The sequence below is a fragment of the Lucilia sericata genome, unplaced genomic scaffold (assembly GCF_015586225.1).
Source record: "Lucilia sericata isolate MDLA Ls3-8-SP2 unplaced genomic scaffold, ASM1558622v1 Contig000479F_arrow, whole genome shotgun sequence".
In the NCBI taxonomy this organism is placed as follows: Eukaryota; Metazoa; Arthropoda; class Insecta; order Diptera; family Calliphoridae; genus Lucilia; species Lucilia sericata.
Genome location: NW_023994494.1, coordinates 1 through 144,179, shown reverse-complemented (window position 1 = coordinate 144,179; position 144,179 = coordinate 1). Strand labels below are relative to the sequence as shown.

General features: G+C 30.5%; 3 protein-coding genes across 3 annotated transcripts; 1 reads left to right on the top strand and 2 right to left on the bottom strand.

The window, feature by feature from the left end:
* Positions 1 to 67,106: 67,106 nt before the first annotated feature.
* LOC119605376 lies at positions 67,107 to 75,375 on the bottom strand. Its single transcript, XM_037958435.1, has 2 exons — positions 75,089 to 75,375; positions 67,107 to 68,124 (listed from the first exon to the last, which is right to left on the bottom strand). The coding sequence occupies exon 2, from the start codon at positions 68,116 to 68,118 to the stop codon at positions 67,450 to 67,452; it is 669 nt and encodes a 222-aa protein (XP_037814363.1). The 5' UTR covers positions 68,119 to 68,124; positions 75,089 to 75,375; the 3' UTR covers positions 67,107 to 67,449.
* On the bottom strand, positions 68,249 to 73,636 carry LOC119605371. The gene has a single exon (XM_037958429.1). The coding sequence runs from the start codon at positions 73,634 to 73,636 to the stop codon at positions 68,249 to 68,251; it is 5,388 nt and encodes a 1,795-aa protein (XP_037814357.1).
* A 3,389-nt stretch (positions 75,376 to 78,764) lies between the features above and the next one.
* LOC119605381 lies at positions 78,765 to 141,585 on the top strand (the record flags this gene model as incomplete). Its single annotated transcript, XM_037958440.1, has 5 exons — positions 78,765 to 78,946; positions 96,714 to 97,214; positions 97,298 to 97,773; positions 129,180 to 129,251; positions 141,482 to 141,585. Coding segments are annotated over exons 2-5 (913 nt in total), but the record flags the coding sequence as incomplete, so codon positions are not given.
* Between the last annotated feature and the right edge of the window lie 2,594 nt (positions 141,586 to 144,179).

Sequence of the window (144,179 nt, the reverse complement as noted above, 5' to 3'; positions counted from 1 at the left end):
TCTAGTCTATAGTCTAGTCTATAGTCTAGTCTATAGCTAGTCTAGTTCTAGTCTAGTCTATAGTCTAGTCTATAGTCTAGTCTATAGTCTAGTCTAGTCGTCTATAGTCTAGTCTATAGTCTAGTCTATAGTCTAGTCTATAGTCTAGTCTAGCTATAGTCTAGTCTATAGTCTAGTCTATAGTCTAGTCTATAGTCTAGTCTATAGTCTAGTTCTATAGTCTAGTCTATAGTCTAGTCTATAGTCTAGTCTATAGTCTAGTCTATAGTCTAGTCTATAGTCTAGTCTATAGTCTAGTCTATAGTCTAGTCTATAGTCTAGTCCTATAGTCTAGTCTATAGTCTAGTCTATAGTCTAGTCTATAGTCTAGTCTAGTCTAGTCTATAGTCTAGTCTATAGTCTAGTCTAGTCTATATTCTAGTCTATAGTCTAGTCTATAGTCTAGTCTATAGTCTAGTCTATAGTCTAGTCTATAGTCTAGTCTATAGTCTAGTCTATAGTCTAGTCTATAGTCTAGTCTATAGTCTAGTCTATAGTCTAGTCTATAGTCTAGTCTATAGTCTAGTCTATAGTCTAGTCTATAGTCGAGTCTGTAGTCTAGTCTATAGTCTAGTCTAGTCTATAGTCTAGTCTAGTCTATAGTCTAGTCTAGTCTATAGTCTATTCTATAGTCTAGTCTATAGTCTAGTCTAGTCTAGTCTATAGTCTAGTCTGTAGTCTAGTCTATAGTCTAGTCTATAGTCTAGTCTATAGTCTAGTATATAGTCTAGTCTAGTCTATAGTCTAGTCTATAGTCTAGTCTAGTCTAGTCTAGTCTAGTCTAGTCTAGTCCAGTCTAGTCTGGTCTAGTCTAGTCTAGTCTAGTCTAGTCTAGTCTATAGTCTATAGTCTATAGTCTAGTCTAGTCTATAGTCTACAATTACTTGTAATTGTAATTGAAGTTTTTCCAGTTACAATTACTTTTAATTGTAATTGAAGTATTTGCAGTAATTGTAATTGACCATTTAGTGAATTACTTTGTGTAAACATTACCCGCCATGCCTGGTTTATAGCCTATATTTTTCTCCATAGTTTAGTCTACAGTCTAGTCACTAATCTCATCTATAGACTAGTATATGGTCTGGTCTATAGTCTAGTCCATAAACTAGTCTACAGTCTTGGCTAGTCTAGTCTTTATTATAGTCTATAATCTGGTCTATTATCTAGACTATAGTCTGATATATAGTCTAGTCTATAGACTACAGTCTAGTTTAGTTATAGTTTAGTTTATAGTCTATATTATAGTTTATTCTATAGTCTTGTCTATAATCTAACTCATCTTTTTTATTCTCAGCACCTCAATTATTTTTGTGGAGTAATGTAATAGTAATCCAGCTATAAAATAATTAGTTTGTTAAGATTATTATTGATTAATTACAACGCATTTTAAACGAATTTTCATGTAATTGTAAACCCATATATGGGAACTACCATATAAAAATGTGCAAGAGATTCTTTTGGCCTAAACTTTACGGTAAAACTTTCGAGGTGTTTCGTAATCCAGTAAAGCAACAATATTGTTTCAAAAGTGTAAATTTCAAATCATATTCTGTTTCTATGTATACTCCCATATGTTCTTATTTAAACGAATTTCTCTATGACAGGATCTGTTGTATACAACTGTAAAACAAATTGCAACAACAACTTTTAAATACATAATTACACAATAATATTTGAAATTTATTTTCATTTTATCACGAATGAAAGGAAGTCCCGTTGCTAGAACTCCATGGGGAATTATAAAATGTTTAATTAACAATTTAATTGAATCATAAATGCATACACAAGTGTGTATGTATGTGAGCTATTTTCTCATTAGTATTAATACAAATTTAATAAAAATTATTTTTTGTTTATTTATAATATAAAATTGTTAAAAATTTATTTAGTGTAAATAAATTGTTTATATAGTTGATGTTTAAAATATATGTTTAACAACCATAATTGGTCACCAAAACTAAGTAGTTTTTAACATATATTTCAAATACGTTAGATGATCTAAATAAATAATCATATAAAGAATGTTTTTATAAAGCCTTTAAATATGCCGAAAATTACAACACTTTTAAATGCTATTGAGTCACCCTGTATTTCCGTTTTTAATAATAATACATTGCAACGATTTTATGATCGCATTGAAGTCAGAACGTAATATGTATATGGTTCCATCAATTAGTTCAGAGTAAAGAACAAGAACAGAATATTTTCTTAATAAAATTAAAAAATTGTGAAATATCGAAGAGGGTTTTATAAAAACACTCGGCAATTTTTACTGAGTACTATATTCGTACTCATATAGACGAATCAACTCTCTCCTATAACCAGTTGTTGAGTATAAAAAGTTTGGCTCTGAGAGAAATTAAGAATCGAAAATTTAGATCTCATTTATGAACTGTAATATCGGAAGTAAAAATCAATTCTACATATTGGACCCAATATCTTTAAATGATTAAAGACAACGTCAACAAAACATACGACTCATAGTCTGATATAGTTACATATATTCAGAATCATATTTTCCTTTTTTGTGATACTGGAACCTGTCAAATTCTTGGGAAAGTTAAGAAGTATTATATACAGAAAGATATGATTTCAAGTTCCTCTCTAATTTGGGTCTCCTTTTATTACTGTGGTTTCAGACAGAACTGCCCAGTACTTCAAACAAATTAGACTTAACTCGTTAATCACACACTCTTGAGATAGTCCAGATCACTAAGGAGACGTATACCAAGGTCTTCCAGTACGAGTAGTCAAATAAATAGTGTTGTAGCGACTATTTTTCGTTTAAACAACATATGCAATAACTATAGTATGTGTAAACCATAGAACCTGATATGTATCCAATAATATTATGATCAGGAAGATGGTCAAGTCTATTTTCTATGAAATCCTGGACCAAATAGCGGATCACTTGAGTTACTATTATTCTATGGACCATTCGTCGATAGTGCACCATAAAGCAGTCAAATAGTTCCGTCCAAGAACGATTCATTAATTAAGCGTTCGTCCAAATTCATTTCTCTGCATGTCCTCATTTCCAGGAACCTAAATCAAATCAACAGTATGTCGTCTAAGTTGGAACAGGGTACCAGTGTTTTTTGGAGAATTCATTTCGACTTTATAACTTTCGTGGATCAAGATCGTTAAGAGATGTAAGCATTTCCAGATGTTAATGTTCGGTGTCTTGATGTATCTCGAGGCTTTAATGATGGCATAAATTTCAGCCTTAAATAGAGTACAAAGAGTCTTTTCGGAGGCGAAAAGACCAACCACGTTAGAGAAAATTCGCATGTACATACAGTGCTCCTCACGGGGGCATGTTAAAGACCCCATATTGGTGTGATTGCAAGCCCGGGGAAAAGAGGTGCTAACTGAACTATAAACTGTTGATGATTCCTTTCCTTGGAATGATTTGACATGGCGTCGAACCAGAGAACCACATAATCTGGTACCACGGGAACATGTAACCCGCAGTGCAGAGTTTCGGACTTTATCTTGTCCCGGTTATTGGAGAGGTCTCTTCGGGGTACATTTGGTGTCTGTCAGAATGTCGGTTAAAATAGTGGAGCACAGTGAAATCTATAATTCGGTATAAGTTCAGTGCTGTCGCCGAAGTCAATAGATACCCCTCAGAGGAGTGACCGTGGGACTAAGCTTTGGAAATTAGTTGGTGTTAAGAGTATATAAAACAGGATGAATGTAGAAATATATGGATCTCATCCGCCCGTATACCTAGACTAAATGTGTCGGATGTTGTTCTCTATGGCTGTGTCGACTGAATGAGAAGTGTGCTGGCTTGAATGGTGATGTATGAAAGGTATCTTATACAAGTCATACCACTGAATTTTCCTTCCTTGTCCAGGTATGTTCAGGGAAAACTATGTTCATACCAGATTTACCACAGTGTGTTCTCTGTGAGTAAGAGTCCTCTGCTCATGTGATGGATTCGTGTTTCGTTCTATCGAATACGTCTCTGGATTCTGTTTCCGATTAAACAGAGGCCATCCCATATGTGTGGTTGTAAACGGAAGTGATGTCTTTGCATCTCGGAAGTTAAACAACGGGGCAGCAATGGTCAGAAATTAGATAGCTCGAGTACTTGATCAAAGTGATTGTACATGGACTGGTAGAACTATGTACAAAGGACCCGTGTGTAAAATACACAAAGGAGCCTCGGTGAGTTGTCACAAAAGCTCAGCCTGTGGGTGAAAAAGAGCAATGTAAAATAAGGCCGACTCGGCAGGTGTTCTTGTACATACAGTATATCCATCCCCATCTCATTACGAATGTTTCCTTTGTAAAAATTTCAGTTTAATCTTTGTCCGATTCGAACCCACGAAAGCTTATACAGCCACATAATTAATTTTTGGTCCTTTTTCCTATCAATATTTTTAATTTAGCTTTCATTCTTTAAAATCCATTTAATATACACAAAATCTCCAAAGAAAATTTCATAAATATTCGATCAGTAATCAGCCAATTCCCAGTGGATAGCAAATCAATCCATTCAACCGGCCACAAAACAAATTTCATTAATGCATCAAACTAAAGAATGAAATGATAAATATAACCAAACTTTTGAAAAATCACAATCACATTAAACGAAAAAAATGTTTTGGGCAACAATAAACTTTTGGCGAATGGAAACAAATGACGAAACAAACAATAATAATTTGCATTTTTATGTTAAAAACTTAAAAAAAAAAATATTATTTGCTGTCATTGATTGCATATCGTTATGATTGCTTTGAAAAAATGCGTGTTTGCACTGCTCTAACATGGGACGCACGAGTTTTTCCAATTTTTAAATGGCTTTTGTCTGTGCACCTCTCTGGCTGTCTGTCTGTCTGTCTGTCTGCCTGTCAATTCATATTTGTTTTCATAATAAGACCCCCACTTCCAAAATAATGATAAATAGTTGCAATCATTCTAAATTGTGTAGACAAGTGTGTTTGTTTTTTAACATGTTAAATTTGTAGTGTTAACTTTTGTGTAATTTTTAATTAATAAAAGCAATATTACTTACTGTCTGATTTTTAGGAAGTTAATGTTTATTAAAAAAAAATACTTGTAAATGCATATTTTTAGAATAATTAAAAAGATGTTTAACGTTAGAGCAAATACCTGTAGGAATCCAAATGGCTATAAATTTTGGGGCAAAGTAGGCCTGAGATATATTGAAAACCTATAAACAGAAATATACCACTGTTTACCTAATCATAACACTAGCTTCCAGGCAAAAGTCCGAGGAATAAAGGAATACGGAAATTCGATTAGAATAAGTATGGCTCGCCCAGAGCTTACAATATTTACCAACTGCCAGAAGATAGATAGGGTGATATCAGATGATAGATGAAGTTTAATCTAAGACTATATTGGATTGTTAAAAAACTATAACCGAATATTATTCCAGGTACGAATTTAGAAGTGCTTTACGTGAACACCTGCCATGTTGGCTTTATTTCACTGTGGTTTTCTCATATACAGGAAAAGCTTCTTTGACGACTCATCACCGCCTTTTGTGTATCTGCCGGTCCATGTACAAGCGTTTTGCTTAAGTACTCGAGCTATCTGATCTCTGACCATTGCTGTCCCATTGCTTAACTTCTGAAATGCAAAATCATGACTTCCGTTAACAACCACGCAGATTGAATGGCCTTTGTTGAGCCGGCAACAGCAACTAAAAACGTATTCGGTAGACCGAAACACGAATCCATTAAATAAGCCGAAGAATTTGTTCTAACTCACAGAGAACACATGGTGGTAAATCTGGTATGAATAGAGTTTTTCCTGAACATACCTGGAAAAGGAAGAAAAATTCAATGGTATAACATGTATAAGATACCTTTCATCCATCACCATTTAACCCAATACACTTCTCATTCATTCGACACACCCATAGAGAACAACATACGCCACACTCATTCTAAGTATATGGGCGGGTAAGATCCATATACCTCATACATTCATCCTGCATCATTTACACTTAACACCCACGCATTTCCAACGTTTAGTCCCACAGTAACTCCTCTGTGAGTATCTATGGTTTCGGCAACAGCACCGAACTAATCCAGAATCATAGACTTTATCCGACCTATAGGCTTTACCGACATTCTTTTTCGACGAATTTGGGTTTAAACCACAGACAACATGTGAACCCCGAAGGTACTTCTCCAATAACCGGGAAAAGACAAAGTTCGAAATTCGAAATGGAGAACAATATCCGACACGCTCACTCCAGATATACGGGCGTGTTAGATCCATATACCCCTTACATTTGTCCTGTTTCATTTATACTTAACACCCACGCATTTCCAACGTTTAGTTCCACAGTAACTCCTCTGTGGGTATCTATGGTCTCGGCAACAGCACCGAACTAATCCAGAATCATAGACTTTATCCGACCTATAGGCTTTGCCGACATTCTTTTCCGACGAATTTGGGTTTAAACCACAGCCAACATGTGAACCCCGAAGGGACTTCTCCAATAACCGGGAAAAGATAAAGTTCGAAATTCTGCACTGCGGGCTACCGCTTTCCGTGAAACCAGATTATGAGTCATAGATTTTACCGACATTCTCATTCTGCACCCCAAAGGGACCTCTCCAATAACCGGGATAAGACAAAGTCCAAAACTCTGCCCACCGTGCTACCGGTTCCCGAAGTACCAGATTATGTGGTTCTCTGGTTCGACCCCATGTCAAATCATTCCAAGAAAAGGCCGAGAATACATTTCATCATCACCAGTTTATAGTCCCGGCAGACTAGAGTTACTGAACGGATCTTTTTTCCCTGGGTTGGCAGTCACATCAAGATGGGGTTTTTCATCAAGGTAACATGCCCTCAGGGGTAATCTTATGGGTACTAGGCCTTTTGGAAGAAATCGGCAAGCCGAAAGAGCGATTGTATAAGCTTCAAAGGGAAGGAAGCTCGAGGTGGTTAACCTGACGACGCAAGGAGGGCAGAAATAAAAATATGGATGAGAAAAACCCTTAAGGCTTCTTGGAATAATAAAATGGTGGCTAGAATCACAAAGATCCAAAAACCAGAACGAGAAGCCTCCTCAAAATGAGCAAGGTGGAGGTTGGTATGATGAAACGTATTCTGATTTGACACACAGGATTACGGGCATAGCTGCACAAAATTGGACGTGAGGATTCAGACAAATGTAGTGAATATACAGTGAAACTCTGTAGCACTTGCTTTGCCATTGTCAGGCTTTCGCTAAGGTTAGATCTAAGTTTTACGAACACTGATTGGAAGATTCTTAGGAGTTACGTTCAGGAAACTGAGTTACATCGGACGTTAAGACATTCGATAATGGCCTAGGTGTTAAAATTTTTTTGTACTAGAAGTACGTTTAAGAAAAGTACAAATTATCCCCCGAATCCGAGTTCCAAAAAGCTCACCATTTAGTGTAACTGAATCTAACAATTTTCATTTGGTGGATCTATATGTTTAAGTTAACGTCACGTTAAGGAAGTGTCCTTTTTATAATCCATATACATATTTAGGTTTACCTCCTCGATTTCCTATTGGGTCCAAATTATCTATTGATTGCAAAATAACAACAACCCCAACAAAGCAAACTTATGTACATTAAACTATAAAATCAATTTAACATTGACAATTTATGATTGCTGCACTATGAATAATGCACTAAGCAACAGTAACAACAATCATTTTAATTGTTAATTGATTCTTGTCAACTGGACAAATGCCGCGTCATTTATCGCTGCTACATTTTGCATACTTTCACTCCGGTAATATATAACAAAGCAAAACGACTTACTACCGATCTACTACTGGACACTGCACCGCACAAATGTTGGGAACAAAAACAGATGAGATTGAGCGAAATAAAAAAAATAAATTTGCAAAAGGTCAAATATAATAATAGTTTTAACAAATTGTTGTAATTATTTATGAGTATCAATAAATATTTTTTACACTTCCTAGACGTAAGTGGTTGCGGTAACAGTTAGGGACATATTTTTATAAGCGAATCTAGCTTTCAGCTTTTTAGCTAAGGAAGGCTGGTGCTTTAGATTAGTATTTGGACCTTCTTGTTCAACTTTGTCAAAGAACATCATTTGCAATTGCTTCACACTTAATTTTCATAGGTTTGCCCATCACTGTTTCATGTAAATGTTTGTGTAAGCTAGTATGTTATAGAATTAATTAAGATCTATTATAAAGGAAATTTTAATTGGAATATAAGGAATTCTTAAAGAATGTTTGCAAATTGAAACGTATATTGTCTAAGAGTTTAGATTAAACTCATTTATTATTTAAAAGAAATACACATATCTTTCACGTAATTGTGCAAAAAGTAATTTTATTTGACCCTGTGGTTACACAAGCAATTTAAAAAACATTAATTAAAATATTGCACTCGGGAGCGGCAGGGTTTAAGAAAACCCAAATTTGGAATAATAATGGGCAGGGTCATAAAGTGGGCGTTGCATCTTTCATTATCCACTATTGGGATAAATATTAAACTGACAGTATGAAAACATTGCATGCAATTATTGAATAAATTAATTATTAATTTATTATAAATAAAAATGGGCGTGATCTGAATTGTGGGCGTAGATTCTTTTATTAATTTCAATCTTTTTAATTAATATCTAGAATAAATCGTGTCACAAAATTGTAAACGAGTAATTTTATTTCCATTTTAAGTAAATTATATAAAAATGGGCCGTATGAAAATAGTGGGCGTGGCACTTCCTACAAAAATAATTAGTTATTATGAAATATTTCTAAATGTTTAACTGTTAAATAGAGACTTTTAATTATTAATTTATTATAAATAAAGATGGGCGGGATGTGAATTGTGGGCGTAGTTTCTTCTATTAAAATTAATTATTTTAATTAATATCTAGAATAAATTGTATTACAAAATTGTACACGAGTAATTTAAATTCTATTCTACATAATTTATATAAAAATGGGCCGAATTAAAATAGTGGGCGTGGCACTTCCTATAAAATTGGTTATTATGGAATATTTCTAAATGTTTTACTGTTAAATAGAGATTTTTTCAAAAGTATTCAAACGTTTTGACTGCAGCTTAAGTAATAGAAATAAAATGGGCGGTAAATATAGTGGGTGTGGTGTCTCACTGGAAAAGTAACTATCTTATTCTAACAAATTATGAATCATGTTAAAATAAAGCTCACCACACCTAGAGGATTCGAAATAGTGAGCGTAAGGGCTAAATTAATCAAAAACAGACAGACCATTTTATTGGTTTCGCAATAACAACAAATTAAATTTTCGAATAAAGTAAAATTTTAGCCGAATCCGATAGAATTCCGAAAGTTGCATTCCACGAAATATTGACATATGGCTAAAAAAAAATAAATGGTTACAAATGTGCCTTCCGACTTTCCTTTATAAATCCGACAAATCCTTTATAAAGAAATTAATAAATTTTATTGATAGCGTCCACTCATTACCAAGTAATGTATGAAATAACTGCATTACCTAGATTACTTATAAGCTAAACTCTAAAATATTTTACAGGGTGTTTTTGACTACTAATAGCTATGCGTATATTAAAGATAAAACCAATTTGAAAACATTAATTTGATCAGTGAAATGTCGGTAATATGTAAAATAAAAAAAACATTTTGAGAATGACGCCAGATCATTTAATTCGACCACTGTCCAGTGTGTTCTCTGTAAATAATAACCAAGAATGGGGGGTAATAATTACATTTACAATTACATTTGAAGAAATTGTAATGGAAGCTTTACCAATTACAATTACTTTTAATTGTAATTGAAGTTTTTTCAATTACATTTATTTGAAATTGAAAACTTTAAAAACTTCAATTACAATTACTTGTTATTATAATTGAAGCTTTTCCCATTACAATTACTTGTAATTGTGAATTTTGTTCCTTACAATTACATGTAATTTGTAATTAGTGATACCTAAATTACAATTACAAGTAATTGTGATACCCAAATTACAATTACAAGTAATTGTAATTGATAAACTTCAATTACAAGTAATTATAATTGGAAAAACTTTACTTACAATTACAAGCACTTTAATTACATTACAATTACTTGTAATGTGTAATCGGTCAATTAAACATTAAAAGTAATTGTAATTGGAAAAACTTAAGTGCACATTACAAGTAATTGTAATTGACCATGTAATGAATTACATTGTGTAATAATTAACCCAAATGACTGATAAGAACAAGTCTTTGGCTTATTTGATGGATTCGTATTTCGGTCTACCGATTACTTCTCTAGATCGATAAATAAATTCTCATTCAAACTAACAACATGTTGCAACAGCTCAATCATTTTAATATATTTTTACCTCTGAGTTGTGACTCAGAATTACATTATAAAGTAAGGAGTTAAAATGATAAAATATACTTGTTGTGATTCATTTTAAGTTATTATTTGAACACGGTGATGACATTGCAGGCAAGTACATGCAACACTCGCCTACAAATAGGGAGTTAAATAAGTACTTACTTAGGGCTCATTTCCGCATACACAGTAATCGGTGCCGAAAACGAAATTTCATATATTTGAACCGAAAAAAAGCAAGTTCTTTTTGTCACAAATGTATGAAATTTCGTTTTCGGCACCGATTGCGGAAACCTGCCTTTACGATCAATTACTATTAGGAAGTTGAGTAAGTAGTTTTGTTTTTAAAAGTTTTCAAAACTTTTTTTTTAAGTTTTCATACAAAAACTTAAATTTGTACCCGTTTGTGTAGAAATTAAAGTTTGAAAATATATAAAATATAGAAACTTACATATACAGTTATTTGTAAGCCCTTATTAAACTGGTTCTAAGTTATGCAAGCGGTATGTAGTAGTCATTGAATAGTCGTCATAAGTTGTACAAGATATTAACATATCTTTAATGGAAAACTTTTGATTTCACTCTTTTAAATTTTATCCCAAAATTATGTTTGTTTTTAAGATATTAAAATGCATTTTGTTTATTTTAAACAAAATGTTTAAAATAAAAAAATTTATCACAATTTCCGCTTGATGTGTGGGCATTTGCTAATATATTGCAAATATTATATCCAGCAAACAAGATAATAAATATAAATTTTTATAAAAATGAAAAAAAATGTATATTTGTTCCTCTTTCTCATGTTTAAATATAATTTATAGTGGTATTAAAAAAATTCTTAAAATTATTTAAGAAATAAAATTTTATTATTAAAAAAGGAAAATTGTACCTTTAATAGATTACCTAGTATACATGAAGTAGCTAATTGTTTCATTAGACATGACAAAAGTCTAAAACAGAAGTCACTTTATGACAAACTGCATTAATCCCTTTATTGTCTTCTTTATTAAGAAATTTTTATGCATAAAGTAATTAATATTTTCCATAGGTCCATAAATATTAAACAAAAAAAATATTAAATATATTTTCATTATAGTTTTTATTGTTATCTTTTATCGCTTAAATTATTATTATTATTTTTGTTTTTTTGTAGCCAGACAACAACCAGAGATAAATATTAAATAATAATAAAGATAAAAATATTAATATTAAATATTTATGAAAATTAAACAAAGCCCATTCAGGAGGGCATTAAAGCGTATAAATACTAACAGTTTATATTCGGCTATAACGAATCTTATTTAAGCTACATCAAAACATATGTAGCAAAATTAAAGTGAATTTTGTAATTAACTTCTTCAAGTCATTCTAGACCACAATACCGACAAGGGATGATTATGCCGTGAACACTGTCCTAAAGGCACGACGTGATCTCAATCTACACTGACGATCGGGAATCATCTACGAACAACTAAATCTTCTCTGTCTCTTCGACTACCTGACACCTGCACGGTCTTTCAGGCAGAGATATATGCCATCGATACAGCCGCGAGAAGAATCCGTTAACGACTATACACATATACTTGGATAGCCTTGCATCAAACATGGCTCTTAACTTCAATCATTCATTGGCTCAACCGACACAACATCACGTTGAGTTGATATGAGTTCTCAGACATGAGGGCATCCGGGGAAATGAAATATCTGATGAATGCGCAACCAAAGGGTCGTCTCTAGACTTAACTCTTGCGCAAAAAGAGATATGCACACTCCTCTGATGACCCTATCAAAATTGATAGATGACTGGACTTTGAGTGGGACGGAACTCAGATGGTCAAATATCACCATTTGTAGAATAACGAGACTAGGACGCTCTGGTCAATTAGGCTTCTCACTGGTATAATTACTGGACACTGTATGATTGGACACATGTCGGAACGTACCCATGTTATAGCTACCGTAAAACCAGTTTAGACGAGGAAGAAAAGGAATCGATACAACACCTTCTATGTGACTGCTCAGCCTTACAAGAGCACAGACTACTATATCTAGGCAGAGCTCTTTTCTATGATCTGGACTGTCTCAGAGATGCATGACTAGTAAAAATGATCGGTTTTATTAGAAATACCGGCTGGTTTTCACGGAGATAGCAAGAACCAAGTAATCAACGAAATTAGGCAAGGAAACCCATTCTCCCAATAGGCCACAAGGCCTCCGACGGAGCTTGCTAACTAGCGAGCAACCCACAGAACTTAACATAACCTATTTATTAGATTTTAATATTTAATATTCATATGATGATTTTCGTAAGAGGTTAACTTATGGTTGCTTGGGTCAATTATCGACCTACAGTATTTAGGAAAGTGTCTCTGATGAAAAACCTTCTGCTTGACAGATTAGAACACCACTAGTCTATCGGAGGCTTGTTAGTGGTTAAAAGCATTTTTTAAGCGGACCAATACTCTCCATACTTCACAGTATAATTTCTGTGTATAAAACTAACATGATCAGGATTGCTGTATAATTAAAGTATTTCTGGGGGTCACTAGTATGAGTGCTACGAGAAATCGTGGATCGATCTTTTCCATTTCCTGTGCTAAACAAACCTTATCATAAGGTAATAAAGGGAACCAGTTTGCCCCTTAACTGTTCTCTTTAGCACTCTATCGGGTTTAAAACAGACAAACGGATACCAGAACGTCTTATAATCTAATAAGGATTCAGATTATATATACTTTTGATCGTCAAGAGCTGAACAATGGGCTACAAACTGAATGACTCTATCAATACACCCCCTATTTTGTTTGGGGAGAGCATTGATCAGGATTCCTGCATAATTAATGTATTTATGAGTAGTATGGGTGCAACAAGAAATCGTGGACCGATCTTTTCCATTTCTTTTACTAAACAAACCTTATCAATAGATAATAAGGGGATCAAGTCAGCCTCTAAGCTCTTCTCTTTGGTACACTATCGTGTTTACTACAGACATATGTACGAAAATAGCCAGATCGTCTTAGAATCTAATAGCGATTGAGATTATATATACATTTGATCGACAAGAGCTGATATTTCAATGTGTTACAAACTGAATGACTAAATCAAAGAACCCCCTATTTTGTTTGGGGAGTGCATTGATCAGGATTGCTGCATAATTAATGTATTTATAAGTAGTATGGTTGCTATGAGAAATCGTGGACCAATCTTTTCGATTTTCAATACCAAACAAATCCTATCAATAAATAATAAGGGGATCAAGTCAGCCCCAAAGCTGTTTTCTTTGGCACTCTATCGTGTCTACAACAGACAGACGGACATAGACAGATCATCTTAGAATCTAATAAGGATTGAGATTATATATACAATTGATCGTCAAGAAGTGATATTTCAATGTGTTACAAACTGAATGACTAAATAAAATGTACCTCCCCATTTTGTTAAGTGATGTCTATTATAAATTGGAAAAAAGTAAAAACCGCCAGATAATGCGTATATATTCAGTCAACCAACAGATATTAATTATTATTAAATTTATCTTTTTTTTTTGTTATTTATTTTTATTATGTATTTTGATTAAAATAAAATCATATATCTATTCGTCATATTAATCACGTGCAGTTTGTATATATTTTTTGCAATATTTCTAAAGTTTTTTTTTCATTAATAAATAAATAAATGCCGCAAATATGATTAATTATTTTAGGCAGCTTTCATAATTAAAGCGTAAAATAAATTGCTGAAATTAAGGAAACGGAAATGACCATTAATAAATGTTAAGAAGTTTAAGTAACGTCATTTTTTATTTAAATTTTTATTATATTTCTTGTGTAAATACGTTTAAAAAATATTTACCCAAAAGATTAATTACTGCAGTAATTTTAAAATTATTTTTAAAGATTTGCATCACTTAAGTAACCCAGTTTTAAAGTTAAATATTTGTTCCTGGTTGGTTAATTTTAGGAATTTTGGAAAATTAATTGCTTTTAATGAAACTTTAAATGTCGGAAAGCTATTCTTAGGTTTATTCAGATCGGTAAGAGTAAGAGTCAGTACAAGATTCGTGTTATTCTGCCATCACGAAATGTTATACAATCTTCATATACGACTTAGAAACCAATAGATCGTCCTTTAAGACAAGTACCGCCATAAAGCAGTTAGGTGTTACATCGTTTCTTTCATCGGTGTTATTAGTAAAAAGATCTTAATAATTTCGTTGAGATCAGCTCTATTCGGTACATATACCCATACTTGTATAGCCTATTCATTGTCTATATTTTATCATAATTTCCAATATCATACGACTTTCAGCCACTTGTGTAAATACATATTTTCTCAATTTATTTGCAAAATTGAAAACAACAGTTTAGTATAATTTTGCAATGTGTTTTCTTTTATTTATTTAAAAGACACACAAGTAATAATTCTATAATTTAATTTTAATCGATTTTATTTGAGATTCAAAAAAAAGAATGGACAGAAATATTTTTGTATTTCCGTTTTATTTGTCAAAAACATACGTGCAAATATTGACTACATAACGTGGTATTACAAAGCTTATATTTTTAGCAGAGTTTTGAAAGAGAGTAATCATTATAAAACTACATTCATGCACTAGAATTGATGATGTTAATCTTAATCATTACCAAGTAATGTGTTAAGATGAGTATTTTCTATTAAATCGTAATGCTGGAGGCTCCAGCCTGGATCATATCAGCCATGGAAAATTGAAATTTTGAAATGGATGTAACTTATACTTAAACTAAAGACTAAACTATAGTCTATAATGTAGACTAGACTATACTATAGACTATGCTATAGACTATACAATAGACTAGACTATAGACTAGACTATAGACTAGACTAGACTATAGACTAGACTATAGACTAGACTATAGACTAGACTATAGACTAGACTATAGACTAGACTATAGACTAGACTATAGACTAGACTATAGACTAGACTATAGACTAGACTATAGACTAGACTAGACTAGACTATAGACTAGACTATAGACTAGACTATAGACTAGACTATAGACTAGACTATAGACTAGACTATAGACTAGACTATAGACTAGACTATAGACTAGACTATAGACTAGACTATAGACTAGACTATAGACTAGACTATAGACTAGACTATAGACTAGACTATAGACTAGACTATAGACTAGACTATAGACTAGACTATAGACTAGACTATAGACTAGACTATAGACTAGACTATAGACTAGACTATAGACTAGACTATAAACTAGACTATAGACTAGACTATAGACTAGACTATAGACTAGACTATAGACTAGACTATAGACTAGACTATAGACTAGACTATAGACTAGACTATAGACTAGACTATAGACTAGACTATAGACTAGACTATAGACTAGACTATAGACTAGACTATAGACTAGACTATAGACTAGACTAGACTAGACTATAGACTAGACTAGACTATAGACTAGACTATAGACTAGACTATAGACTAGAATACACTGAAGACTACACTATAGACTACACTATAGACTACACTATAGACTACACTATAGACTACACTATAGACTACACTATAGACTAGACTATAGACTGGACTACAGACTAGACTATAGACTACATACTGGACTATAGCTTATATAGACTCTAGTCTGTGGTTCACTGCTCCATGAAAAATGAAGTTTGAAAATAATTTCTAAATTTTATTGCAGTTTTCCATTCATTTAAATACTGCTTCCTGAACTCTTTACTCCCCCGAGAACTCCGTTGTTTGTTAAATTTCATACGCAAATGATAAAAAATACTGCAAAACTTCTGGGAAATAACGTGCAGATTTTACAAATACGTAAATACAAATGTCTTCCAAAAAGAATGTCAAAAAATATACAGTATTTAATTAAAAAAAATATATTAAAAAATATTTAAATTAAAACATATTTCCACCTAGAATGAGAAAAAGTAAATAAACAGTTTAAAAGGGTATGTGTACTACTTTTTTTTTTTTTTTTTTCGGGTTTTAATTAGGATGGCGGTACATTAAGCACTCATATTGCCAGGTTATCACACGTTTGTCCAGAGAAAACCCCACCAACCGACCTATACCTTCATATAGGAAGTTGGAGCATCCGGACTTAATTTCATCAAAAGTATTAATGGTCTCCACCAGAAAAAAGTTTTAGAGTTTTAATGGTCTCCACCAGTAAATATTTGAGTTTAAATGGTCTCCACCAGGTTATATCGTGAGTATTTTATGGTCTCCACCAGTTAAATACATAACCTCACTCTGAGGTAAAACGAAAGCACGCGTTTAATGAAGACAACGCATAACTTAGAACAGTTATACGAAGTAGTGCATTAAATTAGTGCGGGGTGAGAAGTAATTCTGTCGAAAGCCCAGCAACAAGCACAAGCCTGACCGTCCTTAAGAAATAAAAACGATGACGCGAGAGTTGTTCCCCAACTCAGACCTGAATTACAACTGATGTGTACTACTTTTATTTTCTTTAATAAGCTAATAGAAATTTCCACAAAAACAATTATTTAAGAGAAATTGTTTATTATGAAAAAGATATGCTTTATGTGGGAAGTTTTCAATGTATCTATGGATGTATTTCTGTACATATTTATGTATATGTATGTGTTTAAAATGTACTTGATTTAAATGTATTTTAAAAAGACATTGAGAATTGTAATATTACAAAAAAAAAACATTTAAATCATATCAGCACAAAAACAAAATACATATAAATTTCTTAACCACCCACTAAGTTATTTAAGACGCAAATAAATAAACAATAATTATAATTAATGCATATATTAAACGACTTTTTTGGCATACTATGAATACTAAAGGTCATTATTTGGACCTAAATCAATTTGGAGTTTAAAGGTCATTTAAACAATTTTCACTTTCATAAATAAATATGTCAACTATGATGTAATAATGATAAAAATGTATTCAAAGTTTGACATAATCTAACATTTAGACCCTTTGAAAAATCTTCTTTAGGAACTCACTTTCTCGGTCATAATAAAAATTTTATGGACTAGTTATCAGTTATCTCAGTTACTGGGATATATTCCGGAGATTTTTGCAATAAATATTCCTAAGGAATGTAACCTTGTCGAAAGTCTGTCAAGGGCAGAGAAAGTGTGGTCCTCTATGCACTAAATTTGTCTGAATCTGTGCACATTAGTTTTTATAGAATAGAAAAGAATTCTCTTCAACTCTTATCTTCTCTTCCAAATAGACTTTCTGTCTTTCATTACGGATTATCCCAGAGTGTCCTTGTACCGAGATCATGTAGAACTTACCTGTAAAAGAGTATTCGCTTATGTATCTCTTACAGTTTGATACTGTCCTAAGTTAATCCTTATCAGTTGATAATACAATTATTACCTCCTGGCCATTCGTGTAACAACACATTCCTGCAGGTATATGCTCTTATGTTTAGCTTAACCACAATCTTCTAACCGGGATCAATGTCTCACAATTTCTGTTTCCGATATGTGAGCACCTCTACTGTTTGTACATAACTGTCCAATTGATATAAAATTTATATGATGCAAAGGTCTTATTTGCTACCTTCATCATGCTAGTTGTATTGACTATCTCTTGTAGTTGTATGAAACAGTCATACCACAATCTTACAGGAAATCCTACAGTCCACCATGCCCAACAACTTGAAGAAAAACCCGTAGAGTTAAACAAGGATTACCACAGGTCGGTGTCGTATTCCCCCTACTGTTTAACTTCTACCTCTCTAAATTCCGCACACCTCCACAAGGTGTGGAAGTTATATCATATGCGGACGACTATACCATAAAGGCGACGAGCCAAAACGTTGATGAGCTATGCGATCGAGTGAAGAAAGAAATACACAGTTTCTTCACTGGACTTAACCTGAAACTATCACCAGCAAAGTCTTCAGAAACACTCTTCAACACCTGGACGAAGGATGTGAACATGATTTTGGACGTCGTAGTCGATGGAACCCAAATACTGATTGTGTACCACCCAAACATTTGGGGCTAACCTTTGAAAGCCTGTTTACCTCCTCAGCTCATGGCAGCACTTGGGAAATGAACAAATAATCCTTGTTGGCTAAATATAAAACAATTGGCCAGTCAGTAGTCAATTATTCAAAGCTACCAAAATGCAGTTCCTCCTGGGATGTCACAGAAAGAGTCATTCCAACTTTAACATTAGACAGTTTGATGCTCCCCCAAAGCATGTCGGGAAGGACCTTCTCGTATACGAAAAGAGCATACGAAGATGTTGAGGATTCCTTAGATCGTATTTCATATACAGCAGCTTTGAACGACATTCATAGAGACGACATCAATACCGCGGTTTCAGGTTACCGCATGAATGTCGTTCTTGGAGGTCGCTCACCGTCTATAGCAAAAATAGAAACGAAACTGCCGCGGAAAACAAGAGTTTCTCTGGCACAACTGAGATCGGGATGGAGCAATAGGCTCAACGTCTACTGGTCCCACCACGTATTCACCTGTCCAGCTCACCCTACTTTACATACCCTGCTTCTACAGGACTAACTCTTTAGAAGCCAATTTCTAAGCTTGGACCTAAATACAGAACCCCCGGACTAAAAATTGTATAGTTTAAGCTGTTACAACAACAACATATATCTATATGATTGCCTCAACTTTTCTCCGTAACGTTTTTTCTATAGTTCCCTTTATTCCAAGTGGGAAATGAGATTTCATCAGGGTTTTAATAACATTAAATAATCATCAATCCAACCTAAAACAAGTAAGAATTTATATTCGGACATGTCCGACCATATGATACCCTGCACTAGTGGGCGTAGGGTACCAGGCTTCGACCCTGGGTGGAAAAACTATTATGTGCCAAATTGCATCAAATTATCTCGAAAATTGCAAACTGTAGCGTGCGTACAAAGTTTACATGGACACACAGACAGACAGACGGACAGACATAGCTCATAAAGTGATTCTGAGCCGATTGTTGGGTGCAGGACCAATATTTTTGGCTGTTACAAACATCACCACAAACGCATAATACCCATCCCACTATAATGGTGTAGGGTATAAAAACTCTTCAAGAAAGTTCGCAAAAGCTATTAATACCTCCTATAGGGTACTGTAAAGATAATGTCTTATTTCTAGTTCAACCTCAAGGTAAAATCATAAATACAAATGAATATTCGAAAGAGAAATATACACTTTTTAGCCGGTATTTTTGTTAGTTTCAAATAGCTGCCATAAATAATCAGTTGACAGTTGTCGTTCTGACAATGTAAATAAACTTTAATGCAGTTAAATACCTTTTTAAAACATTTAACATTATTTTTATTATTATTTTACTTCGTCTTATAAAACAACCATTTCATTCTTCATTCATTTATATTTACCCTTTAAAAAAAACACACAAAAGTCTTAAATATTTTATCTAATTTTGCTACTAGTACTTGTCCAATAGATAACAATAATGTTTATATCTCGTTTAAATCATAAACAAATATTTAACAACAGAATAACAACAAAACGGAATACCAAACAACACCATTAAGAAAGTGAAGAATTACTGAAGGAAAAAAGATTTATAATATTCTAGAGAAATTAATGATTCCGAAAGAATTTCAAAATTTTAATTCTTTGCCAAATAATTTTTGAAAGTGTATATGACAGTTTCGCAACAGCTTTTCGAACATAAATTAATCAAATTTTAAAGCTTGTGAATTAACAATTTCTTTAAATTGTAGTTTTTTTATAATTTTACATTAAAATGCAGTACATCGTTTATTATAATAATAACATTTTATTAAAAATAAGAATTTTTTTCATTCAAATTGTAAGAAAATATACATATAGAAAATTTTATTACTTTTTATACATTTAAGAATCTCACATTGTTTTAATTAATTTCTATAAAACATGCACATTGTTGTTCTTACTACTGTTATTGTTGCTGTTGCTGTTGTTGATTTTACGACTGTGTCTTTCATTAATTATTTCAAACATTTTTTATCTACCGAAATTACATACAACAATATATTTCCATCCAATTTTATACCTACAAGCAAATGAATGAATATTTCAAACGTATGCATGGGTCTGGTACTTCAGTCATATGAGAACAATCAATATTGAACAGTGGGTGGTAAAAGTAAATTGCGTTTCTGTTCAAATTGTAAATAATCAAATTCAATTAAGAAAGAATACGTGATGTGTAGGATAGAATTTGAATGGAATGAGAAGTCTGTCATCTGAATATTGCATCCAAAACTTCTATAACTTTATTTAAAATAGATTATAGACTAGACTATAGACTAGACTATAGACTGGACTATAGACTAGACTATAGACTAGACTATAGACTAGACTATAGACTAGACTATAGACTAGACTATAGACTAGACTATAGACTAGACTATAGACTAGACTATAGACTAGACTAGACTAGACTATAGACTAGACTATAGACTAGACTATAGACTAGACTATAGACTAGACTATAGACTAGACTATAGACTAGACTATAGACTAGACTATAGACTAGACTATAGACTAGACTATAGACTAGACTATAGACTAGACTATAGACTAGACTATAGACTAGACTATAGACTAGACTATAGACTAGACTATAGACTAGACTATAGACTAGACTATAGACTAGACTATAGACTAGACTATAGACTAGACTATAGACTAGACTATAGACTAGACTATAGACTAGACTATAGACTAGACTATAGACTAGACTATAGACTAGACTATAGACTAGACTATAGACTAGACTATAGACTAGACTATAGACTAGACTATAGACTAGACTATAGACTAGACTATAGACTAGACTATAGACTAGACTATAGACTAGACTAGACTATAGACTAGACTATAGACTAGACTATAGACTAGACTATAGACTAGACTATAGACTAGACTATAGACTAGACTATAGACTAGACTATAGACTAGACTATAGACTAGACTATAGACTAGACTATAGACTAGACTATAGACTAGACTATAGACTAGACTATAGACTAGACTATAGACTAGACTATAGACTAGACTATAGACTATAGACTAGACTATAGACTAGACTATAGACTAGACTATAGACTAGACTATAGACTAGACTATAGACTAGACTATAGACTAGACTATAGACTAGACTATAGACTAGACTATAGACTAGACTATAGACTAGACTATAGACTAGACTATAGATTAGACTATAGACTAGACTATAGATTAGACTATAGACTAGACTATAGACTAGACTATGATGATCTTGAACTGATACTAACCCTTTAACAGAAATCACTTACAAATCATAATTTAACCATAAATGACTTAAATCAAAGGTCTTCAACATAATTTCAATGACCTCAGAAAACACATTTAACTTAATTTTACATAAAATCGTGACATTCAATGCATTTTGTAACAAAAATAAAAAAATTTCTCAAAATCAATAAAAACTATCACCAAATATTAATGTAACATCCTGTATGACTCGATATCGTGGTTGATCGTTTCTTCCGTCGAAAACTTGGTGTGCACTGCCAGAACTCATTCGCTCAAAACTTACTTGCACTGCAGGTTATAACAACTAAATACTTTTGTATTAAAATGAACTGATATTTATTTTTTTAATAAAATGTCGTATTGCACTGTAGTTTTGTTGTATTTATCATATCTGTATATGTTGCTGCTGCTGTTTTGTAGTTAATTTTGTTCTTTTTGGGTCAATGTCAAACTGCATTAAAAAGGCAACAACAAAAAATAAAATTTACAAAAAAACAAAATAATGAAAATAAATGTGTGTATTTATTGTCTAAATGAATTAAAATCACTAAACAAAAGTAAATAATATTTTAAATTAGATACTTTGTTTTTTCACAAAACTTTAGACTAGACACATGGCGGATTTGTGCAATGAAACGACATGTATGAGTATGCGTTCCACTATTAATGGACCAGGCATGGAAAATTTAAATTTTGAAATGGTCCTAACCTATAACAAAAATTGTATTTTTTGTTTGGATTTGAAAGTATGAAAATAATTCTCAAATTTAACTAAAGACTAGACTAGGGACTAGACTATAAATAGACTATAGACATGACTATATACTGAGACTATAGACATGACTATATACTAGACTATAGACTAGACTATAGACATGACTATATACTAGACTATAGACTAGACTATATCTAGACTGTCGACTAGACTATAAGACTAGACTATAGACTAGACAAGACTAGACTATTAGACTAGACTATAGACTAGACGATAGACTAGACTATAGACTCGACTATAGACTAGATCTAGACTAGAATATAGACTAGACTATAGACTAGACTATAGACTAGACTATAGACTAGACTATAGACTAGACTATAGGAATAGACTATAGACTAGGACTATAGACTATGACTATAGGACTAGTCTTATAGACTAGACTTAGACTAGACTATAGACTAGACTATAGAATAGACTAAGACTAGTATAGGACTAGACTATAGACTAGGGACTATAGACTAGACTATAGACTAGACTATTATATAGACTAGACTATAGACTAGACTATAGACTAGACTATAGACTAGACTATAGACTATGACTATAGACTAGACTATAGACTACTAGACTAGACTATAGACTAGACTATAGACTAGACTATAGACTAGACTATAGACTAGACTATAGACTAGACTATAGACTAGACTATAGACTAGACTATAGACTAGACTATAGACTAGACTATAGACTAGACTATAGACTAGACTATAGACTAGACTATAGACTAGACTATAGACTAGACTATAGACTAGACTATAGACTAGACTATAGACTAGACTATAGACTAGACTATAGACTAGACTATAGACTAGACTATAGACTAGACTATAGACTAGACTATAGACTAGACTATAGACTAGACTATAGACTAGACTATAGACTAGACTAGACTATAGACTAGACTATAGACTAGACTATAGACTAGACTATAGACTAGACTATAGACTAGACTATAGACTAGACTATAGACTAGACTATAGACTAGACTATAGACTAGACTATAGACTAGACTATAGACTAGACTATAGACTAGACTATAGACTAGACTATAGACTAGACTATAGACTAGACTATAGACTAGACTATAGACTAGACTATAGACTAGACTATAGACTAGACTATAGACTAGACTATAGACTAGACTATAGACTAGACTATAGACTAGACTATAGACTAGACTATAGACTAGACTATAGACTAGACTATAGACTAGACTATAGACTAGACTATAGACTAGACTATAGACTAGACTATAGACTAGACTATAGACTAGACTATAGACTAGACTATAGACTAGACTATAGACTAGACTATAGACTAGACTATAGACTAGACTATAGACTAGACTATAGACTAGACTATAGACTAGACTATAGACTAGACTATAGACTAGACTATAGACTAGACTATAGACTAGACTATAGACTAGACTATAGACTAGACTATAGAGACATAGACTAGACTAGACTAGACTATAGACTAGACTATAGACTAGACTATAGACTAGACTATAGACTAGACTATAGACTAGACTATAGACTAGACTATAGACTAGACTATAGACTAGACTATAGACTAGACTATATACTAGACTATAGACTAGACTATAGACTAGACTATAGACTAGACTATAGACTAGACTATAGACTAGACTATAGACTAGACTATAGACTAGACTATAGACTAGACAATAGACTAGACTATAGACTAGACAATAGACTAGACAATAGACTAGACAATAGACTAGACTATAGACTAGACTATAGACTAGATTACAGACTAGACTATAGACTAGACTATAGACTAGACTATAGACTAGACTATAGACTAGACTATAGACTAGACTATAGACTAGACTATAGACTAGACTATAGACTAGACTAGACTATAGACTAGATATCAAAGTCAAAAAGTACTAAAGTACTCAATTTTCCATGCCTGTAATGAACTCTATATAATGCAATGTTTTAGTTACTAAGATTTGATAGAAAATTGTAAACAAAATACATACAACTTTAAGTAGCACAATATTTTTGTTTTTAAACCCAGACTTCGTATTTTGGTCTACGTTTAAATTGTCGTATATAAAGTGGAAATCTGTGCAATCATTCTTCCATTGATGTGTATGATTTTATTTCAACTTGTAGTTTTTTTTTTAAATGTTAGCTTTTTTCTTGTCAAATAAATTTCAAAAGTTTATAGACTTCTCAAACAACAACAAAATAAAAAAAATAGCAAAATAATATTTTTTGGTTTATTGACTCTTCAAATCAGACGTATAAATTAAGCCAGACAGACATTCGCTGCTACACTGCACTCGTGTTTGGCAGACAACTTTTCTACTCAAACTTGTCATAGATATTAATTTAATGTTTGAAATGTATAAATGTATATAAAATTAATGTTGCATCATCATTTACAAATTATTAATTCATTCATACATATATCTGTTAAAGCACTAAATAATATATAGACATACATATAAAGTTTTTAAATTACGTTTATATTTACTAGGTCTTGTAACATAATTTAACACTAACTGGCGGTAAATTATGAGTCCACTTTTGTTTTTGTTCACAATTGTGGATCAAATAAACATAAGTTGTTGTGAATAAGTGATTTTAAGGTCACAGTCGCATTTCGAACTATCGATTTGTGATGTAAATGGTCCATATACGAGTTATACACCTTGATTATATTGGCGACGACGAACCACTGGCAAGAATGAGTTGGTGTTTTAGATTTTCTTTCTCTCTATAACTATTCTCTATTTCATTTGACTCTTATTCTTTTAAATCTTATGATATCTATGTTTATCTAAAAGTAACATTATTCTTTAATATATTTTAATTAAACGTAAAAATCTTGTAAATCGCTTGCCGTCAGCATTCAAAATTGTAATCAATATATAGCTACGCTTTTGACATTTCACCGTGTGTGGTAGTTTTTCATATGACGGCTGTATTAAGGCAAATATTTTAATTTAGGTATGACTCAAGTTGAAATTGTTTAAAATAAATATTTAACAATATAACCATGAGATTTTTAAAAATGTTTAACATTAATAATGGTTTAATTTACTTAGATCAATGGAGTCTGCAGTCTAGTCTACAGTCTAGTCTACAGTCTAGTCTACAGTCTAGTCTACAGTCTAGTCTACAGTCTAGTCTATAGTCTAGTCTATAGTCTAGTCTATAGTCTAGTTTATAGTCTAGTCTATAGTCTAGTATATAGTCTAGTCCATAATCTAGTCTACAGTCTAGTCTATAGTCTAGTCTATAGTCTAGTCTATAGTCTAATCTATAGTCTAGTCTATAGTCTAGTCTATAGTCTAGTCTATAGTCTAGTCTATAGTCTAGTCTATAGTCTAGTCTATAGTCTAGTCTATAGTCTAGTCTATAGTCTAGTCTTTAGTCTAGTCTATAGACTAGGCTATAGTCTAGTCTATAGTCTAGTCTATAGTCTAGTCTATAGTCTAGTCTATAGTCTAGTCTATAGTATAGTCTAGTCTATAGTCTAGTCTATAGTCTAGTCTATAGTCTAGTCTATAGTCTAGTCTATAGTCTAGTCTATAGTCTAGTCTATAGTCTAGTCTATAGTCTAGTCTATAGTCTAGTCTATAGTCTAGTCTTAGTCTAGACTAGTCTAGTCTATAGTCTAGTCTTTAGTCTAGTCTATAGACTAGGCTATAGTCTAGTCTATAGTCTAGTCTATAGTCTAGTCTATAGTCTAGTCTATAGTCTAGTCTATAGTCTAGTCTATAGTCTAGTCTATAGTCTAGTCTATAGTCTAGTCTATAGTCTAGTCTATAGTCTAGTCTATAGTCTAGTCTATAGTCTAGTCTATAGTCTAGTCTATAGTCTAGTCTATAGTCTAGTCTATAGTCTAGTCTATAGTCTAGTCTTTAGTCTAGTCTATAGTCTAGTCTATAGTCTAGTCTATAGTCTAGTCTATAGTCTAGTCTATAGTCTAGTCTATAGTCTAGTCTATAGTCTAGTCTATGGTCTAGTCTATAGTGTAGTCTATAGAATGTAATGGAAATAATTCTACTTTTATTGCTGCTTAAATTTAGAGGCTAGTTTAGCACAAATTTTAATTGTGATAAATATCCGGAAATATAAAATCCTACGGTCGACTTAAAGTTTTCCTAAATGCACCTGTATAAACCGAGTTCCTTCGAAATTCCCCCGTTTGTTTTATTTACTAAGTAAATATAAATATTTTGCAAACCTACTAAAAGTTGTTATTTATATTGTAAAATAAAACGTGGAATTAAACAGTGACTATATATTTAGTTTAAACTTTAGTTAAAAAGAAACACCTGTTTAAATTTATCTCATGCTAGAAAATTAAACTAAACAAATATACAATAATAATAATAGTTGTTTTGTATTGTTTACCCCTTCTTTTAATGTTATTTAATTTATACTCATATCATTATTTTAAAAGTAATTAATCTTAATTTGCATGTCAACCTTTAAAAAATGTTTATTAATCAACGATATTAAAAGTCACAGAAGCCAAACATACACGCACAATGACTACTTACTACTTATTAACAAAAGCAGACAGATATAGAGAGTGAGACTAAACGACTGACTGAATATTAGGCAGTCTAATAGTTAGTTTTTTATTTATATGCAAATCGATGTGAAGTAATAAACACAAAAAAATAGTATATTTATATATAAGAATTGAAGCAGTTAAGAATTTCATATATCCACTACTTAATGGGTTAAATATCGGAATTAATAACTTTTTAAATCTGCTCAAATTCGATTTCGGATTTACAATAGTTTTGCTATTGTTCATAATTTGTCGGGGATAGATACAATGTTTGAAAAAGAGTATAAGTTTTAAAACCAACTTTCCTCAATGTTGCAACAAATCGGTTCATTACCTTCTATCTATGAACCCGATCTAGTACCGATTGCTTCTTACAAAATTGAAAGCGATCAATGTAACCTATTTCACGGCACATATTACAGTCAGAGACTTTTTATAGAGAAATATCGGCAAACCATTAAAGTCTGAAATCAAGGGAATAAACAAATTAGATCGATATAGGGAGTAATGCAAATAAATCAATTTTGTATGCGTCCCTCTTTATCACAATTCCGACATAACTGGGGACTTATAACCGAAATTACCAAAGTGAATTCTTCAAACATTGCACTTATAGATTACTTAGAATTTAAAAAAAAATCGGGCATGAACATTGATGAAACACCCTCATCTTGGTGTTATTGCAATCCCGGGAAAAAGAGATGCTATCCTCGACCTTTCCCTTGAATGATTTGAGAGAACCAAACAATCTGGTACTACGGGAACTGATAGACCGCAGGGTAGACTTTCGGACTATGTCTTGTCCCGGTTATTGGAGAGATCCCTTCGGACTACATGGTTTAAACCCAAATTCGAGGGAAGAGAATGTCTGTTAAAACACTGATGCGCGATAAAGTCTATAATTCTGTTGCCGAGAAAACAGATACCCCACATAAAAGTTACTTTAGCACTAAGCGTTGGAAATGAGTTGGTGTTAAGTGTAGGGTAATGCGGACCTTAACCACCCGTAAATTTAGAGTGAGTGTGTTGAAAAGGTAGAGAATGTGTCTAGCAAGGCAGAGAGACTTTCTAGAGAGATATCGGCAAATCATAAAAGTTTAAAATCAAGTGGTTATTAAGCAGCATGGCAGACTGTGGTAGTTTAAAAATATTTGATCAGAGGACCCATTGTATACTGCGAAAAACGGAAGATGCCATTCAATTTACCGATATAAGGAGAAATGGATACAAACCTACTTTTCATCAGCCACTTACTGAAACTATATTAAAAAGAATGCCTTCTTCTTTATAACAATTCCGACATTACTAGGGATTTATAACAGAAGTGAATTCTTCAAACTTTTCACTTATTGATTCCTTAGCAATAAAACAAATTCGGACATGCAATCCCTGGAAAACGAGGTGCTACCAGTCAAATCATTTTCTTGGAATATTGACTCCAAGCTAAAGGAACTGCTTATCTGTTAAGATATAAAATAAATCAAGCCAATTTCGCATACCCTGTCCTTTAATGCTCTTTATTCCGGAGATAGCGTTCTGAACAGATATTAGTCAAACGAGTCCAGGTTTGGACTTTAAGGTAGATGATTCAAAACTTCCAAACCAATCTGCTCATCTGTTAAAGCCTATAAGGAACCAAGCCAATTTCAGAATTACAGAACCCTGTCCTGTAATGCTCTCTATTTCGGAGATAGCGTCAAATCACTTTCTTGGAATATTGACTCCAAGCTAAAGGAACTGCTTATCTGTTGAGACCTAAAAGGATACCCTATACTCTGAAATGCTCTGTATTCCAAAGATAGCGTTCTGAACAGATATTAGTCAGACAAGTCTAGATTTGGACTATAACCTTGTCCTGTAATGCTCTCTATTTCGGAAATAGCGTTCTGATTCTATTGTAACAGATATTAGTCAAACGAGGCAAGATTTGGACTGCAAGGTAGATGATTCAAAACTTCCAAACCATTTCCTTCTAAATAGTCTTCAAACTAATATGTTGCTAATATCGTATTTCCTACCCTAAAATAAAGAGTATCCCAGAGAGAGCATTATTATTCAATTGCACTATATAGTAGTCGGGCGAAGCTATAAGTCTGGTTAGGAAAAACATCTCAACCACAACTTTCTAAATAGTTTTCTTATAGGCATTGCACAAGACCTCTTCTAACGGATCAGCTGCTTTCCGCAATACAGAATCGGTATAAGTTCCGTATAATGGTCTGTTCAGATTTCAGCAACTTATAATTTGACTCATTTAGGTCATGGTATTTGACTTTGGTTTCTTTGATTCGGTTGGTTGGGCCCTATATACGATCTCTTGTGCTTTGGGTTATGGTAACGGATCCCTTATTCACCGCAAGTAAAAATTCGTTTCATAGGCTTCGTTTTTCAATGCCTCTTGCCTAAAAATCAGAATGTAGCCAGTTTCCCTATATTAAGATGAATAGTTTATCAAACCTACCTCAAACAGTTCCATTCCCATTAGGTACATCCCAGAATTACTACATTTTATCTGGACTAATTTAACAAAATTTCAATATGCAACAAACCTAATAAAATAATTAATATTCTGTCCGATTTTCATATAGCAAAATAATATTTATATGCATAAATAAATTTTACACAATACTGAAAAATGCAAAAATTAATTTAGCTGCTACATGTATCAACATATATGTAGAATTGCAACAAACCCCCAAAACAAATCTATAGTGTCAATTAGTCAGTCAGTTAGTTCGTTTAGTTGATTGTCTAGATTACATTTACAGCTGTTTATAGTTAGTTGCTGTTGTTTTTTTTATAGTTGATTGATGCTGAATATTGTTGCCGGTTATGATGCAACTTGAATTATAAACTATGGCTTCATAGCAGGTCTATTCTGGAAAAAAACTAAAAATTTTAGTAAAAAAAAAATATTTAATAAAAATTTCCAAATTATTATTAAAAACTAATTATTTGTTTACAATAATAAGCAACTTATTAATGACATTTGAAATGATTAGAAAACAACCATTTAATTGCGTCATTAGCAATAGGGCTGATGATTGATGGATGAAGATTGCTACCAAAAAAAAGTTAAACGAGTCTGTACAACAAACCCAGTGGCATGAGGAAACTAAATACTTTTCCTTTTTCTTTTAGTTTTCAGTTTTTGTTTTTCGTTAGTTAATTTTTGTTTATGACTGCTTTTTTGCCACAAAATACCGAAAAAAATAAACGCAAAAGTTTTCCTGTTCGACTGGTAGAAGTAACATTTTGCAACATTATAAACACATTTAAGTGTGTCTTAAAGTTTGACTCTGTGTATGGGACGTTTGAGTATTGTACAGGGTTTATGTAGTTTTTTGTCGATCTCCTCTATCCACCAACATTTAACTTCATCAACTTGATTTGTTTTTTTCTTGGAACCTTCCATATCTATTCAACAACAATTCCAAAATGGATGAACAACATTTTTGCCAGCCTCATCAATCAACAATTTAAGGCTTTTTGTTGTCAAGTTATTTTTAGCCTTTTCATGAACATGAAGTAAATTTATTTTTATATTTTTCTTCTTTTCTTTTTTGGTGCAAAACGAAAAATCTCACAAAGTCTTTAAACATGAAAAGACTTAAATTGAGTTTTAAGTTTAATATTTTAGTCATTAAGTGGGTTAAATACAGGGATGTTGTACTTTTTGAATCGGAAAACTAGAGCTACACCTCCTCGTTATATCTTCCGGTAAATTTATTCCACCACATGGTAAGCTAGAGACGATCCGCAACCTACTCCTTGTGTTTCCTAAAGGACACACAGTTTGCCATTGTAATACATGTCACGGTGTTCATATTCAACCACATGATAAGCTAAAGGCAATCCGCAACCTTTTCCTTGTGGTCCCTAAGAAACAAGCAATTTTGTTTTGTACATGGTGGACAACGAACCATGTAGAGCTGTCCATACTATGACCATCTATGTTCCTTTGCAAAACTACCATTTACAACCTCGTAAATGGAATGAACTCTGTTGATTTAGGAGAAGCACCTATAGAGAAATAATAGATAGACCCTATCCATCTATAAGCCAAAGTCAAGTTCTTACTCAAAGGAGACACACTGTGCTTAGTCTGGCATATTTATAACAGGACAAAGAAGATACAACTCTTATTCGACACATTCAAAAAGTGGAAATCTCTGCAATGAAAGGAAATTTCTGAAATTATCCATTTTGCATTCGAATTTTATTGCTATTACGTCAACAGCATCGAACTTATCCCGAAATATTGATTTCACAGTGCAACATTCCCTTTCCCCGAGTTGGTCCTCTGCAATAACCGGCATAAGTCAATGTCCGAAACTCTGCCTCGCTGGTCTCCTGTCCCCGTGGTACGATATTGGTGTTAGGTCCTTTGGTCAGACCGCGAGGCAAATGATTCCCCCAGTTGTTTATCCCAAGAGGTACTGGTACTGGAGGTACCAAAACTCTGCCTCTGGGGTCACCCGTCCCCGTGGTACGATATTGGTTGGGGTTTTTGGTCAGACCGCAAGACAAATGATTCCGCCAGTTATTTATCCCGGAAGACAAGAGGTACTGGAAGTACCTCAATTGTATTACAATAACATCAAGATCAGGTCGGTTCACTAAAATAACATACCCCGGGGCAGCATGATACATTCGTAGAGAAAAGCTCCGCATATCCCTGATTCATTTTGCGTTTTGTAATTTTATTGATATCGTTTATCATTGCGATAGCAGCACCGCATTATCCTGATATATTGATTCCGCAATGTACCGGTGTTTCTCTTATGTGTCAAAATCTTGGCCTCTGAACAGCGAAAACCATCCCTATCAAGTTGAAATTGATAAAACACATTTTCTATTCTTGCAAAAAAAACCTTTGGATGTATACAGCTGTCTTCAGGCCCATTCTGACCCTACTCGGTGAAAACTAAAAAATATTTTCACAATTTTCCGAGCGAAAGAAATAAATTGGGAGCGTCTTATGTAATCTAAAAATAGTACAACAACACAGGACAAAAGTTAAAAAAATCGAAACTCAGAGACCAAAGTATATTTTAATTGATTCGGAATTCATAAGTCACATCAAGTTTTTCAGATAGTGCCTTAAAATTTGAAATCAAAATTTCTTAAAATTTAAAAAAAACCCGAATTTTAGTCATACATATAACAACCTGAACTCATCTTGATTTATAAAGATTGTTATGTCATCTGAAAGTCCAATCTGTCAACTTAAAATCTTCTTCCATTTTCGAGTTATCTTAACCTAAAGTCGGAGTTTAACTGATTGATGACAACATAAAAGTGTCCTATAGACTTCCGGATGAACATAGCGTCTTTCAGGCGGATATTATTAAGACACACAATACTAGGGGATCGGAAGTAACGACTTATATTGATAGTCACGCAGCTCTTAAAACTTACATTCTCGGTAAGGATCGGTAACACACAGAATTTTTGCAGGTTTTTGTGTGAACACGAAGATGAACTGTTTTAAGCAACTGTCCTAGAGTACAGAGTCTGAGTCTGAAATGGCTAGGAAAAAGATTCCACCATGTGCTGAGAGATGTAGCTGGTTATGACTTGCGACGTTGTTGTGACATTCTAGGTCTATTCAGGGGAATATCTTGAGTATTCACAAGTAGAAATTTCCTTTCCACTTTCTTTCTTTACCCTTTTTTGGGGAAATTTTCACTTTTCTTAACTTTCTCCCTCTTTTATTCTTCTGTCTTCTTGATATTTTCCTTGTTTTTTATTAAAGAGAATCACAATGGAACCTTGTCATCAAGGCTAGAACTAGGTTTTGCACCTTTTAAGAGCCCTATTCGGGGGTTCAGTTCTATGTAGGCTAGGTGAAATAATAGACCGTTGTAAAACATTTTCAATAGGCTTTGTCTCAGGTACAATAGAAGATCAAGTGCCAAATGTCATTGAATTATTTGTAGTTTGACTGCAAGATTTACAAGCCCTATTCGGGGGGGTTCAGTTGTATGGGGGCTAGGTAAAATAATAGACCGATGTTAACCATTTTCAATAAGCTTCGTTTCTGATACAATAGAAGATCATTAAATTATCATCAAATTTGCTATTTGTAGCTTGATTACAAGGTATACATGGACGGACAGACGGACGGACATAGCTAAAGGTGGGTATAGGACCACTATTATTGTGCGTTGAGAGATTTTATATATAATGGTAACTTATCGCTGTTATAACATCTCAAATGTTTCCAATAACTAGGGGTTTTCAATCTTTAGGATACGATATAGGAAAAACCTAAGAAGATAAGGTAATTCTAAGTTCAGTCTCAGATTAAGAGCAGTTCAAAAGTACACTTTGCTCTCTGGCATGAATGTTTTAAAATGAAAGTTTCGTTTAACATTTTATCGGTTTTAATTACTTAATAACAAATCCTCAACCCCCTAGGGTTTAATAAATACTACTATTTATACTTCAAGTACTTCTGCATTAAAAATAAACGAAAGTTTTTATACCCACCATCAAAAAAGATGGGGGGTATATTGATTTTGTCATTCCGTTTGTAACACATCGAAATATTGGTCATAGACCCACAAAAGTATATATATTCTGGGTCCTCATTAAATTCTAAGACGATCTAGCCATGTCTGTCCGTCTGTCCGTCTGTCCGTCCGTCCGTCCGTCTGTCTGTCTGTCTGTCTGTTGAAAGCACGATAGAGTCCGAATGAAAAGAGCTAGAGGGTTGAAATTTCACATAAATATTTCTTATAGGTAAGGTTTGTTTGGTATTGAAAATGGGCAATATCGGTCCACGTTTTCGGATAGCCCCCATACAAGTGGCCCTCGAAAAGCAGCTTTAACAGCCATAACTTGTTTAAAAATACGAATATAGCGATGAAATTCGACATAAGTAAGTTTCTTGTGATCCAAAATCACTGTGCAAAATTTTATGAGGATCGGTCCATAATTGACCCTATCCCCATATAAGGTACCCTTCAGAAAATGACTTTAACGCTCATTACTGGCTTAAAAATTCTAGTATATAGATGAAATTCGTCATAAGTAATTTTCATACGAGTCAAAATCTATCTAAAAAATTTTATGTTGATCGGTCCATGATTGACCCTACCCCCCATATAAGGTCCCCTTCAGAAAATTCCTTTAACGCTTATAACTGGCCTAATAATACGAATATATAGATGAAATTCGACATAAGTAAGTTTCATTCGAGTCAAACGAGGTTTGATGGTGGGTATATAAGATTCGGCATAGCCGAATATAACACTCTTACTTGTTATCTAATTGAATTAGATTATCAATGTGAACTAAAAATTTTTAAATAACATGATTTCAAATCACAGAACATGTCAATAAAATAAACTTGATTTATACAAATCAAAATGCTAATGACAATTAAAATATACAATTTGCAATTAAGTACAACGAACAAATAACTAGTAATTGTAATTAATGCAAATAATAATCTAAATTACACGCTGCAATTGTAACAGCAAATGGCAAATTACTGCCTGTAAGACAAAAATCTCACATTTAATATGGGTCATTTTCTCAGAACCCATGAGAAATAATTGAGTCGGAATAAGTAATTGCTCCCATACATGTTTCAGAGAGATATTATGTTCAATAAGGAACTGATCAATTAAATATCGATTCAACTATTTATTGAAAACTTTGTTGTTTTACGCAATATTTTTTTTTAATTTATTTAATTTTGTTCAATTTTAATTAAGTTTAATTGCATTTGATTTGTTTTGTACTTAACGAGTAAATTGTTTTAAAAGTTTTTTTGACATAAATAAATCTTAAGCCGTCTTAAGGTCATTTACTATTTTGTGTTTTATTATACCCTACACCCCTTTAGTGGGGAGGCTATATTGGGTTTGTTCTGATGTTTGTAACGCACAATAATATTGGTCCTATAAAGTACAGTAATCATTTTCTGAGTCCGTCCGTCCGTCTGTCTGTCTGTCTGTCTGTCTGTCTGTCTGTCTGTCTGTCCGTATGTCCGTCCATATAAACCTTGTAATCAAAGTACAGGTCGCAATTTTGAAGATAATTCAATGAAACTTTGCACATCTTCTATGAATCCTATTGAAAATGTGTAACATTGATCCAATATTTGACCTAGCCTCCATACAACTGAACCCCCCTTCGAAATATGACTTAAATGTACTTAAATGCTTTTTTATGAACACTAAATCACATTTTATTTTTATAACTATTGTAGGGTATTATATGATCGACCTCGCCCGACTATAACTTCTTACTTGTTTTACATTCTGATCGTTGTCATAAATGCTTTGATGTGTGTTCAGTTCACATTAGCGTATAAATTTCAGAAAAAGGAAATCGAGAGTATTGAGATTAATGTTGTTATTTTTTGCTCAAAGGTGTTATTAATCAGGGCATTTTACTAAACTATAACAATTTATTATTGTAGTTTACTTTACGTTTTTTTTTTTTCAAAGTGTGAGACCTTCGTTTTTTAATAAATATTAACATTTACAGATTCGTATGAGTGAATTGCAAAATGTTATAGTAATTTATTTAATTTATTGCTAATAAGCGTTTAATAAGTTTATGTGAAAGTCATGATTTCTTGTTGAAATGTTTTAGTTTTTTTTTTATAAAATTTATTGATTTATTTAAAAAGTAAAAAAATATATTAAATGAAATACTTTTATTTATAAAGTCGACTTTTGGACTTTTTCCTATACAATTATTATAATTGTCTATGTTTAACAATCATCTAAGTAAGAAAGTTGGTCGACTTATCATTAAACTAAGTCTGGTGATTAGTGTAGTTCCTTAGAATTTTCTAAGGAACTACATCGGATTACATCCTGAGGGACGTAATAACTGAAATAAAATTGCTTTCAAGATATTTGAATCTAATTTTAATGAAATCCAAAAGATTTCCGCTTGCTCTACATTCTTCTAAATCTGTTCGTTCAAATTTTTGAAGTTTTGCTTATTATGCATTCGTCGGATAAACTTCCTCAAAATCTCTTTCCCAAGTGACCTACTACCCATATGATGCAGAGCTTAACACTGGCAACGTGTTAATTTTTGGTTCTCCTACAGTCCAATACTGTCTTAGGTTTAACCTTATCAACTGATATCGCTCTAATTGCGATATGACTATGTTGTCGCCATATTCATTTCAATTATTTTAATACATTCCGTGATAGCACAGACTTCCGTCTGATTGGTAGTATTAGTACGGTAGTATATGTTGGATTCCGTACATTCAATGTAGATCCCCAGTGTTTTCCAGTTTAATAGATTCCTGTAGATTTTCTACAATTTCAATTTTCGATAAGCGATCGGGTAAGCCTGGTGTTTGTGTATAACCATTCAATATGCCCGGAATACATTCATGGCGTGTCCTATAACCGGTTTTAGTAACTTCGCCTAAAAGCAAGAGTCGCCCGGCTATGATTGACGTCTTGTATCTTACTTCCATTTGAATCGAAGGAATGTCCAGCACTATTTCAAAAACTTTGATCGACGTGGTTACACCCCAGAAACATCTCCGCTGGGGCATGTTTCCTTGATGAAAGAGCCGCATCTTGGTGTAATGCAATCCCGTGGTAATGAGGTGCTACCAGTAGCTGTAGTCTGCCGGGACTATAAACTGGCGATGATATTTCACTCCCTGGCTAGTTCTTAGATAATTTGACATGGGGTTTAACCAGAGCGCCACATAATCTTGTACTACGGGTGACCAATTGTCCACAGGACTAGTCCTGACTGGTCAGTTGGTTGAGGTTCTTTCGGGATCCACGTGGTTTAAACCCAAATACGCGGGAAGGGGGTGCTTGTTTAAAAGATTGATACGCGATGAAATATAAATATTCGGGTTAAGTTTCTAGGAGCGGTACAAACCACAGATTGGAGATTTGAGCTGATAATGCAAAGATTGGGTATGAGTTGGTGTTCGATGTACCATCAGATCAGGGATTCTGGGATGGTTGGAGATGGTGTGCTGAACTAAGGTTTGGCGAAACGAAGTGAGATGGTTGCGGAGTTGTTAATACCTTAATCTTTTATTTATCAGTGATTTTCCTTTATGGTTGAGTGTGTTGGAGTTTACTCTAAAACATGCTCAACTTATCACACAGTAGGTTCTTGTGACCACTGAAATAAGTCTGGTTAATTAAATATAGTTCTGTGTTTCGGACTACGTCACCTAGATGTTGTTGCCGAATCAACAGTAGCCAACTCAGTAGTGAGGTTGGGCGACTTTAAGAGGTCCGGAAATGTACTGGGGTGAGTCTTTAGATGAAGAGAATGTTTATAGGGACAGAGCATTCCCCATAACATCTATAGGGAGTTCTTACCTGATGTTGGGTCCGCCCCTTCTTTTGACTCTAACCAGTGATTGCCTTTTCCTTTGTCAGGGTTAGATTTAGCTTGACTCATGACACCTGTCATTCCCTAACGGTACTACTACTAAGAGATTAGATAGCTGGTACGTAAATTGCCAACGCCGTGTTAGAAGCACAATGGGGCGGTAGTGAGTCATTGCAAAAGCTCACCCAGTGGTCAACACGTTAGGTGTTCATGTAAAGCACTTCGACATTAACCCCAGAAACATATACGCTGAATTGTTTCATTCTTTAAATTCCTGTGTAATTAAATTTTCTATTAAACTTTTTTTAAAGTAACTTTCATAAAATCTGTTAAATAGCAATTATTATAAATTGTGATTAATAATTGAGGAAAATAATATAATCAACCACGCCTTCCTTTAATTAATAATTCATGTTTTTTATTCGCAAAAAGTGGTTTATATAGTTTTTTTTTACTACCACTTAACGAGAATTAACAAGTTTTATGTATGTTAATAAAAAATACGACCAAAAAATTCAGCTTAAGAAAGGAACAAGAAACTAAATATTTGTAAATACACACCTACACTTTGTTTATCTAAAAGTAGTGTACCAGTGTGTGTGTGTAAACCCTGCAGTACTAGAAACTAAATAGTTTTATATTGAGAAATGCTTTAGCTAGTTACAAATACAACTTTTTGTTTGATAGCTAATTTAGAGCAATTTTAAGAATGAGCTCTTTAATCACAACCAATCACTAGTTATTTCACTAGTACTGAGAAATTTCTTGAAAAGCATTATTGCTTTCAGTCTTCAAAGTATTGTCCAATCTATAACTTCAAGTCTAAATTAATTTAAAACTTCTTAATTTTCATTAAAAAACTGTAGGGTTTTTGATGAAATATTTGCATTTTTAAACATTAAAGGAGAGTCAACAAGATTGCAATTCTTGTTAAGAGTTTTTTTCTTCTCTTTTTTATGCATTTTTTTTAAATTTTAATAAAAACTATAAAAACTCATGTTTACTCACCCTCAATCTTTTGTTGCATATAAGACATGATTACATACTCGTAGTTGTTGAGGTTAAAAACAAGTTTATACAATTTAAACAATCGTCTTAATCCGACGTTTAAGAGCATATTTTAAATGTGTTTACTACACACATGTTTACACTTGCACTCCGAACCCAAAGAGAATCTTAGTAAACCAAGTTTAAATGAGTAGTTAGTTACGCAGGCTTATTTCTGACTGCGATTCGCATAATCGTATCGAATCGTTAATGATCGTTCATAGTAGTAGTTGATCAATGCGTTCACTCTCGTTGGTATTTTTGTTATTTTTTTGTTTTTATAGTAGAGGAAAAAAACTTTGTTGCAAAACTTGTTTTTTTGTTGAACAAAAAAATGGAATGCAATTTAAAAATAAACAATAAAATGCAATGGATTCAAAAGAATGTACAGACCTATAATAGGGTGGCACTAAATTGAAGTTTATAACTTAACGAGAACTTAGGATAAAGCACTACTTTTGTAAAGTCCTTTTACAGCGCCATCACACACAGCTTCAGAATTCATTTCTACAACATACATACGTAGATTAAGAGCCAACTATTCTCTGTTTATATGTTTCCATAGGCCAGATACCTAGTGATAACCAGGTATCTGATCCACAAGATTTTCATAATCTTGAGTATTTTACCTTATGTCGGTTTTAAGTTTTCATAGGGGTATATGATACGGTATTTAACTGTTTCAAGGACGTACTATTTGCGAAAAGTGATGCTACAATATCTAATTTCGATGTCCATTCCGATTCCATATTAAAGATTCTTTAGAGTTGTCCGAACAGTGAAATTGTTGCTGCTGACGATGCCACCTAAATAAGTATGAAGTAGATGTCCTTGCACCTCTCGGTAATTATAGTTATCTATCTCTAACATTTTCGCCTTTGCGTTCTGTGGACTTCGAAACGTTGGACAGACCTCAACGATTTCATTAGGCATTATAAATGGAAACAGTTTCTCAGATAATGACAAATGATTGTCGTAGACACAACCAAGCTGGGAATCAAAACATTCATTCCAATGGAATAATTATCGATCAGACCCAAAAAAAAAGTCTTTATTTAGTCAGTAGTGCTAAATTGTTATCAGATCAAAAGAGAAAGCATTCAGAAATAGACGAAACTGATCGAAACGAAAAAGGTACACGGGTTGGCAAGGCCTTTATATCCCTACATTCTTCCTGTATCATACATAATTAACACCTACTCATTTACAACGCTTAGTCCCACAGTCACTCCACTGTGGGGTATCTGTTGTCATTCGGCGACAACACCGAACTTATCCCGAAATATAGACTTTACCGTGCAGCAGTCTATTAACCGCAACTCACTCTTCCCGCGAATTCGGGTTTAAACCACAGCCACTATGTGGATCCCGAAGAAACCCAACCAACTGACCAGTCAGAACAAGTCGTGCGGGCAACTCGCCACCCGTAGTACCAGATTATGTGGTTCTCTGGCCTAGGAGTGAAGTGACATCACCAGTTTATAGTCCCGGCAGACTAGAGGTACTGGTAGCACCTCTTTACCCCGGGATTGCAATACACCATGATTGGACATTTCATTATGGAAACATGCCCGGGGGGGGGGGGGTAGTCTTCAGGGCCAGTTGACATCTCAGAACTGGTCTTGAAGTAGATCTTCGACGCTAGCTCGTCCATTAGCCAAACGTCCAAGATTGTCAATATAACGCCAACTCATAAAAAAGGAGGAGCTAAAACCCTTGAAAATTACCGAAAAATTGCATTATCCAAAGTCTGACCTAGAAGTGGACATTTTACAGGAGACCTATTAACTATCCTTTCGGAAAAATTACGTCATTCTCTGCAACATTTTGGCGAAAGTAAAGTAGTGGCTCCAGATATTTTGCAATAATTGCATTTGTAACGAGCTTTCTCAGGTATCACTATCCAGTTGGAAATTGGGTCTTGCCGACAATGTCAAAGCTGATTCATTGCGTACAAGTCTTCTCATAATGACATTTAACAAGGTATCACTACCCAGTTGGATAATATCAGTGGTGATTCATTGCGTACAAGTCATCTCGTAATGGATGACTGATCTAGATGATGACTTTACCGCTGTGTTTTTGATCTAGTTGTCAATAAATTTTATATAATTAGATCAGACTAAATTTTTCTCACATTTGACAGCATACAATTGGAGCCACCGTAATAATATATAGACATATATAGTGAATATAGAAGATTTCTTAAACAAACACACAGGCTTTAAAAAGTATATGTATATTTCGCAGAGGCGTAACTTGTTGATTCCTCGAAAAATTTATGGACTATTTTTGGAAATCAAATTTTATATAGAATAGATACTCAACAGTTTTAATTAAATAGACTTTATATAATAAAGAATTTATCCCAAACATTTCATTTTTAATTTAACATATTCTCCCCCTAATATGGACCCCACATACAGTTACCATCCTGTCTTCATAGTTGCAGTGACTGCATTTTGTAGTATTCACTATTTTCTATCTTAAGACGAATACAGCCAAGACAAACCAAAGCAGCGACAGACCCCCAACAAAACCACATACATACAATTATGATACCAATAACTAGCTTCGTATAGTAAAAATAATAACAACAAACATTTTTGTACGATAATCGATAATGACTAAAGAGTAAACTAATCGTATTTTAAAAAGAAACTCACACCAGAAATCTAACGAAACAAAGAGTCTATAAATTTTAATTTAATATAGTACTCAAATGTTATTTAAAATTTACAACAAACACTTTAAATTTTTAACCAAATATAAACAATAATTTTATTTAAGAGAATTGTTTTATTGAACTAACAAAAATCGAATATTGCTTTTGAAAGAGGTGTGCTATATAGTTTGATTAAGAGAACAGCGATATAATCTTTTAAGACCCCATTCGTTTTTCCCTCGAAGATATAATAATATAGAAACTAAATAAATAGATGGTAATCGTAAAAAAAGCAAAAGCATGAAAAATTAACATCGATCACTCTATATACGGCTAAATGGAGAGCCATTTTTTAGAAACTATATGAATTACTTGACTTACTATTTCGTCGTAAGTGTAAGCCAAAAAAACTGTATTAGGTAGTAGTTAAACCTATGACTTTTAACCACATTCACTGGTATTGTTCGAGCTAGTATTTGGACGTATAGAAAGTTATATTCATGGATCTATTTCAGTCAAAGTGCTGACCCATTTAGTGTTACAAAAGGTCAAATAAGTTGACCGAAGTCAACTATCAACTATAAAGTGGACTGCAAAATGGGTTTAAGCTCTACCGATTATACAGCGTTCATAATCGAATATATACAGAGGCTCCCAATTCTATATGGTGTTTTATGACTCAAATTTGATCTTGAGTACAGGTATCTCTTACAAAATGTGTACCTTAATAGACTTATCATAAGTTATAGATCTGAGTACCAGGTTCTACTTAATAGTCTAATGTCTATGGAAATACGTATAATAGGATTTAGGCTATAGCTAGTCTATAGTCTAGTCGATAGTACTATAGTCTAGTCTATAGTCTAGTCTATAGTCTAGTCTATAGTCTAGTCTATAGTCTAGTCTATAGTCTAGTCTATAGTCTAGTCTATAGTCTAGTCTATAGTCTAGTCTATAGTCTAGTCTATAGTCTAGTCTATAGTCTAGTCTATAGTCTAGTCTAGTCTAGTCTAGTCTAGCTATAGTCTAGTCTATAGTCTAGTCTATAGTCTAGTCTATAGTCTAGTCTATAGTCTAGTCTATAGTCTAGTCTATAGTCTAGTCTATAGTCTAGTCTATAGTCTAGTCTATAGTCTAGTCTATAGTCTAGTCTATAGTCTAGTCTATAGTCTAGTCTATTAGTCTAGTCTATAGTCTAGTCTATAGTCTAGTCTATAGTCTAGTCTAGTCTAGTCTATAGTCTAGTCTATAGTCTAGTCTATAGTCTAGTCTATAGTCTAGTCTATAGTCTAGTCTAGTCTATAGTCTAGTCTATAGTCTAGTCTATAGTCTAGTCTATAGTCTAGTCTATAGTCTAGTCTAGTCTATAGTCTAGTCTAGTCTAAGTCTAGTCTATAGTCTAGTCTATAGTCTAGTCTATAGTCTAGTCTATAGTCTAGTCTATAGTCCTAGTCTATAGTCTAGTCTATAGTCTAGTCTATAGTCTAGTCTATAGTCTAGTCTAGTCTAGTCTAGTCTATAGTCTAGTCTATAGTCTAGTCTATAGTCTAGTCTATAGTCTAGTCTATAGTCTAGTCTATAGTCTAGTCTATAGTTAGTCTATAGTCTAGTCTTAGTTAGTCTATAGTCTAGTCTATAGTTAGTCTATAGTCTAGTCTATAGTCTAGTCTATAGTCTAGTCTATAGTCTAGTCTATAGTCTAGTCTATAGTCTAGTCTATAGTCTAGTCTATAGTCTAGTCTATAGTCTAGTCTATAGTCTAGTCTATAGTCTAGTCTATAGTCTAGTCTATAGTCTAGTCTAGTCTAGTCTATAGTCTAGTCTATAGTCCTAGTCTATAGTCTAGTCTATAGTCTAGTCTAGTCTAGTCTATAGTCTAGTCTATAGTCTAGTCTATAGTCTAGTCTATAGTCTAGTCTATAGTCTAGTCTATAGTCTAGTCTATAGTCTAGTCTATAGTCTAGTCTATAGTCTAGTCTATAGTCTAGTCTATAGTCTAGTCTATAGTCTAGTCTATAGTCTAGTCTATAGTCTAGTCTATAGTCTAGTCTTCTATAGTCTAGTCTATAGTCTAGTCTATAGTCTAGGTCTATAGTCTAGTCTATAGTCTAGTATATAGTCTAGTCTATAGTCTAATCTATAGTCTAGTCTAGTCTAGTCTAGTCTAGTCTATAGTCTAGTCTATAGTATAGTCTATAGTCTAGTCTATAGTCTAGTCTATAGTATAGTCTATAGTCTAGTCTATAGTCTAGTCTATAGTCTGGTCTATAGTCTAGTCTGTAGTCTAGTCTGTAGTCTATATAGACTATAGTCTAGTCTATATTCTTGTCTATGGTCTGGACTACAATATAGTCTATAGTTTAGTCCATAGTCTAGTCTACCTTCTAGTCTATAGTTTAGTCTATAGTCTAGTCTATGGTCTGTACTATAATCTAGTCTATAATCTAGTCTGTAGTCTAGTCTATAGTCGAGTCTATAGTCTAGTCTATAGTCTATCCTATAGTTTTGACTTTTTCTAGCTGCTAAATCTGCGATTTCTAACGGTTTTTGTAACATGAATTGAGCGGAATTGGTGAAAAAATGAAAACTTCTACAGTTATAAATGTAAAAGCTATATTTAGTTAAATTCAGAAGAATTATTTGACTTTATTTATAATTTAATTTAAGATTAACTTGACAGAAATTTGAATTACAATTACAATGAACGTCAGATGCTTGTTTATAAACATGTAGAGCAATATCATGTTCTTATCTTTTCTATATAAGTTAAAGATATTTATGGGACTAATAAGATATATTATTAACTCAAAACCACTGTGCTAATGTTCAAAAAAAGAAGAGAAGATTAAACTTTAGCTTAAAGCAAAAAAAAAATTGCAATAATCCAACGATCAGAACCGTCCTAGATTCAAGAGGTACAGCATATTAATGTGAATATATAACTAAGAGAGTGAGTGTTGGATCTAAGAGTTTTAATAGATTTTATATAGTGTTTGTTGGTAGCATTATTTAAGAGTTTTTTTTTTTGTTATGTGAACAAGCATATGGCCAATCAATTTAACTATAACAAACAAACCAAGTCACTTGTGCGATCAAGTGAGTAGTTGTTGGTGAGTCAGTTTCTATTAAGACGTTGTTAGTGGTTTTTGCTTTTTTGTTGTTAGTAAGTTAGTCAGTCGGTCGTTTAATAGAACTGCTGGTTGTTATTTTGGTAGCTGCAGCTTATATTTTATATGATCGCTGACTATCGGTTGTTTAGTTGTTCTGGCGTTGTAAGTTTGTCGTTTAAGTTTAAGTACGGACGTTTTGGCGCTACGATTAACGTGTGTTTAGGTTACTTTTGTTTTGTTTTTTTTTTTTTTGTAAAATTTGTTTCGCTGTATTGTTTGTTTGTTTTTATTATTTTTTTTTTTTTCTTTTCGATCTTGTTGTGTTCGGCTGCGAAATAAATATTAAAATATACAACTACAGCGACTGTCGTTGACTATAAAACGACGATAACGTCGCCATTAGTGTCTTCGTCGACGCTGTTTTGTCGTACAAGCAGCCAATTTGTTGCTTTTACGTACGAAACGTACAAATTTGTATATTTTGACTTTCTGAGACGTTAACGGAGAAATTTTCGATCAGTTTAAGTTTTTCATTTGCCCCGAACACAAGCAAAAGAAAATTTACGATATTCACAAAAAAACAAAAAATAACAACAAACAACAGCAGCCACTAATATACAATATTATAATAAAAACAAGTAAGAGTGTTATATTCGGCTATGCCGAATCTTATATACCCACCATCAAACCTCGTTTGACTCGAATGAAACTTACTTATGTCGAATTTCATCTATATATTCGTATTATTAGGCCAGTTATAAGCGTTAAAGGAATTTTCTGAAGGGGACCTTATATGGGGGGTAGGGTCAATCATGGACCGATCAACATAAAATTTTTTAGATAGATTTTGACTCGTATGAAAATTACTTATGACGAATTTCATCTATATACTAGAATTTTTAAGCCAGTAATGAGCGTTAAAGTCATTTTCTGAAGGGTACCTTATATGGGGATAGGGTCAATTATGGACCGATCCTCATAAAATTTTGCACAGTGATTTTGGATCACAAGAAACTTACTTATGTCGAATTTCATCGCTATATTCGTATTTTTAAACAAGTTATGGCTGTTAAAGCTGCTTTTCGAGGGCCACTTGTATGGGGGCTATCCGAAAACGTGGACCGATATTGCCCATTTTCAATACCAAACAAACCTTACCTATAAGAAATATTTATGTGAAATTTCAACCCTCTAGCTCTTTTCATTCGGACTCTATCGTGCTTTCAACAGACAGACAGACAGACAGACGGACGGACGGACGGACAGACGGACAGACGGACAGACATGGCTAGATCGTCTTAGAATTTAATGAGGACCCAGAATATATATACTTTTGTGGGTCTATGACCAATATTTCGATGTGTTACAAACGGAATGACAAAATCAATATACCCCCCATCTTTTTTGATGGTGGGTATAATAATTAATTATTCAATATTATTATTAACAAGAAAAGAAAATAACATAAACCAAGAATTTAAAGAAAAAAGCGTGTTAAACCCCGGGCGTTATAAAACCATTTGAAAAGAAAAGTTTTTCCTTAAAAATGTGTTAATTTTTTACAGTGTAAAACGAAAAACGGGAGCAAAAGTAATAAAAATTTTCTTGTAAATGATTTTAATTTTTCAAAAATTTTAACGAAAACCAAACAAATATATATTAAAACCGTTATAACAACAAAACATAAATTTAACGAAAAAATAGCAACAACAACAACAGCAAATAAATAGCGATCAATGCACTAAAGTTGTTTTTTATTTAAAGAAAAAAATTTAAATTCTTAAAGGTTTTAAAGTGTGTGTGAATTTTAACGAAAAAAATTAAAAAAAAATTTTAAAGAATAATAAAAATTTATAATAAAATTTTAATGTTTATTATATTTTTAAAAAAAGTCTATTAAATCGATTTTTTTTATTAAATGTGTTTTTATTTATGAGGCTTTTTTGAGTGAAATAAATTTAAATGAAATTTAAAATTTACATATTTTCATTGTCTCTGTTTTATTATCAATATTTAAAAAAGAAAATTTGTATATAAAAATATATTCATGACAAAATGCAAAAATTTATTATATTTTTACAAAAAAAAAATCAACATCACATTTAATTAACCTTGTTTTTCCAACTTGTATGCACAACAGGAAAATCATTACAACCAAAGAAAAATGTTCATTATTCTTATGCAAAATGTTATAACTCCCTAAAAAAAACTTTTAATTAAAAAATTAAAAATTTTGGAATAAATTAATTTCAATATTTTCCTTACAATTCTTACAAATTTTGTTTGCCACTGTTTTCATAGAATGACATAAATCTTGTTAATAAATTTATTTAAATTTTCCTATAAAATACTAAAAAGTGTCTATAAATAGTTGTTATCTAAAAACTACCGGGATATGAAACTTATTTACTATTCTAAATAAATAAATTTACAATGTCAAAAATATTATTGAAAATTTAAAAAATTCTATAAAAAAAGTAAGCAATAAATTATGACCGATACATCAATTCTAAGTTATCTCTTATGTAGTAATTCGTGGAACGACTTTACTTTATAATTGAAATGTCAAGATCCCAAGATAAATATTTTTTTATAAAGTCCTAGAAAAAGCAATAAATTTTTCCAAAAAAAGGCAAGATATCCCCAGAAATTGTTGGGTAGGGTTGATAAGACTATATCTACTTCACATCGGAAGAAATACACCTAGGCCATAGCGTTCGATGTTCAGAAACTCAATTTAATGGACGCAATTCTTTAGAATTATCCGATCTGTTTTCATGAGCTTTCACTCCCAAGATATTGAAATCTAATTCCGGCAAAAAGCTGGCAATGACAAACAAAGTGCTCCAAATTTCACTGTGCTCTTTAAAAGATCTACATTTGTCTTAATCCACAAGTTTAATCTTATATTGCTGTACACGTAATTCTGTCTGTCCACTCAGAATACGAACCATTATACTAACCTCAGATTTGCTCATTTTGAAGAGGCTTCTGGTCCTGCTCTCTATTAGGTCATCTGCTATAGACTAGACTATAGACTATACTACGGACTATACTATAGGCTAGACTTTAGATTAGACCATTTATGGAGTTAGTGAGTGAGTTAGTTAGTTAGTTAGTTAGTTAGTTGTTAGTTAGTTAGTTAGTTAGTTAGTTAGTTAGTTAGTTAGTTAGTTAGTTAGTTAGTTAGTTAGTTAGTTAGTTAGTTAGTTTGTTAGTTAGTTAGTTAGTTAGTTAGTTAGTTAGTTAGTTAGTTAGTTAGTAGTTAGTTAGTTAGTTAGTTAGTTAGTTAGTTAGTTAGTTAGTTAGTTAGTTAGTTGTAGTTAGTTAGTTAGTAGTAGTTAGTTCGTTATTGTTTCGTTAGTCGTTCGTTCGTTCGTTTAGTTAGTTAGTTCGTTCGTTTAGTTCGTTCGTTCGTTCGTTCGTTTTCGTTTCGTTCGTTTCGTTCGTTCGTTCGTTCGTTCGTTAGTTCGTTGTTCGTTCGTTTCGTTCGTTCGTTCGTTCGTTAGTTCGTCGTTCGTTCGTTCGTTCGTTCGTTAGTTCGTTCGTTCGTTCGTTCGTTGTTCGTTCGTTCGTTCGTTCCTTCTTCGTTCGTTCGTTCGTTCGTTAGTTCGTTTTCGTTCGTTCGTTCGTTCGTTTTAGTTCGTTAGTTAGTAGTTAGTAAGTTAGTAAGTTAGTTTGTCATTGCCAGCAAAAAGCTGGCAATGACAAACAAGTGCTCCAAATTCACTGTGCTCTTTAAAGATCTACATTTGTCTTAATCCACAAGTTTAATCTTATATTGCTGTACCCGTAATTCTGTCTGTCCCACTCAGAATACGAACCATTATACTAACCTCAATTTGCTCATTTTGAAGAGGCTTCTGGTCCTGCTCTCTATTAGGTCATCTGCTATAGACTAGACTTAGACTATACTACGGACTATACTAAGGCTAGAACTTTTAGATTAGACCATTTATGGAGTAGTGAGTGAGTAGTTAGTTAGTTAGGTAGTTAGTTAGTGTGTTAGTTAGTTAGTAGTTGTTAGTTAGTTAGGTGTTAGTTAGTTAGTTAGTTTAGTTAGTTAGTTAGTTAGTTAGTTAGTTAGTTAGTTAGTAGTTTCGTTAGTTAGTTAGTTAGTTAGTTAGTTAGTTAGTTAGATAGTTAGTTAGATAGTAGTTAGTTAGTAGTTAGTTAGTTAGTTAGTTAGTTAGTTAGTTAGTTAGTTCGTTAGTTAGTTAGTTAGTTAGTTAGTTAGTTAGTTTTAGTTAGTAGTTAGTTAGTTAGTTAGTTTAGTTAGTTAGTTAGTTAGTTAGTAGTTAGTTAGTTAGTTAGTTAGTTAGTTAGTTAGTAGTTAGTTAGTTCAGTTAGTTAGTTAGCTTAGTTAGTTAGTTAGTTAGTTAGTTAGTTAGTTCGTTAGTTAAGTTCGTTTAGTTAGTTTAGTTAGTTAAGTTAGGTAAGTTAGTTAGTTAGTTTAGTTAGTAGTTAGTTAGTTAGTTAAGTTAGTTCCTTAGTTCGTTCGTTTTAGTTCGTTGTTCGTTCGTTCGTTTGTTCGTGTTGTTCGTTGTTCGTTCCGTTCGTTAGTTTAGTTGTTAGTTCGTTCGTTAGTTAGTTCGTTTAGTTCGTTCGTTCGTTCTTTAGTTCGTTCGTTCGTTAGTTCGTTCGTTCGTTCGTTAGTTCGTTCGTTGTTAGTTCGTTCGTTCGTTTCGTTGTTGTTCGTTCGTTCGTTTCGTTCGTTCGTTCGTTCGTTAGTTCTTGTCGTTTCGTTTAGTTCGTTCGTAGTTCGTTTCGCGTTCGTTCGTTCGTTGTTCGTTCGTTAGTTCGTTCGTTCTTCGTTCGTTCGTTCGTTTTCGTTGTTTCGTTCGTTCGTTCGTTCGTTCGTTCGTTGTTCGTGTTAGTTCGTTCGTTGTTCGTTCGTTCGTTCGTTCGTTTGTTCGTTCGTTCGTTCGTTCGTTCGTTCGTTCGTTCGTTCGTTCGTTCGTTCGTTCGTTCGTTTGTTCGTTCGTTAGTTAGTTAGTTAGTTAGTTAGTTAGTTAGTTAGTTAGTTAGTTAGTTAGTTAGTTAGTTAGTTAGTTAGTTAGTTAGTTAGTAGTTAGTTAGTTAGTTAGTTAGTTAGTTAGTAGTTAGTTAGTTAGTAGTTAGTTAGTTAGTAGTTAGTTAGTTAGTTAGTAGTTAGTTAGTAGTTAGTTAGTTAGTTAGTTAGTTAGTTAGTAGTTAGTTAGTTAGTTAGTTAGTTAGTTAGTTAGTTAGTTAGTTAGTTAGTTAGTTAGTTAGTTAGTTAGTTAGCAGATCCTTATAAATACACCTAGGCCAATAACGGAACGCTGTGATCTCAATTACCGGGGTCATTAGTAGAAATCGAGGACATGATCCCATCAGTTCAGGAAGTACTTCCTCATATTTTTTAAATCAGTCGGTGTTGCTCAGTCGTGTAATATCTGGAGTATCTGCGATTTACATAAAGTCAAAAGAAGTGTTCCATTGTCTAGAATTTGTCAGAATAATTTCAGCCAATTTTGTATAATTATTCGCCTAATCCTATGGACGATCTTTAATGCTTATGTTTAACTTACTCCAGTTCCCTTTTTAGCTAGTACACTCTCTTCTTTTGTTTAGTATTCCCGAGTGGCCTGTTACCCATAAGATACAAAGCTGTCAGTCAAATTATCAATCCAATCTTTTTAATTTTCTATATAGTTGCAAGAATTATAAACAATTCTTAAACCTTTGTTGTCTTTTAACAAATTTATATTTTATCAAACATTTTATTTATAAATTCGAAACTAACAACAAAATTAAAAAGTTTAAAACACGTTTTTGACACCTTTTTTTGCAGCAAAATCTTTTGCAGCTTTTGCTAGAATGCTAAATAATAATAAAAAGAACACTTGTTCTTTCTTTTCAAATATCTACCGTTAAATCTGTTTCAAACGAAATTAGGTCATTTATATTAACAAGTTTTAAACTTAAAATTTCACTACAAAAGCCTCTTAAATAATAAAACTAATTTAAGTAAATAAAAATATTTTAATTTTCTTAATAATGTTATAATTTTCAGTGTTTAAATTCAATAAATAAAAGTGAATTTTTAAATATTACAACCAAGAAAACCATCAACAAAAACAAAAAAGTTACAAATTTTAAAGGCGATTTGTTACAAAGTATGAAATAATTTTAAAGTGCGTTTATAAAACGAAAGTTTAACGAAAATTAAAAAGAAATATTATTAAAAATAAATAAAGTTTTTTAAAATCTTGAAATGTGACTAATATTTCTTAATTTATTAACAACAAATTGTTTTAACTAAAAAACTAAACTAAAAAAAGATAAATAAACTAATAAAATAAAAATTAAAGCAGCAAAAGAAAATAAAACAAATTATTATAAAACAAAAAGGTGGGTTGGAAAAATTTTTTGTAAAATATATATTTTTTTTAATTAAAAGTTAAAGTTGTGTTGCTAGAATTCTTAAATATTCTTTCGTACTTTTACAACTAAAATTTTCAAAAATAAAATGGGACATCTTCACTTAATGGCGAATAAAATCAACATTTGTTTAACGATTTTAATGAAATATAGCTTATTAAATTTCTAACATCTTAAGCTTTAAGCTTTAATATAAAGAATTACACTTTTTGTTGTTTTTGTATTTTTTATGAATTTTTAAAATACAAAAATAATTTTATTTTGTATTTTGAACAAATTGGGTTATCAACAATAAATTTTAAATAAAATCAAAATTTGTTTATCGATTTTAATCAAATATATCTCGTTTGAAAGCCTACACCTTAAGCTTAATGTTTTTAAAAATATTGTTAAATTTTTAGCAATTTTCAATTTTATATGAATTTTTAAAATCCAAATTTTTTTAAATTTTATATTTCCATCAAAATGAGATGAAATTATTTAAATGCACATAAAGTCTACATTTTTTATACCGATTTTAATGAAATATATCTTTTTTAATTTCTAACATCTTAAGCTTTAAGCTGTAACATAAAGAATTACACTTTTTGTTGTTTTTGTATATTTTATGAATTTTTAAAATACAAAAATAATTTAATTTTTTATTTCGAAGAAATTGGGGTACCATCAATAAATTATGAATAAAATCAAAATTTGTTCATCGATTTAAGTGAAGTATATCTCGTTTGAAAGTCTACACCTTAAGCTTAATGTTTTTAAAAATATTGTTAAATTTTTAGCAATTTTCAATTTTATATGAATTTTTAAAATCCAAAATTTTTTAAATTTTATATTTCCATCAAAATGAGATGAAATTATTTAATTTCACATAAAGTCCAACATGTTTTTAACGATTTTAATAAAATATAGCTTATTGAATTTCTAACATCTTAAACTTTAAGCTGTAATATAAAGAATAACACTTTTTGTTGTTTTTGTATTTTTTATAAATTTTTAAAATACAAAAATAATTTAATTTTGTATTTCGAACAAATTGGGGTACAATCAATAAATTGTGAATAAAATCAAAATTCGTTCATCGATTTTAATGAAATATATCTCGTTTGAAAGTTTACACCTTTAGCTTTATGTTTTTAAAAATAATGTTAAATTTTAAGCACTCTTGGATTTTTTATGAATTTTTAAAAATCAAAAATGTTGAGAAATTTATATTTCTAATAATTGAGGTAATATTATTAAATTGTGCATAAGTTATAAATTTGTTAATCGATTTTAATGAGATATAGCTCATTTAATAGCTAACATGTTAAACTCTACTTTCAAAATAATAATGTTAAATTTTTATCAATTTTCGATTTTTAACAAATTTTTAAAAATCAAAAATATTTGAAAATTTTTCATTTCATTAAAATGAGTCTTATTCATCTAGTGGCGCTTAAAGTCTTCATTTGTTTGCCGTTTAAAAAAAAGTATAACACATTTTATTGCTAATATATTAAGCTCTGGGGTACAAAAATATAAAAGCTTTCAAAGCTCTTTTTAGATTTTTTTCTATAGAAAAACTTTCCAACAAAACTTTTTCTATAGAAAAACTTTCCAACAAAACTTTTTCTATAGAAAAACTTTCCAACAAAACTTTTTCTATAGAAAAACTTTCCAACAAAACTTTTTCTATAGAAAAACTTTCCAACAAAACTTTTTCTATAGAAAACCTTTACAACAAAACTTTTTCTATAGAATAGCTTTCAAACGAATAGAATAGCTTTTCTAAAGAAAAACTTTGCAAGAAAACTTTCCAAACTTTTTCTATAGAAAAACTTTGCAACAAAACTTTTGCTAAAGAAATACTTTCCAACAAAACTTATTCTATAGAAATGCTTTCCAATAAAATTTTTTCTATAGAAAAGCTTTCCGACAAAAAGCTTTCTATAAAAAAAACTTTCCAACAAAACTTTTTCGCTAGAAAAAGAAAACTTTTTCCATAGAAAAACTTGACAACTAAACCTTTTCTATAGCAAAACTTTCCAACAAAACATTTTATATAAAAATAACTTTTTAACAAAACTTTTTCTATAGAAAAACTTTTAAACGAAACTTTTGCTATAGAAAAACTTTGTAAAACTTTTCTAAAGAAAATCTTTCCAACAAAACGTTTTCTACAGAAAAACTATGCAACGAAAACCTTCCAATGAAACTTTTTCTAAGGAAAAACTTTCCAACAAAACTTTTTATAAAGAACAACTTTTTCTATATAAAAGCTTTTAAATAAAACATTCTATAGAAAAACGTTTAACTTTTTTATATAAAAAGCTTTCAAAGCAAAAAAACGTTTCTATAGAAAAATGTTTTAACGATGTATGCTTTGTTTTATTTCTTTACAAATTCAGTTAAGAATTTACTCTCATTGATTTGAAGTTTAATAACTATTTCTATCAAACCATGTATTTACTGTTGTTGTTTGACCACTTGTTTACTCAAACATTATCACTTTCCCTTTCATGTTTGACAGGTTTTGTTTGGAAGTTTATTTTTGTTTGTTTACAGATTTTTTTGAGTGTATTTAATAAACACAGTGTTGCCATACATAAACCAACTGTCAAGCATGTAACTGTGTTGTTTTTGTTTGTTGGTTTTATATTATTTAATTGCAGTTTTTGCCGCCTTTTTCGTGTTTTAACTTTATTATTATCAATATGTATTTTGTTTTCCTTTTCACATTATCAATTTAAAAATATTTTTGTTTGTATTTTCCGTTAATGTTTGTTGTGTTTTTGTCTTTCTTTTATTTTATTAGTTTTAATATTTAATTATTGCATTAATACATTTCCCCCTTTTTCAAGACACTTAACACTTTTATAACCAAAATTGTAAACGGCAACCTCAATTTCAAAAGAAACCAAAACATAACTAACAACAATTACTACAAAAATACATATTTATAAAAAATATATATATATAAATTATTAAATTGGTCTTGGCAACACCACAAAACTTGTCTGTTTTTGGGGAAGTATTTCAGTATTTACCCCGTTTGTTGTCTTTATATTTTTTTGTTTTTGGTTCGATTTCTTGTGGTCAGTATAATTTGTTTAACATTTAATTTTTTTTTCTTTTTTTCTCAACCTGTATACAATTATTATTAATTTTTTTTTTTTTCAATTTGGGTTTCTTAAGGTCATCAACATAATAAACTAAAATAAAATAAATACAAAAGAAAAAAACTACAAAATTATGATTGTTTTTGTGCTTTAGGGCCATTGTAATAATAAAAAATAATAATAATCTTTTGTAATAGTAAATGCTAACGTGGTTTAGCTCTACCAACTCGTTTTGTTTTACAAAAAATTTAAAAGAAAAATTTTAAAAGTTGTAAATCCATTTACATTAAATTTATCATTAGTAGAAAAAAGACCTAGTTTCGTTTCTTTTCTAAATTTAAATAAATAAAACTATTTTTTAAGCTATAGATTTGTTGGGAAGTGGAAAATTTTCTTAACACATGTTATTAATTAAAAAAAAAATTGTTTAAAACTTTAAACAACTTTCAAACGAAGCTTTTTCTATAGCAAAACATTCAAACTACACTTTTTCTAAAGAAAAACTTTCAAACTAAACTTTTTCTAAAGAGAAAATTTCTTTAGATTTTCAAAAGAATCTCTTTCTAAAAAAACCTTTCAAACAAAACTTTTTCTAAAGGAAATCTTCCAGACGAAACTTTTTCTAAAAAAAAAAACTTCCAGACGTAACTTTTCCTAAAGAAACGAAACTTTTTCTATAGCAAAACTTACAAAATAAAACTTCTTTTAACGAAAAACTTAAAAAACAAAACTTTTTCTAAAGAAAAACTTTCAAACTAAACTTTTTCCAAAGAAAAATTTTCTTCAGACGTTCAAAAGAATGTCTTTGTAAAGAAAAACTCTAAAATGAAACTTTTTCTAAAGAAAAACTTTGAAGCGAAACTTTTCCTAAAGAAAAATTTTTTAACGAAAGCTTTTCTAAAGAAAAACTTTCACACAAAACTTTTTTTCAGAAAAACTTTATCTGAAGAAAAACTTTTACAAAAAGCTTTTTATATAGAAAAACTCTCAAACAAAACTTTTTCTATAAAAAAACTTTCGCACAAAGCTTTTTCTATAGGAAAACTTTCGCACAAAGATTTTTCTATAGAAAAACTTTAACACAAAGCTTTTTCTATAGAAAAACATTCACACAAAGATTTATCTATAGAAAAACTTTCACACAAAGCTTTTTTGTAGAAAAACTTTCATGAAAAACCTTATCTAAAGAAAAACTTTTACAAAAAGCTTTTTTTTTGTAGAAAAACTCTCAAAGCTTTTTCTGTAGCAAAACTTTCGCACAAAGATTTTTCTATAGAAAAACATTCACACAAAGATTTTTCTATAGAAAAACTTTCACACAAAGATTTTTCTATAGAAAAACTTTCACACAAAACTTTTTCCACTGAAATCGTTAGAATGCTTTTCTATAGAAAAAGTTTCGTTAGAAAGCTTTTCTATAGAAAAAGTTTCGTTAGAAAGCTTTTCTATAGAAAAAGTTTCGTTAGAAAGCTTTTCTATAGAAAAAGTTTCGTTAGAAAGCTTTGCTATAGAAAAAGTTTCATGAGAAAGCTTTTCTATAGAAAAAGTTTCGTTAGAAAGCTTTTCTATAGAAAAAGTTTCGTTAGAAAGCTTTTCTATAGAAAAAGTTTCGTTAGAAAGCTTTTCTATAGAAAAAGTTTCGTTAGAAAGCTTTTCTATAGAAAAAGTTTCTTTAGAAAGCTTTTCTATAGAAAAAGTTTCTTTAGAAAGTTTCGGTATTCAAAATTAATTGGTTTAACTTCTTAAAACTTTTCTCTGTGTATTTAATTTTTTTAATTTCCCATACAATATGCACTTGTTGTACTTGTTGTATGCATTTTTATTATTATTTTTTTAAGAACTTTTATTTTCCACAGCACATTTTGAAACGTATTCCAAATGACAGTAAAATTCTACAACATTAGCAGAATTTAAATTTAACACCCAACAAAATAAAAAATAAACATTGAAATTTCTTAAACTGCAGCACGTATTAAACATATAAATTTTTCTAAACAAATAATTAAAATCAATAAAAATTAATTCAAAACGGTTTAAAAAAAAAAAGTGAAAATAAAAAGGAGTAAAAAAACTAAAATGCAAATTGTTCTAAAAATATGTGAATTTATTAAATAATTAAAAACTTCTACCACAACTGCTTAATTATATTTTTAAATTTAATAATTTTTTAAATAATTAATATTCCAAATATTAAAAAAAAAAAACTCAAAGTGTAAAACAATGTTGTTGTACTAATAGTAAAATTCAAATGACATAATCGGAATTTTTAATTATTTTCTAGCAAATATTTTGTTTAAATCATTAAAATTCTATAAACAAATAGATGAAAGCAAAATCTAAAACATTAGAATAAAATATTAAAACTATTAAAATTCCAAACAGGCACCAACCGAAGATTGGTTTAGGATGACTTGTAATAGAATTTATGGATTTTATTTAAACAAACATGGTCATCAAGTCACCAATTTAAAATCAAATTTATTTAAACAAGATTTGTTTGGCTTACAAATGGCGGAAATCATTTTAATTTCAATATTTTATTTTATATTTTATATAAATATTCAAAATTCTGTTTTTTTTTTTTTTTGTTTTGATACCCTTTCAAATTCAATTAATTAGTTAATGAATAGAAACCTGTTGATATTGGTATGTTCACATACATATCTATCAATCAGTTATTAATGGTTCGAATATATGTATTGAAAAAACATTATAAATAAAATATATATAAAAAATATTTCAATATTAATAATAAATTCAATAATAAATAGTATTAGAGAACCAGTCACACGTATATGAATATCAGAGGGTGCAAAATACCTCCAGGTACCTGAGCCAGAAACACACTCACTCTCTGGCACATGGTTCTACATGTGTAGTGTGAGTGAAGTGATTGAATGTACCACCACACACACATACATATTTATAACTTAATAATAGTTTTTAAATAATTTATTAATAATTATTTACTATTAAGGCATTTCAACACCATTTCTAATTGAAGAAAAATTCAAACAAAACTTCCAAACCAAACTTTTTCTAAAAAAAAACTTAAAAACCAAACTTTTTATAAAGAAAAACTTTAAATCCAAACTCTAAAGAAAACTTTCCAACAACACTTTTTCTAAAGAAAAACTTTCAAACGAAACTTTTTTTAAAGAAAAACTTTCCAACAAAACTTTTTATATAGAAAAACTTCCCAAGCCAAACTTTTTCTAAAAAAACTTTAAAACAAAACTTTTTCTAAAGAAAAACTTTAAAACGAAACTTTTTCTAAAGAAAAACTTTCCTAACAAAACTTTTTCTTTAGAAAAACTTTCCAAACAAAACTTTTTCTATAGAAAAACTTTCCAAACAAAACTTTTTCTAAAGGCAAACTTTCCAAACAAAACTTTTTCTATAGAAAAACTTTCCAAACAAAACTCTTTCTATAGAAAAACTTTCCAAACAAAACTTTTTATATAGAAAAACTTTCCAAACAAAACTTTTTATATAGAAAAACTTTCCAAACAAAACTTTTCTATAGAAAAACTTTCCAAACAAAACTTTTTCTATAGAAAAACTTTCCAAACAAAACTCTTTCTATAGAAAAACTTTCCAAACAAAACTTTTTATATAGAAAAACTTTCCAAACAAAACTTTTTCTATAGAAAAACTTTCCAAACAAAACTTTTTCTACAGAAAAACTTTCCAAACAAAACTTTTTCTATAGAAAAACTTTCCAACAAAACTTTTTGTCTAGAAAAACTTTCCAACTAAAACTTTTCTATAGAAAAACTTTCAAAACAAAAGTTTTTCTAAAGAAAAACATTAACGTTTTCTATAGAAAAGCTTTCCAAACAAAACTTTTTCTAAAGAAAAACTTTCCAACAAAACTTTTTCTATTGAAAAGCTTTCCAAACAAAACTTATTCTAAAGAAAAACTTTCCAACAAAACTTTTTCTATAAAAAACTTTCCAAACAAAACTTCTTATATAGAAAAACTTTCCAACAAAACTTTTTCTAAAGAAAAGTTGGAAAGCTTTTTCTATAGAAAAACTTTCCAATAAAACTTGTTCTCTAGAAAAACTTTCCAACTAAACTTTTTCTATAAAAAAGCTTTCCAAACAAAACTTTTTCTAAAGAAAAACTTTCCAATAAAACTTGTTCTCTAGAAAAACTTTCCAACTAAACTTTTTCTATAGAAAAGCTTTCCAAACAAAACTTTGCAATAAAACTTTTTCTATAAAAAAACTTTCAGACACAACTTTTACTACAGAAAAACTTTCCTACAAAAGTTTTGCTATAGAAAAAATATTAAAAAACTTTTTAATAAAAACATTTTATGTGAAAAGTTTTGAATTAAAAATTCAGAAATGGTTTAAATAAATTAATATTCATATTAAAATTCAATCATAATTACTAGTACCTGTAACTACATAAACAATTACTAATGACATGACGAATATTAAGTAGGGAACGATTTGTTTTCCTTAAAAAATTATAACAAAAATTTTTTAGCAGCTGATTTAAATAAGTTATAAAAATTTAAAAAAAAAATAATAGCAACAAATTTCACACGCTTAGAATAATTTTAAATTGTTGAAAAATAAACAATAAAAATATATTTATTATTTTTTATTTATATTTAAATACTTCCTTAACTACAAAAAATTTATTGGAAATTATTTATTCATAAATAAATTATAGATTTTTTTTTCTAAACAAAAACCTTTCGAAAACAATTGTAAACAAAATCTGAACAAGTTTTTGTTCTATTAAGAACATATTGAACATACTACAAGTGACAGCTTGTTAGATTTTGTCACTATTTGAGAAAAAAATAACAAATACCGGTTACTTACATGCGATTAAATTTAACAAAAACAATAACAACAATCAGTGTAAATCACACCCACAAATTCCTTTAAACAAATTTGATCGACAATTTTCATTCTCAAACATTAATGGCTGCGTTCACATTTACCTCGTTAAGATCGTGGAAGGGGGTATGTTTAGTGGCAGCAATTTAAATTTTGTTTAAAACTAGTTGTTTAATCTATTGAAGCGTGTGAAAGAACATTTATTTTGTAAAAAAATTATTGTTATTCTAGTTATAATTCCATATTGCATTTTGTTAGTGTTGTTATTATTGTTTATTATTAGATCTTGATTTGAACATGATCTGCTATTAAATGTTTTGTTTCTTAGTTTTTTTGTAACCAGTATTTATGTTTTAATTTTACCACTCCATTAGATATAAATCTGGTTTTCTAGTGTAAAATTATCAACTATGTATGTAATTTAACTTTCTATATTTGCTGATGTAATTTTTAAAAATAATTACATTTATAGAATAAGGAAATGACAGGGTAGTTCTTAATTTTAATTGATTTAATAGAATTTCTAGTCCAGAAAAATGTTTATAAACAAAACTTCTACTTTAGAAAGATTTCCATTCGAAACTTCATTTAGAATGAAACTTTTTCTAAGAAAAACTTTCCAACAAAACTTTTTCTATAGAAAAACTTTCCTACAAAACTTTTTCTATAGAAAAACTTTCCTACAAAACTTTTTATATAAAAAAACTTTCCTACAAAACTTTTTCTACAGAAAAACTTTCCAGCAAAATTTTTTCTTAAAGAAAAATTTTCAACAAAACTTTTTTTAAAAAAAACTTTCCAACAAAACTTTTTTTAAAAAAAACTTTCCAACAAAACTTTTTCTTAAAGAAAAACTTTTCAACAAAACTTTTTCTTAAAGAAAAATTTTCAACAAAACTTTTTTTAAAAAAAACTTTCTAACAAAACTTTTTCTTAAAGAAAACCTTTCTAACAAAACTCTTTCTTAAAGAAAAACTTTCCAACAAAACTTTTTCTTAAAGAAAAACATTCAAACAAATCTTTTTCTATACAAAAACTTTTTAACAAAACTTTTTCTAAAGAAAAACTTTGAAACAAAACTTTTTTTATACAAAAACTTTTCAAGAAAACTGTTCCTATAGAAAAACTTTACAAGAAAACTTTTTTTATAGAAAAACTTTCCAACCAGAACTTTTTCTATAGAAAAACTTTCCAACCAGAACTTTTTCTATAGAAAAACTTTCCAAACAGAACTTGTTCTATAGAAAAACTTTCCAAACAGAACTTTTTCTATAGAAAAACTTTCCAAACAGAACTTTTTCTATAGAAAAACTTTCCAAACAGAACTTTTTCTATAGAAAAACTTTCCAAACAAAACTTTTTCTATAGAAAAACTTTTTAACTAAACTTTTTCTATAGAAAAACTTTTTCAAAACGTTCAAATTTTTTTTTAAAGTTTGTTCTTTTTTAAAAATATGCAACATCTGTGATTTACAACGCAATAAATTTTTTGACTATATACCTTAAAAATTCAGTATAGGAGGGGTGCTTCAAAATGTTATTGAACATTTAAAATAATTTTACAAATTTTGAATAATATTTAAAAACTATAAAAAAATACTTTAAGAATTAAGGAAAACTAAATTATCAAAGATTTAAAAATTCTAAACCAGTTCTAATAGAAAAGTTAATTAAAGCAGTACTAGTTACCTAACTAGTACTTTAGGGGTAGAAAGTTAATATAGTTATCATCGTTTATATGAAGGGATGAAGAAGAGAGGAACCAATTTACTTAATTTTCAAGATTTTATAAAAATGAAAGTGTGATTTTCGTTATAATCCTAATCAGACATAGAAATTCGTGCTCCAAACTTTTAAAACCAACCTCGCATAAAAGAAATAAATTATTTAACATTTTCATATTATTTTATATGTTTTACAAATGTTGTATATAGACACGATTTATGTAAACATTTTATTATACATACAAAATAAATCATATTTTGATACAAATAGTTTGACATTTATGAGCGATTTGAGAATTTATTTTGTGATTTTTTGTGTTTTGCAACTAAATATCACTCAAATTATTATTTGAAAACGTTTTTATACATGGCTAATTGACATTTTTGGGTTGGTGGTATTTTTATTAAAGAAAAAATGAAAATAACAAAAATATTTCTAATGTAAAAATGGCGGAAAATAAAAATTAAATTGTAAAAAATTTTTTGCAAATAAGAAATTATTTCCCAAATAATTTTTTTCGAAAGTTGACTTATAGAAAGAATTCTATTAAAACAATCAAGTAATCGACTTTCTGTATAAATTGGAAAAAGTCAACTTTTTAGCAAAGAAAGTGCTGCCAGATGTTTACTTAATATTCAAAAATTACCAAAAAGTCGACTTTCACAAAGTTTAAAAAGTTTACTTTGCAAACTTAAGCAAATTTAAAATTCTATTATTTAATTTCGATTCTTGTATGTGTCACGGGTTCTACAATTTTATATATTTAAATATTAGTTAAAATAAACAAATATTTAATTGAAATCAGGACCACACCTCTAAAAACTTTATGGTTTTTTTTAATTTACTTAAAAAACAATGTCTAGGTAAACAGCCGTTAACATTTTAGGTGTGATAAATAATTTATTTATAATTAATAGTATTTTTAAATTTGTTTAAACTTTTACTTTAAAACACCAGCATTCTAGCTAAAATAATCACAATTTTAAATTAGAATTAAATTTGGAATAAAAATAATTGAATTCCAAAAATCTTTACCGTAAAACGAATATATGTATAAAGAGGTACAGTGGTAGCACAAAGTCTGCCTTTCGATCTTAAGGTTTCTTTGTATGGACTATAGACAGTCTATAGTTTGAACTATAGAGAAGTCTATAGTCTGGACTATAGAGAAGTCTTTATTATAGTATGGACTAAAGAGAAGTCTTTAGTATAGACTAGAGAGAAGTCTACAGTATGGGCTATAGACAAGTCTATAGTATGGGCTATAGACAAGTCTATAGTCTGGGCTATATACAAGTCTATAGACTGGGCTATAGAAAAGTCTATATTCTGGGCTATAGACAAGTCTATAGACTGGGCTATAGACAAATCTATAGTCTGGGCTATAGACAAATCTATAGTCTGGGCTATAGACAAATCTATAGTCTGGGCTATAGACAAGTCTATAGTCAAGTCTATAGTCTGTTCTATAGTCAAGTATATAGTCTGTGCTATAGACTAGTCTATAGTCTGGGGTATAGACAAGTCTATAGTCTGAGCTATAGATAAGTCTATAGTCTGAGCTATAGACAAGTCTATAGTCTGAGCTATAGACAAGTCTATAGTCTGGGCTATAGACAAGTCTATAGTCTGGGCTATAATCAAGTCTATAGTCTGTGCTATAGACTAGTCTATAGTCCAGACTATAGACAAGTCTATAGTCTGGGCTATAATCAAGTCTATAGTCTGAGCTATATTGTCTGCCCTATAGACATGTCTGGACTATAAAGAAATCTACAGTCTGCACTATAGAGAAATCTATAGTCTGGACTATAGAGAAGTCTATAGTCTGGCCTATAGAAAAGTCTATAGTCCGGACTATAGAGAAGTCTATAGTCTGTGATATAGATAAGTCTATAGTCTGCGCTATAGACATGTCTATAGTCTGGACTATAGAAAAGTCTATAGTCTGTAATGCAGACAAGTTTATTGTCTATGTCCAAATGAACAATTTATGCGAAAATGGGTCCTAAAAATAGGGGGCGTGGCACCTCGCATATTAATTAAAGACAAAAATTCCTTCATCTAAGAAACTATTAGAGTTGGAATCCTCAAATTTTGCACGAACAACTTTGAAATATGAAAAATTTGAGGGAAAATGCCTGGACTAAACGTAGGGGGCGTGGCAGCTCCCTAATGAATAAAATACAAAAATTCGTATATCTGTCAGAATGGAAAATGCCTGGCCTAAAGATAAGGGGCGTGGCACCTCCCATTATAACTTTTTAAACAATTACAAATAATCTCTAATGTAAAAATCGTTGAGGCTCGTCATAATCGTGCAATAACTGCTTAAAATAAATTTATATAAAATATTTTGAAATTTTTCACCAAATTCAAATATATTCCAACAAACGTCTTCCGTCGGAAGTAATTAAAAATCATTTGTAGCACTTTTGTTTCAGCAAAAATGTCATTGGAAACATCAAACAATTTAATAAATCGTGTTTTGAGTATAAAATTCAGAAAAAGAAAAACGTTGTTGTTATGTTCAACTAAAATTAATTAAAATTCTATAATGTTGATCATGTTTTAATCAAACTTGACAGGTAGATACTATTTTCAAACAAAGCAGAAAGCAAACTAAAAACAAGTAAGAGTGTTATATTCGGCTATGCCGAATCTTATATACCCACCATCAAACCTCGTTTGACTCGAATGAAACTTACTTATGTCGAATTTCATCTATATATTCGTATTATTAGGCCAGTTATAAGCGTTAAAGGAATTTTCTGAAGGGGACCTTATATGGGGGGTAGGGTCAATCATGGACCGATCAACATAAAATTTTTTAGATAGATTTTGACTCGTATGAAAATTACTTATGACGAATTTCATCTATATACTAGAATTTTTAAGCCAGTAATGAGCGTTAAAGTCATTTTCTGAAGGGTACCTTATATGGGGATAGGGTCAATTATGGACCGATCCTCATAAAATTTTGCACAGTGATTTTGGATCACAAGAAACTTACTTATGTCGAATTTCATCGCTATATTCGTATTTTTAAACAAGTTATGGCTGTTAAAGCTGCTTTTCGAGGGCCACTTGTATGGGGGCTATCCGAAAACGTGGACCGATATTGCCCATTTTCAATACCAAACAAACCTTACCTATAAGAAATATTTATGTGAAATTTCAACCCTCTAGCTCTTTTCATTCGGACTCTATCGTGCTTTCAACAGACAGACAGACAGACAGACGGACGGACGGACGGACAGACGGACAGACGGACAGACATGGCTAGATCGTCTTAGAATTTAATGAGGACCCAGAATATATATACTTTTGTGGGTCTATGACCAATATTTCGATGTGTTACAAACGGAATGACAAAATCAATATACCCCCCATCTTTTTTGATGGTGGGTATAATAAAACAAACAAAAACAAAATTAACAAATACTAATTAAAGATAATTTTTTGTAAATATTTTATCTGCTAAGAAAAACTACAAGAATAATTTGAAAATAATTCAATAAAAACAATTCTGAAAACCCTTAAGCGATTTTGAAACGATTAAAATGGATGGATAGATGGATAGAAAACACCACAAAACACTAGAAAACTACAGAAATTCTTAAAAAAAGAGGAAGTTGTTGAATGAATTTTTTGGCAAGCGCCATAGTCGCCCCAATGTCTGAGTTCTTTATGTGTTTAGAAAACAAATACAAATATATTTGTTATTTCTTTTTTTATATTCAGCTTCTTATCAAAAATATACAAACAAATTAACATAGAAGAGGTTATAAATTTAACAATAAATCAACATGAATATTTAAAATTTTGTCTTCCAAATATGTTAAGTTTATCTATTGATGTTGATGTTAGCAATTAGACAATTTAATCATCAACATTTTTATTTGCCATTAATCTATTCATAATTCCGGAAAAAAAACATTTCAGCAAAATTTGTTTAATAAGATGTATCAATCGAAATGAAGCACTATTCATTTCGATTTTTTTAATACATCAATAAAAGTCAATGAACTGTATCAAAAAATTATTTAATATTCAATGTTTCGTTTTCTTTCAGTTGGTTTGTCGTTGATTTTGAAAGTCTTGTACAAATCGTTTCAACTTTAATGATATTTGAAATTATTTGTAAATTAGTTATGCCGATGTCTTATAAAATATTTGTTTTAGTGCATTGGTTGCTACTTACTTGGTAACTCTTTAATTGCACACTTAGAGAAATTAATTGGTTTATTTTTTTATTAGTCCCAAGGCATTAACTCCAACTCATTCAGGTAATAGAGTTTGGACTAAAGTCTAATGTATAGTTTAGACTCATAGACTGACTTCTGTATAGTCTGTAGATCTGTATTTAATATGAACTATAGTTTGATCTATAGTTTGGACTATAGTGTGAATAGAATATTCCATATTTTAGAGTAATGTCTGGCCTATAGTCTGGTATATATTCTGGAATATAGTCTAAACTATAGTCTGAACTGTAGTTTGGTCTAAAATCTGAACAATCTGGCTATGTCTAGTCTATAGTCTGGACTATGTCTGGTCTATAGTCTGGATTATAGTCTGGTCTATAGTCTGAACAAAGGGGTGGTCTACAGTCTGCACTATAGTCTGGTCTATAGTTTGATCTGTACTCTGGTCTAAACTATAGTCTGGTTTGTACTTTGGACTATAATCTGGTCTACAGACTTGACTATAATTTGGTCTACAGTCTGCACTAAAGTTTGGTCTGTAGTATACACTATAGTCCGCTCTATAGTTTGGACTATAGACCGGTCCATCGTTTGGACTATAGTTTGTTCTATAGTTAGGGCTATACGTCGGTCTATAATTTGAACTATAGTCCGGTCTATAGTGTGGTCTATAGTCCGGTCTATAGTCTGGAACATAGTCTGGACCTTAGCCTTTAGTCTTGTCTATATCTAGGCAATGTCTGGTCTATAGTTTGGACTTTACTCTGATTTAAAGGATACACTATAGTCTGGTCTATAGTCCGATCTATAATCTAGTCGATGGTCTGTACCATACTCTACACTATAATCCGGTCTATATTTGGATTATGTCTGCCCCTATCTGGACTAAAGTCTGAACTATTGTCTGAACTATAGACTGGACTATAGTTTGGTCTAAAGACTAAACAATACACTGGTCCATCCTCTGGAATAGAGTCTGGACTATATGGTCTATAGTTTCAACTATAGTCTGTGCTATAGTCTGGACCATAGTCGGGAATATTTTCTGGACTATAGTCTGAACCATAACCTAGACTATAGTCTGGTCTATAGTTTGGACTTTACTCTGGTTTAAAGTATACACTATAGTCTGTTCTATAATCTAGTCTATAGTCTGGACCATACACTACACCATAATCTGGTCTATATTTTGACTATGTCTGGTCTAAAGTTTATACTATAGTATGGACTAAAGTATGGTCTACAGTCTGCACAATAGTCTGGTCCATAATTTGATCTATACTCTGGTCTAAATTATAGTCTTGTTTATGCTTTGGACTACAATCTGGTCTATAGTCTGCACTAAAGTATTTTCTATAGTTTGGACTGTAGTCCGGTCTATATTTTGGATTATAGTCCAGTTTATAGTTTGGAATATAGTCTGGTCTATAGTTTGGACTATTGTCCAGTCTATAGTTTGAACTATAGTCTGGAATATAGTCTAGACCTTAGCCTTTAGTCTGGTCTATATCTGGACTATAGACTGGTTTATAGTTTGGACTATAATTTGGTCTACAGTCTGAATTATAGTATGGTCTAAAGTCTTGACTATAGTCTGGCTTATAAATCTGTCTAGAGCCTGTACTTTAGACATACATATCTGTAAACAGGACTAGTTAGTTAGTTAGAGTTAGTTTTTTACTAATGTTAGATACCGATAAAAGAACAGACAAATTACATTTCAGTTTTCAAATATGTTATTGTAACGATTAATTTTTTTGAGTGTATATTTTTGAATTACAATTTAATACTCTAATCACGTTTTAAATATTAAAATTTTTATTACGATTTTTACTCAAACTTTACAAGCTTAAGCGAGTGAAAAACTATTAAAACTTTATCGAATTTAGACTAGAACAAAATAATCTTATTACTGCCCTAGTTCAAGGTAAAAATAATGGCTATATGACCGCCATTCGAATATAAGTCAAACGGGACTTTTTTATTAACAATAACTTTATGTAGTACAAACTATGAAGACAATTTTTAATTAGATTCAAATTAAGGAAAATCTAGTTGTCCTCCCATACACTGACACATATAACTTACAATTCTTTTTCGATTTCCTATAAATACCTATTTATATAATAGATTTACAATTTTAAATAAAAGTGTAAAAATACTGTGTAGACAGATAATAAAAATTATACCAAAATGGTAAATATTTATTTAATATGTATTATCTTAACGTTAAATAAATAAAAAAATTTTAACTGCAGTTTAAAATACAAATAACGAAAAGTAAAGAAACAGTGTTGACAATTGCTAAGCAAATAAACGCGTTGCCAAACAAACTTCGCATGTCTGAAAGTGAAACAATGATCAACTATTTAACTGTTGCTGGTTGGTTACCCACTGCAATATGGTTCAGATATTTGTTTGTGTTTTTATTTGAACAACAGGATTTTCCGACAATTTTATTGGAATATGTACATATTTTAACAAACAAAGAAGAAAGACACGACAAGACAAGGAGATTGTATGAAGAAGTATAAACATTAAATAAATAACCATTAAATAATCTATATTTACTTTATATATTTCATATTATTGTTTTTTTTTAAACAAATTTCTGTCTCTAGTAGGGAAATTTGTTGTTGGAGCTGTTTCAACGTAGTTGAAACAACACAAAACCAAAGTTAATTATTTACAAATAATTAACTTTGGAAATAAAATGCAGGTTGCACTTACTTGTGGTTCAAGGTGAGTAAGAACACAGGTTTGGTTAAACGTTATAACTTCCTTTATTTTCAGGTTTGGGTTTTAGGGTTTGTTTGCTGCTGACGCTGCTGAGGTTTTTTTTATTAAAGAAAAAACTGCAATGGCGCTTAAGTTGATTGACAGGACGTCAGTTTTTGACACCTGTCAATCTCCTTAAGCACCATTCAGAAGCGTAGCGAGCAGAAGGGGCACATTTAAAGTAGGGGCTCTATGTCCAAGTCAAGGCAGTCTTCATCTGCTGTCTCGGAGGCGCTGTCGCGGGCCTCAACATGCCGCCCCCTTTGCACGGGTGCAAGGATCGAATCACTAAGCCGATTCATAGTAGCGATCATTTGTCGCAACAGCTGATGGGTAGTAGCTTGGCCGGCTGCTTGGTCAGCTAACTGCCGCTGCACCATTGTAGGCCTTCTCCTCGAGCGTCTTCGGCGGTCATTGGCTACAGTCAGTGCCCCAGAATCTTCGGTAGTGTCTCGACGGGTTTCTCCATGAGATGCTGAACGAACGGAATGTTGTGATCTCCGACGTTGTTGAGGTGGGGCTACTCGGTTCGGAATCCGAAGATCACGAATTGGTAACTGTAGGCGTTCTTGGACCGAACGCCTTGGCGGAGAACTAACTACATTCGACTGAGCACTTTCTTTGTGCAATAGAGTGTGGTGATTTTTGCCACATCTGCGACATGCTGAAGCTGTGGTACAATCCTTAACCTGGTGCGACTGGGAAAGGCAATTTAAACAATATCTATGAACCTTCACGGAGTAAAGGCGTTGTCTAATAGAAAACCCGTTAAATATTTTGCATTTCCGCAAATGATGCCTTTGGAAACATACTAGGCATACATCTGAGCGACGAATGGGTTCCATTTTTATCTGAAAAAAAATATGAACAAAGAAAAAAAAAACAAACAAAAAAGAGAGAAAGATGGATAGTTAGTACAATGATATAGTAATGAGAGATTACTGAAAATTAGACAAATTGAATACTATGTATAAGCTACTTATCCAAGATTGGCAACCAACAGAGTTTTACTATCGGCCGAGTAACCAAACCATATTGCGTTCGGATATCAGCCACTCGTACTCGTTTATCAGATCCGAGATATATAGTTTCAATGCGACCTAACCGCCAATCACTAGGAGGAAGTAGTTCATCCTTTATAATGACGAAATCTCCTACAATCAACTCCTTCTTTGGATATCTCCATTTGTAGCGCTTATGAAGTTCTTGCAAGTATTCGGTCTTCCATCGTTGAGCAAATCGATGATGAAGGGCCTTCAATTTTTCCCATCGATTCAGTAGTGACATATTTAGATCATCATTTGGCATTTCTGGTGGCGCCATTAGTGGTGAACCTCGTAGAAAGTGTCCGGGAGTTAAAACTTCTAAATCCTTAGGATCCTCAGTCATTGGAGACAACGGACGAGAATTAAGAACACCTTCAATCCTAATTAAAAGTGTAGAGAATTCTTCAAAATTAAATTTATGGTTTCCTACAACTTTTCTAAAATGAAGCTTGAAGCTTTTAACTCCAGCTTCCCATAAGCCTCCCATGTGTGGGGCACTTGGTGGGATGAATTTCCACTCGAAGCCGTGGATAGCATATTTTTCAACTATATCCCTATAGGATTGTTCTAAAAACATTGCATATTCAGCAAGCAATGTTTTACTAGCGCCTACGAAATTAGTACCGTTGTCTGACATCAGACGCTTAGGTAAACCTCGTCTTCCAACAAACCTATCAAATGTAGCCAGAAAAGCCTCAGATGAAAGATTGGAACATGGTTCTAGGTGTATAGCTCGTGTAGCAAAGCAAACGAATATGCAGGCGTATCCCTTCATATAGGGTGAATTTCGCAAATGCCCAGCTTTTATCTGAAAAGGTCCAGCAAAGTCTACACCTGTAAAGGTAAACGGTAAGGAGAACGTAGTTCTCTCAGCTGGCAAAGCTGCCATTATTTGCGATAGTACCCTTTGCTTATAGCGAACACAAGTTAAGCACTTATTTATACATTTTTTAACGGCTCTCTTTAGAGCTGGAATATAAAATTGGTATCTAACCATACTAAGCATTAAAGAAACGTCAGCATGCATCAGATTTTGGTGAATAAATTTCAAAATCATTTCACATAAGTTCGATTTGTATGGAATGATTATGGGAAACCTTTCGTCATAGCTCATAGATGAATTAACTAAGCGACCGTTAACTCGTAGAAGGCCGTTAGAATCTAGAAATGGGTTCAGCGTTATTAACGAGCTTTTCTTAGAAATAGCTCTGGAGTTGGACAAGTCGTTATATTCATAGAAATAATATGTCCTTTGCGTCAGTCGTATTAGAACAACTTTAGAATTGTTGAGTTCGTTCTGAGTTATAGTTTCTGGAAAAGTTGTAACCTTTTTTGAGGCTAAATTGTAGAAACGATAGACATAGGCTATAACGCGAAGTGCTCGGTGATATCTTGAGAAACTATTAATAATAGAAAGTTCCTCTCCACTTTCTGCTATTGCTGACGGTACCTGAGATCTCGAAGGTTGTTTTAGTACAGTCTCTTTATTCTTAAAAGACGAAGATGGAGCTGGATCTGTGGAACAAGCAATTAGACATATTTTTCTTTGGTCTGGCGCGTCTTGGAGTAGTTGAGAGAACATTGGCCAGTGATCTTGAGAGCTAAGAAGCCAAAGAGGTCCATGCCACCACAATGGATTATTAACTAGATCTTGAGGCTTGCATCCTCGTGTTCCAAGATCGGCTGGATTTTCAGATGTAGGTACGTGTCTCCACGTGGCATCAACGACATTTTCAATAATTTTGGAGATTCTATTGGCTACAAAAGTTTTCCACGTAGATGGATGTTTTTGAAGCCAAGCAAGAACAATGGTGGAGTCTGTCCATAAATAAACAGATGTGTTTGGGAACAAATTATCACATAACAATTGCCTTACTAATTTGGAAAGAAGTAAGGCGCCACACAATTCCAAGCGCGGAAGACTAAGTTTTTTTAGCGGAGCTACCTTGCTTTTAGCCACTAGCAAATGTGTGCTTCTTCGGTTTGGATTCTCCGATCTAAGGTATACTGCGGCACAGTATGCCCTTTCTGAGGCATCGCAAAACCCATGCAACTGGATATAATTTTCAGGTTGAAAATTCACCCAACGAGGAATTTGAATTCTATCGATATGATGAAAATTGTCAATGAACAATTTCCACTTTTGAAATATATGTGAATTGACATTCTCATCCCACTCTACACCATCTTGCCATAAGTTCTGAAGAAGCATTTTAGCTTCAATAATTATAGGCGTTAGCCATCCTGCCGGATCAAAAAGTTTTGCAATGCAAGATAATATTTGCCTTTTTGTTACTGTACTTCCTAGAGAAATAGATTCGACTTTGTAATTGAAAGTATCACTCATAGCGTTCCAACAAATACCAAGAGTCTTCGTTGAGCTTGAATCATTAAATTTCAATAAATCGTCATTTAAAAGATTTTCCTTTGGAATATGTTCTAATAGTCTATGGTGATTGGCTGTTATTTTTCTCAATGGAAATCCTGCAGAATTTAGTGCGGTGCACAACTGTTTCTGAGATTCTATTGCTGATTCCAATGTATGTCCTCCTGATAGCACATCATCCACATAAGTCTCATTTCTTAATATTAATGACGCTAATGGATTAAGTGTTTCAGATTCGTCAGCCAATTGTAGAAGTGTTCGAATAGCTAAGTAAGGAGCACAATTTATGCCGAAAGTTACCGTAGTTAATTCATAATCTTCTATGTTACCTGTAGTGACATTGCGGAACAATATCCTCTGATATGGTCTATCTGATTCATTAATCATTATTTGACGATACATTTTTTCAATATCGCCATTGAATACATATTCATATTTTCGCCAGTTTAAAATTATAGTCATTAAATCTGACTGAAGGGTTGGTCCACTATATAAGATATCATTCAACGAATATGAACTTTGTGTTTTTCGTGAACCATTAAACACCACGCGAACCTTTGTTGAAGCACTTTCAGGTCTAAACACAGCATGATGTGGCAAATAATATGAATAGTATTTTCCATGTTCTTCTATTTCAGTTGAATTGCATTTTTTCATATGACCTAAATCTATATATTCCTTCAATATATTATTATAAATGTCCAGAAGATTTGATTTTTTAGCTAAATTGGCTTCCATGTGAAGATATTGTTTCTTTGCTTGGTAGCGAGATGAAGATAGATTTATTATTTCTGGAAACTCTGATCTGAATGGTAACTTTACCACATATCTTCCATCTTTTCGTCGAAAAGTGGTTTTTGCAAATAGTTTTTCACAAAATTTATCTTCTTCTGATAAGACACTACTGTTAAATATCTCTTCAGTTTCCCAAAACTTCCTAAGCTGAACACAAATTTCATTGGATTCCCTAGTTTTTTCATTTATATCAACTGTAACGAGTGAAAGGGAGTTTATTTTGAAAGGGCCATATACAAACCATCCGTATACTGAATTTTGTGCTACCATATTTCCTAAAACATGTTGACGAGTCCCCTCGAGTAAAATATATGGTAATATATCACTTCCTAATAACATGTCTACCTGCGAAGAAACATAAAATTTCGGATCCGCCAATTCCAATTCACTGATCTCGTCAAGATTAGGATTGGAAATTGTTGTTGACGGCATCAAACTTGTTAAGTTTGAAACGATTATAGCTTGAGTATCAAGTATAAAATTATGTTTCTCTGCGCAAAGTGTTACATTACAAATTTTCTTTGAATTAGATACTACAGTACCTCCTAATCCACATATTTCAAAATCTGCAGGTTCTGTTTTTAAATTTAATCTATTTCGTATTCTTTCAGTTAGAAACGATCTTTTGGAAGCTGAATCTATCAGAGCTCTAATACTGAACTTATCACCCAAGTGATTGATTTGTACTAAGGCTGTTGGTAATAGAATATTATCATCGTTTACCGATAGATGAGTTTGGACATTTATCTGATCATGTTTACTACAAGAGGGACACTGCTTTTCCGGGCCATTATTTTCCGTTTCCATACTCTTCACAGGATGTGTATATTCAGTATGAAATGAATTTACTGGCCTATTAGCCCTTGAAACCAGTTCATTATTTATGTTATGGTTCACATGTAATAAACTATGATGCTTATTTTTACATTGTGTACAACGAAATATACTTCTGCAATCCTGATTTAAATGAGTAGGCGAAAGACAATTGGTACATATTTTATTCTGTTCTACAAAATCAACTCGCTGCTTAACAGTTAAATCAGAGAATTTTCTACAATTTCTTAGATAATGATTTTCGTTGCAAAATACACATAAGTTCTGACTATTTGTGTCTGTTCTCTTTTTGATATTTTTACTAGTTCCAGGCTTTTGATCACCTTTGTGACTTGATTCGTTTGCCGACATTTGGTCACGTGCCATTTCTATTCTTTCCAATACTCGGTGTCTACTTTTTAAAAAAGTATCCATTTGATGCCAGGATGGCAAATCAGAATCGGATTCTAAAGACTCTTCCCAAGCAGTAATGGTTTGAATAGATAATTTTGTACTGCACAAATATACCAAAATTGGATCCCATTGGTCCACTCGTATACCATGTCCTATTAACATTGATAAACAATCACATATAGTTGTTCTTATCCTGTTAATATCGACACTATTCTCTGATTTGGCTGGCTCTAAATTAAATAGAGTTTTCATCTGAATTTCTACTAAAAATTTTTTGTTCTCATATCTCGACTTTAAAGCGTTCCAAGCTGGCATGTAGTTCTGTTCCGACAAACTGAATTTTCGAACAATTGCCAATGCATCTCCCGAAGTTTTGTTTAGCAAGTGGAAAAACTTTTCAACCTGCGATACTCTTGGATTTGTATGATAGAGAACCGAAAACATATCCCTAAATGCTGGCCACTCTTCATAACTACCATTAAAGACCTTAATATCACAAGCAGGAACACGTAACCCTACTTCTGATAAGTCGAATGTAGTATTCATTGGATAAAATGATGAGCCACCTAATGTAGAAGAATGATATGGGTCAGTTTGTACTGTAGGTGGGCTCTTTGCAGCTTTTAAGAGGTCATTCATACTCGCTTTTGTCAACTGATATTTCTCTCTACATTCTCGAAACCTAGTTCGTGATAACTCTTTAAATTCGGGCGATATTAAGGAATCTGCCGCACTATATATCGCCTCATAGGATGTTCGAATCGTCTTCCAGTCTTCCTCTAAAGATTCTAATTTTGCCTCTACCAAAGATTCTGTTAAATCTTCTGCATGCAATTTTGAGAAACTTTCGCATTCATCAAATAAATTATCTGTCTCTATGACAAATTTTGAGTGAGCTTGACTACCCATTATATGTTGAACTTTAATTTGACCGATGGTTTATTAGTAAATATGCTCAATTATTACCAACTGATCAATAAAAGTGAATTGCTAAGGTTTAGCAGACTTTTTATATTTTTTCCCGTTACGTAGTAACTTATTCTTAAAATATTTCCAATTACCACGTAGTAGTAATTTAGAAGTTAAAATTTTCAAATTAAGCGCTTTTTTACGTTACGTAGTAACTTAACTGCAAATTTGTTAATTTGAATTTATTATTAAACTGATTAACAGTTAAAATGAAATCGGAAAGAATTTGCTATGAAACACTTATTTTACGTAATAACTTGGTTATTGTAAAATGAAAATGTCATTGATTAGCAAAAAAATTTTTTCTCTGTTACGTAGTAACTTGTTCTTAAATTTCGTCCAATTACCACGTAGTAGTAATTTAGAAATTAAACTTTCCGAATTTATCACTCTTTTACGTTACGTAGTAACTTTGACAAATTTATCATCAAAATATATTAATAAAATAACTAATTGTTAAAATGAAATCGCAATGGATTCGCGATGTATTTACGTAATAACTTGGTTGTTATAAATTTTCAATCTTATATAAAACCTCAGCTAGTTTTAGTAATAGCATATAGATTAATTAAACAAATATTGCAAAAGGTATGACCAATTTTCCTTTTACTATTATTATTTCTATAAGAACCGCAGGCAATTTGTAAAATTGCGCGGAAAATACAATATAATTTAGTTCAAATACTTCTTTGTACGGTTCTATAGTTGAATCAAAAAAAAAGTTGACTTTTCGACTTTTTGCTATTTATGAAAAGTCAGGTTTTCGACTTTTTTGCGTCTAATAAATAGTCGACTTTTTTTTTTTTTTTTTTTTTTTGTGAAATTGATTCTTCGACTTATTTCTTACAAGATAGTTGATTTTTCGACTTTGTTTTAGAGTCGATTTATAGAACCTTACTTATTTGAATGACCGCTGGCACTGTAAATGCGCGGAACTATTTTATAATGTATGTTTTTTTTTTTTTTTTGTTAAATATTTATGAATTACCACGTAGTAGTATTTTATAAATAATAAATTTACTGGGTTTAAACAATTCTAAAATCAACCGCACTTGATTGTTGGTTATTTCCCACTTTAAAACAACAATGGATGTACGTACATATGTATGTGTTTTTATTTTTGATTATTTTAATGTGCCAAGAAACAAAACAAAAAAATGTGAGAATATTTAAAGCTCAAAAACGAAAAGGAAAAAAAAATAATTTCAGATAATTAAACTACTGTTTGGTCACCAGTTCAATACAAAGGCTTTTAAGGACCATAAACAAATTTCTGTCTCTAGTAGGGAAATTTGTTGTTGGAGCTGTTTCAACGTAGTTGAAACAACACAAAACCAAAGTTAATTATTTACAAATAATTAACTTTGGAAATAAAATGCAGGTTGCACTTACTTGTGGTTCAAGGTGAGTAAGAACACAGGTTTGGTTAAACGTTATAACTTCCTTTATTTTCAGGTTTGGGTTTTAGGGTTTGTTTGCTGCTGACGCTGCTGAGGTTTTTTTTATTAAAGAAAAAACTGCAATGGCGCTTAAGTTGATTGACAGGACGTCAGTTTTTGACACCTGTCAATCTCCTTAAGCACCATTCAGAAGCGTAGCGAGCAGAAGGGGCACATTTAAAGTAGGGGCTCTATGTCCAAGTCAAGGCAGTCTTCATCTGCTGTCTCGGAGGCGCTGTCGCGGGCCTCAACATTTTTTTTTTTTAATTATTGTTAATACAATAAATATTTGCACATGTAGCGTTTATTTATTTAATAACAATTAAAAGTAATAACAATAAAACGTGCTAAAACTTCCTTAACTATAAATAAGGTATTATTATTTTGTGTTTAAGAGACATTATTCTTAATTATTTTGTTTATTTTATTAAATTTAATCAATAATTGTATGCAAATAATAAATAAAATCAATAAAAGGAAAATTTTAATTGAAACAATTAACAGTCTGAACATTATATCTACGAGGAACTAAATGTTTAAAAGTGAATATCGATTAATTTCATTACACTTAAAGAAATTGCACTAAAGTAATCCCTCAAATACACCTTACTTTTTGTTCTATCACTATTTCAAAACAAAATGCAATTAATTTTTCCCTCAATTTAATTAATAAATTTTTTAACTATTTAATTATGATTAAATGTCTTTATTATTCCTATTGCGGTTTAAAACTAGTTTTTTTAGATTTATAGCAAATATAATTAATTTAACACTTTTTTAGATTTTTTCTAAACACTGTAAGTGTTTAAACCTGTGTTTAGGGTGGGTCTTTGACTCTGTTTTTTATACGAGTTATAAATTTCAATTAGTAAACGTTTCGTTAGTAAAATATTCAACCACCTAAAACACCTACTCTGATGTCTACAACTTGAACTTTTATCGTATTTTAAATACATATTTTTAATGATTTTATTGTTATATTGTTACCGCAGGATAACAATATAGATTGGACATATTATTGCATAAGGTCTGGACTATAATCTTGTTTACAGTCTGGAATATAGTCTTGACTATAGTATGGACTATAGTCTTCTCTATAGTCTGGACTATAGTCTTGTCTATAGTCTGGACTATAGTCTTGTTTATAGTCTGGACTATAGTCATGTCTATAGCCTGGACTATAGTCTATAGTCTGAACTATAGTCTTATCTATAGCCTGGACTATAGTCTTGTCTATAGTCTTTACTATAGCCTTGTCTAGAGTCTGGACTATAGTCTTTTCTATAGTTTTGTCTATAGTCTTTTCTATAGTTTTATCTATAGTCTGGACTATAGTCTTGACTAACGTCTGGACTATAGTCGTGTCTATAGTCCGAACAATAGTCTAGTCTATTGTCTGGACCATAGTCCGGACTATAGCCTTGTCTAGAGTCTGGACTATAGTCTTTTCTATAGTTTTATCTAAAGTCTGGACTATAGTCTTGACTAACGTCTGGACTATAGTCGTGTCTATAGTCTGAACAATAGTCTAGTCTATAGTCTGTACTAAAGTCTTGTCTATTGTCTGGACCATAGTCTGGACTATAGTCTTGTCTATAGTCTGAACTATATTCTTGTCTATTGTCTGGACTATAGCCTTGTCTATAGTCTGGAATAAAGTCTGGACTATATTCTTGTCTATTGTCTGTACTATATTCTTGTCTGTTGTCTGGACTATATAGTCTGGACTTTAGACTTGTCCATAGTCTGGACTATAGCCTTGTCTATAGTATGGACTAAAATCTTCTCTATAGTCTGGACTATAGTCTTGTCTATAGTTTGGACTATATTCTTCTCTATTAACTGGACTAGAGTCTTGTCTATAGTCTGGACTTTAGTTCTATCTATAATCTGGACTATAGTATTGTCTATAGTCTAACATATAGTCTTCTCTGTAGTCTAAACTATAGTATTGTATAAATTCTGGAATATAGTATTGTCTAGAGTCTGAACTATATTCTTGTTATAGTCTGGACTAAAGTCTTGGACTATATTCTTTTCTATTATCTGGACTAGAGTCTTGTCTATAGTCTAAACTATAGTCTTCTCTTTATACTAAACTTTAGTATTGTATAAATTCTAGAATATAGTATTGTCTAGAGTCTGAACTATATTCTTGTTATAATCTGGACTAAAGTCTTGTCTATAGTCTGGACTATAGACTTGTCCATAGTCTGGACTTAAATCTTGTCTATAGTCTGGACCATAGTCTGGTCTATAGTCATATCTTCTCTTTAGTCTGGACTACACTATTGTCTAAAGTCTGGAATATAGTATTGTCTAGAGTCTGGACTATAGCCTTTTCTAGAGTCTGGACTAAAGTGTTGTTTATAATCTGAAATATAGTCTTGTCTATAGTATGGATTATAGTATTTTCTATAGTCTGGACTATAGTCTTGCTAAAGTCTGAACTATAGACAAGACTATAGACCAGACTATAGACTAAAGGATACTATAGACTTAAAAATCTGTGTTAAAACAAGTGAAAAATACTAATCGCACATTTCCGATCATAAACAAATGATTTTGAATAATTTCCTGAGCTGTTTTATTTATCTGTCCGGTTTACTAGCTGGATGTCTTCTCTTAATAAAAAGCTTCTATTTATAGCCGAAACCACTTTAGTAGAGAGGATAAGAAATATTTGTCATAGATGTAGTTACTAACCTGTAGTGAAGAATATGTGCTGTCCTATGGTCTATATTATAGATTGTTCTTTAGCAAAGTCCATGGACGTTTTATAGTAAAATTTAATACCTTTAGGAAAAACAATAAATTTAATAAAGAAACACAAACAAATTGCATTAGATATTTCAAATCATTTACCTGTTTATTTTGTTGTTCAAACAACGAAATTCTCCCGTTTTGTATTTTCTTGCATACAAAAACAATATTTCCAGTTTGCAACACTTGCATACATATTTACATACATATGTTTGTATGTTCAAACATACCAGCAACTCTTTTTTCTTTAACTTTCATTCTTTTTCACGCCTTTTCCTCTCAAACTTTTTTCAAACAAATTTGTTTCTTTCCAAAATCTTCCACCTCTCCCTTAAATAAACACAAACTCATCACTTAACAAAACGAATAACCCGAAAAAAAAGATAATAAACGACCGGCGCTCGGCCTAACACTATTGCATTGAAGTTTTTGCAAATTTTAAAACCCTATTTTTTAAAACTAATAATTTAACACTATTTTATAAACATTTTTCCATAACGGTATTTATAAACAATTTTCAACAAAAATATTTAAATATTAACAATTAATTAACACTTTAGATTAATTTAAACAGGACTATTAACATTAAACAACCGAACACTTTAGAAATTTTTTGCAACTAAAGCAAACAAATGGTAATAGAAATTGTCATTGTTGTTGTTATTATTAGAACTCCATGAAAAGAGCAAATATGTATGTATCTAGTAACAATAACAACAACTGCATTAAGTGATGGATACTCTTTGTTATTGTTATATTTCATTAGTTTTCTTAAAATTTCTAAAGTGTTCGGTTGTTTCGGGTTAATGCTACTGTTTAAATTAAACTAAAACGTTAATAAATTGATAACAATAAAATATTTTTGTTGAAAATTGTTTATAAATACCGTTATGACAAAATGTTTATAAAAAAGTGATAAATTATTGGTTTAAAAAAGTGTTTTAAAATTTGCCAAAAATTCAATGCAATTTTGTTAAGCCGAGCGCCGTTCGGTGGTTTTCTTTATGATTTTCGTTGTATAATATTAAACAAATGGTAATTTATATAGGTATGTAAAAATATTTTTTAAATAATTGAAAAAAGTGTTAGAAAATAAGACTGTGCAATTTGCGAAATTTGTTAGGGCAATTGTTAGAAGGTGGTCGTTGTTTCTTGGTTTCCAGGACCATTCGTAAGCAGCCAAACACGAAAGAGATTGTTGTTGTGCGGGAGTGTAAGAGGGGGGGGGGCATCTATTAGCAAATCATTAATAAGTTGTTGTTTTTACATTATAACAATCATTTCAAGAAGAATTTGTTAGCAAAACGTGTTATTTTGTATCAGCTGTGAAATAAGAAGACAACTACAACAACAACAAAAATAAACGCAAGTAATCTATTTAATACCAGACATGGAAAATTGAAATTTTGAAATAGTACTAATAACAAATATACGACTTTTTTGGTTTTAAACTACCACATTTTTTACACAAGGCTATAGACAGACTATAGACTAGACTAAAGACTTGAATATAGAATACACTATAGACTAGACTATATAATAGACTATAGACTAGACTGTAGACTAGACTATAGTAAACTATGCACTAAACTATAGACTAGACTATAGACTAAAATGTAGACTAGGCTATAGACTAGACTATAGACTAGACTATAGACTAGACTATAGACTAGACTAGACTATAGACTAGACTGTAGACTAGACTGTAGACTAGACTATAGACTAGACTATAGACTAGACTATAGACTAGACTATAGACTAGACTATAGACTAGACTATAGACTATAGACTAGACTATAGACTAGACTATAGACTAGACTATAGACTAGACTATAGACTAGACTATAGACCAAACTATACACTAAACTATAGACTAGACTATAGACTAAAATGTAGACTAGGCTATAGACTAGACTATAGGCTAGACTATAGACTAGACTATAGACTAGACTATAGACTAGACTATAGACTAGACTATAGACTAGACTATAGACTAGACTATAGACTAGACTATAGACTAGACTATAGACTAGACTATAGACTAGACTGTAGACTAGACTGTAGACTAGACTATAGACTAGACTATAGACTAGACTATAGACTAGACTATAGACTAGACTATAGACTAGACTATAGACTAGACTATAGACTAGACTATAGACTAGACTATAGACTAGACTATAGACTAGACTATAGACTAGACTATAGACTAGACTATAGACTAGACTATAGACTAGACTATAGACTAGACTATAGACTAGACTATAGACTAGACTATAGACTAGACTATAGACTACACTATAGACTAGACTATATACTATACTATGTACTAGACTATAGACTGGACTATAGACTAGACTATGGACTAGACTATAGACTGGACTATAGACTAGACTATAGACTAGACTATAGACTGGACTATAGACTAGACTATAGACTTGACTATAGACTAGACTATAGACTAGACTATAGACTAGACTATAAACTAGACTATAGACTAGACTATAGACTAGACTATAGACTAGACTATAGACTAGACTATAGACTAGACTATAGACTAGACTATAGACTAGACTATAGACTAGACTATAGACTAGACTATAGACTAGACTATAGACTAGACTATAGACTAGACTATAGACTACACTATAGACTAGACAATAGACTAGACTATAGACTAGACTATATACTATACTATGGACTAGACTATAGACTGGACTATAGACTAGACTATGGACTAGACTATAGACTGGACTATAGACTGGACTATAGACTAGACTATAGACTAACTATAGACTGGACTATAGACTAGACTATAGACTTGACTATAGACTAGACTATAGACTAGACTATAGACAAGACTAAAGACTAGACTATAGACTTGCCTAGTACAAATTCGTAGTTTTGTCTATTGTGTGGACAAAGTCTGGTCCACAAACTGGAATCTTATCTGAAGACTTAATTGTTTTCTAAGTGTAAAACACCAAATAGTGCTGCCAAGTTTGTTGATAGCTTGTTATGGTTCTTATATTTGCTCTTCCTTTTTGTCTGTTAAGCCGATATAAAATTAAGAAAACTGAAATGATCAAAAAAATAAAATATTAATTTATTCGTATAAAAATTTTAATTGAAACAAACAAATTAGCCGGGATATTTGCATATTTAGTTCAGTATGTTTTGAGGTACAAAAATGAGCAAGAAAGAGAGCATGAGTAAGACACAGACATGTCTGCACTTTCAATTTTCAAGCAGAAAAGAAAACAATAATAAATATAACTAACACTACACATGACGAATTTGTATTGTTTTTTTTTTTTTTTTTGCAAATTGCCAAAATTTATAATTAGCAAAAATATCAAGAAATAAATAAAAGACAAATAAATAATAGTACATTAAATGAAAAAATAATAAAAATCAACAAAAGAAACAATAAATAAATAGACATGCATGAAAGCAAGAAATAATATAAATAAAGCAACATGTGGGCAAGGCGCCAAAAATTTCAAATATTCAAAATTTTGTTTTAATTCGAATGCAAACTGTACATTGCAGTTATGACTACACTGAGAGAATTGTTTAAGGCAAATAAGACATAACTATTTCAATATTCTATAATAATGAAATGATTTATTAGGCTAATAAAAATATATTATTGATAAAGTTGTTTTTGTTAAAAAAGTATATATAATAAAACGGTCAATTTAAAAAAGTCGCATTGTTAAAATATAACAAACAGATATGCAATAAAAACAGTAGTACCGGTAACTGTCAAATGAAATGTTGAAATTTGTATTAGTGACAATATATCATATGAGTGTGAAATACTCACATCATATTTGCAAACTTTTAATAACAACAAAAGCCAAACCCCAAATGTCATTTGAGCCAAAGTCATAAATTCAGTTAAAAAGGTGTTTTTTTTTATAACACTTTGAACGAAATACAAATTGCATACAAAACAACAACAAAAACAAAAAAGTAATTAAAAACAATTGTTATTATGGGTTTGTATTTATTTCATTATTTTTTGTTAATTTTGGTTTATTAAATTACATAATTTGTTTTTTGGGAGGGGAGGGTTTTAACTGCTATTTTTATGTCACTAATTTGAGTCATTGAACCATTAATAACTGTCAGTCGTGTTGTTATAAATCAAAATATTTGGTTTTGTTTTTTTGACAAGCTGTCTTATTATGTTTTGAGTTTTTTTTAGATTATTTCGTATTATTTTCATTAAAATAATTAGACAAAAAGGTCATACGGTGCATTTTCGTTGGATTTTGAATGTTGATGTTAATTCATCACATTATTTCGAAATAATTCATTAAGAATGCAAATTGCTAATCTGGCTTTTATGACTTAAAAATATAATTTCGAATATAAATTAGAATTTGTACTTGGCATTTTGTCGAAAATTAACTTTTTGTATCATTTACACAAATCCATAAGAGTGTTGACAGCTTTAACAGACATATGTATGTGTTGACATTTTGATCTACTGTGTGAAAAGACGACTTGTGAAGTTGTTTTATCCATTCTAATTAAATTTGTTATTGTTTTAAAGAAATTTTATGAAAAAAGAATTTTAATTATATGGGATATATAATCTGGACTATAGTCTTGTCTATAGTCTGGAATATAGTTTGGACTACATTCTTGTCTATAGTCTGGACTATAGTCTTGTCTATAGTCTGGAATAAAATCTTATCTATAGTCTGGACTATAATATCATCTATAGTCTGGACTATAATGTTATCTATAGTCAGACTACAGTCTTGTCTATAGTCTGGACTATAGTCTATGTAGTCTAGTACACAGTCTAGTCCAATGACTAGTTTATAGACTAGTGTATAGTTTAGTCCATAGTCTAGTGACTATGGACTAGACTCTTGTCCATTGTCCATAATCGAGTTCATAGACAAGCTTATAGTCTGGACTATAGTCTGGACTAAAGTCTTGTCTATAGTCTGGTCTATAGTCTTGTCTGTAGTCTGGACTATAGTCTTGTCTATAGTCTGGACTATAGACTTGTCTATAGTCTGGACTATAGTCTTGTTTATAGTCTGGACTATAGTCTTGTTTATAGTCTTTACTATAGTCTGGAATATAACCTTGTCTATAGTATGGGCTATAGTCTTAACTATAAAGTCTTGTCTATAGTCTGGAGTATAGTCTTATCTATAGTATGGACTATAGTCTTAACTATAGTCTGGACTAAAGTCTTGTCTATGGACTCGACTATAGTCTGCACTACATATAGTCATGTCTATAATCTTGTGTACATTCTTGTCAATAGTCTTATCTACAGTCTTGTCTATAGTCTTGCCTATAGTGTTGACGATAGTCTGTAATATAGTCTGGACTAAAGTATTGTCAATAGTATTGTCTATAGTTTTGTCTATTGTCTTGTTTATAGTCTGGTTTATAGTTTGTACTGCAGTTTTGTATAAACAATATTATCAAAATCACACTCCTACTTCATAATAAAATCACAATTTTCCGCCAGATTTTTATTTTTTTCCTCTAACTACTGCATCTGATATCAATTCTGTAATAACTGATTAAAAGAAAATATTAAATTATAAATTAAATTAAAACGTTACAATTCTTTTAATAGCATTGTGGAAAATTTTTATGGAAAATTTTCAAAACGGACAAAAAATTGCAACTGCAACAACAACTATAAAACGTTATCAATTATTATTTAAAAAATAAAGAAAATAAAATTTTAATTTAAATTACTGACCATTTTTTTAAAGCGCCACAAAGCCTAAGTTTAAAAAAAAAACCATAAGAAATTGCAACCATTTGCATGCAACATCAGTACAGACTATTTATAGAAACTGTAACCAATCTTTTACAAGTCCAACGACCTCCAATCAACCAAACAACCGACCAACGAAACCAACAATCATCATGAAAAGCGAGAAACATCATGCATTACAAATTGTATAACAAAACCACAAACAGAAATGCAACATCATCATGAGCATTTCATCATAATAATGTAATTGCATGATTTAAAATTCGACTGACTGACTGACTGAAAGACAGTTAGTATGTAAGTCGGTTGTTTGCATTAACTGACACACATCATCTGCTGCAAAGAAAAAACACATGATCAATGAAAGATTTTCGATGGTTGATGGAATGAATGAATGAACGAATGAATGATAACAACAACAATAAATGCTTAAAACCTGACCTCCATAGTCCATAGTCGTCTCCCTTACTTACGACACTTGTTCATAAATTACATGTTTAAACATTATAATCAATTTTGTTTTTGTTTTTCAAAAACAAACTTTATTACTTTGTTTTGAGCTTAAAAATAAATAAAAACAAAGTCTTGCGATTTGCCTGAATGAATCGCTTTTGGTTTTATTCTTTTCAAAACCTCCTTCCAGGGCCTTCTTCGAGTTAAAATGTGTGTTCTTATCACGTGCTTAAGTCATCTTTATATATAATTCTTTTATTGTTGTTGTTTTTAATGTTTACTGCAATTAAATAACTTTTCTCTGTAGTTTTCCATCATCATCTGTTGTTGTCTTTTATTGTTTTTTATTGTTGTTGTTTTCTTGTATTTTTTACAATATCGATAATAAATGCATGTGGAAATGATGATGAAATACACTTGAAAATATTGCAATTATAAAAGAATTTAAAGAAAAATCAATAACATTGAGGGTTTTGAAATTATTTATGTGTTTGTTAACTCTACATTCGCAAAATTTTCGAAAAATTTTTTCCCGACTGATATATGTATGTATTTGCAGAATTGCCCTATAGTCTGGTATATTGGCTGGATTATAGTCGGGAATATATTCTGGTTTATAAATTTTACTATAGAATGAACTATATTCTGAACTTTAAACTATAGACTGGACTATAGTTTGAACTTAAATAGACTGGAATATAGTCTGGACTATAAACTGGACTATAGTATGGACTATAGACTGGTCTATAGAATATAGTCTGGACTGTAGAATATAGTCTGGACTATAGTCTGAACTATAGACTGGACTATAATTTGGACAATAGTCTGTACTATAGATTGAACTATAGTATAGACTGGACTCCGAACTGCACTTCAGTCCGGCCTGTAGACTGGATTATAGACTGAACTATAGACAGGACTATAGACTGGACTATAGTCCGGAGTAGAGTAGTAGTTGAGTAGACTATAGAGCAGACTATAGTCCAGGCTGTATTATAGACTGGACTATCGTTTTGGCTATAGACTGGGCTGTAGAATGAATTATAGTGTGGAATATAGACTGGGCTGTAAAGTAAATTATAGATTAGACTATAGTCTGCACTATAGAGTTGACTATAGTCTGGACTATAGAGTTGACTATAGTCTGGCCTATAGAGTAGACTATAGTCTGAACTATAGAGTAGACTATTGTCTGGACAATAAAGTAGAATATAGTCTGGACTATAGACTAGACTATAGTCTGGACTATAGACTAGACTATAGTCTGGACTATAGACTAGACTATAGTCTGGACTATAGACTAGACTATAGTCTGGACTATAAACTAGACTATAGTCTGGACTATAGACTAGACTATAGTCTGGACTATAGACTAGACTATAGTCTGGACTATAGACTAGACTATAGTCTGGACTATAGACTAGACTATAGTCTGGACTATAGACTAGACTATAGTCTGGACTATAGACTAGACTATAGTCTGGACTACAGAGTAGACTTTAGTCTGGACTATAGACTGGACTATAGTGTGGACTATAGAGTAGACTATAGTCTGGACTATAGAGTAGACTATAGTCTGGACTATAGAGTAGACTATAGTCTGGACTAGACTATAGAGTAGACTATAGTCTGGATTATAGAGTAGACTATAGTCTGGACTATAGAGTAGACTATAGTCTGGACTATAGAGTAGACTATAGTCTGGACTATAGAGTAGACTATAGTCTGGACTATAGAGTAGACTATAGTCTGGACTATAGAGTAGACTATAGTCTGGACTATAGACTAGACTATAGTCTGGACTATAGACTAGACTATAGTCTGGACTACAGAGTAGACTTTAGTCTGGACTATAGTCTGGACTATAGAGTAGACTATAGTCTGGACTATAGTGTAGACTATAGTCTGGACTATAGAGTAGACTATAGTCTGGACTATAGTGTAGACTATAGTCTGGACTATAGAGTAGACTATAGTCTGGACTATAGAGTAGACTATAGTCTGGACTATAGAGTAGACTATAGTCTGGACTATAGAGTAGACTATAGTCTGGACTATAGACTAGACTATAGTCTGGACTATAGAGTAGACTATAGTCTGGACTATAGAGTAGACTATAGTCTGGACTATAGAGTAGACTATAGTCTGGACTATAGAGTAGACTATAGTCTGGACTATAGAGTAGACTATAGTCTGGACTATAGAGTAGACTATAGTCTGAACTATAGAGTAGACTATAGTCTGGACTATAGAGTAGACTATAGTCTGGACTATAGAGTAGACTATAGTCTGGACTATAGAGTAGACTATAGTCTGGACTATAGAGTAGACTATAGTCTGGACTATAGAGTAGACTATAGTCTGGACTATAGAGTAGACTATAGTCTGGACTATAGAGTAGACTATAGTCTGGACTATAGAGTAGACTATAGTCTGGACTATAGAGTAGACTATAGTCTGGACTATAGAGTAGACTATAGTCTGGACTATATAGAAGACTCTAGTCTTGACTGTAGACTATGGACTGGACTATAGTGTGGACTATAGAGTAGAAAATAGTCTGGACTATATAGTAGACTATATACTGGACTACAGAGTAGACTATAATCAGAAGTATGGAATAGACTACTGTCAGGAGTATTCAATAGGCTATAGTCTGAATATAGATTAAACTATATTCTCCTTTAAAGAATAGTCCAAACTGAGCACTATAGTCAGATCTATAGACTGGAGTGCATAAGGACTGGAATATGGGAATATGGTCCATTTTGTCAAATGTCTGGTTTAAAGTCTTTAGTCAAATGTCTGGTTTAACTATATTTTCTTTAAGTGTAGTTAAGTTTTGCGAAAATAAAATGTTTAAATGGCCTTTGAGCTCTGTAACAGTTAATGATTTATGCATTTATTAAGAAAAAGAATGGAACTACAATATTATTTGTCTTGTTTGTTGTAAATTTTTAAAATTAATGTATTTTTTTATAAAAAAAAAAATAACAGATTATTTTTCAGAGTTTCTTTTAAACAACTAGTAAAGACCAGGGAAGTGGTAAAAATAATAATTGCAAAAATATTAATATTAAGAAAAAATCTAAGCAAACAAGAAGGTATTTTTTGTTAGAAGCTAAAAAAATAGAAAAAAATTATAAAAGTTATTTAAAATAATTATTTCTATTTACATAAATATTACTTTGTTACTAGATATATTGCAATTAGATACTCCATTCTAAACAATATGTTTAAATGATCTTAAAGCAAAACAGAAAAGTTTAACAAACTGAACTAAAAACTTAAAAAAAAAACTTAAAAACAAAATTATTTAAAAAGATAATATTTGACACCAATTATTATAAATTATGAGTAATTTCTTATAAAAGAGATTAGTTTTTTAATAAAAAGATTAATAAAAAAAATTGGAATTTTTATGTTTTTTGTTAAATTAATGACTCAATAATACATGAACAAGCAATTGAGAATGATTAAAACAAAGTTATCATATCAGATCTCTGAAATCTGAAGTGGGTCAAAAATATTTCATTTTTTTGATAATAAATTTATAATGTTAAATAAAACAACTTTAAGCAATAATGTTGACATTAATATATTGAGGTCTATAAACGAACACGATCGAAAAGTGATTAATTAAAGGGGTTAAAAATAAATAACAATTTGAATTTATTAAAAGGAAGTTGGGATTTAAGGTAAAATAACCTAAGTCTTAAATAGACAAATATACTTACAAAATATTTCTAAGATTTCTAGTTAATAAACTATTAAAAATTCAAATAGTTTGTCTCCAGATTTAAAAGTAAATTTAAAAATTTTATTTAAATAATTAATTTGTAAACTTACTCGCTGTAACCGTGACATTGACATAGAAAACCTTTAAAAACAAATAAGACAAATAGACAGTTCAAAAATCAACTTTATTGACTTTATAAGCAAAAAAAAACAAACAAAAAAAAAAACAAACATTTTTATAAAACCGGATGATAAAACCATGACAAAGGAAAATTTTTTAAAAGTACTTGAGTAATTAAAATTTATGCTACCAAAACTCATTGCTTAATAATTATAATTATAAGCAATTTTTTTATAATATTACCTTTAAAATATTTACTCTAAAAGTTTTTTTTTAATAATTTGTTTAAAATAACTTAATTATTTTTTGGGACAAAATTGTGCATCATTTGAAATTAATCACGTATTACATGGACTTGTATAGTCTGGACTTTATAGTATTATATATAGTCTGGACCATAGTGTTGTCTATAGTCGAGACTATCTATAGTCCTGAATTTAGTCTTGTCTACAATATGGAATAAGTCTTGTTAACAGTCTGAACCATAGTCTTGTCTATAATCTAGACTATAGTCTTGTCTATAGTCTTGTTTATAGTCTGGACTATAGTCTTGTTTATAGTCTGGCCTATAGTCTTGTCTATAGTCTGGACTATAGTCTTGCCTATAGTCTGGACTTTAGTCTTGTCTGTAGTCTAGACAATAGTCTTGTATATAGTCTGGACTAATTGTGTTGTCTATAGTCTAGACAATAGTCTTGCCTATAGTCTTGTCTATAGTCTGGAATATAGTCTTATCTATAGTCTGTACTTTAGACTTTTCTATAGTCTATACTATAGTCTTGTCTATAGTCTGGACTTAAGTGTTGTCTATAGTCTAGACTATTGTCATGTCTATAATCTGAACTATAGTCTTGTCTATAGTCTGGACTATAGTTTTGTCTATAGTCTAGACAATAGTATTGTCTATAGTCTGGACTTTAGTCTTGTCTATAGTCTAGACAATAGTCTTGTCTATAGTCTGCACTATAGTCTGGTCTATAGTCTGGATTTTAGACTTGTCTATAGTCTGGAATATAGTCTCGTCTGTAGTCTGGACTATAGACTTTACTATTACCTGGAAGATAGTCTAGATAGATAGACTATAGAAAAGACTTTAGTCTGGGCTATTCTTATCTATATTCTGGACTATGGTCTTATTTATAGTCTCGACTATAGTATTGTATATAGTCTGGACTGCAGCTTTGTTTATAGTCTGGACTTTAGTCTTTTCTACAGTGTGGATTATAGACTTCTGTATTATCTTGCCTATAGTCTGGACTGTATTCAAGTCCAACGTCTGGATTATATTTGTGTCTACTGTCTAGTCGTGTCTATAGTCTGGACTTTAGTTTTTTTATAGTCTGGGCTATAATTTGGACTATAGTCTTATCTATATTCTGGACTATGGTCTTATCTAAAGTCTGGGCTGTAGTCTTGTCTATAGTCTGAACTATAGCCTTCTGTATAGTCTTTTCTACAGTCTGAAATATATTATTGTCTATACCTAGAATATAGTCTTGTCTATAGTCTGTACTATTGCCTTGTTTATAGTTTGTACTGTAGTCATATCTTTAGTCTTGTCTGGACCCTATTGTTATCTATAGTCTAGACCATAGTCTTGTCTACAGTCCGCACTATAGCATTACCTATTTTTTGGACTAAGATTTTGTCTTTATTCTGGATTATTGTCTTGCCTTTAGTCTTTACTATGTTCTTGACTACAATCAATGCACTGGACTATAGTCTGGAATATAGTTTCGTATTAAAAAATTCTACTGTCAAGTCAACATTTTCAAATTTTGTTAACCCTCTACTTCCTGGTCTGCAATGTCAGCTGTTGAAGTAATCAGCTAAGTGTGAAAGCAACAAGCAACACTGCTCAATAACTAGCAAGTTTTTAAAGTTACCAACTGCTTTTTTTTCACATTTTTAATAAACTACCGCTATAAAACCAAAACACCTAGACATAATTAAAAATATTTAATTATAAGTTTTGATTTAGTTTTAAATAATAAAATAATTTAAAATGGAACCAGTATTTAAATAAAAACGTGAAGCTTTAACATCAACAGAAAAAAAAAAGAGATTTGTTGTCATGATTACAGTTTCATTTTAATTGTTTATATTTTTTGCAAACAAAAAAAATAAAAACATTTCATGCATAAAGAGTTGTCATTTATAATACATGATGATTATTATGATTATAACATTGTTTTATTTAATTGTGTATAAATTCAAAAAGCACGTGCTTTTTTGCACAATTATTGAGTCAGTTTTTATTTTATTTTGTTTGTTTTCTATTTTAATTACTTGCAAAATAGTGTCAAAGTTGAATAAATTAGCAAATATGGGATTTTATTTATTTTTTTATAAGTGAATGTAGTCATTAAATATTTTAGTTAATATTATTTTTATTATTATGGGATCATAAGTTATAAACTGACATTTTAATGTATTCAGACAAATTAAGACAAATTATAACAGTTTGAGATTATTTTTAGTGAAAGAGAACTTGATAATATAGAGAAATATGTTAGGAATTTTTACTTTCAAAATTTCAGTTCTATTTATGAGATAATCTGTTTCTAAAAATATTTTTATGATTCTTTAATTATATGATGAACTGGTTTTTAGTTCATAAATTTTAGAATGTGTTGAATCAGCTGTGAAATGGAAAGCAAATATTCTAGTAGTACTTTTAATAAAAATGTACTTTTTAATAACTACTACAGATAAATCAATGGACTAGGCTATTAGCTAGTGTTTCGACTAACATGTTGTACAGTCTTGTCTCTATTGTGTAGTCTAAGTCTAAGAGTATATTGTATAGCATATGGACTAGTCAAATTGTTAGAACTATAGTCTTGTCTTTATTCTTAAATATAGTTTAAGTAGTCTATAGTCTGAACTAGAAAATTCTATAATCTTGGGATATAGTCTGGATTATAGACTTGACCGTAGTTTAGACTATAGTTTTATATATAGTTTGGACTATAGTATTGTCAATAGTCTAGTTTGGATTAAGGTCGTATCTCTAGTCTGACTTATAGTCTTGTCTATAGTCTAAATTATAGTCTGGATTAATGTCTTGTCTTTGCTTTTATCCTGGACTACAGTTTTATCTATAGTCTGGACTATAGTATTGTCTGTAGTCTGGACTATAGTGTTGTCTATCGTCTGGACTATAGTTTTGTCTATAGTCTAGACTATAGTATTGTCTATAGTCTGGACTATAGTATTGTCTATAGTCTGGACTATAGTATTGTCTACAGTCTAGACTATAGTCTGCAATATGGTATTATCTCTAGACTGGCATATAGCCTTACAGTCTGAGTATTGTATATAGTCTGGACTATAGTATTGTCTATAGTTTGGACTATAGTCTTGTCTATAGTCTGGACTATAGTCTTGTCTATAGTCTGGACTATAGTATTGTCTATAGTCTGGACTATAGTCTTGTCTATAATCTGGACTATAGTATTGTCTATAGTCTGGACTATAGTATTGTCTATAGTCTGAACCATAGTATAGTCTATAGTCTGGATTATAGTATTGTCTCTAGTCTGAACTATAGTAATGTCTGTAGTCTGGACTATAGTATTGTCTATAGTCTGGACTATAGTATTGTCTATAGTCTGGACTATAGTATTGTCTATAGTCTGGAATATAGTATTGTCTGTAGTATGGACTATAGTATTGTCTGTAGTTCGGACTATAGTATTGTCTATAGTCTGGACTATAGTATTGTCTGCAATCTAAACTATAGTCTGTCTATAGCCTTCTTTAGAGTCTGATCTATAATCTTATCTGTAGTCCATACTAAAGTATGGATAATTGTTTTGTCTATGTCTATAGCCTGGACTATAGTTTCATAAATAGCCTGTACTATAGTATTGTCTATAGTCTGGACTATAGTTTGGACTATGGTGTTATCTCTAGTCTGTCCAATAGCACAGTTTATAGTCTGTCCTATAGCCTTGTCTATAGTCCAAACTATAGTCTGGATTATTGTCTTGTCAATGTCTATATTTTGGACATTTGGATTGTTTATATTTTGTCTATATTGTGGACTGTAAACTTGCTTTTATTTGGACTATAGTTTTGTCTATAGTCTGGACTACAGTTTTGTCTATATTGCGACTGTTGTCTTGCTAAAGTCTGAACTATAGTTTTGCTTATAGTCTAGACTAGAGTCTTGCATATAGTCTAAACCAGAGAAGCTCAATATGGCCGTGTCATAGCACGCGTGATAGGGTAAGAAAATTCTGCTGACGCTAAGTTGATACACATACACTATAGGTTTAATTCTTCTTCTTTTTATAATGAGCAATATCAGTTGGTTTGCTCTCAACTTGAAAAACAAAATCAAATCAGTTGCTGATCAGCACTTGTCGAAGCAAGGTCTGTGCGCGACGTTTTTAAAATACACACAGAAATACAACAACAAAATTTTGAGAAAGCCGAATGAATGTAGGAGAACATGAGAGAACAGTTGATAGTTTTTTTATATATAGACCTTGCTATACGCTGGCTGTCAAAATCCATAATAAATATTTGACAGTTAGCATATACTTTATAGTTTGTAGTCATTTTATTAGTATACTTTTATTTTGAATTGAATTCTGTTCTCTGCTGCTTTACCAACACAAATAAAACTATGGTAGTATGTGTTTGAGCACCACTGGTCTAAACTATAGCTTTGTCAATAGTCTGAATTATAGTTTCGTTTATAGTCTGTATTACAGTGTTGTCTTCTAAAGCAGTAAAAAACTGTTGTCAACACTGATTAAACGTCAAAGTGAACGTCATAATAATAAATTCTATAAATGTTTTTACAAATTCTTAATCATCAAACCAATAGTTATTAAATCGTATAATGTCGGCCCTTATCTTTTATTTATTTTCAACAGTAGCTAACTTTTAAAATCCTAAAAATTTACATCATGTTTTCGGTTTACAAAAAAATCTACATAATATAAACAAATTAAAAATTTTAGCATAAATTTAGAAAAAAAAATTAACTATTTTTAAATAGCAAACCACTTGTAAACTACTTAAAACTTTTGAAACCTCTAAATTAAAATAATTTTTAAGACGTAGTTAACGAATGTTTAATAAAAGAATTTAAATTTCAACGCAAAATAAAATATTAATTAAAATCATAATATAAAGTTTATTTTTAGATATTTTATTTAATTTAGTGCTCTGGGGACAAATTTAAACAAATTTATTTTGTGTTTTTTTTATGAAAATATATTTAAAAACAATAAACAACAAATTAAACAAATTGTTGGCAACACACCATGAAAAGCCATATGTTGAGGGTTTGTTTATGTTTGCATATAGAGTTGCCAGAAGTTAGGAAAACAGGAAATAATTTCTACTTAACAAAAATAAAAATAAAACTATTTCAAATTTGTTATTCATAACTGCTTGGTTATTGACAAATTTAATAAAATATAATTATGTCATAAAATTAATGGATCAGTGACTAAAATGATATTTTTTTAAAAGTCATATTATTGTGAATGAGTTATTAATGACTTAACACCATCGATTTAACTTTTTTTCATTGTTGCCAAGTGTTTAAATAATTGAAAAATTACAGTAATTTTATGCAATAATCTAAACATTGAAAACAAAAATATACCTACTCATTTATATTTATTATATAAAAAGATTTACAATAGAAAATTATACCTATAAACCATTAATAAATAATGGGGTCATTAGACTAAAATTACGTCACTTCTACGTTACTAATTAATAACAAAATAATAATTTTCATAATGCTAAATACTATTACTTAATACTACTAAACAATTTACTTATTTTTTACTACGAAAAAATAGTAGTATTAAATAAATCTTAGTCATTAAGATTATTGTGAATGAACTGAATTAGCAGTAGAGGGTATAAATAATTTTTACCCCCACCAGCTGTATATTATTGGATATTAAATGAAAATATGGCAAAAAAAATTCGTGTGAAATTCTCAATAAAACAATGATGCTAGAGATAATGCCTGTAATTTTCATTTTTCCTAACATTAATTAGTATTAACTGAAAACAAAACCTTTTTTAAGAACAAATTGAATTATGACGATTAATGTGAACGTAAAACATGCATTTAAACTTAAACTAAATTGATATTTGTTAAAACAATTATGGTTCTAGGACGCTTAGAATGGGTCACACAAAAACGATTTGTAATTTTTTTTGTTGGCACGCGATTTTTTTTTAAATAATGTGTTTCCCCTGAGAAATTTACACATCGTAAGTGGGTTTTTTAAAAAATAACTTTAGTTAGTGATAGTTTGGAATTATTTTGGGTAATTTTTTAAAATTATGAGAATTAACACGAAACAATAAGTGGAATTTCATCGCAAAACTATTTTTGAAGTAATAAATTTTGTTCTCGACATTTCTTGCATTGGTTGCATGGAATGTCAAGACTAAGAAGTGAACTATGGTGAAGACTATAAAGACTGTTGTCTGGTCTGGTGGACTATAGACTGGTCTATAATCAAGAATGGACAGATCTATAGTCAAGACTATAGATTGATCTATAGTCAAGACCAAGACTGATCTATAGTCCAGACTATAGACTGATATATAGTCAAGACTATAGACTGATCCATAGTCAAGACTATAGACTGATATATAGTCAAGACTATAGATTGATCTATAGTAAAGACTATAGATTGATCTATAGTCAAGACTGTAGACTGATCTATAGACTAATCTATTGTCAAGAATATAGACTGATATATAGTCAAAACTATAGACTGCTCTATTTTCAAGACTATAGACTGAACTATAGTCAAGACTATAGAGTGATCTATAGTCAAGACTATAGATTGATCTATAGTCAAGACTGTAGATTGATCAATAAACTGATCTATTGTCAAGAATATAGACTGATATATAGTCAAAACTATAGACTGCTCTATTTTCAAGACTATAGACTGAAGTTTAGTCAAGACTATAGAGTGATCTATAGTCAATACTATAGAGTGATCTATAGTCAAGACTATAGAGTGAACTATAGTCAAGACTATAGGCTGATCTATAGTCAAAACTATAGACTGATCTATACTCAACACTATAGACTTATCTATAGTCAATACTATAGACTGATCTATAGTCATCACTATAGACTGATCTATACTCAACACTACAGACTGATCTATAGTCAACACTATAGACTGATCTATAGTCAAGACTATAGACCGATATAAAGTTAACACTATAGACTGATCTATAGTCAAGGCTACAGACTGATCTGTAGTCAAGACACTATAGACTGATCTATAGTCAAGACTATAGACTGATCTATAGTCAAGACTGTAAACTGATCTATAGCCAAGACTATAGACTGAGCTATAGTCAAGACTATTGACTGAGCTATAGCCTAGACTAGAGTGATCTATAGTCAAGACTATAGAGTGATCTATAGTCAAGACTATAGACAGATCTATAGTCAAGACTATAGACAGATCTATAGTCAAGTCAATACTATAGACTGATCTATAGTCAAGACTATAGACTGATCTATAGTCAAGACTATAGAGTGATCTATAGTCAAGACTATGGAGTGATCTATAGTCAAGACTATAGAGTGATCTATAGTCAAGACTATAGAGTGATCTATAGTCAAGACTATAGAGTGATCTATAGTCAAGACTATAGAGTGATCTATAGTCACGACTATAGAGTGATCTATAGTCAAGACTATAGACTAATCTATAGTCAATACTATAGACTGATCTATAGTTAAGACTATAGATTGATCTATAGTCAACACTATAGACTGACTATAGACTGATCTATAGTCAATACTATAGACTGATCTCTAGTTAAAACTATAGATCAGTCTATAGTCTCGACTATAGACCGATCTATAGTCCAGACTATAGACTAATCTATAGTCAAAACTATAGACTGATTTATAGTCAAGTTTAAACAGCGACTGAGATCAACTAGTAGTAAATAGTTCGGGTAAGGTCTTGGCTGCGGGAACTGATTAAATTTTGAGTAAAAAATGTTTGATCTAATTTAACACACAAACAACCTAACATTATAAATTGGAAATAAAGCATGTAACAATCATAACAAACTAACACTTTCATTTTCAAAACAATTTTCAATTGTTGAAAATACTTGCGCGAGAAAAAAACAGTTTTTTATTTATGACAGTAATTTGAAAAACTACGATAATCAGCTGCTAATCACTTTCAATTAAAGAAAATAAAACAAATACTTGTTTTTCTCTGGCTGTCATCGTGACAGACAGACTCTGACTATTGTTTACGTGCATTAAAAGTTACACTGAGAGAGGGGATTGAAATGCTTAATATAAATGTTAGTGGTAGTAAGTTTTAACCCGGCTAGAGAAATGATAATTATAATGTAATAATAAAGATGATGACGAACGGTGATCGTGCAAGTGTAAAATTACACAAAAGGTGATTGACAGATGCAGATGCAATGGGCTTAACTAAATGCCTAAGTGTAGTATTAATTCATTAACGTGTAACAAATTTAAAATTGAAAATAATAATAAAACAGAGTAAATAGTAGTTAATAAATTAGCATTGATTTTAAATGGGTAATTAAAAGCATTTACAACATTAAGGCTGTTCACAGTTAAAGATTTGAAGCAAAAACACAACTTTAACTTAAATATTTTTCATTAATTTTTATTTATTTTATAATTTTTTAATTAGTTATTATTTTTTTCTTTTCTTTTTGTTTTAGATTAAAATTTTGTTTTTATTTTTTTCCATATAAAAACGCCAAAGACGTTTTAATTTCTTTGTATGCGTACATTCGTAATTGTGTGTGAGTGTGTGTGTTTGTGAGTGTCAAGCTTTGAAAGCCTTATAAAGCGAATCCCGGTTGATTGCGCTTAATTTTAAAAAATTTTTTATAATTTACTAAACGTCAACTAAAACTTCAATAACGGAGCAACGAAAACTTTCGAAAAAACCCAACAAAATGAGTATCATAGATAGTGGCAAATATCGTTTGAGAAAGGATTGGGCCAGTGCCTCTATACCATCATTGGTCGATATCGATGAACATGCCGATGATGATGAATCGGAGAATATAACAGAGAATGTAAATGCCAAGTTGCCACCACAAAAACCACCGCGCCGCAGTTCATTGGCCTTGAGTTTGTTCTCCAGCAAATCGGATAAGAGTCAAAAGAGACGCAGTTCCATAGCAACGGCTTTTCTAAGACGTGATAGCAATAAGGTGAGTTAAATAAATACTTTTACTCACCTCAGCTGTAGTTTACATTAATTTTTAACCTCAAAAATTTCTTTAACTCATTCCAGCATTCAGCCAAAGATTCCTATGAGTCCGCTGTTAAACATGAGAAAAGTGATGCCTCTAATACAACCAATTCACCGGATGTTGTTTATAGTTCCGAAGAGAATATACGCGCCTCATCGCCCAATGAACCCGGCAAAGTGTCGTATTTCGATGATGGCACCAATATACGTTGTGTCGTTAAGGGCATAGGCATCTCGAGTCCCTATGATACGCCCAACGATAAAGAACGTAATCGTCGTAGACGTAGTTCATTGCAAACGAAATTAGATAGACGTCGTCGTAAGAATTTCGAAGTTAGTTTCTCCACTCTCGAACAGAGTAATTCACAAAGCGATTTGACCAATGATAGTACAACAGGCATCGGCTCATCCGTCGATATAACCGATGAAGATGTTGATCCCAATCATACCGCCTATTTTCCCCGACAAAAACGCCATTCGTGGTGGAATATATTTGTGCCAGATAATATTAAAAACAGGTGATTTTTTTGTTTTGTTTTTTTTATTTATTTATTGTTTTGTTTTAATTAACCTGGAAATTTTGTGAAATTAATGCTAATAATGCCAATGCTGCTAACCCAACAGGATAAATAATATTTCTTGTTTCCTTTATAATTTATATTTCTGCCTAATAACGGCATGTTCGTTAAAATAACTGTTATTAATCTTGTTACTTTTTGTTGTTGTTATTTTGTTTAATAACGTTCAATAACCTTTCAGTTTCTTTTGTTAATATTGTTTACTTTTTGTGGTTTTAATTATGTAACATTTTTAACATTTATTTATTATGCCTTACCATTAATTACAATCTAACCTCAATTTTTTAATGAATACATTAATCCTGTCAAATTTATCAACACAAAAAAAGGAAAGAAAATACCATAAATAACCGGGAAATGTATGTCATGTGTTTAAAAAATCATAACAATTCTTTCTGATTCGTTAACAATGAATAATGAAGTAAAAGAGTTTAATACAAAGACAGAATAATGTCGAAATTTATAAATCATTCGGTATGTTTATTCGATTACTTGAGATAAAAATATTTAAAACTAACTGCTCGGGGCCATTGTGCAAAATATTTCATTTCAAAATATCTGGAACATTAGTTAAACTACGAATCAATTAGAATTCTGAATACACAGAGACCCAGCCCTGACAGATCATATTTATAATGTCTATAGTAGGGTTCTATAGTTGAAACGAAAAGTCGACTTTTCGACTTTTTTATTTAGTTAAAAGTCGACTTTTCGACTTATTGCATTTTATGAAAAGTCGATTTTTCGACTTTTTTCATTTAAATAAAAGTCGACATTTAGACTTTTCGACTATAAGTATTTTATAAATAGTCGACTTTTCGACTTTTTCCGACTTTTCGACTTTTTTCGACTCTTCGACTTTTTTCGACTTTTCGACTTTTTTCGACTATTTTCGACTTTTTCCGACTTTTTTCGACTTTTCGATTTTTTCGACGTTTTGACTATTTTCAACTTCTTTCTACTCTTTTCCGACTATCTTTTTACTTTTTTCGAGTTTTTCCGACTATTTTAGAGTTTTTGACTTTTTTTTCCACTTTTTTAAATTTTTGACTTGTTTTTACAATTTTCGACTTTTTCCGACTTTTCGACTTTTTTTGACTTTTCGACTTTTTACGACTTTCTTCGACTTTTTTCGACTTTATTCGACTTATCGACTTTTTTCGACTTTCAGACTTTTCGACTTTTTTCGACTTTTATTCACAAAGTCGACTTTTCGACTTTTTCACAGACGATAGTCGAGTTATCGACTCTTTTGGAAGAAAATAGTCGACTTCGACTTTTTTCGAGAAAAAGTCGATTGTTCGATTATTCGAAAGTCGATTTATAGAACCCTAGTCTATAGTATTTGTTTAGGAATTTTGTGAAAGAAACGATCAATTTCATCCAAACTTCTAATAAACGCCATCAATATCTGGAGCAGATAAGAGAATGTGAAAGAAGAAGCGTTTTAGTTTTGCATGATTCATGACCCATTTAAAATCTAAAGAATTCTTTGTTTATTTTCTAATAAATTTTATTTATTGTCTGCAGTATTTCCCAGTAAAACAAACAATAACATTTGATTTACAAATACCAAACGGTAAACAAAACTTAATTTCCGTTTTTAACCAGAAAAATAAAAGTTAATTAAAAACAAAAATAACTTAGCAAATTTCTATTAAAAAGCTTAAGAAGTTAACAAGAAAAATTTCATTTTTCGCAAAACACAAGTAAAATTATATTGCGTTTGTTCTACAGGTTGTTAGTAATAAAATAAACTTTAAAGTAAAAGTAAATAATTATTAGGGAATAATATAAACAATAAATAGTTTACTTTAAAACAAATATATATAAATAATTGATAATTATAAAGGAATTATAAAAGAATAATAAATTATTAATCAATCATGATTTACTACAATGACAACAAACGGCGTTAAAAATGTTTAACCAACTAAGGAGTATTCTCTCTAATATGTGGTTGCCACATTACATAGTTCATGCAAGTAAACAGCTTAAAAATGTAAACAAATGGTACCTTGTATTAGCTGGTAGAGTAACAACTTATTATAAATCAGTTAACAATGTTGGTTTTCTTAAACAATTTCGTTTAAATATACTTGTTTACAACTATATTTACTATTAATTGATGCAAATCAAATTCCTCATAGCACATCTTTATTGATTTTTTTAAAAGCAACAATTTAAATCTTAATTACAGTTACAGAGATGTTATTTGTTTACATATCAGGCTTGGAAAATTTAAACTTTAATATAGTACTAATTTTAATTTTCCGTTAGCCTATAGACTAGATTTTAAACTAGGCTATAGACTAAACTATAGATAGACTAAACTATAAACTAGACTATAGATGAGAATATAGTTTCGATTATCAACCAGACCATAGATGAGACTACAGCTTCGATAAACTTGACTATAGACTAGACTGTAGGCCTGACTATAGACTAGAATATATACAAGACTATAAATTAGACTATAGACTAGAATATAGACTTGATTATAGACTAGACTATAGACTAGACTATACACTAGACTATAGACTAGATTATAGACTAGACTATAGACTAGACTATAGACTAGACTATAGACTAAAGACTAGACTATACACTAGACTATACACTAGACTAATAGACTAGACTAAAGACTAGACTAAAGACTAGACTATAGACTAGACTATAGACTAGACTATAGACTAGACTATAGACTAGACTATAGACTAGACTATAGACTAGACTATAGACTAGACTATAGACTAGACTATAGACTAGACTATAGACTAGACTATAGACTAGACTATAGACTAGACTATAGACTAGACTATAGACTAGACTATAGACTAGACTATAGACTAGACTATAGACTAGACTATAGACTAGACTATAGACTAGACTATAGACTAGACTATAGACTAGACTATAGACTAGACTATAGACTAGACTATAGACTAGACTATAGACTAGACTATAGACTAGACTATAGACTAGACTATAGACGACTATAGACTAGACTATAGACTAGACTATACTAGACTATAGACTAGACTATAGACTAGACTATAGACTAGACTATAGACTAGACTATAGACTAGACTATAGACTAGACTATAGACTAGACTATAGACTAGACTATAGACTAGACTATAGACTAGACTATAGACTAGACTATAGACTAGACTATAGACTAGACTATAGACTAGACTATAGACTAGACTATAGACTAGACTATAGACTAGACTATAGACTAGACTATAGACTAGACTATAGACTAGACTATAGACTAGACTATACTATACTAGACTAGACTATAGACTAGACTATAGACTAGACTATAGACTAGACTATAGACTAGACTATAGACTAGACTATAGACTAGACTATAGACTAGACTATAGACTAGACTATAGACTAGACTATAGACTAGACTATAGACTAGACTATAGACTAGACTATAGACTAGACTATAGATTAGACTACAGACTAGACTATAGACTAGACTATATACTAGACTATAGACTAGACTATAGACTAGACTATAGACTAGACTATAGACTAGACTATAGACTAGACTATAGACTATAGACTAGACTATAGACTAGACTATAGACTAGACTATAGACTAGACTATAGACTAGACTATAGACTAGACTATAGACTAGACTATAGACTAGACTATAGACTAGACTATGGACTAGACTATAGACTAGACTATAGACTAGACTAGACTAGACTATAGACTAGACTATAGACTAGACTATAGACTAGACTATAGACTAGACTATAGACTAGACTATAGACTAGACTATAAACTAGACTATAGACTAGACTATAGACTAGACTATAGACTAGACTATGGACTAGACTATAGACTAGACTATAGACTAGACTATAGACTAGACTATAGACTAGACTATAGACTAGACTATAGACTAGACTATAGACTAGACTATGGACTAGACTATAGACTAGACTATAGACTAGACTAGACTATATAGACTAGACTATACTATAGACTAGACTATAGACTAGACTATAGACTAGACTATAGACTTGACTATAGACTAGACTATAGACTAGACTATAACTAGACTATAGACTAGACTATAGACTAGACTATAGACTAGACTATGGACTAGACTATAGACTAGACTATAGACTAGACTATAGACTAGACTATAGACTAGACTATAGACTAGACTATAGACTAGACTATAGACTAGACTATAGACTAGACTATAGACTAGACTATAGACTAGACTATAGACTAGACTATAGACTAGACTATAGACTAGACTATAGACTAGACTATAGACTAGACTATAGACTAGACTATAGACTAGACTATAGACTAGACTATAGACTAGACTATAGACTAGACTATAGACTAGACTATAGACTAGACTATAGACTAGACTATAGACTAGACTATAGACTAGACTATAGACTAGACTATAGACTAGACTATAGACTAGACTATCTATAGACTAGACTATAGACTAGACTATAGACTAGACTATAGACCTAACTAGACTACTAGACTAGACTAATAGACTAGACTATAGACCTAGACTACTAGACTAGAAAACAGACTGGACTATACACTGGACTATAGATTTTAGAAAAGGTATCGAAAATATTGTAGGAGTACCTTGTTATTTATCGATATCAAAAAGTACTAAAATACTGAGTTTTACATGCCTGGTACCCTCTAACTAAATGACTTAAGTCTCATCGTCAGATATACAGTAATTTTTGTTAATTAACAAAATATTTCTATTTAATTGATGCCCCTTAGTTGCTGAAATGACGTTAATATTTGGTTGTAATTTTGCTGAATACATGATCTACAGCACGAGACCCACCCAAAAGAGTCAATTGAGTTTGATTTTAACATTTATTTTTTGTTGTCTGTTACTTTTTTTTAATGAAAGTAAACATTTTATTTTACAAAAAAAAAAAGAAAACAACAAAACATATAATATAAACAAACACGTTTTATGGCACGCGATTTTTGTTATTAGTTTTTTTTTTTTCAAGTTGTTTATTTTACTTTATAACAATTAAATCATAAATAAAATAATGCAAAAAAAACAACAATAATAATTTGTTAAGATAATGTTATAAGTAGTTTTTTTTCAAAGATATTCCATAATATTTTAACAAATGTAAATAAATAATTAAAGGGGAAAATTTGGAATTGAAAAAATGTATAAGAAACCCAAAAGTCATAAAAGTAACAATAAACCAAATATATTAAACATTAAAGATAATGGACTAAAGGTAGACTAATAAACAACAAATAAACATAATTAATAACCTACAAATTACAAATTATAATCGAAATGATTAATGATTACAAAATTTTACAACTGTATATAGGTCATTTGAAACCGACTCTTAATTTTTATAAAAACAAAAAATCTACCAAAACTTTATAACTGTTAAAATTTGTGTTATCTTTAATTTACTGTTGTGATCATATACATTTTTATAGGCGCTAGTATAAAATTCAGAGTTGTATTTTATTTATTAACTAAAACGGTTTTCTGTAATTTATAAAAAAAAAATTTTGTTTTTAATTATAATTTTATGACCGTATACTTGACATTATCGGTTTCAATTGGTCTAACATTTTATAAATTATACTTCTGTAGTAGATTTTGTTTATACTTTTTTTTAATATTATTTATAATGTTATAGATTATTTAATTTTATTATCGTTTTAAATTCTAGCCAATCGTGTTAATAAGCTAATATGTCAAATTTTATTAGCTATATATCAAAGTATTATAAATTTTTACCAAAATATATCATAAAAATACACTTCGTGTGGACTTTTGGGAATATTTTATTATAATAATGGTCTTAAAGGCGGACGTCTAAATGTGTTTATTTCAATATTTCATAACATATTGTAATCGTTTGGATTTATTAAATTATTTGCGTAATTTTTGGTTTTGTTTACATGAGAAATAGAATGGAAATTTTTGTTCTATAATATATTAGAGATAATTTTTATAAAGTCTGGCAATTTTTTTTTTTTTTGTTTTGTGAAATTCAGAAACACATCGTATATTAATAATTGGTTTTCTTGAAAAATAGCACTTTCAATATTGTTTTGACCTTTACTTCTCAACACTGTTTCAATATTTAAACTTTTAGTTCGTTTGGTGCAATAGTAGCCTTCATGTATTCTTCTTAAGTACCTGCGGTCTTGGCCTTACCCCAAGATGGTCTTTGCCATATACAGGTTGAGCTGGAGGCGACTCACCACCATCCTCTTGTGACTTGCGAAGAACAAATATCTTTAGTCTAGTCTATAGTCTAGTCTATACTCTAGTCTATAGTCTAGTCTATAGTCTAGTCTATAGTCTAGTCTATAGTCTAGTCTATAGTCTAGTCTATAGTCTAGTCTATAGTCTAGTCTAGTCTAGTCTAGTCTATAGTCTAGTCTATAGTCTAGTCTATAGTCTAGTCTATAGTCTAGTCTATAGTCTAGTCTATAGTCTAGTCTATAGTCTAGTCTATAGTCTAGTCTATAGTCTAGTCTATAGTCTAGTCTATAGTCTAGTCTATAGTCTAGTCTATAGTCTAGTCTATAGTCTAGTCTATAGTCTAGTCTATAGTCTAGTCTATAGTCTAGTCTATAGTCTAGTCTATAGTCTAGTCTATAGTCTAGTCTATAGTCTAGTCTATAGTCTAGTCTATAGTCTAGTCTATAGTCTAGTCTATAGTCTAGTCTATAGTCTAGTCTATAGTCTAGTCTATAGTCTAGTCTATAGTCTAGTCTATAGTCTAGTCTATAGTCTAGTCTGTAGTCTAGTCTATAGTCTAGTCTATAGTCCAGTCTATAGTCTAGTCTATAGTCTAGTCTATAGTCTAGTCTATAGTCTAGTCTATAGTCTAGTCTATAGTCTAGTCTGTAGTCTAGTCTATAGTCTAGTCTATAGTCCAGTCTATAGTCTAGTCTATAGTCTAGTCTATAGTCTAGTCTGTAGTCTAGTCTATAGTCTAGTCTATAGTCCAGTCTATAGTCTAGGTCTATAGTCTAGTCTATAGTCTAAGTCTATAGTCTAGTCTATAGTCTGGTCTATAGTCTAGTCTATAGCTCTAGTCTGTAGTCTATAGTCTAGTCTATAGTTCTTGTCTATAGTCTAGTCTATAGTCTAGTCTATAGTCTATAGTCTATAGTCTAGTCTCTAGTCTAGTCTATAGTCTAGTCTCTAGTCCATTCTATAGTCTAGTCTATAGTTCTAGTCTTATAGTCTTAGGTCTATAGTCTAGTCTATAGGTCTAGTCTATAGTCTCGTCTATAGTCTAGGTCTATAGTCAAGTCTATGTCAGTCTCTAGTATATCTATAGTCTAGGTCTATTAGTCTAGTCTATAGTCAGTCTATAGTCCAGTCTATAGTCTCGTCTATAGTCTAAGTCTATAGTCTCGTCTATAAGTCTAGTTCTATAGTCTCGTCTATAGTCTAGTCTATAGTCTAGTCTATAGTCTAGTCTATAGTCTAGTCTCTATAGTCTAGTCTATAGTCTAGTCTATAGTCTTAGTCTAGTTCTTAGTCTAGTCTATAGTTCTAGTCATAGTCTAGTCTATAGTCTAGTCTATAGTCAGTCTATATTCTAGTCTATATCTAGTCCTATAGTCTAGTCATAGTCTAGTCTATAGTCCCTGTCTATAGTCTGTCTATAGTCTTAGTCTATAGTCTAGTCCTAGTCCTATAGTCTAGTCCCTAATTCCTATAGTCTGTCTAATATCTAGTCTATAGTCTAGTCTTAGTCTAGTCTATAGTCCTAGTCTAGTCCTATAGTCTAGTCTAGTCTGTAGTCTAGTCTTAGTCAGTCCTATAGTCCTAGTCTAGTCTCTAGCTAGTCCTATAGTCCAGTCTATAGTCTAGTCTAATAGTCTAGTCTATAGTCTAGTCATGTCTAGCTATAGTCTAGTCTATAGTCCCTAGTCTATAGTCCATCCCCTATAGTCTAGTCTAGGTCTAGTCTATAGTCTATCCTATAGGTCTAAGGTCTATAGGTCTAGTCTATAGTCTAGTCTATAGTCAGTCTTAGCATAGTCTAGTCTATAGTCAGTCTATAGTCTAGTCTAAGTCTAGTCTATAGTCTAGTCTAGTCTATAGCTAGTCTATAGTCTAGTCTATAGTCCAGTCTATAGTCTAGTCTATAGTCTAGTCTATAGTCTAGTCTATAGTCTAGTCTATAGTCTAGTCTATAGTCTAGTCTATAGTCTAGTCTATAGTCTAGTCTATAGTCTAGTCTATAGTCTAGTCTAGTCTAGTCTATAGTCTAGTCTATAGTCTAGTCTATAGTCTAGTCATCTAGTCTATCTATCTAGTCTAGTCTATAGTCTAGTCTATAGTCTAGTCTATAGTCTAGTCTATAGTCTAGTCTATAGTCTAGTCTATAGTCTAGTCTAGTCTATAGTCTAGTCTAGTCTATAGTCTAGTCTATAGTCTAGTCTATAGTCTAGTCTATAGTCTAGTCTATAGTCTAGTCTAGTCTATAGTCTAGTCTAGTCTGTAGTCTAGTCTATAGTCTAGTCTATAGTCTAGTCTAGTCTATAGTCTAGTCTTAGTCTATAGTCTAGTCTATAGTCTAGTCTATAGTCTAGTCTATAGTCTAGCTATAGTCTAGTCTAGTCTAGTCTATAGTCTAGTCTATAGTCTAGTCTATCAAGTCTATAGTCTAGTCATAGTCTAGTCTATAGTCTAGTCTATAGTCTATAGTCTAGTCTTAGTCTAGTTATAGTAGTCTAGTCTATAGTCTAGGTCTAAGTCTAGTCTATAGTCTGTCTATAGTTAGTCTATAGTAATCTATAGCTAATCTATAGTCTTCGTCTATAGTCTAGTGTAGTAATCTCTCTATGTCTCAAGTCTACATGGTAGTTCCAAAGTCCAGTCTATAGTCTAGTCTATAGTCTAGTCTATAGTCTAGTCTATAAGGTTCTAGTCTATAGTTTAGTCTAGTCAATAAGCCTAGTCTATAGTCTAGTGTATCGTGTAGCGATAGTCTAGTCTACAATGTAGTCGAAAGTCTAGTATATAATCTTGTATATGGTCTAGTATATAGTTTAGTCTAGTTTATAGTTTAGTCTAATTTAGTACGTTAAAACCTAATGGTGCTCTTTTCCTCTTAAGTCGGTAGGTGCTATATCAAAATTTCAATTTTCCATGCCTGCTAAGTGAGGTGAAATATTCCGTATTGAGAGTTTGAGAAATATTATGGGTTCACAGGCCAAAAAAGTGCTTACATTGGTGGTTATTTTGGATAACAATAAGCGATTACTTAATTTTTATTATATCATTACAATAACTTTTATTTTACGCATTTTAAAATGTCTATATTAATTTTAGACCCTATTTAAAATGTAAACAAATTTAAATATGTTAATTTACACAATTGAAATTGTAACAGCACTAATTTGAAATCTAGTTAAAAACACGATTAAATATTTACATTGTAAAATATTTTAATTCAAAAATTATTTTTTCGAAAAAAAAAGATAAATGATGCATTTTTTTCTATAAAGCACACTTTAAAAAAGAATAACTAATAATGATGATGATAATAGCAATAAAAAAACATTAACAAATGTATAATATAACATGTGTTGTTGCGAAATAAATGATAATAAATTTTATTTACTTTTGATATTCAAGTGCAATTAATTTGCATTAAAAAAATGCAAAACAAATAAATGAATGAACAAAAAAGCAGGCGGACAGACAGACATAAATAATAACAAATATGTAGTGATGAACAGACATTTAACAATTTAATGGCAAATTTTTTAAAAACACATAAAATATGCAACATCTTGGTTCATTTTAATTAATGTGTTTACAACGTATTATTATAACTACTACGTTTTAATTCTTAATAATAAAAAATTGGAAATAAAAAACAAAATAATTTAAATTATTTGTAAAAAAAATAAGATAATTAAAAATGTTTCTATACTTTTACAGTTTTTGGACGTCAATTAAAGAACTGCATAAATGGGTTTTTAATTAATTTATGTTTGAAATTAATTAAATTATTAATAGTAGAAAATTTCAAGTACGTTTTACGGTATAATACAGTGTTATGCTATCATTCTTCTGTTTATCTATTGTTTTGTTTACTATTAGCACTCATCGTAAGTGATTAGCTTACAGTAACGAGAAGTTTATTGTTGTTTATTAATTTCATTCATCATGAATGGTTAGCCAAAGCTATTTATTTTGTTATACTGGCGACTTTTGCCATCACAAATGTGTGTTTATTCAAACATTTGTACCGGTTCGTCGCGTAACTTTTATAGTTTGTGGGAGTAAGTTGCGGAGTTTTCATATGTCTCGTCTTATCATCTATTTAAGGATTCATTATGATATCATTTTTGATCTTTCAGATGTATACGTTTAAGTTACTTCTAGATTATAGTTGGAAGAGACTTAACAATTTACAAAAAAAAACTCATTACTTCTAAAATTAAATCTTTTTTATTGTGTACGTTTAAGTCACTTCTGAATGATAGTTGGAAGTTTGAATACATTAAAGAAAACTTCTAGGTGTCCTCTAGGCGTTACCTCCATACTTTGGAGACTAAATGCGAGACCAATTTGATGGCCTCATCGAGTGGAAGTTATTTCTGTTGTCACTTCTGGATGGCAGAGAGAAAACTTCTCGGTATCTCCCAGATGCCACTTCCGGGACTAATTGTTCTTTACGGAAGATAATAATAATGACAATTCGGAGATGATCTTATTATCACATGGAAGATATTTCTAGATGATAGTCCTATCGCTTGGATGATACCTTTGTTGTCAAATCTGAAAGATTGATTAAACAACTTTTAAGAGTCTTATAGAAGTCAATTGCATGTGGCTTATAGAGGAAACTTCTACGAGAAAGAGTTCTTCCCGCCGAAAGATTTCAATAAAGATATTTTAAGAATAATGATATCTCCGCGGTTAAATAGGTGACCAATTTGATCGTCTTATCCCGTGAAGGAAGATAACTTCTGTATGATAGTTGGATGATTATATTCTTTAGAAAAACTACTGGAAGTCTTCTTGTTGCCACTTTATTATGATATTTAGAAGATTGTACACAAAAAACTTTTGGAAAGGACAGTTCCTGTCGATGGCAAATCAGAATAATGATATCTCCGCGGTTAAAGAAGCGACCAATTTGATCGCCTCATCCCGTGGAAGGAAAGAAATTCTGTTGTCACATCTGTATAACAGTTGGATGATATTTAGAAAAACTTCTGGGTGTCTTCTTGAAGTAATTTAATCGCATGGAAGATACTTCTGTTGTCGTTTATATATGACAGGTGGAAGATTGAAAATCTACAAGCAGTCACTTCTATGTGCCTCATAGGAAATACTTTCACGAGGAATTGTTCTTCCCGATGAAAAATCATAACAATGAATGCGTAAAATATGCTTTTGTTTTCCATTGTACACATTTGGAAAAACTTCTAGGAATCACTTCTATGAGCCTCATAGAACACACTTTCATGATCGCGTGGATGATGCTTATGTTGTCATTTCTTGCTGACAGTTGAAATCATCTAATAGTCACGTCCTCGAGTAACATAAAGGACACTTTTACTAGAAACAGTTCTTTCTAACGTTTGGTCATAATAATGATACGTGTACATCTTAAGGCAGGGAAGATACTTTTAGGTGATTTGACGCTATAAAAAGAAGGTTTCAAGGGATTCTCTTACAACAATGAACTCAGTATATTAAAGTACTGGCGGTTGTGTGCAGCGGGGGCAATTTAATATCAGTAAAAAAAGATAAAAACGAAACTGGAGGCAATATAGAAAAACAAAAACAAAACACAAAATATGATAACACACAGAGCGCTCTAATGGATGTATGGAAGCCAATGGAAGAAAAAGGAAAAAAGAAGAAAGAGAAAATAAGAGAAAACGCATAAAAAACATACAGACAGCCACTAAAAACAACAATAACAACAACTAAATGGTGGAAGGCAGATGAATACAAAATAAAAATCCATGACAAACAATTGTAAAAAATAAAATTAAAAAAAAATGTAATAAAATAAAAAGAAGAAATCACTCACACTGGAAATGACAAACAAAAAAAAAACACTACTATAACACAAAGTAGAGACAACAATTTGTATAATTCAAATTTATTAAATTAGTTTAACGCGAACGGGTCGAGCATAGAGACACACAGAAAATTTAAAAAACGAAACGAAACAAAAGAAAATGTTTTTACAAATAAATTATAATAAAATTTGTTCTTAAATTACAAGAGAAATTATTACAAAATAAATTCTAACTTGTAACAAAATAAACAGTGTTACCCTTTTTAATAATAGTATCACAAAAACGAAAGTAAACAAAAGTGAAATTTGAAATTCCAACATTATTTACAAAATTGTAAAACTAATTATGAAAATTATTCAATAACAACTTAATAACTACTTAAATCCTACGATTTCTATTAAAAAAAATATATATAAAAACATTAGTAAATGTTATCTAAACTTATTTTGACAATGTCAAGTTTCTTGATAACAAACAAACAAAATTCTTGTCTTATCTTAAAAAAATAATTAATTTAAATATTTAAATTTAACAAAAACGAAATTAAAACCCAAACTAAAGCAAAAAAAATTGCCATAAATCGTGTAATATATTAAAAAACTTAAAAACTTTAAATCCAAAAAAAAACCTAAAATGTTTAAATAAGTTTCTAAAAACTTGACTACACAAATGTTTTAAATTGTATGTAGTAGCATATTGCCAACTACACTTGGTCAACAGCAACAACACAAAAAACTAAACAACCAACGTTTTGACAAACAGACATTTAGACCTTACGGACCACAACTAAGTCAACTTCTGTTAACAACTGTTGTACTATACAGTGTGTATTTGTTTATTTATTTATTGTTAAACAAATATTTACAGAGTTTGTTACGTTTGCAAAAAAAACCTATAATAAAATAATAACAATAAAGTTAATAAATATTCAAGTTGGTTTTTATACCCACCATCAAAAAAGATGGGGGGTATATTGATTTTGTCATTCCGTTTGTAACACATCGAAATATTGGTCATAGACCCACAAAAGTATATATATTCTGGGTCCTCATTAAATTCTAAGACGATCTAGCCATGTCTGTCCGTCTGTCCGTCTGTCCGTCCGTCCGTCCGTCTGTCTGTCTGTCTGTCTGTTGAAAGCACGATAGAGTCCGAATGAAAAGAGCTAGAGGGTTGAAATTTCACATAAATATTTCTTATAGGTAAGGTTTGTTTGGTATTGAAAATGGGCAATATCGGTCCACGTTTTCGGATAGCCCCCATACAAGTGGCCCTCGAAAAGCAGCTTTAACAGCCATAACTTGTTTAAAAATACGAATATAGCGATGAAATTCGACATAAGTAAGTTTCTTGTGATCCAAAATCACTGTGCAAAATTTTATGAGGATCGGTCCATAATTGACCCTATCCCCATATAAGGTACCCTTCAGAAAATGACTTTAACGCTCATTACTGGCTTAAAAATTCTAGTATATAGATGAAATTCGTCATAAGTAATTTTCATACGAGTCAAAATCTATCTAAAAAATTTTATGTTGATCGGTCCATGATTGACCCTACCCCCCATATAAGGTCCCCTTCAGAAAATTCCTTTAACGCTTATAACTGGCCTAATAATACGAATATATAGATGAAATTCGACATAAGTAAGTTTCATTCGAGTCAAACGAGGTTTGATGGTGGGTATATAAGATTCGGCATAGCCGAATATAACACTCTTACTTGTTGTTGTTTCGTTTGTTTCATTTTACAAACAATAATAAAAAAAAATTATTTATGTTTAAAATCAGCTGATACAGTAAAAACTAAACTATGTATTATAGTAACGGAATTTTAAATTACATAAAGCGTAAAAAAGTTTGAAATATATATAAATAAATAGTCAATTGAAAATTACACATAAAAATATCTTTGGAAAATATGTTTCCATTATTCGAATCTAAAATTTATTTAATGGATTATTACAAATAATTTTTCGGAAACTAAAACTGAACAAAAACTTTTAAGGACAAACTCGATGTACCTATTTACTTTGCTAAATTGGATTACAACGGATTTGTTGCCTAGAAAACTAAGGGCTAACTGTAACAGGGTTATGATCCTACAGATCTTACTGGCTTGAAAGTATTACAGATGACATAGAGACATCAAACCTCCCTGATAAAACCCTACATTTATACTTCATTCTCAAAATCTCGCTGGCTCAAAAAAAGGGAAGAAGAAGTTTGATTTCAGACTATAGACCATAGAATAGACTAGACTATAGACAAGACTATAGACTAGACTATAGAATAGACTAGACTATAGTCTCTAGTTCAGACTATAGACTATAGTCGAGACTATAGACTAGACTATAGACAAGACTATAGAATAGACTAAAGACTAGACTATAGACTAGAATATAGACTAGACTATAGTCCAGACTACAGATTAGACTATAGACTAAACTATAGACTAGACTATAGACTAAACTATAGACTAGACTATAGACTAGACTATAGACTAGACTATAGACTAGACTATAGACTAGACTATAGACTAGACTATAGACTAGACTATAGACTAGACTATAGACTAGACTATAGACTAGACTATAGACTAGACTATAGACTAGACTATAGACTAGACTATAGACTAGACTATAGACTAGACTATAGACTAGACTATAGACTAGACTATAGACTAGACTATAGACTAGACTATAGACTAGACTATAGACTAGACTATAGACTAGACTATAGACTAGACTATAGACTAGACTATAGACTAGACTATAGACTAGACTATAGACTAGACTATAGACTAGACTATAGACTAGACTATAGACTAGACTATAGACTAGACTATAGACTAGACTATAGACTAGACTATAGACTAGACTATAGACTAGACTATAGACTAGACTATAGACTAGACTATAGACTAGACTATAGACTAGACTATAGACTAGACTATAGACTAGACTATAGACTAGACTATAGACTAGACTATAGACTAGACTATAGACTAGACTATAGACTAGACTATAGACTAGACTATAGACTAGACTATAGACTAGACTATAGACTAGACTATAGACTAGACTATAGACTAGACTATAGACTAGACTATAGACTAGACTATAGACTAGACTATAGACTAGACTATAGACTAGACTATAGACTAGACTATAGACTAGACTATAGACTAGACTATAGACTAGACTATAGACTAGACTATAGACTAGACTATAGACTAGACTATAGACTAGATTATAGACTAGACTATAGACTAGACTATAGACTAGACTATAGACTAGACTATAGACTAGACTATAGACTAGACTATAGACTAGACTATAGACTAGACTATAGACTAGACTATAGACTAGACTATAGACTAGACTATAGACTAGACTATAGACTAGACTATAGACTAGACTATAGACTAGACTATAGACTAGACTATAGACTAGACTATAGACTAGACTATAGACTAGATTATAGACTAGACTATAGACTAGACTATAGACTAGACTATAGACTAGACTATAGACTAGACTATAGACTAGACTATAGACTAGACTATAGTCCAGACTACAGATTAGACTATAGACTAAACTATAGACTAGACTATAGACTAAACTATAGACTAAACTATAGACTAGACTATAGACTAGACTATAGACTAGACTATAGACTAGACTATAGACTAGACTATAGACTAGACTATAGACTAGACTATAGACTAGACTATAGACTAGTCTATAGACTAGACTATAGACTAGACTATAGACTAGACTATAGACTAGACTATAGACTAGACTATAGACTAGATTATAGACTAGACTATAGACTAGACTATAGACTAGACTATAGACTAGACTATAGACTAGACTATAGACTAGACTATAGACTAGACTATAGACTAGACTATAGACTAGACTATAGACTAGACTATAGACTAGACTATAGACTAGACTATAGACTAGACTATGACTAGACTATAGACTAGATATAGACTAGACTATAGACTAACTAAGACTAACTATAGACTAGACTATATACTAGAACTATAGACTAGACTATAGACTAACTATAGACTAGACTATAGACTAGACTATAGACAGACTTAGACTAACTATAGACTAGACTATAGACTATACTATAGACTATACATAGACTAGACTATAACTAGACTATAGACTATCTTATGACTAGAACTATAGACTAGAACTATAGACTAGACTATAGACTAGACTATAGACTAGACTATAGACTAGACTATAGACTAGACTATAGACTAGCTAGTAGACTAGACTATAGACTAGACTATAGACTAGACTATAGACTAGACTATAGACTAGACTATAGACTAGACTATAGACTAGACTATAGACTAGACTATAGACTAGACTATAGACTAGACTTAGACTAGACTATAGACTAGACTATAGACTAGACTATAGACTAGACTATAGACTAGACTATAGACTAGACTATAGACTAGACTATAGACTAGACTATAGACTAGGACTATAGACTGGACTATAGACTAGACTAAGTAGTCTAGACTATGGAGGCTAGGACTATACTATAGACTAGACTATAGACTAGACTATAGACTAGACTATAGACTAGACTAGAGACTAGACTATAGACTGGACTATAGACTGGACTATAGACTGGACTATAGACTAGACTATAGACTAGACTATAGACTAGACTATAGAGTAGCCTTTAGAATAGCCTTTAGAATAGACTATAGAGTAGACAAGAGACTAGACTATAGACTAGACTATAGACTAGACTACAGACTAGACTATAGACTAGACTACAGACTAGACTATAGACTAGTCTATAGACTACACTATAGGCTAGACTATAGATTAGACTACAGTCAGGAATATAGACTAGAATATACTCCAGTCTATAGATTATACTATATACTAGACTTTAGTCCAGACTATAGATTAAACTATAGACATGACTATATTCTAGACTATAGTCCATACTATAGACCAGACTATAAGACTAGGCAGTGTATAAATTACAAAAAGTACCGATATAAAAAAGTACTGAATTTTCCATGCCTGTTGCCAATACTTTTTACCCAAATTTTTTTTTTTAGCAAAGTCATCGTATCGGATTATCCTAATTAACAAATGTCGCGTGATAATTCACACCTAATTTATGTATGTTTTTTGACTTTGTTGTAAAATAAAGTTTATTATCTTTATTGTTATAATTTTACAAGAACGAAAAAAAACTTTAAAATCAACAAGAATAAAAAATTCCATTTAATTTTTTTTTGTTAACACGGAAAATTAATTAAGAAATCAAAGTCAAACAAAGTAAAGATATCAAATTGCACAATATTTGTACTTTGTACTAAAGAATTGCATCGCGAATTGATTGATTGAGTGATGGGGCAATAAAATTTTGTATTTTACTCATTATACAATAGAACTTTTGAAGGAATTTGAGTGCTTAATGAAAAAATACTCAATATTTTTTATAAAAATTTTTAAAAATAAAATTTATGCTAATTTTTTTAAGCAAAAGAATAAAGAAATTTTAATTTTCAAAATTTTAGCGGCATTTTATTTTTTATCATATTAAAAAGTAAATATTTTTATTAAGGGCGTAATTTTGCTATTGCAATCTTGGATTTATTCTAAAATTTGTAAATATTTTTAACATAAATTGCCGTTGAACACAATTTTTTCAGTTAATCATAAATTAACTATTTTATACTTATACAGTTACTTTTTTCACACCTAAAAATTGTCAAATCACTTTTTAATCACTTGAATAATTTTTCACTTAAATCAGCAGTTAAATTTTGCTTGCAGTCATAATAAAAAAATTACAATTTTGAAAAAAATGTTGACAGTTAATTTGTTAAAAATTTAAGTGTACTGACCTAATTTTTCAATAACGAAAGTAATTTAGAGAGAAAATAGTTTGCAGTTAAATGAAAAGTTTAAATCGTAGTATAAATATTTAATTAAATGTTAAAGAGATAATATGATTTTGAATAAATAAATAATTATTTTGATGAAATATTTAATTGGTTTGAGGTTATTTCAATTATTAAATTTCTTAAATGTTTTGGATTTTAAAATAAAACAATAACAATTTTAGACGTTTGCCAGAAATTTTAAAAGGTTTTAAAAGAGTTTTTTTACAAATTCCTAAATAATTTGATTCTCATTCGACTTCTTCACAGTTTACCGATATTCTTTTTAAGTTACTGGGAATTCCAGTGACTCTTCAGTTAAACAAATTTGCATGTTCATTTAAATTTTTTTTTTTTTTTAATTTTAAAATGCATTTAAAGTTTTTTTCTACAAATCTCTTCAAAAACTGCTGATGAGCTCCCAAAATATTTCAATTTGCAATTATTTTGAATGCATGAAGTGATGACTTGCATTTTTTTTCATAAAAATGACAAATAAATATATTTCGTCATGTTTTTTTTTTCTTTCAATATATCATGGCCTCAAAAGTTTAACAAGTGTTAAGTGTTTCAAAAACTCTATCTTAAGTATTTCATCAAAATATGTATTCAATTTGGTAGATAAATTTGGCAATGTGGGCGTGACAATTCGTGAATTTAGCTTCTTAAAGAAATGTGGCAACAGCGCAATTATTTATTTCACAATGCAGTTTGAAATAAAATGTGAAATGAAATGCTATGAAGTGTAAGTTAAGGTTAAAGAAAGGAGGATCAAAAATTATCGATATACCGCAAAGATGTCTAAATATTATCCCGTAGAAGAAACATTTTCGATCAACAACAACAACCATTGTAGGGTTTTATAGTAAATCGAGATTGGAACCATCGAGTTAAGGTTAAAGGAAAGAGGGTTAAATGTCTAAACAACAATAACATCCATTGTACATTGTACATTGACTCTGCCATTTTATTCCAACTATTATTTACAAATTCGACTTTTTTTCCTACAAAATAGTCGACTTAACGACTTCTTTAACATATATTTAAAAAAAGACGGTAAGTCGACTATCTGTTTAGGAAAAAAAAGACGACTATCCCTAAAATGTTTAAAAAATGTGGATATTTTACCATAAACAATTAATATTTTTTTAATTTAATTAAAAAATACAAATTTTTATCTCCATTCCCATATAAACACCCAAAACCAAAGTATAACAAGTAGTCCGACTCTCACATATAGGAAATTACTCTCTCACATATACGTGTTCCGTGTGAATTCAACTCTCTTCTGAGAAGTTTAAACTTGTCAAAACACTCAAAAGTTTACCTTACTTTTTTACTTTTTGACCACTTTTAAGGATCGTACGCGAAATTTCAGTTATCCACAAAAAATCTGTAATTTTTTAAAATAGATTCATTGAACTTTTCACATAAAATATTCTTTAATTTTCTTAAACTGGAAAAAATATTTTTTTCTATTTATTGGCATTTCATTTTTGTTGTTGTTGAATTTTAATTTACAAACAGAGTTTCAATTTTTAGTATTGAAAATTCAAACAAACCAACACATATACTTTTTTGTTACCAACACATATTTAGAGTTAGGTACTTTCTCACTAACACATGCTTAGAGTTAGGTACTGCTGTCAAAGAGTCGGACTACTTGTTATACTTTGCCCAAAACCAATTAGCTTTTTCAATTTTTTTTTTTTTATTATTTTAAATATGCATATTATTTTTTAATAAAATTCAATGTCAATATTATTAATTTATACAATCAATATATTAAATTTAATTAATTTATTGTAAAAAATAATAATACCATCAGCTTATCAGTCAATAGCCAAAGTTCATTACCAACTTTCTATTTTTAATAAAAATAAATAAAAAAAGATTTTGTAAAGACAAATTATAAATTAAAAATAATTCTAACATAATTAATTTAATCACATTTTCCAACTAATATTGATTAACATTCTCCAAAAAAAAACTATTAATTTTAAGATTTGAAATCTTATCAGTTAAATTTTTTGGCGAAATCTTATAAATTTAGTAAAACTATCAGGATTGTGAAATTATCGTGCGTAAAACTTTTTCTAATTAATCAAGAGGTTTCTTTCTAACATAAATTTCATAATTTATAAATACGTAATTTGATTAGATCTAGGTAAATCCATAGATAAGTAAAAAAAATAAGTATAAAAATCAAACCTCTTGAGATTTGTAGAAATTTCTGCATGATTATTATACGATGAAATTATAATTAAGTTTATGATGTCAATAACCAGTCTACACAAGAAAATTTTATTGTTTACAAGACAATGTTACGTGTAGACTCTCAAGAGAGAAAATAACGGAGAAAAAATTAATGTTATGACTCCTACCTAGTCAAAACTCTAGCGAATTAAGATGAATTCTTTATATTTTGACAGTGTCTATTGAGCGAGATTTTTGTATTGAGTTTGACAGCTGATGGATAAATTGTAATGAACAAATAACTGTTGAAATGTCTGCACCTTATAATCGATTTGCCTTGATTCCTCACTTGCTTATAACCCAGTCTACACATGCAATAATTTTATTATAAAATGTTGAATTCTAATGCTAGGAGAAAGGGAAGAAGCAACTAACTAAACTGTTTACGGGTTCTTCCAGCACTTATGCAAATTGGATCTGTCATTTCAACATGATGATTTCCTAGTAGGGAAGGGAAAATGTCACCTTTTAAGCGCTCTGTGACAGATCACTAAAAGAATGTAATTAAATTTGTTTCGCATTGGGTTTTATAAAATTGCTGGAGAGTAAAGAATATTGAAATCAAACTATTCAAGTTCTTTAAAAAGCGGTTCTAATACTTACAGTGAAAGAAACTTGTCACTTTGACACCTTCAAAACAATATGTGCCGAAACGAAACTGAAAAGTTTTTGTCAGATTGAGAGACTTAGCTTAAAAGATGAAACATCATAATTTAAGAGTGATTTGTCTCCTTAAATAGAATTTAAACTGGTCCCTTCGTACAAAATTTTTAGAACTATGAATGGATTTTTAAAAATAAGGACTGGATCTATAAAAAAATCGGCGTTGAAATAGATTTTTTTTTTTGTAACTGTCAATTCCTAATTTATTGTGCTTTTCTTTACAAAAGTCGGCCGAAAAGTATATATTTTACTATATTCTCTATTATATTTTAGCTATGCTTTCGGAGAGTCTATAAATTTAAGTATTCTGCAACTGTCTGTGAAACTTTCTAAGATAATTAAATATAAAATTTATTTTTATTTACTTCACAACATACCGCAGAAGTTTTATAAACTTATTTATAGAATTAATATCCATTTGATTATACTATCATAAACTTTAGTATTTGCCATAACCAAAACTTTTGAAGGGGGATTTCTTTTTTACTACAAAAGAAATTCATGGGGTAAAAACATATATTTTAAATTACTTTATGATACCTACAAAATATATTTATAAAAAACTCTTTGAACTTGAAAAATTTTAATCTATATTTATTTAAAAACAGAAATGAAATTACCTTTAAATTCGAATGAATAATGTCTCATATATGTTTTGATATTTCAATTATTTTTTTTTTTTTTTTGTATTATTAATTGCTAATCATAAAATAAAATATTAGTTCTGGTTAACAAAAAAAAATAATCATTGATTATATCTAACAGATATAATAAGTTAGCAACACACCTTTCGGTTATAGAATACACTTAAAGAAATTATTTATATAAATATTTGTTAATTTGTTTATAGTGCAATATTTTTTTTTCTTAAATATCATTGACATTGTATGGTTTTATTGCGTCTTGTTTGCAATTAAATTTTTGCAAAATTTTTAAATAAATATGAACAGTTAATAGATTTATTATTTAACAATTCAAATATATTTGATTGACAGGGGGAGTAAACAAAAGAATAATTGAACAAATAATGCAATTATAGTCAAAATATGTTAAATTTTGTAAACAAAAAGCTTTTATTGATTACTAAAGAATGTTCTTAAATTTGTTGAATTTACTTTAAATTTATCTTTGATCACTTTAATACGATCACTTTATGGAATTTTTATATAAATTATAACTATTGAGATCATTTTTGTACCATCGCTAGCAAATTTAATGAAATCATGAGTAATAAGACGACAAACTGTAGAATGTTATTACGAATGTGTCGTGTGAACAGAGTAATTCGCAATAGTAATTGAGAAAGTTAAATAAGTAAATTGTGATGCCGTGGTAACATAGTATTATCGCAACAGATTCTAATACAAACTAAAATTGTGCTACCTAATTAGTGTTTCATAATATATAGTTTCAAAATTGTATTAGGTATTAAAAACTAAATGATTTCATGAACTCCAAAGAGATTATTGTCATCTCTATCGAATTTATCGAAATCAAGAGGAATAAAACCAAAAACTATCAAATCGTATTACGAATGTGTCGTGTGAACTAAGTAATTTGCAACAGTAATTGAGAAACCAAATTAAGTGGTGCCGTGGGAACATAGTATTTTTGTTTTAAACTTAATTCTTTTGAGAATTACAAATAAATCTTTAATAATTCTATTCAATTTATCAAAAGAAACAGGAATAAAATGACAAATTGTCTAATTGAATCAAGAATCTCATCGCAATAGTTAGACAGAAAGCGAATTAAGTAAATAGCGGTGCCATGGGAACATAGTATTATTGTTTTAACTGAATTCTTTTCAGAATTATGAATAAATCTCTACTAACTCTGTTCAATTAATCTATCAAAATAAACTGGAATAAAACGACGAACTGTCAAATTGAAACTCATCGCAATAGTTAAACAGAAAGAGAATTAAATAAATATCGGTACCGTGGGAACATAGTATTATCCCCAATAAATGCTAACATTTCAAAATAACTTGAACAGTTACTTCCATTATTCAAAATTTTTTATGTTTTTAAAAACAAATATTTTGAACCAAAGTATATACTTTGTTTTGAACCTAATCTAGAAGAATCTCAAAACAAAGCTGTAAAAAACAATAAATAATTAAAATTAAAACCAGTAAACGTTAAAATATCAAAAAATCCGCAATATATCATCAAAACAATTTCTTAACTAGATTTTAGAAAAACTGTTAACACTCGAGACAAACCTGCCCTTAACAACAAATTTATTTAATTTATGTATTTTTTATATATTTATTAATGCATAACACACAGCTGATTGATTTATTAATGTGTGATTAGTATTAAAAAAAAAGCCAAAATATTTGTATTCAAACAAATTTGTATAAGATTTGTGTGACAGACGGACATAACTCGATACCAAACATCAGCACTCAGCTGCCTCTCATCACTCAATTATCGCGTAAATAAACGTTAAGTTGTCTCAAAATTTACGCATATGTATACTAATTGATAAAATCAATAAAAAATATTTAAACAACTAAATTGAGGAACAACGGATATGATTTTTTTTCTTTATTATAAATATTTTGGGTGCACAAAAGAGCTATAAAAGTATTAGTTCGTTTTTTTCAATTCAGTTTAGAGAAATGTTGTAAACAAATAATCTGCCATTCCCAGTGGTTTGACAACTTTACTTGCTTTTATAAACAAACAGTCACCAGAAATTCTCATATTTAACGTAAAAACTTCTTATCGAAACATTAACTTAATTAATGTCATTAAAAGAGTCGACTGTAAACTGTGCATCAGTATTTCCTTTCAAAATCAAAAGGTTTCAATTCAGTTTAGTGGAGTTAGAATATAATGTAAATAAAAGCTTTGCTATTCACAGTAGTTTGATAACTTCACTATTTATTCAAAGCAAACAGTGTTGCCACCAGAAATTCTCATATTCTGCGTAAAAACTTGTTATCAAAGACTACTTTTAGTTTTATCTGAAACATTAACTTAATTAATGTCATTTTGAGAGTCGACTGTCAACTGTGTATCAGTATTTGTATTCATAATCAAAAAGTTTCAATTCAGTTTAGTAGAGTTAGAATATAATGTAAATAAAAGCTTTACTATTCACAGGGGTTTGATAACTTCATTATTTATTCAAAGCAAACAGTGTTGCAACTAGAAATTCTCATACTACGCCTAAAAACTTGTTATCAAATACCTCAAGATTTCATATTTTTACATATCTGTCTATACAAGCCTCCAAAATAAACCATATGTGGGTTATTATTTATATATATTTTTATTATTTTTTTATGAAAAAAAAAACAAAAACGTCAAAAATAAAACGCGTGGTTTAAGTACCAAAACCCACTGAAATATTTGCATTTAAATATGCAAAATATGTGCGATATAATTTATGAATATTTTTTTTTGTGTCTTCATTTTTAAACACCAGCTGTCTGAGTATTTTAAATTTACAATACTTACGCCCCGCAACAAAACAGAACAATTGTTGTTTGTTGTTATTTTAATCAATTTATATATAATTTTTTTTTTAATATAACAATTTAATGGTTTATTAAAAATTAAAGAAAAACAAAAACAAATTGTGAAATCAATTTGGGAATTTTTTTCTTGCTCTTGCTCCATCCAGTCTCTTTATGATTTGTTTTACTTTAATTTATGTTTAAATTTGGTTTAATAAAGACAAAAAAAAAAAAAATGACGCAAATTGTTGTTTATGTGTTCTGTTGCCATAGATGATGATTATTAATGTCATTATTATGTTATTGTTTTAACAAATTCATTAATCAAATTTTTTATTTATTTTTATTAAAAAGTATTTTATGGTTTTCTTCTCTTGATTTATAAAAATTGCACTGATTTTGTTTCTAAAGTTGGTGAAGAAATTTATCAATTAGTTATGAGAAGATTTTGCTAAAAGTTTTTCTTTAAAATCAAACAGAAATATCGAAATTTAACTGAAAATATTTTTCAAATATAATTTACATATGATATTTTCTTTAAATTTAGATTTTTACTATTCCTAAGAAAGCAATTTCGATGTTGAAAGTACTATGACTATGTTCACACGACAGTGTTTTTCAATATTAAGCATCGAAATTTACAATATTGGTGGACACATCCGAATTACTCCTTGAATAAACTGAATTATTTTGTAATTTACAAAGAAATCATTGATGTCTAGATCTAATTTATCATAGGCAAAATAATTTCGATGTTGAAAGTATTAGACTATGTTCACACAATAGTGTTTTTCAAAATTTTTGTAATTTACAAATAAATCAATGCTTTCGAAATCTTATTTATCATAATCAACATAAATAAGATGATGAACTTTCAAATCGTATTACGAATGTGTCGTGGGAACAGAGTCATTTGCAATAGTAATTCATAATACGAAATTAGTATTTAGCGATGCCTTTAGAACATAGTATTATCCCAATAAATTCAGACATTTATATTTTCGAGTGGTATTGGGTATGTGTCGTGATACTAAAGGCGAATTATGGAATAATAGAGCCGTTGGAACATGGTATTACAGAGTTTATTGAATGTGTGATGTGAACAGGGTAATTCTCAATAACGCTTAAGAAAGTGAAGTAAATAAGCAATGGGTCAGTAGATTAAGTTGAAATTGGGATGTATACTAAATCAGATCGGAAGAGATCATTAGCAGGACTATTGTGCACTGCTTTACATGGAAAAAGTTGCTAGTAAAAACCTTATACATAGTGCTCTATGAAGGAATTATCGCCCATCGTTTTCCTGAGGCATGTTATATCAAGAAAGCCTTTGCAAATGACATCCATATCCTGATATTCTATCTTGAATCAGTAACTCAAAGTTCCCGACAAGTTCTGTTTTAATATTTTCTTAAATTTAATGAATTGTTTTTATTTATAGAATAATATAAATGTTTTTTTATTATGCACGAAATTCCTTTCAACGATTTTGAACAAAAAAGAATAAATAAGAAAAAAAGATTTTGAACAATAAAGAATAAATAATAATAATAATCTTCATTATGATTTTTGAACACCCACTTAATTCAATGAATTTTATAGTTTAAAATTCAAATCTCGTTACCATTAATAAAGGTGTTTGTTTGAACATACCATACACAACAACAACAACAACACATATAAATTGTATATTTAAATTAAACATTCATGACATTATCTTTAATTTATCTAAAATACTTGTAGACGACTGCTACAGCTTTTTGTCTTCATTGCAGACTAAATATACTACTAGTCTATTGTGTTTTAACAGTGGGTGTCATAATTTAAGGTGCAGTAGTGTATTTAAAAAAAAAAATCTTTAAAATTATTATTAAAAAACTTAAACTGTTAAAAAGCAGGTAAAAATTCTTAAAATTCTTCGGATTTTTCTTCAGCATCTGCTTTCCACACTTCGCTCTACTTCTTTCTTGTTGGGATTAGGTACTCCATCATATTACCATCTGAAGATTGCCTCCCCAAAGGTGAAACCATTTGTGTCAGAGGACAAATTTTGCATCACCTTCCCCTATCCACCACCTTGATCTATAGAAGATTGCCAAAACTCCTTCGAGTTTTTTTAATTTAATCCTTAATGGCAGTAAAATGCTGGATATCATTTCACTGTGATTGTAAACAGGGTGTTACCACATACAATTAATTGCAGTTACAGTGTTGTCATCACTATAATAAGAAATCCTTTGCTAAACATGTTAATGTGCAACAAAAATAACGCTTGTACCTTTAACTATTTAACATACTATATACAGAATACATTTCATAAATTTTTTTGCAATTCACGTGATTAGGGCGATAACACGCCAAAGAGTATAAATTAATTTTTCTTAAAAAAAAAAACGCGCTAAAGACTGCTTGACGAAATAACCCGTGACTACTGTTTAGAATACAAAAATATTATAGTTTTTGTTTTGTACAGCTGGTTTTAAATAAAATATTTACATTTATGGTTAAAATTGTAAACAAAACAGTGCAAAAAAAAAAAACAATAACTTATAATTAATTATATGACTTGCCACAAAAACTAAAACGAATTCATAATGAAAATGATTAACAGTGACAAAAAGTTGACAGCGATGCCATGCTAAAAAAAAATGGTTGATTATTTATAGCGTTTAAAAAATGTAAAAAAACACTGAAAGAAAAAATGTAAAAGGAATTGATAATGAAAGTTATAATGTGCCAATATTAACTTTTTAATTTAACACTTTAAAACTACAACTTTTATTAATTTAAAAATAATAATTTATTTAAAAAAAAATATTTGAAAAACTCTATAACTAAACATGCAAAATTTTGTTGCTTCAACACACTTCTGGTAAGCTGTTTATGGAAATTTATTTTTCATTCATTTTTATCATTAAACAAAAGATTTTTTTTATCAAAATTAAGTAGAAAGAAGAAGTGTGTCAGAATTTTAACACACTTGTCTAAAGTAAATTTCTATATAAAATACTATTGCTATTGTAGAAGAAGAATATATGTATATAGTATATATGTATAAATAAATTTGTCCATATGTTTGCTTTGATTTTTTCTCCTATAGCAAATAGCATTTTTATTTGTTTTCTTAATTTAACAAAATTTCCTTTCGTAATTCACTGTATGACGTAGGTCACGTACACACACCCTTATATGATCGTCACCAGCCCCGTCATAATATTTTTTTTATTATTTTATTATTTAGTTGTATTCAAAATCATTAAATGAATGATTATTGTTTTTATACCCACCATCAAAAAAGATGGGGGGTATATTGATTTTGTCATTCCGTTTGTAACACATCGAAATATTGGTCATAGACCCACAAAAGTATATATATTCTGGGTCCTCATTAAATTCTAAGACGATCTAGCCATGTCTGTCCGTCTGTCCGTCTGTCCGTCCGTCCGTCCGTCTGTCTGTCTGTCTGTCTGTTGAAAGCACGATAGAGTCCGAATGAAAAGAGCTAGAGGGTTGAAATTTCACATAAATATTTCTTATAGGTAAGGTTTGTTTGGTATTGAAAATGGGCAATATCGGTCCACGTTTTCGGATAGCCCCCATACAAGTGGCCCTCGAAAAGCAGCTTTAACAGCCATAACTTGTTTAAAAATACGAATATAGCGATGAAATTCGACATAAGTAAGTTTCTTGTGATCCAAAATCACTGTGCAAAATTTTATGAGGATCGGTCCATAATTGACCCTATCCCCATATAAGGTACCCTTCAGAAAATGACTTTAACGCTCATTACTGGCTTAAAAATTCTAGTATATAGATGAAATTCGTCATAAGTAATTTTCATACGAGTCAAAATCTATCTAAAAAATTTTATGTTGATCGGTCCATGATTGACCCTACCCCCCATATAAGGTCCCCTTCAGAAAATTCCTTTAACGCTTATAACTGGCCTAATAATACGAATATATAGATGAAATTCGACATAAGTAAGTTTCATTCGAGTCAAACGAGGTTTGATGGTGGGTATATAAGATTCGGCATAGCCGAATATAACACTCTTACTTGTTTTTTTTTGGAATCAGATAATGATTTTTTTGTTGAGTTGGTTATGTATGGTTTTAATTATTAGGTATTTTTTATCTCTGTATAAATCAGGGACCGAATTATCGCATATGTTATGGAAAAGGCATTAAGAACACATTTCGTTATTGAAATTTTGAAAAAAGAAGGTTTTAAATTTCATCTGAAAAAGGTAATTTAACGCCAGGTATGTTTTAAATCTTCACTACTCTAATCCCAGGATTTATACATGGAAATACCGGGAGATGTGATATTTAAAAAAAAATTGCTTATATCGGCTGCTTTAAAGAATTGTTATTACCGTTCCCGGGCCCACTTTGTCCCCCAATTTAGAGCCATCCGTGTAACAATGGATTCCTACTAGTATTTGCTCTAATGTCCCGCTTGTACTCTGAACTCATTGTAGTAGTGTGATATTACACTTTTTGTCCAGAGCAGTCCACCAGATTATTGAAGCATAAGCTAGAATTGGTCTAATTACACTCTTATAAAGCCAATTTGTGATAGTAGGACTAAGACCCCATTTCATGTCTATAGTTCTCCTACATATCGCCTAGCACCGATATGCCTTGTTGATCCTTTCCTCTATGTGGTGTCTCCATTTTAATTTCCTTTCAAGGATTACACCTTGGTCTGTCGCCGGTATCTTCTTACCAGGAAGCAGGGTTCAGTATACGTCAAAATTTTTGCCTTTTCACAAGGTTTTGTCTTTTCGTCGGGTTAACATCTCTCGGTTGAGCCCAGCCGAGCCTCCATCAGTTCTTCTAAGTATTACGACATCGTCTGCATAGACAGGTCTAAGTCCTTTATCAATTAGAGTCCTTAGGAGACTATTAATCGTGGTAACCCAGAGTAAAGATGACGAAATGTCACCCTGTGGTATACTGCGAAATACCTTTTTCCTGATAGTTATATCGTACATCTAGCAGCTTATCCTTCTGTTCCTTAGCATGTAGTTGATCCAGTTGTGGAGCACCCGGTCAACATAGGTATTTGAATAAGAGTATCAGTGTGCATGTTATTGAAGTCGTCTTCAATGTCAATGGCGGTATGCATTGACATCGATAGGTGAAGGATAACTTCGTTTAAAGCGGTTTCCACCGATCGTCCCTTTACCTAAACATGATGCTTATAATTAAGGTCTTTGTCTGGTATACTGGTTTTAAGTAGGAAGGACGTAAGGCTTATCGGTCAATAGGACTTAGGTGTCGCATAGCTTGGTTTCCATTTAACTGGGGTTAATTTCAAGCATGTAGTGAATATCTGTGACAGATGTACGGAAACCAGTCCCGCCTCCATCTGCAAAAGTGCCGAGATAATGCCATCCGGCCCTGCAGCTTTATAAGGAGGAAAGCTCTTGATTGCCCCTTTAACCATGTCAGATGTAATAACTATTTCCGTATTAGCCTCCCCTTCCTCCAATATCGGTTCATCTATGTTATTCGAGTTTCATTGTCTCCTTCATATCGTCCAGCCTCCTGCCCCTGTTATCGATCATAGATTCAGGTTGGACATGAGTTTTTGATAGGAATGTTATTACCGTTAGTGGTTAGTTACTTAGCTGGTTTATCAGCCAAAACAGAATGGAATGGAGAAACGTTAAATAACACGACCTTGGATTCCAAGTTATCCAAGTTTCAAATTCTCCATTTTTTTAATCTAAAAACTTAAATGGCGCTGCATAAAGCAATCATAGTATCAGGGTAACAATGCAAGAAGCCTTGTCCAAGAAATACGGAAACGACCTATACCTTTGTATAGCTTCCTATTAAATAATAAATTGCTCAAACACAGCAATCTCCATCAAAATCCAATATGAGCTTTTTCTGATACTCAACCATGTATCAAAGTAAAAGTTGGGTTATAAATCAAAATATCAGTAAAATCCTAGACATCACTTTACTGTGAGTGTAAACAGGACGCTTCATATATTTATATATTTAACTTTGTTATATGTTGCAAAAATTCGGTAATTATAAATATTGTTTAACAATTATCCACAAAATAACTGTAAAATATCGAACATCACTTTGCTGTGAGTGTAAACAGCATATACTATAATAACGACATTAGTTGTAATGTTGTATGTAGCAAGATAGTTTATATCTCATCTAAAAAAACTACCAAATTTTATTATTATATTGGAAAAGAATTGCAACAATATTTGATATTTCCAACTTGCTAATACAAATTTCAAATAAAAAACTTTCGTTTAAATGTCAATTTTAAGATTATCAGCGAGCTACTGCTTCGCGGTTGTCACTTAATAAGTGGTGGAAATTTGTATTAATTATTCATTAACTAATTTAAACGATCGTTATTGATTAATTTCACAATTATAATTGTCAATGTTATAATTACATTATTATCTAGTTATTATCAGTTTAAGTGCTTTGAAGTGTTTAATGTAAATTTGTTATTGATGTTTTGTTTTATTAAAATATATATTAATAGGAAATGTTTGCTAGGGAAATAATAAAGTTTTTTATAAACTAGGTTAGGCTATAAGGGGAATGATCGCCATTTTAATTCGACGCCGCAGTATGATCTATAAATTAGTTTTCAGTATAAATAATTCACTATTTTCAGTGTTTTGTACATTTCGGAAAAAGCATTACTTTCACAAAATTGATAAATACTATATAATAATTATGTAAAGCTTAAATAAGTTTATGACAATTTGATCCTACGAAATTTTTAATATTTCCTCAGGGTCAATAATTGTCCTAAACTTATGCTTAATATTATTATTTAGTACTTATTTGGGTCCTTTTTTTATTTTATCATTTTATTCTTTATGATTTTATTATTATTATTTTGTTTATTTTTTATTTTATACCACCATTATCAATATAGGTCACGTAGGGCTAGTCAAGATGCATCGCTTATGTCACGCAGTTTTGATAATTTATCAATACCAGTACGCAGGTAAGTACAAATTTCAATTCCAAATATTTCTAAGTCTATAACATAAAAACAAACAGAAATATAGTTTGTTATATTGTAAATATATTTAATTTAATTATTGTAAATATGTAAATATAAAAATTACACACGTTTTTGCATGTTTCAGCACGAAAAGAACACTTGAATGTTTTTTGTAAACAAAATATAATTAATATTAAATAATATAAACTAAAGCATGTTGCCAATTATTTTTTGTGTTTATATATAAATTTTTTATAAAAATAATAACATAAATATCAAGGTTTACAAGAGGAAATAACCATAAATATAATAAAATACATTACAACAACAGGTTTTTTAAAAAACTTTTTTAATAATTCTTAGGTATTAATGTTTTTGTTAAACACCCTGTTAAAAAGAGTTATAACTAGAGTTGCCAATTAATTAAAAATAAATTCCCAGTGTTGTATACCATTTAAGCATATTTCAATATTTGTTGAGCAAAATATTTAAGATTTTTCATTTAAAACTCCCATTTAAATAGTTTTTATTTATTTTAATTTTCTTGTTATATTTTACTTAATAAAAAGGAAAGTTTTCTTTTTATTATTTATTGTGAAACTATCTTATTTATATTGCTAACGCTTAAAACTTTGAGTTAAAAAACCAATTGTTGAAAAACAATAAAACACACTTTCAATCATTGTTAGTTGATTCAATTATGCAAATTTCTTAACAGTAGAAAAAAAACACATTTTCCACTTTTTCTTTTAACACAATTGTCAACATTAAATGCATTTGTGTGTCACCACTAAAGATAACGGAAGTGTCATCACAAAAGATTGAAATCTAAAGGACAGGGTTCGGGAAAATGTTGAGATTTCGACTTTATAATAAAGGGGAGTAAGAATAGAGTCTAGAATAGAGTGTAGAATAGAGTCTAGACTAGAGTGTAGAATAGAGTGTAGACTAGAGTCTAGAATAGAGTCTAGACTACAATCTAGACTAGAGTCTAGAATAAGTCTAGAATAGAGTCCAGACTAGAGTCTAGAATAGAGTCTAGACTAGAGTCTAGAATAGAGTCTATACTAGAGTCTAGAATAGAGTCTAGATTAGAGTCTAGACTAGAGTCTAGAATAGAGTCTAGAATAGAGTCTAGACTAGCGTCTAGAATAGAGTCTAGACTAGCGTCTAGAATAGAGTATAGAGTAGAGTCTAGACTAGAGTCTAGAATAGGGTCTAGACTAGAGTCTAGAATAGAGTTTAGACTGGAGTCTACACTAGAGTCTAGAATAGAGCCTAGACTAGAGTCTAGAATAGAGTCTAGAATAGAGTCTAGAAAAGAGTCTAGAATAGAGTCTAGAATAGAGTCTAGATTAGAGTCTAGACTAGAGTCTAGAGTAGAGTCTAGACTAGAGTCTAGACTAGAGTCTAGAATAGAGTCTAGAATAGAGTCTAGTCTAGAGTCTAGAATAGAGTCTAGTCTAGAGTCTAGAATAGAGTCTAGTCTAGAGTCTATTATAGAATCCAGACTAGAGTATAGAATAGAATCTAGACTAAAGTGTTGAATAGAGTTTAGACTAGAATCTGGAATAGAATCTAGACTAGAGTCTAGAATAGAGTCTAGACTAGAATCTAGAATAGAGGATAGAATAGGTCTAGACTAGTGTCTGGACCAGAGTCTAGAATAGATTCTAGACTAGGGTCTAGAATAGAATCTAGACTAGAGTCTAGAGTAGAATCTATACTAGAGTCTAGAATAGAGTCTGGACTAGAGTCTAGATTAGACACTCTTGTCTAGAGTTTATCCGAACTCTGCCTTTAAGAAATTACAAAACTCAATGAAAGTGGTTTAAAAAAACTAACAAATAGTTCATTTCCATTTAAAGTATAAAAATGGATTTAGAAATAAGATTGGCACCAGCTAAAAGAAATCAAAATGGCGACAGGCGGTAACCTTTATAAAGAGACAAAAGTCTACCTTTTTTCTGTAATGCAGTTTCCTACAAGTTTATTGACTTTTCTATGAGAATATTACCAGTAACTTTAATTCCGTTGTAGTTTAAGAAACTTTAGCATAAGCTCTTTACAAAACCTTTAAAACGTTTAAATTTATAAGACAAAATTGATGTCAGTAGTTTATGGACAATTTGTAGTTAATATGCCAATGTTAAAACACTTGTTGATTAATATTTTGTTTATTTAAACAATTGATTTTTATCTGTAAGTGCCGTAGATAGACTTCAATAATAAATTTAAAAAAAATTATAAACAATAGATTATTTACAGTTTAAATTATCAGGGTTAGTTTTAGAGATGTTAGGTTTATGTTAAACTATAAGTTAACTGCAGCTTAAATAGCGCCTGTCTGAATTATCGAAGTGTTTATAACCCGTTTATTTCTCTATCTCTTCTCATAATTCTTATTCAGTAGATTGATTACTTGTTTTGGGAATTTAGATCACGCAAAAATGTGCTCGAGTTTTATTATCTTGAATGCAGATAAAACTCTAGTTGATTTATAATTTTGGGATTTTACGGTTTTTTTTTTTGGCGTAAATAATGTAGTAGTATTATTTTTACGTTTTATTCTTTTTAAATATAAACATTTTAAAATTTGCGACACAAACATTTTAAATTTTAAAAGAAATTTAGACCGACTATCAACATAGTTAGCAGTTTGTTAATCTCAAAGATAAAGATAAAGTTCAGACGGCCAGCTGTAAATAAGTTGAGTTCTTGACTCTTTTTTTTCCTTGTTGTTTTTGTAGTTTATAGTATAAATTCCCCTAAGACCACGTTTGAGAGCTTCGTTCAATTATTTTTCAAACTTTTGCATGTGATACCCTTCCATAATGCCTTGATTCTCTACCTTAGTTAATCAAGTTTAAATCATAGAAAATCTGCCTCATTTAAAGCATTTCCTCCTGATCTACTCTTATTATATAATCTTCTCTTTAAATTCACCTATATATCGCATAAAGCACCTTTTAAGAATGCAATATAAGCCTTGAACTGGCATGAGATTGATATGAAATATCTTGTAGATTATTGCACTATTCCAAAATTTGCTCAAAACCATATAATATTGGAACTTTTAGCACCTAGGGTAAGTAGTCATTTGGAAATGCAAGACCTCTTTTTTATATGTTAAGTAAGGAAACTATTTAGGAAACTTATTTGCTAAATATAGTTTTCTCTAAAGTTGTGGAATTTGGTAATTTCCATCGTTAATTAGGAAATGTCAAAATACTGCCTTTTCGTCCCCAACAGGGACTGTCAAAATCCGTAAATAGTATGCGAATGTTTTTTCTAATTTTCGAAAAATCTTTATATGAATTACATATTTTATATAAAAAAAAAACTTAATAATATTAATAGTTCCTATGTTGTTCGATTATTACTTCCTTAAAATAAAAGTTCTCAAAACTAACTAGAGAGCTCTTGATAATTTATTCATTAAAAAATCGCTTATACAAAAAAAAAATATTAAATAGTTCCGCATGATTTTAAGCAACAATATCAATCAATTGAGAAAAAGGAACTAAAAGTACATTTCATTAACGACAAACAAAAATCAATAAAATTTAATTGTCACATTTACAAAGAAATGAAAAACATACATATTAAATGAAAAAGCAACCACAAAATGAAATTTTCTGCAAAAAAGTAAAAAATATAAACAAATACAAACGAATGCTGCCGAAGAACAGAAAAAGTAACAGACATTTTGCGGAAATTAACTTTGTCAATCAATATAAAAAAATGAACAAAAAAACATTGAATATAAAATCATATTTAACTGATGATTATTGTAAGTTTGTTACTCTAATAATATTTTTGTAATATGTCCCCTTGAAAATCTTGTTAACACTCCAAACTTGTACACTTGGCGTTTGGTTGATTCGTTACACTTTAACTACAACACTTGACAACAATAGTCTTTATTATCTATCGCTTTCGATAACATCTCATGTCGTTAAAGATGATATTGATGATAATGTGAGAAGATGTTGTCATCGAGAGTGTTGTGATAAAGTTTTAAATAAAGTGTTTATTGAATTGACTTTTTTTTCAAATATACTTTAGAATGAATAATATTTGTTTGGTTTTTGAGTTTTGCTTTTGCCGCTAGATAATTTTCAATAACTTTTGATTTTCTAGAATGGAATTTTTTAATAAGTACTATTTTTTTTAAATTAGCAATGTTTATTTTCATGTCAATCTTAGATTTTTGTTTATTAATAGAATTAAATGAAAATTATTTTTATATCACTTGAGGTTTGGAGTGGAGACATTATTTATGCGTTTAAAATGAATAGATAGATAGATATATAGATAGATAGATAGATAGATAGATAGATAGATAGATAGATAGATAGACAGATAGATAGATAGATAGATAGATAGATAGATAGATAGATAGATAGATAGATAGATAGATAGATAGATAGATAGATAGATAGATAGATAGATAGATAGATAGATAGATAGATAGATAGATAGATAGATAGATAGATAGATAGATAGATAGATAGATAGATAGATAGATAGATAGATAGATAGATAGATAGATAGATAGATAGATAGATAGATAGATAGATAGATAGATAGATAGATAGATAGATAGATAGATAGAATAGATAGATAGATAGATAGATAGATAGATAGATAGATAGATAGATAGATAGATAGATAGATAGATAGATAGATAGATAGATAGATAGATAGATAGATAGATAGATAGATAGATAGATAGATAGATAGATAGATAGATAGATAGATAGATAGATAGATAGATAGATAGATAGATAGATAGATAGATAGATAGATAGATAGATAGATAGATAGATAGATAGATCGATAGATCGATAGATCGATAGATCGATAGATCGATAGATCGATAGATAGATAGATAGATAGATAGATAGATAGATAGATAGATAGATAGATAGATAGATAGATAGATAGATAGATAGATAGATAGATAGATAGATAGATAGATAGATAGATAGATAGATAGATAGATAGATAGATAGATAGATAGATAGATAGATTGATAGATAGATAGATAGATAGATAGATAGATAGATAGATAGATAGATAGATAGATAGATAGATAGATAGATAGATAGATAGATAGATAGATAGATAGATAGATAGATAGATAGATAGATAGATAGATAGATAGATAGATTGATAGATAGATAGATAGATAGATAGATAGATAGATAGATAGATAGATAGATAGATAGATAGATAGATAGATAGATAGATAGATAGATCATAAAATTGATCATAGCCTAGATCATAGACAGATCATAAACTAGTTAATAGACTAGATCATAGATTATACCATAGAATAGGTCATAGACTAGATCATAGACTAGATCATAGACTATATAATAGACTATATCATAGACAAGATCATAGACTATATCATAGACTATATCATAGACAAGATCATAGACTAGTTCATAGACTAGATCATAGACTAGATCATAGACAAGATCATAGACTATATCATAAACTATATCATAGACAAGATCATAGACTAGTTCATAGACTAGATCATAGATCATAAACTAGATCATAGGCTAATTCATAAACTACATCATAGACTATATCATAGACTAGGGCATAGGCTAATTCATAAACTAGATCACAGATTAGATCATAGACAATATCATAGAATAGAATAAGACTAGATCATACAATAGATCATAGACTATATCATAGACTATATCAAAGACTAGATCATAGACCATATCATAGACTAGATCATAGACTATTCATAGACTTGATCATACAATATATCATAGACTAGATCATAGACTAATTCATAGACTAGATCATAGATTGGATCGTAGACTAGATCATAGACTAGTTCATAGACTAGATAATAATCTAGATCACAGACTAAACCATAGATTAGTGCATAGACAAGATTATAGACTAAATCATAAACTAGATCATAAACTAAATCGCAGACTAGATCATAGACTAATTCATAGACTAGCCAATATACCAGGCAATAAACTTGTCCATAAAATTGTACTTTTAGTACTTAAAATTACTATTTTTGATAAAAATTTTAACTATTTAAAAATTTAAACTCTTCACTATGGTAGCGTGTTGTGATTCTGCACCTTTTATCACATTGTTCTGCGAGACCATGAAGAAACTCTAAAGGGATGAAATCGTACGTCCGTCCATTCTATAGGACGGTTTTAGCCACTTCCGATTAAAGTAACCGCAGTCAGTGTAGTCGCGGTAGATGTGTGTTTTTTAGTTGGAGCGCCGTTAGGTGACTTCACTTTTAGTTCCTTAAGTGTTTTAATACTTATAAATAATAGATAGATAGATAGATAGATAGATAGATAGATAGATAGATAGATAGATAGATAGATAGATAGATAGATAGATAGATAGATAGATAGATAGATAGATAGATAGATAGATAGATAGATAGATAGATAGATAGATAGATATATAGATAGATAGATAGATAGATAGATAGATAGATAGATAGATAGATAGATAGATAGATAGATAGATAGATAGATAGATAGATAGATAGATAGATAGATAGATAGATAGATAGATAGATAGATAGATAGATAGATAGATAGATAGATAGATAGATAGATAGATAGATAGATAGATAGATAGATAGATAGATAGATAGATAGATAGATAGATAGATAGATAGATAGATAGATAGATAGATAGATAGATAGATAGATAGATAGATAGATAGATAGATAGGATAGATAGATAGATAGATAGATAGATAGATAGATAGATAGATAGATAGATAGATAGATAGATAGATAGATAGATAGATAGATAGATAGATAGATAGATAGATAGATAGATAGATAGATAGATAGATAGATAGATAGATAGATAGATAGATAGATAGATAGATAGATAGATAGATAGATAGATAGATAGATAGATAGATAGATAGATAGATAGATAGATAGATAGATAGATAGATAGATAGATAGATAGATAGATAGATAGATAGATAGATAGATAGATAGATAGATAGATAGATAGATAGATAGATAGATAGATAGATAATAGATAGATAGATAGATAGATAGATAGATAGATAGATAGATAGATAGATAGATAGATAGATAGATAGATAGATAGATAGATAGATAGATAGATAGATAGATAGATAGATAGATAGATAGATAGATAGATAGATAGATAGATAGATAGATAGATAGATAGATAGATAGATAGATAGATAGATAGATAGATAGATAGATAGATAGATAGATAGATAGATAGATAGATAGATAGATAGATCGATAGATCGATAGATCGATAGATCGATAGATCGATAGATCGATAGATCGATAGATAGATAGATAGATAGATAGATAGATAGATAGATAGATAGATAGATAGATAGATAGATAGATAGATAGATAGATAGATAGATAGATAGATAGATAGATAGATAGATAGATAGATAGATAGATAGATAGATAGATAGATAGATAGATAGATAGATAGATAGATAGATAGATAGATAGATAGATAGATAGATAGATAGATAGATAGATAGATAGATAGATAGATAGATAGATAGATAGATAGATAGATAGATAGATAGATAGATAGATAGATAGATAGATAGATAGATAGATAGATAGATAGATCATAAAATTGATCATAGCCTAGATCATAGACAGATCATAAACTAGTTAATAGACTAGATCATAGATTATACCATAGAATAGGTCATAGACTAGATCATAGACTAGATCATAGACTATATAATAGACTATATCATAGACAAGATCATAGACTATATCATAGACTATATCATAGACAAGATCATAGACTAGTTCATAGACTAGATCATAGACTAGATCATAGACAAGATCATAGACTATATCATAAACTATATCATAGACAAGATCATAGACTAGTTCATAGACTAGATCATAGATCATAAACTAGATCATAGGCTAATTCATAAACTACATCATAGACTATATCATAGACTAGGGCATAGGCTAATTCATAAACTAGATCACAGATTAGATCATAGACAATATCATAGAATAGAATAAGACTAGATCATACAATAGATCATAGACTATATCATAGACTATATCAAAGACTAGATCATAGACCATATCATAGACTAGATCATAGACTATTCATAGACTTGATCATACAATATATCATAGACTAGATCATAGACTAATTCATAGACTAGATCATAGATTGGATCGTAGACTAGATCATAGACTAGTTCATAGACTAGATAATAATCTAGATCACAGACTAAACCATAGATTAGTGCATAGACAAGATTATAGACTAAATCATAAACTAGATCATAAACTAAATCGCAGACTAGATCATAGACTAATTCATAGACTAGCCAATATACCAGGCAATAAACTTGTCCATAAAATTGTACTTTTAGTACTTAAAATTACTATTTTTGATAAAAATTTTAACTATTTAAAAATTTAAACTCTTCACTATGGTAGCGTGTTGTGATTCTGCACCTTTTATCACATTGTTCTGCGAGACCATGAAGAAACTCTAAAGGGATGAAATCGTACGTCCGTCCATTCTATAGGACGGTTTTAGCCACTTCCGATTAAAGTAACCGCAGTCAGTGTAGTCGCGGTAGATGTGTGTTTTTAGTTGGAGCGCCGTTAGGTGACTTCACTTTTAGTTCCTTAAGTGTTTTAATACTTATAATAATAGATAGATAGATAGATAGATAGATAGATAGATAGATAGATAGATAGATAGATAGATAGATAGATAGATAGATAGATAGATAGATAGATAGATAGATAGATAGATAGATAGATAGATAGATAGATAGATAGATAGATAGATAGATAGATAGATAGATAGATAGATAGATAGATAGATAGATAGATAGATAGATAGATAGATAGATAGATAGATAGATAGATAGATAGATAGATAGATAGATAGATAGATAGATAGATAGATAGATAGATAGATAGATAGATAGATAGATAGATAGATAGATAGATAGATAGATAGATAGATAGATAGATAGATAGATAGATAGATAGATAGATAGATAGATAGATAGATAGATAGATAGATAGATAGATAGATAGATAGATAGATAGATAGATAGATAGATAGATAGATAGATAGATAGATAGATAGATAGATAGATAGATAGATAGATAGATAGATAGATAGATAGATAGATAGCTAGATAGATAGATAGGATAGATAGATAGATAGATAGATAGATAGATAGATAGATAGATAGATAGATAGATAGATAGATAGATAGATAGATAGATAGATAGATAGATAGATAGATAGATAGATAGATAGATAGATAGATAGATAGATAGATAGATAGATAGATAGATAGATAATAGATAGATAGATAGATAGATAGATAGATAGATAGATAGATAGATAGATAGATAGATAGATAGATAGATAGATAGATAGATAGATAGATAGATAGATAGATAGATAGATAGATAGATAGATAGATAGATAGATAGATAGATAGATAGATAGATAGATAGATAGATAGATAGATAGATAGATAGATAGATAGATAGATAGATAGATAGATAGATAGATAGATAGATAGATAGATAGATAGATAGATAGATAGATAGATAGATAGATAGATAGATAGATAGATAGATAGATAGATAGATAGATAGATAGATAGATAGATAGATAGATAGATAGATCGATAGATCGATAGATCGATAGATCGATAGATCGATAGATAGATAGATAGATAGATAGATAGATAGATAGATAGATAGATAGATAGATAGATAGATAGATAGATAGATAGATAGATAGATAGATAGATAGATAGATAGATAGATAGATAGATAGATAGATAGATAGATGATAGATAGATAGATAGATAGATAGATAGATAGATAGATAGATAGATAGATAGATAGATAGATAGATAGATAGATAGATAGATAGATAGATAGATAGATAGATAGATAGATAGATAGATAGATAGATAGATAGATAGATAGATAGATAGATAGATAGATAGATAGATAGATAGATAGATAGATAGATAGATAGATAGATAGATAGATAGATCATAAAATTGATCATAGCCTAGATCATAGACAGATCATAAACTAGTTAATAGACTAGATCATAGATTATACCATAGAATAGGTCATAGACTAGATCATAGACTAGATCATAGACTATATAATAGACTATATCATAGACAAGATCATAGACTATATCATAGACTATATCATAGACAAGATCATAGACTAGTTCATAGACTAGATCATAGACTAGATCATAGACAAGATCATAGACTATATCATAAACTATATCATAGACAAGATCATAGACTAGTTCATAGACTAGATCATAGATCATAAACTAGATCATAGGCTAATTCATAAACTACATCATAGACTATATCATAGACTAGGGCATAGGCTAATTCATAAACTAGATCACAGATTAGATCATAGACAATATCATAGAATAGAATAAGACTAGATCATACAATAGATCATAGACTATATCATAGACTATATCAAAGACTAGATCATAGACCATATCATAGACTAGATCATAGACTATTCATAGACTTGATCATACAATATATCATAGACTAGATCATAGACTAATTCATAGACTAGATCATAGATTGGATCGTAGACTAGATCATAGACTAGTTCATAGACTAGATAATAATCTAGATCACAGACTAAACCATAGATTAGTGCATAGACAAGATTATAGACTAAATCATAAACTAGATCATAAACTAAATCGCAGACTAGATCATAGACTAATTCATAGACTAGCCAATATACCAGGCAATAAACTTGTCCATAAAATTGTACTTTTAGTACTTAAAATTACTATTTTTGATAAAAATTTTAACTATTTAAAAATTTAAACTCTTCACTATGGTAGCGTGTTGTGATTCTGCACCTTTTATCACATTGTTCTGCGAGACCATGAAGAAACTCTAAAGGGATGAAATCGTACGTCCGTCCATTCTATAGGACGGTTTTAGCCACTTCCGATTAAAGTAACCGCAGTCAGTGTAGTCGCGGTAGATGTGTGTTTTTAGTTGGAGCGCCGTTAGGTGACTTCACTTTTAGTTCCTTAAGTGTTTTAATACTTATAAATAAATAATAATGTCATTTTCAATTGTTTACAAGTTTAATGATTGCTTTTCTTTTGCTGTTGACCGCTTTGTTATTAAAAATAAATTAAAAATACTGAAGTGTATTTAGGCTATTTTTAAAAGCTAAAGTTTCTTTTGTGAGGGGATTTGTAAAATAAATTGGTAGTTAATAGTTAGGTCAGTTCTTCTAGTTTAGTTGCTGTTATAAAAATATCAAGATATAATTCCCTCCACAACCGATTCTAAGTACCAAAATGACCCACATTATTCGGTCGTATAATTGTGTTTTTGATTTACAGTTTTTTAATAATTTGCTTATAACAAATGCTTAATTATAAAATTTTGTTTAAAAAATTGTTTTCAAATTACAGATTTCAAAACCATTTTTTGTTCAGTTTTGAAATAGTTTAAAAAAATTCTATACATTCCCGCAATAAACAAAATTTCATGAAAACTTTGTTTTAAACTATTTTAAGGACTGAATGCAGTTTGCATTGAAAACAAAAACAACAAAATATTTAACAATAAACAATTATTGCTATTTTTTGTGTAAAATTGCAAACAAAAATTTATGTTAAACACAAATATTTTTCAAAAAAAAACATGTTCAAAAAAGTAGTAAAATGAAAAAAAAAAATTAAGAAATATTTATTTATTAAGCAGATATTGACATATTTTATTAACAAATCATTATCACACCTGTCATGTTTTTTTCAATTTTTTTCGTATTTTTAGCGATTTTTATTTATCAATCGGATGTTTTCTACAATAAAATAAAAATTAAAATTAATTAAAATGCAATTAAACGGCATTTAGTTTTCAAAACAAATAAACAAACAAAAACATTACAATTATAACTCAATTTTAACTTTAGAAAATTTTGTCGTTTTGTTTTTATCCCATTTATGGTTATTTCCACTTGTAAAATGATAATAAAAAACATAAAAAATCCCCTGCAAAAACATTGCTACAACAATAAAAATTATCTCAATTTTTCTCTATAATTTCATTTAAATCAATTTTCCTAATCCCATATTTGTTTTATTTTTTATTTTTACAGGAGTAAATCGCGCAGTGTTGATCATGGCCTTGCGGCACCTTTCGATTTGGATTCATTGCGTTCCAAAGTCGAAGGACGTTTTGAAAGTGTTGACAGATTATCAAGTGAGTATGAGTTGTTTTATTAATTTTAATCTCTTTTCTAACTGTTTTTTTCTTGTTATTTGTTTACTTAAATATTTGTGTTGTTTACTTTTTGTTCATATTAACAGAAATCATTTCTATATATATTTTAAAGCATATCTTAAGGCGTTTCTTATAAATAAAAACACTCAATATTATTGACAGTTGTGTTATTCCTATTCAGATAATTTTGAGTGAGATATTTTTGTTTAAATTGTTTGTTGTTATATTTTTTAAAATACACTAGAAAAAAGTAAAGTTATTTAATAATTACACTGATGAAAATTCGTGATTTTTATTATGATTCCCTTTTTTGTCGTCTATTTTCTTAAAAAATTCGGAAAACAGATAATTTTGTAAGAAAACCTCCGAAAAATCGACTTTGCAAATGTTAGTCCAAAAAGTCTAAGTCGGTTAAATTCGAAAGTTATTTGTAAATGTAAAACTTTAATTTGCTGAACCTATTTAACTTATGAATTTTTCTACTCTATTGTCTAGGTCTATAGTCTCGTCTATTAGTCTAGTCTATAGTCTAGTCTATAGTCTAGTCTCTAGTCCATAGTCTATAGTCTAGTCTATAGTCTAGTCTATAGTCTAGTCTATAGTCTAGTCTATAGTCTAGTTATAGTCTAGTCTATGTCTAGTCTATAGTCTAGTCTATAGTCTAGTCTATGCTAGTCTAGTCTATCTAGTCTAGTCTATTAGTCTATGTCTATCTAGTCTAGTCTATAGTCTAGTCTATAGTCTAGTCTATAGTCTAGTCTATAGGCCGGATCTATAGTCTAGTCTATAGTCTAGTCTATAGTCTCGTCTATAGTCTAGTCTATAGTCGTAGTCTATAGTCTATTAGTCTAGTCTAGTCCTAGTCTATAGTCAGTCTATAGTCCTAGTCTATAGTCTAGTCTATAGTCTAGTCTATAGTCTAGTCTATAGTCCTAGTCTTATAGTCTAGTCTATAGTCTTCTAGTCTTCTATAGTCTAGGCTATAGTCTAGTCTATAGTCTAGTCTATAGTCTAGTCTAGTCTAGTCTATAGTCTAGTCTATAGTCTAGTCTATAGTCTAGTCTTAGTCTAGTCTAGTCTATAGTCTAGTCTATAGTCTAGTCTATAGTCTAGTCTATAGTCTAGTCTATAGTCTAGTCTATAGTCTAGTCTATAGTCTAGTCTATAGTCTAGTCTATAGTCTAGTCTATAGTCTAGTCTATAGTCTAGTCTATAGTCTAGTCTATAGTCTAGTCTATAGTCTAGTCTATAGTCTAGTCTATAGTCTAGTCTATAGTCTAGTCTATAGTCTAGTCTATAGTCTAGTCTATAGTCTAGTCTATAGTCTAGTCTATAGTCTAGTCTATAGTCTAGTCTATAGTCTAGTCTATAGTCTAGTCTATAGTCTAGTCTATAGTCTAGTCTATAGTCTAGTCTATAGTCTAGTCTATAGTCTAGTCTATAGTCTAGTCTATAGTCTAGTCTATAGTCTAGTCTATAGTCTAGTCTATTGTCTAGTCTATAGTCTAGTATATAGTCTAGTCTATAGTCTAGTCTATAGTCTAGTCTATAGTCTAGTCAATAGTCTAGTCTATAGTCTAGTCTATAGTCTAGTCTATAGTCTAGTCTATAGTCTAGTCTATAGTCTAGTCTATAGTCTAGTCTATAGTCTAGTCTATAGTCTAGTCTATAGTCTAGTCTATAGTCTAGTCTATAGTCTAGTCTATAGTCTAGTCTATAGTCTCTATAGTCTAGTCTATAGTCTAGTCTATAGTCTAGTCTATAGTCTAGTCTATAGTCTAGTCTATAGTCTAGTCTATAGTCTTGTCTATAGTCTAGTCTATAGTCTAGTCTATAGTCTAGTCTATAGTCTAGTCTATAGTCTAGTCTATTGTCTAGTCTATTGTCTAGTCTATAGTCTAGTCTATAGTCTAGTCTATAGTCTAGTCTATTGTCTAGTCTATAGTCTAGTCTATAGTCTAGTCTATAGTCTAGTCTATAGTCTAGTCTATAGTCTAGTCTATAGTCTAGTATAGTCTAGTCTATAGTCTAGTCTATAGTCTAGTCTATAGTCTAGTCTATAGTCTAGTCTATAGTCTAGTCTATAGTCTAGTCTATAGTCTAGTCTATAGTCTAGTCTATAGTCTAGTCTATAGTCTAGTCTATAGTCTAGTCTATAGTCTAGTCTATAGTCTAGTCTATAGTCTAGTCTATAGTCTAGTCTATAGTCTAGTCTATAGTCTAGTCTATAGTCTAGTCTATAGTCTAGTCTATAGTCTAGTCTATAGTCTAGTCTATAGTCTAGTCTATAGTCTAGTCTATAGTCTAGTCTATAGTCTAGTCTATAGTCTAGTCTATAGTCTAGTCTATAGTCTAGTCTATAGTCTAGTCTATAGTCTAGTCTATAGTCTAGTCTATAGCCTAGTCTATAGTCTAGTCTATAGTCTAGTCTATAGTCTAGTCTATAGTCTAGTCTATAGTCTAGTCTATAGTCTAGTCTATAGTCTAGTCTATAGTCTAGTCTATAGTCTATTGTCTAGTCTATAGTCTATTGTCTAGTCTATAGTCTAGTCTATAGTCTAGTCTATAGTCTA

Bases quoted from the DNA above. Each gene is read 5' to 3' on its own strand.
- LOC119605376 (XM_037958435.1), bottom strand. From the start codon at position 68,118: ATGGAACCCATTCGTCGCTCAGATGTATGCCTAGTATGTTTCCAAAGG.
- LOC119605371 (XM_037958429.1), bottom strand. From the start codon at position 73,636: ATGGGTAGTCAAGCTCACTCAAAATTTGTCATAGAGACAGATAATTTA.